Source organism: Lutra lutra, chromosome 3 (assembly GCF_902655055.1).
Source record: "Lutra lutra chromosome 3, mLutLut1.2, whole genome shotgun sequence".
Classification (NCBI taxonomy): Eukaryota; Metazoa; Chordata; class Mammalia; order Carnivora; family Mustelidae; genus Lutra; species Lutra lutra.
In genome coordinates this window covers 104,610,055-104,727,584 of record NC_062280.1, presented here as the reverse complement: position 1 = coordinate 104,727,584, position 117,530 = coordinate 104,610,055, and the positions used below count along the sequence as shown (strand labels likewise).

General features: G+C 43.7%; 2 protein-coding genes and 3 long non-coding RNA genes across 8 annotated transcripts; 2 read left to right on the top strand and 3 right to left on the bottom strand.

Moving 5' to 3' along the window:
• Positions 1 to 12,355: 12,355 nt before the first annotated feature.
• On the bottom strand, positions 12,356 to 42,617 carry LOC125095467 (uncharacterized). Its single transcript, XR_007125908.1, has 3 exons — positions 42,449 to 42,617; positions 21,308 to 21,632; positions 12,356 to 12,583 (listed from the first exon to the last, which is right to left on the bottom strand). It is a non-coding gene; the product is annotated as an uncharacterized LOC125095467 (long non-coding RNA).
• Positions 26,629 to 41,680, top strand: LOC125095466 (uncharacterized). Of its 2 annotated transcripts, XR_007125906.1 has the most exons (4): positions 26,629 to 26,762; positions 39,523 to 39,666; positions 41,294 to 41,402; positions 41,509 to 41,680. It is a non-coding gene; the product is annotated as an uncharacterized LOC125095466 (long non-coding RNA). The 2 variants fall into 2 exon arrangements; XR_007125907.1 differs by lacking the exons at positions 26,629 to 26,762; positions 39,523 to 39,666 and adding an exon at positions 41,083 to 41,205.
• A 1,741-nt stretch (positions 42,618 to 44,358) lies between the features above and the next one.
• Positions 44,359 to 50,140, bottom strand: DBI (diazepam binding inhibitor, acyl-CoA binding protein). The gene is made up of 4 exons (XM_047722583.1): positions 49,994 to 50,140; positions 48,833 to 48,950; positions 46,084 to 46,146; positions 44,359 to 44,657 (listed from the first exon to the last, which is right to left on the bottom strand). Exons 1-4 carry the CDS (start codon positions 50,000 to 50,002, stop codon positions 44,584 to 44,586), a joined length of 264 nt encoding a protein of 87 aa, XP_047578539.1. The 5' UTR covers positions 50,003 to 50,140; the 3' UTR covers positions 44,359 to 44,583.
• LOC125095989 (uncharacterized) lies at positions 46,657 to 48,820 on the bottom strand. The gene is made up of 2 exons (XR_007126023.1): positions 47,481 to 48,820; positions 46,657 to 47,269 (listed from the first exon to the last, which is right to left on the bottom strand). It is a non-coding gene; the product is annotated as an uncharacterized LOC125095989 (long non-coding RNA).
• A 49-nt stretch (positions 50,141 to 50,189) lies between the features above and the next one.
• Positions 50,190 to 107,778, top strand: C3H2orf76 (chromosome 3 C2orf76 homolog). Of its 3 annotated transcripts, none has more exons than XM_047722580.1 (6): positions 50,190 to 50,267; positions 75,397 to 75,541; positions 91,451 to 91,501; positions 95,462 to 95,499; positions 99,250 to 99,331; positions 107,604 to 107,778. In XM_047722580.1, the coding sequence occupies exons 2-6, from the start codon at positions 75,409 to 75,411 to the stop codon at positions 107,678 to 107,680; spliced, it is 381 nt and encodes a 126-aa protein (XP_047578536.1). In that variant the 5' UTR covers positions 50,190 to 50,267; positions 75,397 to 75,408; the 3' UTR covers positions 107,681 to 107,778. The 3 variants fall into 3 exon arrangements, with proteins under 3 accessions (XP_047578536.1, XP_047578537.1, XP_047578538.1); XM_047722581.1 differs by lacking the exon at positions 107,604 to 107,778 and adding an exon at positions 100,173 to 100,239; XM_047722582.1 differs by lacking the exon at positions 91,451 to 91,501.
• The last annotated feature ends 9,752 nt before the right edge of the window (positions 107,779 to 117,530 follow it).

The window sequence follows — 117,530 nt, the reverse complement described above, 5'->3', positions numbered from 1 at the left end:
AGTCTCTGTCAGTGGTAAAATGCTTGGGTTTAGGGTCAAATTCTGCTTCCCCTTTTTTTTCTGCTCCCTCCCTGGCATCCCCAATTCAGGCCACATTGTCCATCCCCATAGTCCCTCACACCCTGGATCCAATCCATCCTCTCTACCATGGGCCCCATCATCTTTGAGCCCACGATGTCTGTGGACCAGCCTCCTGCTCGGTCTCCCTGCCCCACTCCCCACCTCTTCTATTCCTTCTTGCAGCTTCCTAGCCCCTTTTCCCAAAGCCCATGAGGCTGGAGTTATCTGATCCCTGCCTACTTCCCTTGCCTTGCCTGGTCTCAGGGCTTCCGTGCTCACTGGGTTCTCTCTGTGCGGGAGGCCTTCCCACTTCCCTGCTTCTAGGGTGTCTACTGGGCAGGGACGTCAGCTGGGCCCAGGCCTCGCTTGACTTCCCAGCCTAAGTAGCAGCCTCCCACCCCCCACATGCTTGCCCCTCTCCACGACCTTTGTATGCTCTTTGTCATTAGCTCAATTTCTCTATTTGCTTCTTGGATTTTCTGTCTTCCCCTCTAAAATACCAGAAGCCCCCTGAGACCCGGGATTGTCTCTCACTGCTGCATGCCAGTCCTAAAAACAGGGACCCTCAGTAAAGTTCAGAGTGCACTGAGCGGTGGACCAGGCTTCAGATGCCTTCTGGGCCGATTACTTCCCCTCTGGAAGCCCCTCTTTGATGTCAGATGGGGAAACTACGCCTCCTGGTGTCATGAGGGTCACAGGAGGCAACTGTTGTGAAGTGCCCTAAAGACTGTCTGGCAAACCAGTGCCCGAGGTCCTGTGGTCTAGACCTCCCAGTGTCCCCGACCCCAGGGACCAGGGATGCTTAGAGGGGAGACAGGGCTCCAGCCCTCCTGTTTGGGAGTGTCAGCCTGCAGAAGGAGATCTCTGCCCTGGAGTTGTCTCCTTTGAGGGGTTGGGCTGGGGTCTAAGGGGCAAGAGAGGCAGACCCTCCAGTGACCTGGAAGGCACTCATGGAGTCAGTCCTGAGCTCCGTGGTTCACTGAGCAGCTTGAAAGTGGTTCACTAACCCAGTCTGCCCCTTGCCTTGTACTTGGACCTCTCCAACTCTTACCTGCTTTCTGGCCTTGGAGACAGAACAGCATCACCCTCTGCCTCTCCCCTCTCCATTCTCCCCTCCGTGCCTCCTCCCCAGGGTCCCGCTTTCCACCCACGGGGTCTTCCTCTTCTCCCAGCTCCCTTCCTCTGGGCCAGTCCCTGTCCCTTCCGCACCAGGCCTCCTCCTTGCCCTTTGCTTCCTAGGCTGTGCACTCCAGCCCTGCATTCTGACCTCCCTGTCACAGGCTCCATGATTGCGACACACAGACCTTGTTTACCACATTCTAGTGTGGCTGGGGACCACGGGGCTCGCCTCTGTCTCTTCTTCCTCCCAGGCAGGCCGCAGGTGTAAGGATGAAGCAGGAACCGCACGCACACACACAGAGGCACATACATGTTGAAGGTGGCAGGGACTGATGTCAATGGGACCTCTGAGGATGACCTTTCTTTTTTTTTTTTATTTCAAGGAAAATTTTAAGCTTATGCTGATATTTTCAATTCAACATTAAGATTCCAGAGGGTTACTTAACTTCTTTGATTTTTAAAATGTCCTCTCAGGCTAAAATTCTTGTCTCCTAACCAGTTTAACAGAATCGTTTGCTTTATCCTATAATATACCTATAATGTCTCAAAATAACCATACCAATAAGGAGCTCAGATTTAAATTCCTCTGAGGCATTTTCGTCCTTAGAACATTCTATAAAGAATACATACCCAAAAGTGTGTTTTAAAGGCAGTTGAGCCAACAATTTTCTCCACGTTGTGATGCCACCGGTCTGTGAAGGTGACCTTTCTGAGGGGGTCTCTGCTTTCTGAAGCAAGTCCTTCCTTGAGATGGGAGGCCCCCAGGGCACAGGGACCCAAAGATTTCCAGGCAGACTTCATACCCATGCTGGGGACACTTCTAGCACCTTCTTTTCAGACGGGGACACCGGACTTGTTGGGATACTCTGAGGCAGCCGGTCTCTTGGGGATGGTCCCTATTAGCCTAGTACATTCAGAAGTCGCATAGAGCAGACTGCCAGCCCAGCCCTGAGAAAAAGGCAGGGTTCTTCCCTAATCAGGGCACCCCATCGAGATCAAAGTGTTCAGAAATCAAGATTAGACTGCAGGAATGGAGGGGAAATTAAGTAGTGTAGACAGGGCTTTGCCTAAGCTCTGGGGAAGCCCGGGAAACACCCATCTGCCCAGGTTATTAGATTTGATGTTTACAAGAAAAACTGGCTGGGTCAAAGGATCTGGAAGGAGTGATAAGGGAGACAAAAATCTCTAGGGAATTCACTGGGGACAATTCATCTCCCCAGGAGAGGGGCAGTGGCCTCTGTGTGCTCACTGCTTACCATCCTCCATCCATGGACACGTTTTGTCCAGTGTTTCCTAAATAAAAGCAAAAAATCGTCAATCCAAAAATTGGAAGGCTATCTACTAAATCCTTGATTTCCAGTTTTTCTGAAAATGCAACACTTTGGAACCCTGCGGGTCCTTTTCCTGGCCTTTTCCTGGCCACTTTGGGTGAAAGCTCTTTGGACGGACTGGGCTCTGTGGGCCCCACTGATCTTACCCTGGGCTCTGTCCCCTGCCTGGCCGTTGTAAGAATTCAGTGTGTAAGCCCAGCTCTGCGTTGTGCTCCTAAAGTAACCCAGCCATGTTTTCAGTGTCTGCATATTTCTACCTCCCCCCGCCCCCACCACGGCCTTCTCTTCCTTGGCCTTGGTTTTGGTTCCCCATAAATCTGGCCTGCCTGAGACTCACCCCAGTCTCTCCTGCCCAAATTCATGACTGTCCTGCAGTGGTTCTCACTCCTCTGGTAGTGGTATCTCCCTTCCATGTTCAGGGTCTGGAGACAGAGTCCCCTCAGTCCAGGAGAGCCAAGCTGGTCAGCTTATCACTATTATTTTTTAAGATTTTATTTATTTATATGACACAGAGGGAGACAGCACACAAGCAGGGGAAGAGGCAGAGGGAAAGGGAGAAGCAGGTTCCCCGCTGAGCAGAGAGCCCCATGCAAGACTTGATCCCAGGACCCTGAGATCATGGCCTGAGCCGAAGGTAGACACTTAAGCAACTGAGCCACCCAGGTGCCCCCCTATTCATTTTAAAGAGAACCTAACAGGCTAGTGCTGATTACTCTGGGGCTAGGGCCCACCCAGTCCAGAAAATCCGTGACCAAGGGCTGGGGACAGGGTCACATGGTATGAGACATGGCCCCCTGGGCAGCAGAGGCTGTGGGCAAGGAAGGGATGGGAGCAAGGCAGGTATATATACTGACCAATCATGCCTCCAATGCTCCTCTGTGCAAGGTTCCAAGCCCACCACCTCCTTTACGGAGGGCATCTCCTTGTTGATGGTGAAAGGACACTTCGACCTCCCTTCCAAGTTTGCCCTGGTTGATATTTTGTCTCTGACCCTTATAAACTGATTTTATTAATGCATTTCAAGAATTCTAAATATGGCATTCTCCAGCTCCTACGTATTTCTAGAGATTTATGTGATTCTCCAACTTTTCAGCTAAGAGATGGACTCCCACCCCAGCTCTGTTTCGTTGGACCCCCGTTGAGGGCATAATCAACCATTCTGCTCTGGGCCTGGCACAGTGACAAGATCCTTGCACTCAAGATCCGCCTGACATTTACCTTCTTTTTGTTCATACCCCTGCTGGCACCCCGTTTAATGTGTTCACTATGTATCCTTAACTATGGGCAGATCTGCCTGTGTGCGCGCACAGACCTGTGCCTTTGGCATTCCTAAGTGGCATTGGGCTATAAATCTTCTTCTGTTTCCTTTCCTTTTTTTTTTTTTTTTTTTAAGATTTTACTTATATATCTGAGAGAGAGAGAGAGAGCACAAGAAGGGGGAGACTTCGAGCAGACTCGAGTTCCGCATCAGGCTCCTGGCTCAGTAGGGGAGTTTGCTTCTTCCTCTCCCTCTGTCTGCCGCTCTGCCTACTTGTGCTCTCTCTCTATCTCTCTGTCAAATACATAAATAAAATCTTTAAAAGAAAAATGTTTGCTGGGTTAACTGGGTATTCATATCATTTGTCTTCTCTCTCTCTCTCTCTCCCCCCCTGACATTAGCCTTTTCTATTGAGGGTGAATTAAACCGGCAGGGGTTGAGGTTTGAGTAAGGGGCCCAGAAGACAGAAGGTGCCCTTGTTCTATTAGGGTCAAAGGAATAGTGGGCCAGACCCAGCTCTAACTCACCAAGAGTCTGACGAACAGCCCTGGGCTTTCTCTGGCAGAGGACCCCGGGGGCAGAATGGGTCAGCAGTGGGAAGCCCCATCAAGATCATGAGTATCAGATGCCTTGTATGCTTTGTGTATATCTAGTTTCATAAATAGTCTGTACCCCTGGGGAAATGTAACATACCGGGAAGAGTTCGCATCTTCTGCTCCTTCAATCCCTTTCTGTCTATATTCCCGGTACCATCTTCTGGTCTGTCTGTTGTGTCCTATCCATCTGTACTCAACGCCTTCTGAATTTCATCCTTCCCATTTTTCTGACAGAACTGAATGTTCTTGAACAATTTAGCAAATGCCTGTGACCTGTTCCCAAGATGCTGGGGCATGATGCCCATGTATGTACTTGAATATGCCGAATGTGCCTGTCGCTCCCCAGAATGAGTCCTCGGTGCACACCAGCACCCACAGCTGTGTCAGCTGCGTCTCCCCACATCCTTGTTTACATCTGATTTTATCCTCTTTGTTAAAATTTGCTATTTTGATGGGTATAAACCAGAGCATGTTTATAACTCCAAAAAATTTTCAGAGTCCTACATGATAGTTTCTTGATTGGGAAAAGTACACGTTTGCATGTGGACTCCTAGACATGCACTGCAAAAGGCTCTTCCAGTTCTGCCTCCTATGATGATTGGTGACCACTAGTCCAAACTATTGACTGTATCGAAGAACTGCTGTTCTCAATTTTTATTAGTCTGAAAACCTGCTGATGCGCTCTGTGGGGGTGGTGGGATGACAACTACATGGTAAGGACTGAGAAGGTCCCCAAACTCCAACTTCCTAATGGACTATAATTCATGACAGAGGTATATATTACACATTTACATATTTATTTGTAGGTATAAAAAGGTTTTCCTAACCATGGAAGTACTTGGAACCAAGTAGGTTCCAAACTTTCTCCCCTTTTGTTTTCCAAACTTTTTTGGGGGGGGCAGGGGGAGCAGAGGGTAGTTTCCTGCTTTGACTTGGTTGTGCCCCTCCTAGAAGCTGGTTATCCATGGCGGCAAGGTGAACAGGCCTGGCCCATTAGAGCTGTCTAATGGCCTCAGGGCTGCCATCTTGGAGAACTGGGGAATAGGAGGGGAAAAAGATATTTTTTATCATTTTCCCAGGAAAAAAGCCCAGGTCTCACAGAGGTTAAGGGTTTCATGTTGAAGTGATTCAGAATTCACCATTGGGACATCAAAACCCTTTGGAGCTCAAGTTGTTTGAGAATAGGTTGTTGTGTTTGTATGTTTCTTTGTTTTTCTGATCTGCCTTATCTACCTAAAAGCAGAGCCTCAAAAGAACTTGAAGGGAAGGAAACACTGTTTTTCCTCTACCCATCTTTGGGTCATTGTCTGGGGCCCTGTCAACTGGACTGACAAAAGACGGATACACAAGAGAAAAACAAGTAAAAGTTTGTTAGTGGGAGTATCACCCACAGACACTGGGTTGGGCAGGGGGAAGCAGGCACTCAGTGATTAGTAACTCAAAGAAGTGGGTTAGAACTTGGCCCTGCAGCATTTTAATAAAAGAATATTACAGTTATTTTATGATTTTTATTTATTATTGAAATATAAGTGACAATGTTAGATTAGTTTGGGGTATACAACTTAGAGACTGGACAGTTCCATGCACTGTTCATTGCTCACGGTAAGTGTATCCCTCTGTCACCATACAACATTATTACAATATTATTGACTCTATCTATCCCCTCAGCTGTGCTTTCCATCTTTGTGATTTATTTAGTTCACTACTAGAATCTGGTACCTCTTAATCCCCTTTCCCTATGCCATTCATTTCCCCTCCCCCAACCACCACTTTGTTCTCTGTATTCGAGTCCCTTTTTTTGTTCTTGTTCATTTTTTTTTCTTTTTAGATTCCACATACAAGTGAAAAAAAAAATGGCAAGACAAAGGAAAAAGGCTGAGTTTCCAGGGCAGTGAGTCGTGGGGAGGCAAATCCATGGGGGAGATTAGTGGAAGGTAAGGGCCAGTCAGTAAGCTTGTGAAGTGGCTTCCTCTGGGGCCATGTCTGGGCTGGTAGGGGTCTACAGTTGTCCCCTGTGATGAAGTTTTGTCCTTACTGGTAGAGAAGAGAGGATGGACATCTTGGTAAGTTTATGTTCTGCTTTTAGGGAAATAGCGAATGGACAGAGAACTTCTCTTTTTTAATTTTTTTTATTATTTTTTAAGAGATTTTATTTATTCATTTGACAGAAATCACAAGTAGGCAGAGAGGCAGGCAGAGAGAGGAAGGGAAGTAGGCTCCCCATCGAGCAGAGAACCTGATGTGGGACTTGACCCCAGGACCCCGAGATCATGACCTGAGCCAAATGCAGAGGCTTTAACCCACTGAGCCATCCAGGTGCCCCAGAGAACTTCTCTTGTCTCTGCTTTTTCTCAATTGCCTTCAGCTCAAAATAATCCTTATGACAAAGTGGCATATTGTGGGATGGCATCTTCTGCTACCGTTCTAACCCAATCATCATCAATCCGCTCCCTGGGAGCAACAATGGAAGATGGACTCTTATCGCTAAAGACTAAAAGTCAGCATCCCACCTAAACATACGTTGTCACCATATCACATCTCCCATCTGCTCTCCTGAGAGCCTGTTGATCTTTCCCCAAAGTCATTTGTCTTCCCATAAGTGCCCTTTCTCTCCTACTTCCCCTATTAAGAAGTCATTTGCTTTTTTCAAGAGTATCTTCTTCCCCTCTCCTTTCTCTATTTAGTGGCATAGAAGCACCAAATTCCAGCTCCTCTTTCAGTCATGTTTTGTGTGTGTGTGTGTGTGTGTGTGTGTACACTCCTGTTTGTACGTGATTAAACTCCGTCTTTGTTCTTGCTAAGCTGTCATTTGTCTCTTTAATTCACAGGGCCCCATGATCTAACGTAAGAGGGTGGGGGAAAACTTTCTGTTTCCCAACAGTATCTTCTTTCATTACCAGTCTGCTTCCTGGTGACTTTCTCCCCATATACCAGTGGTCCCCAACTGGTTTACTATGGCTGCTCAGCTGATGGGAGTTTAGATTTAATGATCTGGGCTGCTCAGTTAAAAACATTGTCCTAGACTCTAGAATTGTGGCTGAGGCACACCCTGCCCAGGTCCCCTCCCTAACGTTCTCTACTCCCCTTTCCCCAGCTTCCTTCCTTCATTGACCTGGAACTCAACTGGGTGTGAGGAACCATTAACTTTAAGTGGGTAAATGGTCAATTTACTTCCCTCAAGGAAGTAAACTTTTAACATGCAGATAGATACTGGTATACCAAGACAGATCCCTAATTTGAACACTACCAGGCCTTATAGAAAAGTGGGACTACAGAGAGTTTTTAGGCTGACGCTAGACCCTAAACCAGGATTTTCAACCAGACCTGCACACTAGGATCAACTGGGGAACTTGTAAAAAGACACCCAAGACCAACCCCCACCCCAGACCAATCAACTCAGTGTCTCTGTGGGGCTGCGGATGAACATTCTTTTTTAAATCTCCCCAGATGAATTTTTAAAAAAGATTTTATTTATTTATCCAACAGAGAGAGAGAGAGGCGAGAGAGCACAAGCAGGGGGAGTGGCAGGCAGAGGGAGAGGGAGAAGCAGGCTACCTTGGAGCTGGGGAAGCCTGATATGGGACTCAATCCCAGAACTCCAGGATCATGACCTGAGCAGAAGGCAGTGGCTTAACCAACTGAGCCACCCAGGTGCCCCAGAAGATTTTAATATGCAGCTGAGATTGAAAATCTCTGTCCTAAGGGCTTTTTGCTTTCCTTAGTTTCTCGTCTACCTTCTTCTTTTCTGGGTTCTTGAGAGGTTTTTTTTTTTTTTTTTTTTTTTTTAAGATTTTATTTATTTATTTGACAGAGAGAGACACAGCGAGAGATCCCTCTCACACAAGCAGGGTGAGTGGGAGAGGGAGAAGCAGGCTTCCTTTGGAGCAGGGAGCCTGATGCAGGGCTCGATCCCACAACGCTGGGACCATGACCTGAACTGAAGGCAGATGCTCAATGACTGAGGCACTCAGGTGCCCCCAGAAGATGTTTTTGTTGAAGGATAATTGGAAGGCAGGCAGGCAGGGACAAGGGAACCCCGCCCTAAGAGGAAACCACCCTTTTTAAGCCCCAGACCCCTATGCACATCTTCTTAGTTCAGGATAACGTGTATTCCTCGTTCTGTGTTTGGAATCTTGTGTTTATGTAGACTCCCCACAGGTCCATAATTATATTTGATTTTCTCCTGTTAATCTTTCAGTCTAATTCTTGGACCACTAGAACCTTGAAGGGTAGATGGAAATGTTTCCTCCTTTTTAAAAATTTATTTGAGAGAGAGAGAGAAAGAGAGTGAGAGAGGGAAAGAGGGATTAAATAGCACCAGCAAGGGGGAGGAGGGAGAAGCAGATACCCACTGGGCCAGGAGCCCAATCTGGGGCTCAATCCCAGGAATGAGAGATCAGCACCTGAGCTGAAGGTAGATGCTTAACCACCTGAGCCACCCAGGCACCCACAACAGAAAACTACCCTTAAAAAAGGATTTTACCCCACCCCCTCCCGCCCCGCCCTGCAAGGATCCCTCCCTCCTGTTCCATGTGACAAAATCCTGATTAGATGACAGGCACAAGGAGGGTTAATCACATTAAAACAGCCTGCTAAGAAGCCCCTAAAAACCCCTAAACTTAACAACTCCCGTGGCAACCCTTTCAGGTCCCCTCCCTCCTCAGGGAGCTTTGCAGCATCCCTTAGCTATTGCTCAATACACTTTGCTTTGCTGCCCATCCCTCTGGTCTACCTCTTCATTCTTTGAAGTGGCGTGACTAAGAACCACAGGCAGCCATGGAGGAAAAAAAAAGTCCTATAACATTTTGACCTTAGCGTTCTGCTTGTGTGTCTGCTTCACACCACTTACAAAGCAAGGTGGGTTCCGAAGGGGAGGGTGGGTGTTGGCTTTTCGTTTCGGTAAATGTTGTAAGTCAGAGACCACATGTGTGTAGGCATGTATGGTGTGGATCTACGCGGCGACACCTGTTTGCACATCTCTTTTGAGACGCAAAAGTCCTTGCTTATCCATTTACTCAGCAGTGTCTCACGTCTCAAACACAAGTGAGAACCGGGAAATCAGCCCTCCAAAAATTCCCCAACAGTCAGAGTCCGGGGAGTTAGTACTGAATTCACTTACTACACTGCTTCGTGTTCCTATGTGCTCAGGTCAATGGGAAAAGTTTAAGAGGACAAGGAGCCCATGAGGGACTTAAGAGACTTAAAGTCACCCGTTCCTGACAGGGCTAGCTGTAAATATTTGGAAATCTGATTTATGTACCCTCAGATAAAAAAGGTATTTGTGTGTGGTTTGTGTTAGAGGTGCAATAATATAGTAATATTTGCCAAGCACTTATGTCCTAGGTCCCATGCCAAGCATGCTAGAGTGAATTGTTTGATTTATTCCTCTTTTCCCCCTTTTAAGGCATTAATAGATATAATGGATATAATGATTATATCCATTTGGAGGGAGGAAACAAGCTCAGAGAGGTTAAGCAACAGACCCAGGCACACACAGATGGTAATGGATACCATTTGGGGGGTTTAAACCCAGGCCTCTTTGCAAGGTCAGTACTCTGAACCTCAGCATGTCACTCTCAACCCAGACTCACTACTCACATCCTGGGTACTTGGAAAAGAGTGCTTATTTAAAGAGTGTCCTAAGTCTACCATAGTATTTTCTAGAGCTTTCCAGAATATTCTAGGTGGTGAGCAGAGATGGCAAGTGAAGAACCTGGAAATGCCTCTCTTTGGGCAAAATGTCATTGGAAAGTGGACCAGGCAGGAGGACAGTGTGTCTGTGGCTCTCAGTCTGTCCACCCCACACCCTCCTGGGCGGGGGTACTGGGCTGAACTGTTCTGCCACTTATCCCAGGTCACACCACTCTGGGGGTTTAGAAGGAGTCACCCCAAGATGTATCACTTTGCCTTACAAATTATTTCAAGCTGAAAATGATCAAGGCCCAAAAGACTTAGGAAGAAATTCAAGCCTTCCCCTTAACTGCCTAGAAGTATGTAGGTAATGGATGCAACTGTTCCAGGAAGGGAGCTATGACCGTAGAGAACCACAGTATGATTATGAACTGGGGCTAGTGGACGGGGAGGAATTCAGCAAAGTCTGTTTGTTACAATGCCTCTCTGTCTCATTGTTCCTGAGGGGACCCAGCAAATATTTGTTTACCAAATATTTACTCTTTTTCATCTTCCTGTGAATTGTCTTCCTCCTCTTTGAAGCCCCAGACCCCTATGCACGTCTCCTTAGTTCAGGATAACGTGTATTCCTCGTTCCGTGTTTGGAATCTTGTGTTTATGTAGACTCTCTACAGGTCCATAATTATATTTGATTTTCTCCTGTTAATCTTTCAGTCTAATTCTTGGACCACTAGAACCTTGAAGGGTAGATGGAAATGTTTCCTCCTTAATACCACCAACAGAATAGTCCCAGCCGGGCACAGAGTTGGCTTTCCAAGTCGTGTCTCTGGGCCCCCGGGCTCCACAAATTCCAGAAAAATCACAACATCTCCCTCTGCTGGCCTCTCCCTGAGATTACAGTCAACGGATCGATGTATTATTCCCCCGCCAAAACGTGGCACCCAACTGCCTTCCATATACACACACACCACCCGGTTACAGACCTCTGGGCTGGGCCGGTGGGGACCGGCTCTGTCCCACTATCCATGTCTCTCCATTCCAACAGAGCCACAAATCACAGAATCCCAAGGCAGTGACAGCAATGTGCCTGATGGGTGGATCCATAACCCAAACAGGGCAGTCCTTGGTGGGGCCTTAAAGGTGTATGCTGTGAAAGACCCCTTTTCCTGGGGTCTCCCAGAGAGGAGCTGAGAGCCTGGGTTCCCTGTGGGCTTGGCTCTCCTCCCACATAATAAGGAAGCCAGGCCACCCGCTGTAAGGCCAGTGCCCAGAGAAACCCACTGGGGACAGAGCAGGAGGCTCATAGGAGTTCCTAGACCCAGAGAGGCCTGGTTCCTTAATGGAATTCCTGGGAGAACACTCAGTCAGGGAGCACACTGCTTGTTAGCATTCATTGAATTGGTGCTTTTCAAACATTTCTTATGTGTGTCCTTTTGTGTACCCCTCAGTGAAAATGCCAAGTTCTTTCACGCTCTCCTGAGCTGGTGAAGACGCTTTCCTTGCTTCCAGGGGTTCTGGTCCTGGTCCTGTGTTTGAACTGGGAAGGCCTCAAGTGAAGCCTCAGTTTCTGAAGTGATGTGGCTTGGGGCCCTAGGGCAGGAGCGCCTCTCCTCTCCTCTGTCTGCACAGCTGCTGGCTGTGACACGGGACCCACAGAGGCAGGGTGTCCCACAAAGGGCAGAGATTTGACTTGCCTCGCCCTCAAGCTCGTGTCCCAGATGCAGCAAGGCCAAACAAAAGAGTGCGGATTCTATCTAAAGCCTGCGTCATTTCTGCATTCTGGGATGGTGGTAAAAGTCTTCCACAGGAAAAGATTTATTTCTTTCCTCCCTCTCCCTCCCTCTCTCCCTTCTTTCTTCCTACCTTCCTTTCCTTCTTTCTTTCTTTTCCTTCCTCCTATCTTCCTTCCTTCCCTCATCCTCCCTCCCTCTCTCTCTCTCTTTCCTCCCTCCCTCCTTCCTTCCTTCCTTTCTTTTTCCTTCCTTCCTTCCTTCTTCTTTCTTTTCTTTTCCTTCTTTCCTTCCTTTCTTTCTTTCTCCTTAAAAATAAATTATCTTTTATTGCAGAGGTTGAGCCAATGATTAATTCTGAATTTCTGGAAATCCATCTAATGTTAACCTTCTTGTTTTTCTCTCCTACTCTTCTCCGAAAGGTTTGGAACAAGAGTTGTTGTGGCAAGACATATCAGGGCAGGACCAAAATGGAACCTCCCCTTGGTGGGCCCAACAGCAATTTCTACAATGGAAAGTAGAAATATGGTGTGGTTTTTTTTTTTTTCCTCTTCCTTCCTTCCTTCCTTCCTTCCTTCCTTCCTTCCTTCCTTCTCCTTCTCCCTCTTCCACTTTCCCTTCCCCTCCTTCTTCCCCTGCTTCTTCTTCTTTTTCTTCATCAGACACCGAATTTTTTTCTCACATGTCAAAAAAGCTGGTATTAGGGCCTCCAAGTTTGATGCAGCAACTCCACATGCCACTGTGGGGCTCAAACTCCATCTTCCTGCTTGGCCGGTTTTAGCAAGTGTGTTTGGGTCTCAAACTTGTCTCTTTGTGGGCCCGAAGTAGCGGCTCCACCTTCAACATGGTGTTTCCATTCTGGGCAGAAAGAGAAGGCAGAGCTAAGAACAAAAGACGCATGCCATCCCTTTCTCAAAGGATTTTCTCATCTGCCTCATCTCACAACCTTGGCATTTCCATATTCAGAACTGGCCATTTTTAGCTGCAGATGGAACTGGAATTTGTAGTTTTTCACTGTACCCGGCTTCCTCATGCAAAATTGGTGTCCTATAGCAAGAAGGAAAGGGGCTGTGGATATCAGGTGGGTGATAAGGGCACTGTCTGCCACGTGACCACACTTGGTTGGTGCTGGAATGTTCTGAGATATGCATGGCTCCTGGAGTCTCCACTTAATGGCTCCTCCTAGTATTAGCATTTATTTCCATACTCTGTGCTGGTCCCAAATACAGACAGATTCTATGCAGGTGTCTGGATGGCATTACTGAGCTGAGTAACTTATGTACAGGAGACACAGGTACAAGCTGGTCCTCCGGATCTCACACCCCTTAGGAGGGCTGCTATCAAAAAGGCAGACAGCAAGGAGTATTGGTGAGGATGTGGAGAAATTGCAGCCCTCGTGCATTGGTACTGGGAACATCAAAGGGTGCGGCTGCCATCGAAAACAGAATGGTGGCTCTTCAAACAAAAATAGAATTACCATAGGATCCAGCGATCCCACTTCTGGGTGTGCACCCCAAACAATTGAAAGCAGGGTCTCAAAGAGATATCTGCACCCCCACATTCACAGAAGCATTATTCACAACCATGAAAAGGTAGAAGCAGCACAAGTGTCCACCAACAGATGAGTGGAGAAAATGAAGGGTATACCTACCATGGCAGATTGCTCAGCCTTCAAAAGGAGGGACATTCTGACACACACTGCAACATGGATGAAACCCGAGGACATTAGGCTACGTGAAATATGTTTGTCATAGAAAGACAAATACTGCATGATTTCACTTATAGGAGGTATCTAAAATAGTAAAATTCTGATATGCCTGAGTGGCTCAGTCAGTTAAGCATCTGCCTTCGGCTCAGGTCATGATCTCAGGGGTCCTAGGATGGAGCCCACATCATGCTTCCTGCTCGGTGGGGAGCCTGCTTCTCCCTCTCCCACTCCCCTTGCTTTTGTTCCCTCTCCCGCTGTGTCTCTCTCTGTCAAATAAAGAAATAAAATCTTATAAAAAGTATAAAGTAGTAAAATTCCTAGAATTGAAGAGTGGAATTGTGGTTGTTAGGGGATGGGATTGGGGGGGAAGGTGGGGGGAGGGGGATGGTGAAGTGGAAAGTTAGTGTTTAATGAGTATAATTTTGCAAGATGAAAAGTTCCAGAGATGGACCATGGTGACGGTTGCACGGTGCTAGGAATATACTGACACGGAACTGTATAGTTAAACATGATCAAGATAATAAATCTCAAATCATATATATCTTGTATCTTACTACAATTGATCTGATTTGAGGAAATGTCCGTAGTGTTCAGGAGTGCCTTGGCCACTGATTATTCCTGAATGTGTGTCCCTGGTACTCCAGCCACCCAAATGGGGTGGAACTCCAGAGGATAAAGATCAATTCCTTTGCTTACTATGCTCAGACACCATGTCAGTGATCTGATTGAGGACAGGAACTAATCATCCACTGTCCCTAGGTAAGAGATATCCAGTAAAAACATTGTATCAGGGCACCTGGGTAGCTCAGTCAGTTAGGCGTCTTCCTTTGGCTCAGGTCATGATCCCAGGGTCCTGGAATGGAGACCCGAATTGGGCTCTCTGTTCTGCAGGGATCCCTCTTCTCTCTCCTCCCGCTCTCTTTCACTATCTCTGTCTGTTTCTTACTCTCTCTCTCTCAAATAAATAAATAAAATCTTTAAAAACAAGCAAACAAAAAACCCCAAAACATTGTACTGAATGTTTGTCAAAGCCGGGTTTTTGTTCCGTCGAGGAAACATTTTGGGACCAGTTACTCAGCATCCTGCTCCTTGAACCCTTCTGAGGTGAATGAATTAATCTGCTTTAGGATTCTTGAAAGAGTCTGTCTTTCCAGGTGTATTCCATCCCCAGTCACCCATACCACGGCATCTGTACCGCTGTCACCAGCGTGCCACAAAGAGGGGGCACACAAGGGCTGTGTCTTTCCAAAATGTCACCTTGATCCATTCAAGGTTAATGTAATTGCAAAGCAGATCCAAGATTCCAAAGTCAATGACATTTCACACCCATTTAACTTGGCTTCATACAGGTCACACAAAGCAAGCACAAGACAAAGTCACACGACAAATGAGATACGATAAGGGGTAAGACATTAATGACCCAAACCTGCAGCGAGTCCCTGAGCGTGGCATGGTGGGGGTGAGGCCCAGATCAGGAGCAGTTGGGCTCAGCTCTTGGAGGCTCCCGGAGTTGGGGGGTGGGATGGGATGGACACACAGGGTGGAGGAACTCTGTTCTATTCAGAGGTCAGTGCGGAAGGGTCAGCATCTGGAGAGTCCCACAGCTGGCTGCCAAAGTGCTCCCTTTTTCAAGGAGTTCAGTCAGTCTTGGGCCTTTGCAGACCTCCTCTGGTGTGATGGTTACTGCAACGCCCTTGGCCATTGCATGACTCACTCCTTGACATGACTCACTCCTTGACTCCATCTTGCTCTCTACAATCATCTTCAAGGAATCTTCTCTGAGGCTCTGGGGGCTGCAGCAACTGGCTTGAAGTGGGTTCCTGAACATTACTTCAAACTCCAGAAATATGTAAAAAGAACCTCCAGCCTAGGAGAAAACTGTGAGAGTTTGGAAGGTTTTAAGGAGCTGGCAAGATGTGAGTAACTCAAGAATGTCCAATCTTGATCTCTTTTGCAAATCAGAGCCCTCTGAGAATCTCAAGAAATCCATTGTGACATTTTGATTTATAATAGGAAATATATATTTGATCTTTGTTCCCATTCTGGCACAGAGCTCCTAACACCCTTGAATTCCCTAAGGGATAAGAGTGATAATGGTGTCTTTTGTTAGATTAATAAGTGAATTTTAAATGCAACTATGGATGGGGGCTGGTTGTAAGGGGGTGCCCAACTGTGTGATTGGAGGGTTGGAACTTTCAGTCACACCCCCAGCCTCTTGCCTGGGGCGGGGAGGAGTGAGGGGCTGGAGGTTGAACCAGTTACCAGCGGCCAATGAATTAATCAAGCATGCCTACGTAATGAAACTCCGGAAAACCCCAAAAAGACGGATGGGAGAACTATGGTGTTTGTACACAGAGGGAGGTGTTGGGAGGGGAGTGCCGCCAGAGAGAACATGAAGCCCCCTGCCTTTTCCCCACATTTCCCGACGCATCTCCAACATCTGCTGTTGCTGACTTATATCCTTTCATGAATGATATGGCAGCGGTGATCTGGTAAGTAACACGTGTCTCTGAGTTCTGCAAGCAGCTCTAGCGAATTAATTGAACCTGAGGAGGAGGTTGTGGGAATATCAGATATACAGGCAGGGATCAGGAGCCCAGGGGACAGTCTGGCTGAGACTGGCGTCTGAAGTGGGAGGTCGTGGGGGGCAGTCTTGTGGGACGGAGCCCCATGGAATCTGATGCTGTCTCTGGGTAGATAGAGTCAGAGTTGAGTTGAACTGTAGGACCCCCAGCTGGTGTCAGAGAATTACTTTTAATGTGAACCTCCTCCATCCTTCCACACATTGGAATTGGATGCAGAACACAAAATATCTGTGCACCCTCTAGTCAGATTAAGACCCAAGTGCACTGGTTGTCCATTTTAAGGTGCTCTTCTGGGGGGTGAAGTGGGTCCTAGGTCCAGTTAAGCACAGGTTAAGGGTTTGGGCTCCAGCTTCTAAACAAGTGTTGCGCAGACGGAAAGTGTGTTTGTTTCTCCTCAGTATCAGGGAGGCGAAGTTAAGGAAGACAAGCAGAGTGCTCTCTATCAGGAAAGGGTGAGCAAGAGATTAGGGGGAGTGGGGAAGGGAATCCTGCCATGACTGGCTGCACTGCTGGCCCTCCAAGACCTCTAATCTTTAAAGCTAGGGTCACTATGTCCTCTTCCTAGGACCAGCCTTGTCTTACCCGTGAGGATCAGGAGCCAGAGCCTGCCATGTTCCTGTGGCCACGTGTCACAGGAATGTGTCCGAGGCCGGCCCCCCACCGCTGCAGCTCCTTGAGAGACCTAGCTCTCTTAGTCAAGTGACACTCCGGACCCCTCCCCCTCCAGCTCGCATTCTGTCTTTGAGGGCCTGGAATATCACAGTCAAAAGATGACCAGTGATACAAAGAAAGCCAAAGGTCCAAATGGTGTCACTTAGACCAATGTTACCACATCCAGCTAATACTTAACCTAAACACAGATTCAACCTCTCCCAAAAATGTAAATCTTAAGTTGCCGATCAGGAATTTTCTGATAAGCACCCCAGGAGGTAATCTGTCACTTGGTCCCTCCCCATCCTCTGACAGAAGATGAGATAATCCACGGAAGGTGAGATAATCCACAGAAGGTGAGATAATCTGAGGAAAATGAGATAATCCACGGAACACACCCTTGCCTGTCCCCCTAAGATGCGCAGTGCCTGGCATTTTTGCAAACACCAATTTTAAGCTTGTCTTCCTCCTACCTTATAAATTATAGGTCATAAGGTTTGTGGCTCGTTCAAATCCAGGATCCGTCTGGAGAAGGGGGTGGGGAACCACATGCGGCCCACTTGTGGGACAAAGCAGAAGGCACCAGAGAAGCCCACAGCAGCTTAAAGAGGGGTTATAAGGATCAGAGAAGGTGAACTCTCTCCCCTGAGCCACAGGAGAACACAGGGCTGTGTTCGAGTCCCATGCTTGGTGAAAGCCAACTGTGATTTCTGGCCTGGGCCTGGGCACCTGCTAGTGAGCACGGAGTAAGGAATGGCTCCTAACTTGGCCACTGTCCACATCAACCACAAAGCCTCCACAGGCAGAGCGTCCTGTCCTCCTGGTACCTTGAAGGCTCGAGGTACCGGGAGCCTCTACACAACACAGGGAGTGCTCATAGGTGCCATCTCATGCTTCACCTGAGCAACCAGTTTCTGTCAGGTACCACAGGACGGGTGCTGGCCCATGCAGTTACAAAGCACCCCATGCTCCGAAGACCCATACTTGTTTCAGTGCTGTGCTGTTACCACCTTGAAATTATTTTTTTTAAGATTTATTTATTTATTTATTTATTTGACAGAGAGAGGGAGAGAAAGAGAGAGAGCGCACACAAGCAGGGAGAGTGGAAGAGGGAGAAGCAGGCTTCTCACAGAACAGGGAGCCCAATGCAGGACTCGATCCCAGGACCCCGAGATCATGACCTGAGCCTACAGAGCCACCCAGGCGCCCCACGACCTCGAATTTCTTAATAGTGTCTGAACAAGGGGCTCTGCATTTCCATTTGGCTCAGGGCCTGTAGCCTAGGCAGCCCATCCTGCTCGGGTAGGAGGAGTGGGTAAAAGGGAAAAGCAGCACCCAGAACAAGGCTGAGGGAGCCGGGGAATCCAAATCCGCCCTACCCATCCATTTTGCAGAGGAGAACATGGAGGCTCTTAGGGAAAGAGATGGTGGGGAGTTTGGTCAGGCACAAAAGCAAGGCTCTTCATTTCCACACCAGACTCCTCGTGGCGGGCGGGACCGGTGGTGGGCTCAAAGAACTGCACTGGGGTTGTGGGGTTGTGGGGAGCAGTTGATTTTAGACTTTGGGGGTGGGGGAGGTAAGGACAAAGGGAGGTTTTCAAAAGAACTTTCATATGCTAAAGAGGACCTACAGGATACAGGAGGCTTTGCCATTGTCAGGTTAAGGTTGTCTTTTTCTCTCTAGCAAGGCATTAACATTAAGATAGTTGGGAGCTTTGGGGGCCTGGGTGGCTCAGTGGGTTAAGCCTCTGCCTTCAGCTCAGGTCATGATCTCAGGGTCCCGGGATCGAGGCCCACATGGGGCTCTCTGCTTGGCAGGGATCCTGCTTCCCCCTGCCCCCTCTGCCTGCCTCTCTGCCTACTTGCGATCTCGCTCTCTCTGTCAAATAAATAAAATAAAAAGTCTTAAAAAAATTTTTTTTAAGATAGTTGGAAGCTTCCTGGAAGAATGTCACACGTGTCCCACTCAGGAGTGGGGGTGGGGGGGGTTGCTGGGTGTCAGCTTCTGCTCTCTCTTCAGCTAGCCTTCTGCTCACTCATCACAGGGACTCTGTGAGGACTGGAAGGGCTGATCACACCCTATAAGCCATTTTGTAAGTGTTAGTTCACCTTGCTCATTCCTCCTCCTGGATGGCTGCGGGACCCAGAACATTCAGTGGGACTCTGGGACTCTCAGCGTCTGGGCTGGGTGGCCTCCTCCAGGAGAGAGCTGGGTCCCTGTGCTGTAAAGTCCATTTGCTTGTGTCTTCCCTCAACACCTCCTGTCTAGCAACTGGGACAGGTGTACAGAAGTGGGCATGGTGGACCTGGGCCCTGGAGGTTCCTCACTGGGCTGGCCTTTACCCTTCGTCGCTGGCTGTTGAGGACCCTTCAGAAGGGAGGCTGTAGGGGCGGGGGCCAAGGTACCACTAAGGGGATGGAGGAAGCTTCCACTTACCGGCTTGTACTAATAGGAGGAGTTGAATGAATGAATGAATGAATGAATGAAGAACCGAATAATGCCTGGAAGGAAGAAAAACACATTCCAAATGCTTTCAGGCTGTGGTTTGGGGGTTTGGGGTTTAGGTCCATATTTCAAATGCTGAGCAGAAATTCCTTTGAGGCCCTGTATGGAGTGGCGTGGAGCTGGAGGGGTCAGGAACCAGGAACCTTTGCCCAGCCTTTGTGGGTGTTCCCCAGACTCCGGCAAATTCGGCTACCTAGTGCTTAGGAAAGCATTAGCTTATCAAATCCTGCCCTCTTTGCCCCCTGGCACCAGAGAGTTCCCGCCCCAAGCTGGCTTGGTTTCTTCCTTTCTGCTGGGCAGTTGCTGCAGGATGAGTCAGAAAGAGGCAGTGGAGTATAGAGCAGAAAGTCTCAAACTAGTTCTCTGTAGTCTGGCTCCAGGAGGTAAAGATCTAGATGAATATATGAAGGGGTCACAAGTCCATGAAACCCACATGGAAAAATGGACTGTCAAGCTAATGTTCATCATTATTTTCTCAGGTTTCCATTAATACTAATTTTTTCATTTATTTTTTATTGGTTGCCACGAAGTAAAAGTATATGGGCAAAGCCCTTAACATTGAGAACATTCGGCGCACCTAGGTGGCTCAGTTGTTAAGCATCTGCCTTCTGCTCAGGTCATGATCCCAGGGTCCTGGGATTGAGTCCGATGATCCCCAGATTCTGGGATCAAGCCTGGCATCCGGCTCCCCGCTCAGCGGGAAGCCTGCTTCTCCCTCTCCCCCTTCCCCTGCTTGAGTTCCCTCTCTCGCTGTGTCTCTCTCTTCCAAATAAATAAAATCTTTAAAAACAAAACCAAAAAACTTTGAGAACATTCTACTCATCAACTTGGGAGAGCCGTGTTACCTGGTGGAAAGACTATGGGCCCCTCAGGAGTAGGCTCAGGGTGACTAACCGTCCAGGTTTGCCCACAGCTGAGGAGAGTTCGCTTCTCAGGATAGGGGACTCTCAGTGCTAAAACCAGGACAGTTCTGAGCCAACTGGATGAATGGCTGGCCCCTACAAGCTGCTTCTGTCCTCCAAGCGGGTTGTGCTCACCTGCTGAATTGCTGCGCGTGTTACATGAACACAGGTAAGTAGGGGACGCTCAGCCAGGGCTCACTGTTAGCAACTGGGGGGCAGCACATGGGTTTGGCTGCCCAGGCATTGTCACTGTTCTCAGTGTAGTCAAGGAATGACTCGGTTACTTATAGAATTCAGGAATTCTGGCTCCTCAGGAAGTCAGGGAGTCAGCTCAGGGTGTTAGGAGACACAGAAGCTCCTGGCTTCCCTAAGAGCTGCAGGAATTCAAGGAAGAATTCCTGATGGTGGGAGAGGCCTGGTTCCACAGATGGGGGGATTCAAGCCTGAGGGCTGGGCTGCAGATAGGGTCATTGATTCTTTACATGCCTGTGCCCTTAGACTTCTATTTTACATGGTAGTTTTGGAAATTTCTACACAGAGGCAGAGATAAAACCCCATGTACCCATCACCTCCCTTCTGCAACTACTAACTCATGGTCACTCTTATCTTATCTCTGTGACTACCTACTCTCCTTCCCCAGTGATTTTTTTAATTACTAAGATTATTTATTTATTTATTTATTTGACATACAGAGATCATAAGTAGACAGAGAGGCAGGCAGGCTGAGCAGAGAGCCTAACGTGGGGCTTGATCCCAGGACTCTGAGATCATGACCTGAGCCAAAGGCAGAGGCTTAACCCACTGAGCCACCAGGTGTTCTTTCCCCAGTGATTTATAAGTGAATACATCATATTTCATATATATTACTTCTGCGTGTCTTGTTAAATGTAAACATAAGAGTTCTTACAGTAAAAAAGCATAACCCACTATCATTATCACACTGCCACCAAAATAGTAATTCCCTAGTATCATCCAATGTCCATCAGTATTCACATTTCCTAATTATCTCATCACTTTTTTAAAAAAGATCTTATTTATTTATTTGAGAGAGAGAGAGCACAAGCAGGAGGAAGGGCGGAGGGAGAGCAGGAAGCAGACTCATCACTGAGCAGAGAGCCTGATGTGGGGCTCGATCCCAGGACCCTGGGATCATGACTTGAGCTGAAGGCAGACACTTAATCAACCACCCCAGCACCCCACATCACTTTTTTTTTTTTTTTAAAGACTTACTGTGTTCACATCAGGATCCACACACAATCCACGCATTGCCCTTGGTCGATTTGACTCATTGGGGTCCTTCCTCCCTCCCTCATTTGGCCCTACCAGGCATAGTTTGGACAGAGCTGGGTTTCTGCCCAGTGGCATTTGCCCATCTGGATTGTGCTGGTTGCCTCCCTCTGGAGAGGTTTACTGGGCTTCTCCTCAGTCTCCCACACTGCTTGAAAGCTGATAGCTCCATCTGGAGTCTTGGTGATTTGGAGGGGAGATGGCTGGTGAGAAGAACCCGAGGTGGAACAGTGGTTCCATGTGCAGTGTCCTCTGGTGACTGGGGACTCTGGAAAACAGGGGCAATTCGGATTTAGTGGGGTGAGGCAGGATCTCTGCCCACCTCTGTGTCCAAAGACCTGGCCTTAGCCCATGCCCCTCACAAGGCGAGAGCCTGGCCTCCCCATGTTTTAGGCCCCTGTGTCCATCACGGCCGAGGGCCCTCGAATCCCCTCTCCTGGTCAATGTGATGCTTGCGTGGGCTCCACGGCAGCTCTTTCCCAGACCGTCCCTGCCTCCAGGACAGACTGAGGTGGGGACAGGAGGCCTGTAGAGGCATCATTTCTATTTCGCCCCAGGGAGGAGGCCAGGTGGAGTATTAGAGGCAGGGCTTTGGGGCCGGACACCTGGGTCACAACCACTCCGCCCCTTATACAATTTACTGAACTTTCTGGATCCCAGTTTCTGAACCTGTCAGGTGAGGATACTAGTATCTCCTCCTGTAAAGGCTCAGAGTAGCCTTCCCAGGACACAGCTGCTAAATGCTCCCAAGGTTGGCAATCCGACTCGTGATCAGCTCTTCCATCTGCTTGAACACCCAGGCAAACCCCTCCGTTGGTGCAGGTGGGAGAGAGCCAGTGAGAGCTAGGCTGGGTGGGGCCCCGGGAAGGTGAGTGACATCACCCAGACACAGCTTCCCGGGCTGTCTGATGCTTGCACAAGTGAGGAGTGAGTCCCCTCTTGGAGTTGAACATTGCTTTTGTCCTCATCTCTCCTTTTGAAAAGCAAATGTTCCTAGACAGCATTAAATCCCAAGTAATTTCTGGGGCGCCTGGGTGGCTCAGTGGGTTAAGCCGCTGCCTTCGGCTCAGGTCATGATCCCAGGTCCTGGGTTAGAGCCACACATCGAGCTTTCTGCTCAGCAGGGAGCCTGCTTCCTCCTCTCTCTCTGCCTGCCTCTCTGCTTACTTGTGATTTCTCTCTGTCAAATAAATAAATAAAATTTTTAAATCCCAAGTAATTTCTGGAGAAAGGCTGAGAGGAGGGGGAAAAGCCCAGAAAATGGAGACATGGCAGGGAGTGTCTACAACAGGAGTTCCCCTCCCATCCTTGGGGCAGTAGCTCACAGGCCAGACGCTCAGGACAGACAGCCTCAGAGGTAAATGGGGCTGTCCCACACTGTCTTGGAGAATGGCCATGTAGGGGAACAGGCCTTCCAGAGTCACTCTCAAAGGCCTGTGTGTAGGGTTATGAAATTCTCCGGAGAGGGATGCGACACGAGGATTTGGAAACTATATCGGATTACAATTTAGGTCTGAAAGAGGGAAAAAGCCCTACCGAACTGCAGCACAGCATGCAAAAGTAAGGAAGTACCCGTGAAGCTGGGGTAAGCTGGTAAGAATGAGGAGCACTTCGGAGGCCGGGCTGGGGGGCAGGGAGAGGCGGGGGAGGGCTAAGGATGGAGGAGGCGGGGGCGGGCCGCGAGCCGTTACGCAGGTTTCTTGAAGGCTGGAAAAATGCTTGGCCGGCCTGGAGAGTGGAGGTGTCGGCGCGCCCTCTAGAGGCCAGGTGCCCAAAGTACAGCGCGAGCCCCTGTCAAAGCGTCCGCGGGCCCCTGCTCCCCTCAGATCCAACAGGGAGGAGACTTACACACAGGACAAGGCCCCGAGGGATGAGGCATTGGTCCAGGCAGATGTTCTCCTTGCCTAACCTTGCGGTGCCCCCAGCGCACTGAGCGTGGGAACTGAGGTGGTAACTCGCAGGTTAAAGGTACCAGGTCTCCCCTAGTTTACAAGATTTGCAAAAAGTTTTCAAATTTAAGACTCTGCATCGGGCCTCCTCTCTGAAGGCGTCTTCCCTCCCACCCTTCCTAATAGGCAGACGGTGGGCTCTGGCCTGGGGCTGTGTGCAGGGCACCCCTGAGTCCCTTACTGATGCAGGGGTGGACGCCTTCTGCCCCAAGCTCAGGGCTCTTGGGTCCCTATGCTCGCTTGCCCTCACCTTGTGCTTGCTGGCCTGACCGTCCTTGAGACCTGGTGGCCTGGTTTACACAGGCCCACCTGTGTCCCTCTTCCTCAGACTCCCTTTGCGCCTGGCTGAGGGAATCAGCACCTGGGTTATCCTCCTGGGACCATGGGCATGTCTGGGTCCTAGAGCTGTCCTGTCCTACCCCGAAACATGGGCACACTGTTTTCCTTGGCAGAGGCCTTCAAACCTTCCCCAGATCTCCCCCCAGGTGCCTGGAAGCAGGGGAAGCTACCTGTTTGATGTGTCAGCGCCCCCAAACACCATAGTATTTTACTCTTAGGATACTTGATATCCCTCCTCCATCTTCAGCCACAAAAGGGAAAGGAAAAGAGAAGATTCTCAGGACCTACCTCTTGCCCTCTCTCCCTCGCTCCTACCAGCTGTCTTCTCCGTTCCCCTCAGACCTACTTAGAGGCTCCCCCTGGTCCAAGGAAGTGCAAATACCCCTCACTTAGGTCAGACTCTACATCCTCTTTATATTGTAGCTTATTTTAATGGTCTACGCTCTGTCATCTAGGCTTTGCTTTCAATAAGTGAGGGAAAATTTTTGGAAATCAAAAAACCTCTTCTCTCCATAAAGTCAAGTTTTCAAGATTGCTGTTTTTCCAGGGGTGCCTGGGTGGCTTAGTCGGTTAAGCATCTGCCTTCATCTCAGGTCATGATTCCAGGGTCCTGGGATCGAGCCCCACATCGGGCTCTCTGTTTAGCACGGAACCTGCTTCTCCCTCTCCCTCTGCCTGCCCACTCCACCTGCTTGTGCTCGCTCTGTCAAATAAATAAATAAAACCTTAAAAAAAAAAAAAGATTGCTGTCTTTCCAGCATAAAAAAAAAATGATAATTTGAAAGGTGAGCAATGAAACATTCAAAAGACACCTTCTAGGTCTCTAATTTCAAAAATGAAGATTATGATTTTGCCTCATTTCTAAGTTGCCAGGTTTGGTATTTTAATATAATTCTGCACTAAAGGGAATCAGGACTCCATTAGAAGGTAATGAAGTCCATGTCCAGGGAAGAGAAAAAGATTGGAATGGGCCTCAACTATCCGGCTGTTGGCCTCCAGGAATGGAAGGTTGCGTAAATGTGGGGGTGGAGGCCAGGGGTGTGGGGAGGGGCAGGTCGTGTTAACAGAACAAAGGGTCTGCTTGGCCAGACTGTGACAGTTGGCAACCACTTAGGACAATTGGAATGTCAAAGTTGAAAAACAATTGTAGTTGTGAAGAGCGGGTCTGGTCTAAAAAGACCAGAGACCATAAGAATAGTTGGAAATGTTTATATAAATACAAAAAGACAGCATTTTAAATGTATTTCGATAGTAAGAAGAATGTTATGGGGGTGCCTGGGTAGATTAGTCTGTTGGGCGTCTGCCTTCGGCTCAGGTCATGATCTCTGGATCCTGGGATCGAGCCCTGCATCCGGCTCCCTGCCAGCGGGGAGCCTGCTTCTCCCTCTGCCTGTTTTACCTGCTCAGCCTGCCACTCCCCCTGCTTGGGCCCTCTCTGACAAATAAATAAATAAAATCTTTAAAAAAAGTCATTCTCCCAATGTGGTTTATTAAAATTGTGTTGTTTAATAAAAGCATGAATTCCTATATAAGTGATGGGAAGTGTTTCTTTCTCCTCGAAAAAGTTCTTCTGATCCTATAATTTTCCACTCATGTAAATGAAAGAATCTAAATTCCCACGTCTTTCTGTTAGTAAAAGAATTCCCAGTAGGGTGCTGTGGCAGAGACTGGCTGGCTACTAAGTAAGCCCATTTCCTCTTCTTTCTGAGTACGCACAGCCAGACTCCATTTCCCCAGCTCCACAGTTAGGGTACCATGTGACTGAATTCTAGTCAATGGAACATCAGTACAAGTGATGCATGTCAGTTTCAGAGCTGACCTGCAAAAGCCTCCATCTCTTTTCTTCTTTCTTTCTTTCTGTTTTTTTAAGATTCTATTTATTTATTTGACAGAGAGAGTACAAGCAGGGGGAGCAGCAGGGAGAGGGAGAAGCAGGCTCCCCACTGAGCAGGGAGCCCCGCATGGGGCTTGATCTCAGGACCCAGGGATCGTGACCCAGGTGGAAGGCAGATGCTTAATGATTGAGCAACCCAGGCGCCCCCTCCATCTCTTTTCCAGTCCACACACTGACTATGGACAACTCTAAGGCTGGGGAAGGGAGGGCAGAGCCAGAATCTGGGGGGCACCATCCACTGAGTGGGAAATCTGCTTTGGGCTTCTCATGAGTGAGCAATAAAATTCTGTTGTATTGAGCCACTGAGATTTTTGGCTTAGCTGTCACAGCCCGTAATGTTACCTTCATTATGGTAATGATGGATAGAAGTGGGGATTTATTGATTTATTTTGGAGTATCTTTGAAGGGGGGAGGGTGGAGGAAGGCAAGAAGGTGGAATTTTTACAACTATCCGTCCGTTCATTCAACGAGTATTCATTGAGGACTTATGTGGCTAAGCTCCAAGGATATAGAGACAGAGAAGACACCAGGACCTTCCAGGACCTCATCCAGGAGTGAGCAGGGTGCTAACAAATAGTTGTAATACCGTACTTACAGCGTCCTGTGATGGAAGTACATCCATGTGATCGGGTGGGATAGAGGAAGGAGTTCCCATTTAGGGGGAAGGAGGGAACAACCTGAGGCCCCCTGCATCTGTAATTGGGGGGTGGGGAGGGTAAGGATGGCAGGAGTACCAGGAGATGGTCTAGAGAAGCAGACATCCCTCAGGTCCCACCAGGCAGCTGGCAAGAGGATGGTGTTGGGGTCTAGGCTTGAGCTCTGCACGAAAACCTCAGGATTCAGCAGAGATCTACTCTCACAGTGCTACCATACCGAGAGGCCACCCAGTGAGCTGAGTAATGGGCTTGAGGAAGCTCCAGGGGGTACTCTGGGAAGTATGATAGGCACGGTCATAGTTCTTCCCTTGGCCTCCAGAGGGCGCACCAGGGCTTCCCATAAATGTCCACTCTTGACTACAGTAGTCTCCACTTAGACCCAGCTTTCCTGTGGTTTCAATTACTGGCAGTCAACCGCTCTGTGGAAGCAGATGAGCCTCTTTCCAACGTATAATCAGAAGGTCAGTAGTAGCCTGCTGCTACGTCACTGTGGCTGCGTCATTCCCCTCAATTCATCTCATCATCTAGGCATTTTATCATCTCAAAGCATCACAAGAAGGGTGAGTACAGGACTATAAGGTGTCTTGAGAGGGAGAGACAACATTCACATAACTTTTATTACAGTATATTGTTCTAAATCTTCTATTTTATTTTTAGTTATTGCTGTCAATCTCCTACTGTGCCTAACCGATGAATTACACTTTATCATGGGTATCAATGTACTGATGGACTGTCTCCATCCCTACCCTGCCTTCTTATTAGATAGTGGGTAGATCTGGCCAGCCTTTGCTTGGGATCCTGGGCAGTCAGGTCTCCTGACAGCCCAGCCTTCTCCTCCCACAGGAGTATCATGGCCATGGTCAACTGCATAGCTTCAAGCTTGGGTTTGCTCCCCCCTCCAATGCCATCTTCTGCTTCTCACACAGATTCTACTCAGTGTAATGTCTGCCTCAAATTCTGCCTTCTCCAGGGTGATAATTTGCTGGCCCATAAGGATCCCTGCCTATTATCTTTGTTTCTTTTTTTTTTTAAGATTTTATTTATTTACTTGACAGAGACCACAAGTAGGCAGAGAGGCAGGCAGAGAGAGTGGAGGAAGCAGGCTCCCTGCTGATCAGAGGGATCAATGTGGGGCTTGATCCCAGGACCCTGAGATCATGACCTGAGCGGAAGGCAGAGGCTTTAACCCACTGAGCCACCCAGGCGCCCCTATTATCTTTGTTCTGAAACACTAATTAAATCTATTTAGCACATGTTGCCCCAAGACAGGCCTCTCCTATGATAATTTATATTAGTATAGTTATCATATATATGATAGCCTTTCCTACTATAGAAAGATTGGAAATGTATCCAAATTTTATTTTAGTTTATTTTTAAAATAATTTTTGTTTATTTATTTGACAGAGGGAGAGAGAGTACAAGCAGGCAGAGTAGCAGGTAGCGGAAGAGGGAGAAGTAGGCTCCTTGCTCAGCAAGGAGCCCAATGAGGGGCTCGATACCAGGACCCGGGGATCATGACCTGAGCTGAAGGCAGTTGCTTAACCGACTAAGCCACATAGGCACCCCTGTATCCAGATTTTAATAGACTTAAAATACAAAATGTAATTAAAGTACAACTTTATATTTGCCTCTAATGCACATTTTTGTTACTATAAAAATGTTAACTTTTTAAAAAAGATTTTATTTATTTATTTGCCAGAGAGAGAAAGAGAGGGAGCATGTGCACAAGCAGGCAGAGAGGCTGGCAGAGCCAGAGAAAGAAGCAGCCTCCCTGCCGAGCAAGGAGCCCGATGCAGGACTCGATTCCAGGACCCCGGGATCACAACCTCAGCTGAAGGCAGTGGCCTAACCGACTGAGCCACCCAGGTGTCCCAAAATATTAACTTTTTAAAGATATACTTTGATACTATAAAATGCTCCCATTTTAAATGCATATTCTGATGAATTTTGACAAATGTATATAACCATGTTCGACCACCATCATCAAGATAGAGCACATTTATATCATCCAAAAGAGTTTCCATGTGTCTTTTCTCAGTCAATGCTTCCCAGCTTCCATCTTGGCCCAAGGCCATCACTGATCTAGCTTCTGACCCTACAGATTAGATTGGTCTTCTCTAGAGTTTCATATAAGTGAAATATAAAGTATGTACTCTTGTGTCTGTGACTTCTCTCAGTCATAATATATTTGATATTCATCCTTGGACCAGTATTTCCATATTATTGTTGAAGAGTAGTTTCAATGTATTAATATACCACAGCTGGCTTTTCCATTCTCCCTTATGGACAGTAGAGTTCTTTTTTGGTCATTGAGAATAAAATTGCTATGAACATTTGTGTACTAAGTTTTATATGGACATGTTTTCATTTGTTCTTTAGTCCATACCAGAGAGAATTGCTCACTCATCTGGCAAGGTTTTGTTTAACTTTATAAGAAACTACTTAATTATTAAGTGGTTGCACCATTTTACGTTCCCCATTAGCAATGTGTGAGAATTCCAGCAGCTCCACATCTTCAACACTTAGTACTATTAATCTTTTTTTTTTTTAAGATTTTATTTATTTATTTGACAGACAGAGATCAAAGTAGGCAGAGAGGCAGGCAGAGAGAGAGGAAGGGAAGCAGGCTCCCCACTGAGCAGAGAGCCTGATGTAGGGCTCGACCCCAGGACCCTGGGAACATGACCTGAGCCGAAGGCAGAGGCTTTAACCCACTGAGACACCCAGGCACCCCAGTACAATGAATCTTTCTTTTATAACCTGAGCCATTCTAGTGGATATGTAATGTTATCTACTTGTTGGTTTAACTAACTCTGATGACCAATGATGTTAAGCATCTTTTCTTGTACTTACTGACCTTTTGCACATTTTCTTTTGTGAAGTGACTATTCCAATATTTTGCCCATTTTTAGAAATTGGGTTGTCTTCTTTTTAATGTAAGAACTTGTTTTTAGTAAGAACTTTTTTTTTTTTTTTTTTTTTTTTTTAAAGAGAGGAGTGGTGGTTTTTTTAGCCATTCTGTCTGGTATAAGGTGGTATCTCATTGTGGTTTTGATTTGTATTTCCCTGATGCTGAGTGATGCTGAGCATTTTTTCATGTGTCTGTTGGCCATTTGGTTGTCTTCTTTACAGAAATGTCTGTTCATGTCCTCTGCCCATTTCTTGATTGGATTATTTGTTCTTTGGGTGTTGAGTTTGATACATTCTTTATAGATTTTGGATACTACCCCTTTATCTAATATGTCATTTGAAAATATCTTCTCCCATTCTGTCAGTTGTCTTTTGGTTTTGTTGACTGTTTCCTTTGCTGTGCAAAAGCTTTTTGCCTTGATGAAGTCCCAATAGTTCATTTTTGCCTTTGTTTCCTTTGCCTTTGGTGATGTTTCTAGGAAGAAGTGGCTGCGACTGAGGTTGAAGAGGTTGCTGCCTGTTTTCTCCTCAAGGATTTTGATGGATTCCTGTCTCACACCGAAGTCTTGCATCCATTTTGAGTCTATTTTTGTGTGTGGTGTAAGAAAATGGTCCAATTTCTTTCTTCTGCATGTGGCTGTCCAGTTTTCCCAACACCATTTGTTGAAGAGACTGTCTTTTTTCCATTGGACATTCTTTCCTGCTTTGTCAAAGATTAGTTGACCATGGAGTTAAGGATCCATTTCTCTATTCTGTTCCACTTACCTGTGTGTCTGTTTTTGTGATAGCACCATGCTGTCTTGGTGATTACAGCTTTGTAACAGAGCTTGAAGTCCACAATGTGAGGCCACCTGTCTTGGTTTTCCTTTTCAACATTCTTTTGGATATTCAAAGTCTTTTCTGGTTCCATACAAATTTTAGGATTATTTGTTTCAGCTCTGTGAAAGAAGTTGATAGTATTTTGATAGGGATTGCATTGAATGTGTAGATTGCTCTAGGTAGCATAGACATTTTAACAATATTTGTTCTTCCAATCCATGAGCAAGGACCATTTTTTATTTCTTTGTGTCCTCCTCAATTTCTTTCATAAGGGTCCTTCCCCACATTAAGGAAGTTCTCCACTGTAATTTGCTCCAATATACCTTCTGCTGCCCTCTCTCTTTCCTCTTCTTCTGGGATCCCAATTCTAATGTTGTTTCACTTTATGGTGTCATTCATCTCTCGAATTCTCCTCCATGGTCCAATAGTTACCTCTTTTTCTCAGCTTCTTTATTGTCCATCATATTGTCTTCTATATCACTAATTCTCTCTTCGGCCTCACTTATTCTAGCTGTTAGAGCCTCTATTTTTTTAGAACCTCCGTTTTTTTAATTGCATCTCATTAATAGCCTTTTTGATTTCGACTTGATTAGATTTTAGTTATTGTATTTCTCCAGGAAGGGATTCTCTAGTGTCTTCCATGCTTTTTTCAAGGCCAGCTAGTATCTTTATAATTGTTATTCTGAACTCTACTTCTGACACCCTACTTATATCCATACTGATTAGTCCCTGGCAGTCAGTACTGCCTCTTGTTCTTTTTTTTTGAGGTGAGTTTTTCTGTCTTGTCATTCTGTCAGGAGAAGAATAGATAAACAGAGAACAAAAAGTAAAATGACAACAACAACCCCAGAGAAATACACACTACACAAAATAGAAGAAACCCAAAACCAAAAAAATAATTTAAAAAAAGAGAATATAGGGGTACCTGGGTGGCTCAGTAGGGTAAGTGTCTGCTTTGGCTCAGGTCATGATCCCAGGGTCCTGGAATCAAGCCCCATGTCAGGTACCCTGCTCAGTGGGGGGTCTGCTTCTCCCTCTAACCTTCCTCCCCATTTGTGATCTCTCTCACTCACTCAAATAAATAAAATCTTAAAAAAAAGAGAGAATATAATCAGATGAACAGAATAGAGCAATGCACTGGATCCTGTGTGTATTTTGGTCCATTTCTTAGAAAATTAGATCCCAAAGTTGTAAGGAAAGAAAAACTTATAAGAAAAACTTATATATATACAAAAATAAAATTAAATACAATGAAGAGATAGACTGTAACTGTGAAAATGAAAATTAAAAGACAAAAAAAAGGGGAAAGAAATGAAGGAGTATAAATAGACAGTTGTACGGAACAGAACAATACACTATATCCTGAGTGTATTTTTGTCAGTTTGTTAGAAGAAATAACATCTCAAAATTATAAAGAAAGAAAAGCTTACATATATACAAAAAAATTAACATTGAAAGGACAGAATGTAACTGTAAAGATGAAAATTTAAAAAGACTTTAACAAAACAAAACAAAAAACAAAAAAGAAGAAAAGAAGAAGAGAGGGAAAAAAACCCAAGAGAATATGATCTGATGGGTGAAAAGAAAAGAGCCATATGCTAGATTCTGGATGTATTTTGGTCTATTAAGAGAAATGTATCCCAGAATTGTGAAGAAAGAAAGAAAAAAATATATATATATATTACAATGAAAGGACAGTGTAATTGTGAAAATAAAAGTTAAAAAATATTTTAAAAAGTTGACAAAATAAAAATTGGTTGAAAGAGAAAAGAGAAAAAAATTAAAATTGAAAGATTAAAGAATCGTGGGGAAAAAACCCATCAATTCTATATCCTATATTCCCCTGGTGCTGGAGCTTTGCAGTTCTCATTGATCAGTAAAGTTGGTCTTGGCTGGATGTTCTTGCTGATCTTCTGGGGGAGGGGCCTGTTACATTGATTTTCAAGTGCCTTTTCCTCAGGTTGAATTGCACTGCCCCTGCCAGGGGCCAGGCTAAGTAATCTGCTCCAATTTGCTCTATGTGGCTTTTGTTCTCTGGAGGCTTTCCATCCAACTTTAGAGGATGAGAATGAAAATGGCAGCTTCCCAATCTCTGGCCCCAGAGCTGACTCCTCAGTGCCCCCTCAGGGAAAAGTAGTCAGTCACTCCTCTATGCACTCCATGCTCACCTGGCCTGTGACAGAGCATTTCTATCTCTGGCATGTGACTCGGTTTTGAGTCTCCAAACCCTGCAGACTCCTGCAGCACACTCCCATGCTCCTACTGGGGGAGGAAGGTGGATTGGGGTGGGGGGGGGGTCTCGCCGGTTCTGCAGCTTGCTGTGCCTCTCCTTGGAGAGCAGTTGCCTGACCATGTTGAGGTTCAGGGTTTATGGCAACCCTGAGCTGAGACCCCACTCCTGGGCTCACTGATTACGCTGGCTTCCTTGCTCCAATACCTGGGAGCTCTGCCACACTCAGGCACTCCCCCAGTCTTCCTGTGACCCCAAGGATCCTGAGATCAGACTGTACCACCTAGGATTTTCACCCGATTTGCCACCTGAACACCTTTCAGGTGGGGATGGCTCTCACTGGAGCTGATTTCTAAAGATCTGATTTGTGCTCTGCTGCACTTTCCAGTAGCCGGCTGATGGAGGCTTCCACTCCCACAGTTTATCTTCCCATATTTTGCCTTGGATTCACTTCTCTGTACCTCCTACCTTGCAGAAAGTAGTCACTTTTCTATTTGTAGAGTTGCAGCTATTCTTCTCTTAGGTCTCTGGTTGAGTTCACAGGTTCAAGATGAATTTGATAACTATCTAGCTCAATTCTTGGGATCAGATGAAACTAAGCTCTCCTACTCCTCCACCATCTAGAAATCTCTCTCCCTGATCCATTAGTACTGTATACCTCTTTATTGAGTTTTCTTTAATTTCACCCACAATGCTTTGATGTTTTCATGGTACAAGTTTGGCAAATATTTTGTTAAATTCATCCCTAACTATTTCATGTTTTTGGATGCTACTGTAAAGGTTTTTTTTTTTAATTTAATTTGATTTTGAGTTGTTCATTGCTAATCCATAGAAATAGAATTGATTTTTTAATATTGACCTTGTATCCTATGATACTGCTTCTTCTCTTTCTAATCTAGATGGCTCTTATTTCTTTTTCCTTACCACATGGTCTAGAGCAGAGCCTCAAGAAAGAGCCTCAAACTGCAAGACACCATGTTTTACCCTCTAAAGTATAAAAACAAACCAATTTTTAAAATGATAATACTTAGTGCTAGCAAGGATATGGTGATGACAGGGCACTTGGGTACATAACCAGTAACAGCTTTTTTTAATGGAGATAATTTACATATGTATAAAAAGAGTCTTATATTTTGAATCCATAAGTTATATCCAAGGATTAATTTCTAAGTGAAAAATCAAAACATTTTCAAGGATCTAAATATGAAGATATTTTATAAGTTATCATAATAATAGCAAAAATTTGGTATTGCCTGTCAAGATACTCATTCAATTGGCAGTTCAACAATGTGATACAGAAATTACCCAGATGTTTTTCGTGGTATACTTTTAGGGGGGAGAAATAAGGTTATAGAACTTTATACATAATGTGATCCCTATGCTATGCTAAAGGACTATGTGAGATTATTTGTTCTCCTTTTTTCTGATATTTTCCAAATTAGCTGTTATACATGCACATTGTTTTTCAAATTAGAAAAAAAATTTCACGATATGAAGGAGAGGTCTACTGGGGATTCATGGTATGATGCATTTAAAGAGACAGTACCTTAAAAAAGTTTGTTGAAAAACTCTTAAAATCACTTTGCAAAATCTTTTGCTTATAATATGAAGACAGTGCAGGTCCCTGTTTAGGATTAGATTGATGCAAATATTAAGTCAGTGGGTAGAAGGAAGGAGGACTCCCGCTGGAACTTTGTCTACACTGGGCTTGAGCAAATGCATTACAAAATTCCCAGGAGTATGACTGCAAGCAGGGTGAGTGAACCGTCCATCATGGTAAAGGTTGCTGTTACTGTTGTCTTGCAGCATAGATGGCATTAGCTGCCAGTTCCCACCATCCACAGGGAAGTGAAGGGTCACTGGAAGGGAAGGAACAAGGGGAAGGAAACAACTTTCACTTAGGGAGTCCCTAGAGTTTGCACTGTGATGTGAAGTTTGAAAGCATTATCAATCATCTCCTGAGAGAAGCCCCATGAGACATGCATTATAACATAGTAACCAGGAAGTGATGGAAACCTGCATCAGATGAGCTCAAGCAAAAAGGGGATGTAATGGTTCAGTTATCTAGAAAGGATGGCTTGATGGAAGCTTCCTGTGATAAGGTCATGAATCTCTGAGAGATTACTACCACACCCCCACACCCCCCCCCACGCAAATGGGTGCACCAGTGTCTCCCATCCTTTCCAATGATGGGACTTCGATATTTCTCCTATTAAGCCATGGGGCCTGTGTTCTCTGTCCTTGAATTTGGGTGAGCTTATAATGATGGCAGAGGTGAGGCTATGTGGCTTGGGAGGTGAGGTGATACAGATTCTGCCTGGGTCTCTTGAGACACTCACTCCGGGAACTCATGCTATTAGGAAGCTTCCCCCACATGGAGAGCCCTGTTTAGGGGTCCTGGCTGACAGCAGGGTCAACCACCAGACACCAGCATGAGTGATGAGGCTCTGAGAGGACTCCATCTGTTTCATCATCTAGTGGCAACCATGTGACCCATTCTGAATAATGACCATCCAGCAGAGCCCAGTCTAGTCCAGAACCATGAGAACAATAATGGAATTATCATTGTTCTTCTAAGCCACTAATTTTGAGGGTGACTTGTTACACAGCAACAAATAACTTTTTTCTTCCAGTGTCCAAATAAAATCTGAGGTTAAGAGCTAGTCTGTTGAATCATGACCATGTTGGGTCATCACTGTGGCCCAAGGAATGGAGTTTTGTGACCTAGGTTACTATCAGTATACTCTCCTTTTCCCCTGTTAATGAGATCCTAGTTCTTTTTTTTTTTTTTTAAGATTTTTAAAAAATTTATTCATTTGAGAGAGAGAGAGAAACAGAGAAAGTACAAGCAGGGGAAAGACAGAGGAAGAGGGAGAAGAAGATTCCCCACTAAGCTAGGAGCCTGACGTGAGGCTTGAACCCAGGACCTGGAGATCATGACCTGAGCCGAAGGCAGACAGCCAACCATCTGAGCCACCCAACATCCTAGTTCTATTTGGGTTGACAAGCTGCCCAGTCTGTCTTGTAGCTAAGCGTGTGGTTAAATTCTGGCCAATGAGACACAAGCAGAGATGTATGTGGTTCTACAAATTATTACAAGTTTAGAAGCTTAAAACAACACAGATTCATTGCCTTGCAGTTCTGGAGATCAGAAGTCTGACCCAGACCTCACTAGGCTAAAGTCAGGGTGTTAGGAGGGCTGCATTCCTTCTGGAGGCTGTAGGGGAGTCTCTCTTTCCTTGTCTTTTTCAGTTTCTAGAGGCCGCTACATGCCCTGGCTCATGACCCCTTCCATCTTCAAAGCCAGCTATCACAGTGTGATCACAAAGCCAGTGTCACATCACACTGACATTGACTCTTCTAAGGACCCTTGTGATTATATTGGGCCTAGCTGGATAATGCAGGATCATCTCTCTATTTTAAGGTCAGCCAATTAACAACCTTACTTCCATCTGCACCTTTAATTGCCTTTTACCGTGTAACCTAACATATTCAGAAGTTCTGAGGATCAGAACATGGACATTCTTGGGACATCATTATTCTGCCCACCAGAAATCCTCAGATGGGAGGGGATGTCTTTTTGTCCTTTCCTCCTCCTTCCCCCGTCTTGTTTTTCAGGCTTATTTATTTATTTATTTAAGAGAGAGAGAACACAGGGGGAGGGGCAGAGGGAGTGGGAGAGAGAGAATCTCAGACTTCCCCCTGAGTATGGAGCCCAGTGCAGGGCTTGATTTCCTGGCCCTGAGATCGTGACCTGAGCTGAAATCAAGAGTCAGAAGCTCAACTAACTGAGACACCCAGGCACTGTATTCGTACTGTCTTGAATGGACTCAGATATGTCCACTTCTGGGATGAGGTACTGTGGTTGGCAGCCTTCCAGAACCACCTCTTGAAAGATGTTTAAACCAGAGAGTGGGGGTGGGGATGCTGGACAGACAAAAGCATCCAATGTCCTCAATGAACATCTGCTACAAAAATGCTGCATAACCAACAACCCCCAAGATGGAGGACCTTCCAGCAACATTTATCATCATCATGTAGTAGCTCATGGGTCTTCAGTTGATGGTGGCTCTCTCAGGCTTCTCTGAGACCAACTGGACTTTACTTTAGGCTGTGGGTTAAATTTAGGTGTGCTCCACCTGCCTCTCACATCTACCCGGGACAGCTGCTCCTCAGGAATATTCTTCTCATGGCAGATGGCAAAGTATATGAGGGCAAAAGAAGCCAAGGAAGCATGTTCACAGCTCTTGCTTGCATCACGTCTGATCACATCTCCTTGGCCAAAGCAAATCACAGGACCATACCTACTGTCAATGGAGTGGAAATTAGAATTATTCCCATTCTAGTGGGAGGGTCGTCAGAGCAATGCCCAAAGTCGCATAAATATATAATTCTGTTATGTGAAGGTTGTAAAGGGTTGGGAGCCATCATCCACTTTGTTACAATGGTGTAAACCAAATAATTTCTCTCACCAATGGGGGCATTTTGGAGGGATTTTTCTTTATGCCCACTTGACCTGGAGGAGTACTAAAGTGATTTTCTTTTCTTCCCACTCTAAAAAAATACTTAAAACATATAGAAAAGTATAGAGACGAACACATCACATACTGAAATATGTACTCACAACACAAATTTAAGAAATCTTTCTTACTTAAAAGAACCCCCTAGATTCATATTCTATTCTTCATATATGTAATTAAGTACATGTATTTTATATATATTATTTATAAATTTTATATAAAATATATGTATATATATTTTTTAAAGATTTCATTTATTTAGTTGACAGAGAGAGAGAGAGAGACAACAAGAGAGGGAACACAAGCAGGGGAGTGGGAGAGGGAGAAGCATGCTTCCTGCAGAGCAGGGAGCCCAATGCTCGATCCCAGGACCCTGAGATCATGACCTGAGCCGAAGGCAGATGCTTAACGACTGAGTCACCCAGGCACCCCTATATATATGTGTGTATATATACATTTATATATATATACACACACATTTAAGGCGCATATATATATATATATATATATATATATATATATCCAGTTTGGTGCTTGAGTTCATGACCCTAAGATCAAGAGTTAACGTGCTCTACTGACCGAGCCAGTCAGACACCCCTATTCTTTTTCTACTCTTGGAACATCAAATGTTTGAGACCTCCAGATAAACTATAAGTACATTAGCTCCTGTTCCAGAATCCTGGGTCACATACACTTGGTCATTACCACACTTACCTTACATGTGACTATTCATAGTACCTGTATCACACAGAAATTGCATTTGGCTGCAAGTAATAGTGCCCTGGAAAAAAGGTGGTTTAAACACACAAGGTGTTATTCTTTGACAGGAGGAAGTCTTCAGATAAGCAGTTCAAGGATAATCCAGTACTTTTTCAGAGTCATCAGGAATCAGGATCCTTTTATCTTTCTTATCCATTATCAAATTTTCCTCATGGTTCGATATGGCTGCTGAAGTTCCCTCTATCATGTCTCCTTGTGTGTCCTTTTTCTCCCTCATCACTCCATGTCTATCTTCTCAAATTAGGTACTTGGTGGGAGAGGATGATCTTCATGGATCCAGGAGAATGACCTTTGGTCAAGTACATTAGTAGTGGAATATGTTTGTGAACTAGGACTTCCCAGCTCCTAAACCTATTCTCTTTTCTAGCTTATTGTTCCCAATTTTTCTCTTCCTCCCTATAACAGAATTATTTATCCATGTTCTTTGCTCTGAAACTCTGTAATGCCTCCCACTGGAATAAGTAGAGTGAACATCCCTGCCCTGTTGACTTTGGGCTTGGCCATGAGACTTGTTTTTTGTTTGTTTGTTTGTTTTGATTAATGAAATGTGAGCAGCTGTGACCCAAGCTGAGCTTTTGAATGTGCTTGTACAACTTGGTTCAGCCTCTTGAACTTTCTGCAATCTTCCAGGAGAAGAACATTTTCCCAGATACCTGCTAGTTCAAGAATAAGGAGATGGGTGGAACAGACCCAAACCCAAACCTCAATCTGGATTCAGGTTCAGTGATCTCAGGGAAGTCCCTCATGTCATAACTAAAAAGCAACCCCATGAGTGCAAAGTATGTGCTTATTTTTATAAGGCATAGTTTTGGGAATTATTTGTTATAGAACATTAGGATGGCAAAAAAAAAAAAAAAAAAAAAAAAAAAAGACTAATATACCCACCAGGCTGGTCAACTCAGGAGAAAGAGTTAAGGATACTATTTTATACTCTTTCTGTTGAAAATGAAAAGAAGTCAATTCATGTCAGTAGGAAAAAGGAAGGTATGGCTCACATTTCTGAAAAGCTCAGGGATAGATCTGGTGTCTTGTACAGCTGAACACAGAACCCAGATGATAGTGCAGGGTTTTATGTTTCTTTCTACCTATACCTTGCACTTGCTTCTCTTTGAATATTAACTTCATTCTATGCTATGGTAAATAACTTCTTCCATGCTGCTGGGAAATGTGGCAGCAAGCAGCTCAAGCTTATAATGTCCCCACAACTAGGGAACCCCAAGGATGGGTGAACCTTCCACCGAGGCCTGGCCAATCAAGGTGCTCCAAGCTCCTGGCCATGGGATTGGCTCCGTCATGACCAGGTAGCCCAAACAATCCTTTTTCCCTAGAATTTTCATGCTGGGATCCTAAGGAAAAAGTATCCCTCTGATATTCTAGGGTTCTGATGGGCTAATTCCTCAAGAATAGGGGAGCAGAAATACTTCCTTAAAAGAAGGGATGATGGTCCAAGTTCACATGAGCACAAAAGATACACAATTTAAGATTGGAGAAGTGTCTGGGCAACTTCAGCCCGAACCTCTCAAACCTTAAAATCCTAAAAAAAGATTAATTCAATTTTTATTTAAACTCTTTTGTTGACTAATAATAGCTATCATGTATTAATTTTTCTTTTGTGTATTAGGCATTTATTCAATCCTCCCTTATAGAGATTGTCTTATTTTATGCACACAAAAAAATCTCAGGCTCAGGGAAGATAAGAAACTTGCTCAAGTTCACGAAGAATTAAAGTGGTCATGCCGTGATTCAAATTAAAATCTATCTGCAAAGCCCATGCTCTTTCCACCCCAGTGTATCACCTGATGAACTAACTGGCAGTGTCCCTTAGAGCCACACTTGGGCAAAACTGTGCTAATTGTCTCCCCAAACCCCTCCTCACTCCCTCCCCCCAACTTTGCAATCCCCCTCTCTTCTGGCCCCTCTCCTACTTGATGGTGATGTTCTGGGGTTGGTGTGCGATTTCTCGATGTGGTCACCTTGGTAGCAATCTGAGCTCTAGCTTGTTCATGACCTCCTTCAAAACCTCTAATCCCATGCTTTTATGGCCCCGGTTCTCCAACACAGAGGAACCTAATCAAGTTGTCGCAGGAGAGTCCTCCAGGTCATGTAATCACATTTGTACCTGACAAGACTTTCAGGGTCTTCTAAAGAAGGGCTGCTGGTGGAAGGGACCAGCCCATGAACAGCCACACAGGAGTCGGCAGTCACGTGAGTTTCCTGGGGTTCCTGCAACAAATCCCATTAACTGGGTAACTTAAAACAAGAGATCTTTATTATCCCACAATTCTGGATGCCAGAAATTCAGGTTTAAGTACTGAAGGTTCAGTACTTCTGGGGATCCTGAAGGAGATTCTGTTCTGTGCCCTTCTCTTAGCTTCTGGTGTTGCTGGCAACCCTTGGCATTCTTTGGCTTATGGCTGCTTCATTCCAATTTCTGCCCTCATGTTCACATGGCCTTTTTCTCTGTGCATCTGTGTGTCTCAAATTTCTCCCTGTTCCCTCTTAAAAGGAGACCAGTCATTGGTTTAGGGCCCATCCCACAGCCAGGATGATCTTATCTCGAGATTCCTTTTTTCCCCCCAAGGGCAAGAATGTTTTTATTGAAATAAGATACTAGGAAATGTTAAAATGTTAAAAGGCCTAGGGCTCTCCCAGTACCTGGCTACTGTGCCACCATAGCTGGTGGGTCCAAGTAGCTGAGATAGCCCAGGGCCAGCAGCCAGTGTCAAGGGCCCGAGAGGTTACCCCTCCCCCCAAGTGCTATGGTCTGTGCTTGATATCTCACCAATTTCCCTGGAAAGGCTTTATGCGGCTTTATAGCTCCTAAAAAAGGAAAATATTTACAGTCTAGAATTATGTTCATTCATTACTTAGAAAAAATCATAGCACATAAGAAAAAGCTATTGGTTGACCAATTCCTGGTCTTCCAAGGGTTGAATTGTATCCAAGGCACGGGGGATTGGTTCTCTGGATGAATACAGACAGGGGATCCCAGGGCACTTCTGTTTGGTTTGTGGTCTACATCTTTCAGGACAAAGACAGTGTCTGAATTATCTTTAAATCCTAGGTTCCTGAAAGAACTTTGCTTTATTTGTGGTCTGTTCTTAGTTTCTCCATGTTCTTTTGAAAGAGATGTCATGTACCATCGCACAAATAAATAAGAGAGGAAACATTCTGATATCTTCCTTGGGAGCTCCCAAGGGCAAGAGGCATTGTCTTGCCTTGATCCAGGCCCCTAGGGCACAGGTCCCCTAAAGCCCACCTCTGCTGGTTATTTTTCCTGGCCCGTCCTCAACAACAGACAACTGTAATTTAATTTTAAACACCTTTAATCATCTGGCTACTTTAAACCACCCCCTCACAACTTCCCAGCCTGGCTCCCATCAAGCCAGCCATTTCTGGGTCCTTCAGTTTCCCCTCTTCTGGCTTTCCTTCTTATCTACACTGGTCAATGACCTGCTGCTCAACTCCATTTTACTGATGAAGAAACTGAAGCTTACAGAGGTGACCTAACTTGCCCCATGTCTGTGTAACTTGGGTAGTGGCTGAAGCAAGTCCCCTAGTGGCCCCTGCTTCCCAGGACTTTGGCTCTTGGAATCACTCTTGTGTGGGGAGTACATTCTGGAGTGACCCACACTTACTTCCATGGTTGACTTCCCACCTAGTGGAGCATGGCCAAGGTAGAGAGCAGCACTTTGCGACTCTGGGCCAGGACCTGTCTGGATGGTGGGGAAGAAAGTCTTGAAGGTGAGGATGCACAGTAGGGAAGGCCTCCGGGCTGCTAGGAAGTTGTGTTTGCCAGGCATCGTGGGAGGCTCTTTACCCATTTTATCAGGCCATTTTCTAGCTGAAGAAAATATGGCTTCCAAGAAGATCCATGATCTAGCATCCGAGAGACCGCAGTGGGATTCACAGGGAAGTTTGTCACCAAAGGCAGACTGGAGGTAAGAAATACCACAGGGGTGCTGGGGATGCCTCACAGGGGAGAGGGTGAGGTCGGGTGCCCTGCCCTGATCACCCCTGCCGATCTCATTTGTTCCCAAATGACAGCTTGTGAGCCATTCCTGGGCTGTATGTGCATTTCCTGAGGAGCCATTGGAGCGGGCATGGCCCCAGAAGCCACTGGTGACATGTTGTGAGAACACCATAGCTTGTGGGAAACCTGGGTGGCTCAGTCGGCTTCAGCTTGGGCCATGATCCCAGAGTCCTGGGATTGAGCCCCGTGTCAGGCTCCTTGCTTGGCAGGGAGTCTGCTTCTCCCTCTGCCTGCCGCTCCCTCTGCTTGTGCCTTCTCTCTCTGTCAAATAAATAAAGAAAATCTTAAAAAAAAAAAAAAAAAAGCAAGAACACCGCAGCTTGTTACTTTTGGAGAAACCAGTACCACTACTGAGATTCTTAAAAAATTATGGCTAAAAAAAGAAAAGAAAAGAAAAAGTATGGCTCATTGGGGGCCCCATTCCAGCCTAGGGGATATGATCTGCTTTCCTGAGCTGCTCCTCAGGGAGACACACACAGTAGGTGGGGGACTTCAAGGCACCTTCTGCTAGCCCAGTGGGGCCAGGGTCACCCCTGTCATCGGATGGACAGGGGCACCGCAAAGCTGAGCGGCAGCTGGTGGTCCCGAGAGAGAATGAGACAGAAGGGGACAAGCAGAGCCTTCCTGGATAGAGCCCTGGATTCAGATCCCTCACTTCACCTGAACCTTAATCCCCTCATCTGAATAATGGGTCCAGTCATTTCCATCACTGAGCACTGAGGTGTAGCCCCCACTTCAAAGCACTGCGGGGTTAAATCCACCAACCGAAGCGACGAGCCTGTGTGGGAGGCTCACCCCACAGGTTCTCAGCAAGTGACAGCTGGTAACTGGAGGCCACGCCAGCCATGGGCCGATGGGCCTTTCCACACCCATGGTGGTTCTCTCCCGTCTCATCCACACCTGCATCTGGAGGAGAGCCACAGAGTAATCCTAGCACAGTCCAGGTGCACTTACCCTCGAATGGCCAGGCTGTACTGTTTTAATCAGGGCTTCTCTGGGCTGAGGCGGGTTCTCCAATCCTGGCCCAAAGCTGGGCAACAACATGGAGCCTGAGCACACACCTGCCTGGCTCCGGCCTCCTTTCATGGACGGGCTCCAGTACCGGACAGGCTCTTCTGCCCACACCTCCGCTGGTGTGGCCACAGGGAGCGATCATTCGCTTCTGGGCTGGGTCCTTGACTCAGACGGCCATTGCAAGGGATATTGCCAAGGGACGAGGGTTGGTTGAAAACTGGTGGGAGAAAAATTCCTGACGCAGGGTCATGCACCGAGCACCCCCGCTGGAGTTTCCCACACTGTTTTCTATTTCACACTGACTGCCGCCCTCCAGGTTAAGCGAGCAGAGGCCTGACCCTGGAGCCAGATGTGTCTGGATGAGAACCACACCCAGGACTTGTGTAAGGTGCTTTCTTCTTTGATTTACCCCTGAAGCAGCCAAGAACTGATCAAAGGAGAGAAGGCAGGTATGGGTAAGGTTGAGTGGCTTTGGCTCCCTAGTGCCTCCCTTCAGGCTCAGAGATGCCTGGGAGTTCTGTGGCCTTGGCAGGCTGGGTACCGTGGAGCCAGGTGTGGGATGGGGGTTGGGGGGAGAGCAGAACAGAGAGAATGGAAGGACTCCTGTCTTATAGACCCTCAGTCACCTTAGTGCCCAGGGAAGGCTAACTCCCATGTATGTGACATTGTTGCTCAAGAAGTCACTTCACTCAGGTCGCAGGTCTAGGTTTTGAACCTTGGCCCCAGTGGGAGCACTCCCCCCGGCCCCATCTATACCTGAGCTTCTGGGGTTCGTTTTCTACGCGCAGGCTGGGCTGGCATGGGACCATCACCATTCTCATCACCAGGGATGCCGTCAGGCCCACAGTCTGAATGCCTCTGACTGCGTCTACTTCCCAGCAGCCACCTAGTCCCTTCGTTGACAAATTCTGTACTTTCCAACTTCGTTATCAAGGTTTCTATTGGTGCTACCTCACCTTTAATGTATGCTGCCCTCCCTGGTGTTCTGGCTTCTCCTGTTCCAGCACAGGGCACACCTTTGAGGCTACCTTGTGTGCGACCAGCATCTGAGCCAGGGGGATGAATGCCAGCTCTTAGGTTATACACCAGCTGAGTGGCCTTGAGCAAGTCACCGAAACTCACACCTCCCTGTTTTGCCAGCTGAACTAAGCCTAAGCCCAGGGCATAGGCTTCAGAGGGAACGGACAGCTGTCTGGCTTTAAGGGGCTTCTCCTTTGACCCCTTTCAGCCTCAGTATCTGGCAAGGAGGGCCTGCCAGCTATCTTTTTTCTTTCTTACTTTTCAATAACCTACAACTCCCAGGGTCAAGCTTTAGCCTTTCTTCTCTGTAACCTTAACCCCTTGCCTCCTGGGTCCTGATTTCCTGTCTCCCTGCTGAGCACCCACATCCCCACTTGGTTTTACCTGCCCAGCCACACGTGGGCCTGGGACCCTGCAGATGCCCCGTGGCAGCTGAACATTTCATTCCTGACTGGGGTTCTCACCTTGCTCCTTCACTCCGGAACCAGGGACGGGAGGGACTTCAGACAAACCTCAAATACCTGTCAACTCCACTGTCCCTGGAGCTTGAGGCCAGCAATGTCCCTTGCAGAGGGTTGGCAGTCCTTGCGGCCTGAAATCTCAGCCAGCCCACCCGGTCAGTGTGGCTGGAAGGGGGAGGAAGGAGGACGTAGGAAAGGCTGTTTCTGTAATCCTTTTCCTCGCCACCAGGGGCGTGTTGCCTGCCTCGCACCCCGGCGGAGTAGAGGAGAGTGAGCTCCAAGGCTTCCAAACAAAATCTTTAGAAAAAGGAAGTGAGAAAGAGCACTCTGAACAGAGTAAACTGTTTCAAGAACCCAGATTACCAAAGATTTAAAGTAACAAATGCACTTTTAATAGGTCTATGGATAAAAACTACTCAGCGCAGGTCAGGAACCCAGGGCAGCCCCTACTTCTGTTGGAGCCATGCCCTGCATGGTCTTTGGGTCCGAGGTTAACACGCTATTTGCATTATTTCATGTGATCCACAGTATTAGAAAAACAAGGCATTAGATCAGTTTTGATGAAATGCACTGCTGGCAGCTGAATCTGGTCCATTATATTCCATATTTTTTCTTTAGTTCTTCTACTTTGTTGATGTAAGCTTTCATGGCCTCTTCCTTGGAAGTCCCTGGAAGAAAACAACAGGATCATCTGTCAGAGAGGCAGCATGGTAGAAGAGCAGCAGCCTGAAAGCCCTAGACAGCCCCAGTTTCATGCTCAGAGGCTCAGTTTCTCGCCTGGAAAGTGGGGTTTCTCTTACCTGCACCTCACAGGCAGTGGCCAGGATTCTCCTTGAAATACTGAACGAGCTCGGCCCATAGAACTGCTCCCTGAAGCACTGAACCCCTAATGTGTGTGCAGCTGTCCTGAGGCCCGTCATTGGCCTGCTGGCCATGTAGGAAAGGCTGGACGCTCCAGACACATCAGAAAGCCTGTCCATGGGGAGCGACAGTGACCCTCCTGGCCCTGCTTCCTTGGACTCTCATGGTTGGCTCTGCCCTATCAGGTGTCTCTCTGTGGGGCTCTTCTCTGGTGAAGCTGCTACGTTGGCAGAGAGAAAGCAAAGCCAGGCACCCTCTTCTCCCCAGAAAGGAGCTGTGGGAAAAGTTTTGAGAACTCTGAGCAAAAGCGGCTGGGCCGTGGAGGGGAACGAGGCAGCTCTCTGCCTTCATGCTGCCATCCAAAGGACACAGACCATACCCCTCAGAGACAGTGAACCCCGGGTTCCTGGACACTGTGCTAAGGGAGAGACGCTGGGAATCAGGGTGTTATCTGAAACACTGCAGAGTGCCTGGGCACTGGTATACAAATGGCCAGGGACAATGGGCAGTCAGCCGGGGGCATTCCTGCTCCTGTTCCTTGCAAATCCTAGGAGTGTATTTCTTGTATGCTGGCCTTTTCTGAATCCGAGGGTTTTTCACTCGCGGGAAGACAGAGGGCTTATTCAGAAGCTAGCTAGGCGAGAACACAAAAGCTGGCGGGCCCTTCAGTGCCAACTTGTGGGTCTTGCTGCTGCAGGTGGCACGTGATGAAGTCGGAGCTGGGATACTTCCTGCCTGCTGTTGCTTAGCAAAGAAAAGCTCCATTCACGGGGCCTATGATGTGCCAGCAGCTTGCCACGCATTAGCTCATTCCTTTCCTTTATGTGCCTTTCTGGCTGGAAGGGGGCTGGGGAGGGCTGCTTGGGCTAAGGGACTGCTGCCTGCCCTTTCGAGGAAGAGGAGGGTACGGGCAGGAAACGACTCCTTCTTGTGAAGGTGTGGGCCATGAAACCACTCCAGGCCAAATATTCACACCCCCTGCCCCTAGTCTGGTCTCCAGCCCCTCCCCTCCAGAAGACACCACTGCTCAGAGACAGTGCTCTTGGAGAAGGCATACATGGTATTAGGAGAGAAAGTAGGTGGCCCAGTTTTTTTCCATTTTGGCCAGGCCAGGCTGATTTCAAGCATGTGCCTCACCCACTCTGTTTTCTCGCCTCACCCCTTTCACTCCATAATGAACAGTATTTTGTTACTGGGCTTCACAGACTAGGGACACTGATTATGAACAATTACCTTTCAGCTGATTCCAGGCATCCCACTTGGCCTTGCCTTTGAGATCCAACAGTCCAGGCCGTTCTAAAATAGGGGAAGGAAAGACATTAGATCTGCTTCAAGTTCTAATGGAGAATGTCATTGACTCTCTTGTCCTGAACTCATCTTTCATTTCCCTGGTTCCTTCCAGAGTCTGCTATGGAGTTAAATGGGTCTAGCATAGTGAGTTCTGCCTTCAGAAACCCAGATGTACAGAAATCCAAACTTTTAAAAAAGATTTTATTTTACTTTTTAGTTATTTGACAGAGAGAGAGAGAGAGGAGGGAGAGGGAGAAGCAGGTTCCCCGCTGAGCAGGGAGCCCAATGTGGGGCTCAACCCCAGGATCCTGAGATCATGACCTGAGCCAAAGACAGAAGCTTAACTGGCTGGGCCACCCAGGCACCCCCAGAAATACAAACTTAAGATCTAGAGAAAACAGGAAGAAAATTGTTCTCATTACTGCGCAGTTATCTTAAAAGTTAAATAACTCCAAAATTCCTCCTTTTAAAAACCATACTTAGAGGGTTTTTAAAAAAAAAAAAACAAAAAACAAAAAACAAGCACTACATCCATTCATATGGCTTAACATTCAAATGCTGTCAAGGAGAAAAGTTTCCCTCCTACCCCTGGTCTCAGTCACACAATTTCCCTCCTTCATGTTATTATTGCTATTGGTTTTCTGGGCTCCTCTTTCTGTGAACAGTCTGTTCATATCCTTGCCCCATTTTTCTACCAAGTTGTTGGTCTAATTCTTGTTAATCTGTGGGTTTTCTTCCCCCAAAGGCAAAGCATTCTTTAAGTCAGACCATGATTTTGTGCTTCCAGACCTGTCATCAGCTGCACTTGAGAAACACACTGGCTGCTTCCCTGCTGACCTATTTTACTGCTACACTGAGAACAAAGGCAAGAGGAGCAATGCTGGTGCCCATGCCCTGGACCACTGTGCCTGAGACACCTCAAGTCTCCTCAGAGGCTTTCAGAGCAGCATTCCCGGAAATGCCGGAAAGGGCGCCTGCGGAGTCGTCACCTAGGAAGAACGAGCACATTCCCGAAGCTCTTTTTGTGATGATGGACATGTACATTTGCACTAACTCAGGGCCACTGGCCACTTCTGGCCCTTGAGATGTGGCTTGTGTGATGGAGGACTGAGCTCTGGATTTTATTTAACTATTTTTTTTTTTTTTAAAGATTTATTTATTTATTTATTTGACAGACAGAGATCACAAGGAGGCAGAAAGGCAGGCAGAGAGAGAGAGGGAAGCAGGCTCCCTGCTGAGCAGAGAGCCTGATGCGGGACTCGATCCCAGGACCCTGAGATCATGACCTGAGCCGAAGGCAGCGGTTTAACCCACTGAGCCACCCAGGCACCCTATTTAACTATTTTCAATTTAAAACTCAATGTGGCTAATAGTGACGATCTGTGGGACAGTGCAGCCCTAGAATGAACTGACGCCTCCCTACTCAGGAAGTGACAGATTCCCAAGCCAGTCTACATACTCATGTAAAAGCAGGGCAGAGACCAGGGTCTGGGAAAATCCTGTTTGGCAGAAAAGCATGTCAGTCCCTATGGGTCACCCCCGCTTCCTCTTTCCTTTCCTGCCCTGGGAGGATATAAAGTTTATAAATCCAGCGTAGAACTCACCTTTGCCCCAAGACTTCTCTCAGCTAAGCCCTTCCTGGGAACTTTGATTTGGCACTGCGCTGGGCACCATTTCCTGGTTCCAGATGGCTGGCAGCCACCTACCTGCTCCACTGCCCACCCCAAGCACAGTGGAATTGGCCATGCTCATCCTCCTGAACAGAGGAGGGGGTGACCTCTTTCTGTGCAGCCATGGACACTGCTTCTGAGTCCCTGCCTAGATTGCATTGTGCTGTTGCCTCAGTACACATCCGAGTTTCAGGGACTCAGGGACAGAATAAAACCTGTCCAAAGCCGGAAAGACTGTATCCAGAATATGGTAGTCTAAACTACTACCTCAAAGCTATACCAAGATTTTCTTCAACAGGGAAGAAACGGTTAGCAGGAACCGTTGTCAGCAAAAATGCTTCTAATCGGCCACAGGAAGCTAGCTGCTTCTCTGCCCCTGCTATCAGGCTTGGCCTGGCTGCCAGGGGCTCTGACTTTGATTCTGCTGGTCTGGGTGGAAGTAGTATGATTCAACAAAGCTACTACTGAGCTGAGAGCTTGGACTAAGTCTCTTCCAGGCTGGGGTCTCTGCTTCCAAAGATGGAAAATGTTAGTGATAACCAGTAAAGTCCTTCCAAAAACTAGGATTTGAATTCTGCTACCCAAACAAACTACCAAGAACAGTGCAGGGTCTGTGAGCCCCATTCAGGGGCATGATCTTAGCCTGGTGGGGGTGGGACCCCCAGGAGCTATTACCATGTTCCATCTGAAGAGTAAGGCTTTGGGTGGTTTTGAGTGTGCAGTTCCCATAGATTAAGAGTTCCAGCACCCATCAAGGCTTCTGAGCCTGCCTTGATGAGTAGGGGCCTTCCCAAGCTCATCTCAGCATACTTGTGCTTTTTCTTTTTTTTTCCTAAAGATTTAACTTATTTATTTGACAGAGAGATAGAAAGACCCAGAGAACATAAGCGAGGGGAATGTCAGAGGGAGAGAGAGAAGCAGCAGGGAGCCTAACATGGGACTTGATCCCAGGACCCTCCTGGGATCATGACCTGAGCTGAAGGCAGATGCTTAATTGACTGAGTGACCCAGGAGCCCCATACCTGTGTTTACGTCACCCACAGTTACTTGTTTGTAGTGGCCATAGATGAACAACATCTCATCATCTGCTGGCTTGGTCTTCAGGTGCTTAACGTCCTCCGCAGCTTTGTCAAACTCAGCCTAAACACGAGGGAGAGAAGAGGCCTAAATAGAGCTCAGTAATGGGGAGACACAGGTTGGAAAGGCAGCACTCCTGTGATGCCTGGGAAGGAAAGCAGTTTGTTTTCTCAGCTCCCCAACAGGGCAGCCAGAAAAATTCAGCAAAACAAGGGGAGGAAGCACAGGCAGTTCACTGGTTTGATGGACAGCTACATACTGGACCCGTCTCCGTACCAGGTGCGGGAAACACAGCGGTGAAGGAGGCATGCTGGGAGTGCCTGCAGTAGGCATACAAGTCACCAAAAAGGCGTGGTCAACAGCCTGACCATCCCTGGGTCAGGCCGGCGTCCCAGTAGAGCCCTGACTTGTGGCTAGAGCCAGCGTGTTTGAAACCGGTGAGAGGGAGACGGTTTGAGTGCGGAGGTGTGGGCAGTGGTGTTTGTTGGACCCTCCACCCCCACCCGCCCTCTGGGACTGGGCATTCAGCACCGACCTCTATTTCAGTGTTCTGATTGGAGAGAGGTGAGAGGAGTCATAGGTCATCCCACTCAGCTCAGTCTCAGCAAAGCGACTACATTCGAAGGAGGGAAATGGCCTCTGGGTCACCCAAGCACTCCTCTTCCCGAACGCTGGACACTCAACCCCTATGTCCCCTGACCTCTAAGTTGTCAGCGACGGCTTCCTCGCTTCCCCATTCTGCATGGCGTCCCTACTCCTGTCCTGACCTTCCGGATGGGGAGCTCGGTCTCTGCTTCTTCCATCCAAGAAACCCTCTACCTGCCATCTTTCTACCTAGGACCCTAGCCTCTGCCCCCCGTTCCCGCTTCATCGCGAAGTACACGCCACGGGCAACTTTCTAGCAGTTGCGGGTGGGTAACAGTGTCCAAACCCTGTAAGTTCCGCTCACAAGGCTCTGTGCAAAGAGTCAGAGCTGGGCACGAGTCCAGGAGGCACAGCGGGGCCAGAAAGGGAAAGACCCTGCGGAGTTCCGGCTGGGAGATAACCCCCTCCCCCAGCCTGCAGCCTCACCATACCTCTGCAGCCAGGAGAAGTACGCTTTATACCTGAGACATGCTGGCGGCGTTTCGAGAAAACCGGCGAGCCCGCGGGAGCGGCGAAGAGCAGGAAACAGTAGCACAAGACTCGACCCGCAGCGCCTTTAGAGGCGCAGCCGCAGGCGGCTCCAACCCCTGCCAGGCCGGCGACGGGCAGCGAATCAAAAGCCAGCTCTAAGCTGCGGGGCGTGTCCAGCCGCTACAGCGCCGCCAAACCCGTCCGACCCCACGTGGGTTTGCTTGCACACGCGCACTGAGGGACCGACGGGGACGCCGGGTACAGGTGGGGCCCGCGGAGGACGGGCGTGCATGTGGGTTTCAGGGCTCGGCGGCTGTGGGGAGTGGACTGCACGGGTAGAGGGGACGGGGCGGCGGCTAAAGAGTAGAGACTTCTAAATTTGTTTTAGTCTTGTGTCTGGAGTGAGGAACCCGGAAGTTGCGCCTCTGTGCAAGTAACTTCTCAGGCCTGGGGAGGACGAGTGGGCTCCGCCCGTCACGGTCTAGAGAGACCTTGCAGATCCGGTCGGTGGACAGCCGCGCGGTGGTGGGATGCTGGACTGGTTCCCGGAAAAGCGAAGCCGAGGCCTCTTCTCTGAGCTTTTGGCCCGTTCTTTGACCTAGTAATCTTAAGTTTGCAGTCCTACACTGCGCATTTTATTGTGGTACATTTCCTCCACCTGGTGCATGAAAGGCAATGCCAGTGCCTTATTTGTCTTTAACAAACTTGCCCTGGACCCGGTACCCAGCAAATGTTTAAGTGAATGACTCTTCATTCTTAAATGTTTACTGAACTCTTAGCTACCTAACTTGGACAGCTTAAACATTGTTTAAACATTGATACAGCAGAGTAGGAAACAGATAAATTCCTGCATTCCTGCTAATTATATTAGGGATAATAGTTAATAAAATGAGTAGAAAATTTGTTAGGGGGTTAGGGAGTTGGAAGTTTACAGTTTTACATGGGAGGGGGAGGGTAACGACTGAGAAAGGCCCTCAGTGAGAGGAAGGAGCATTCCAGGCAGAAAACAAGTGTAAAGGTGTGAGCAGAGATTGGAGGGAAAGAATAGAAAGAGATGAGACTGGAGAGTTAAAGAAGTGTCACACTGGCTAGATGATGCAGAGCTTGGCCTTTATAGGAACTATAGGGATTGGGACTTTTATTTTGAGATGGGAAACCAGAGGCTTTTATGCAGAGGATGATGAGATCAAGGGGAAGCACATCTGTAGTTGTAGAGGCTGATGCTCCTGGTGGGAACAGAAAGGAGCAGCACAGGTGACGGGCAGAATTTAAAGTTGATGAGAATTTTCTGGTGGTTCCGAAGCTGGGTTTAAGTGAGGTTGATTTGTTGCTTGCTTGTTTGGAATATACTCCACCTCCCCAAAAAACAAACAGACAACAACAAAAAACCAATTTTCTACATGGTAGTTTTGTGAGCAAGTGAGTCCACAAAAGTTGCTTAATGGAACTGAAGTATTTAACTGGTAAGGATTGTGGGTCCCATGGAGCATGGTGCTAAGTGGTTTTCCTTGCTACAGGGCCCACTCTAGGCCAGGTTTTGAAATAACTGAAGACATACTCTTCAGCCTGTGTCCTGCTTTCTTTCCTCATTCTTCAGGGACCCATTTTTTGTGATTTCCACTTACGAAAATGCTGCCTTAAGGCTTCCATTTACTGTTTCCTAGGCAATTGGCACTTAGCTTTTAAATAAAGCGATAACAAGCCAGCATCTGAGATTTAATTTTTTATAGTAAATTTTAGAGAATATTTGGGGGTCAATAAATTGTATGAATTTTTTATTCTATATTTCGATAGCATTGGAAAGGTAATTGCTCTTCATATCCCCAGAAAATGCAGCTATTTTTCAGCTTTTTTTAAAAAAGGATTTTATTTCTTTATTTGACAGACAAGAGATCACAAGTAGGCAGAGAGGCAGGCAGAGAGATAGGAGGAAGCAGGCTCCCTGCTGAACAGAGAGCACATGCAGGGCTTGATCCCAGGACCATGAGATAATGACCTGAGCCAAGGCAGAGGCTTTAACCCACTGAGCCACCTAGATGCCCCCTCAGCTATATTTACATCCTTGCTAACAACTAGCACACTTCATAATAATTTTATTTATAATCATATTTATTTATTTATTCTTCCGTCTGATTTTTCTCCCCTACATAAGCTGGGGAAAATGGGGATCATCTTGTATTGGTCTGCGCTTCTATCTCCAAGTGTCAGGAACTTCTTAGGCACTGAGCAAATGGCAGGTGATGAACGGAGTCCTTTGCTCTCTATGCAATATTATTCTGATTAGCCATGACCTTGGAAACTTAAGTTTATGGAACTGAATGTGCAACTATAGGCTGTGGTAAAGTAGATGAATTCTGATGCAAGGACCATGTAATCTCTTTTATCACTCCTAGCTGGGGACAGAACACAACACATTTAGGGAAGATGGGGAACCTGATAAGCCACCTAATCAGCCTACTTGGCTCTCCCCTTTAGTAGAAAGGCTCTTGTCATTGCTGTAACCTGCCCTCACATCCTTGGGGTGCTAATTTCGACTACTCCTAGGCTACACTTGCTGGGTCTCAGTGTAAAGCCAGATGGGCAGCATACATTAACAGGTGAAAGCTGTTCTTACTCAGTGGGTGTGAATAGTAGTTTTTTAATATTGGGTTTCTTGGTATAAACTAAACCTCTAATTTTTTTTTAAAGATTTTTTTATTTATTCATTTGACAGATAGAGATCACAAGTAGGCAGAGAGACAGGCAGAGAGAGAGGAGGAAGCAGGCTCCCCGCTGAGCAGAGAGCCCGATGCGATGCGGGGCTCGGTCCCAGGACCCTGGGATCATGACTTGAGCCGAAGGCAGAGGCTTTAACCCACTGAGCCACCCAGGCGCCCCTAAACCTCTAATTTCTAAAAGCAGCCTAATCATTAAAAAAATGTACTACAGTTACAGTAAAGCTTTACTAGAAGGCAAGGGCTAGAGTACTCAACAAATGATGAATTATATCCCTTCGGTATTTATTTTCACTTCTTGGAATATGATTCCTGAGGCATGGTTCAGTTGAAGGTGGGAGGGGATTAGTGTGTTTTAAAGGGAAGGAAGCACTTGGGAAATGCTTCTGGGATAGGAGGTGAGCAGAGTTGGGGGCGTTTGTTTTGTGAAGGTGGAGGGAGTTAAGAGCTGAGATGGGATAAGAATGCAGCATGGCTCCACCCTCTCCATTGTTTTCAATTCCTCTGTCTCTTTAACTTTTCTGATGGTATAATTCCTTTTCTGGCAGCTGCGACTCTTTTTTTTTTTTTTTTTTTTTTAAGATTTTATTTATTTATTTGACAGAGATTACAAGTAGGCGGAGAGGCTGCCAGAGAGAGAGGGGGAAGCAGGCTCCTCGCTGAGCAGAGAGCTGGATGCAGATGTGGGGCTTGATCCCAGGACCCTGAAATCATGACCCAAGCCGAAGGTGGGAGACTTTAACCCACTGAGCCAACCCGGCGCCCCTCTCAGCTGTGACTCTTAACCAGCCCCTCCCATCTGCCATTCTCTTGTTCTTTTGGGTGTTTATATTCAAAAGGATTGTAGCAAGCTGGGTGTGAGAGAAGTGTGTGTGTGTGTGTGTGTGTGTGTGTGTGTGTGTGTGTGTTCTATGTGTGTATGATTTGCTCCTTTCCCAAGTACTGTTTCTGTCTGGCTGACATGGTGGGGTGGTGGTTTGGGATGAGGTGAGACTTAGAGACCAGGGCTTGGGAGCAGGGGAGCAGGGGAGCAGGGACACTTGGGGGAAGTGTCCTACGCTGGAAGGTGAGAAGACTTATTTTTTTAAAAATTTTATGTATTTGACAGCACAGCCAGGGGGAGCAGCAGGCAGAGGGAGAGGGGGAAGCAGACACTCCTCTGAGCAAGGAGCCCAATGTGGGGCTCATCCCAGGACCCTGAGATCATGACCTGAGCCAAGAGCAGATGCTTAACCCACTGGGCCACCCAGGCACCCTGAGAGAAGACTTCCTGAAGACTTACTTAAACATAAGTAAACACTGCTGAGACGACTCCCGTATCCCATTTGGAAATACGATTATGGACGGGAATAAGGAAGCACCTTAGGAAGATATCTTGATAACTACAGTTGGTTACTCTAGTTCTTACTCAACCTCATTTGAAGTATAAACTCTTCTAAATCTGTTTTCATTTTGCCTGTTTCCCTGGCTTCTGGTTGCACTTGACAGACCCTTGGTAAAATGCTTTGAAATTAGGTTGTTAGGTGACCAGAGCCGAAGGTAGCCTCTTAATGACTGAGCCACCCAGGCACCCTGGCAATGCCATTTTAAAAACTTTATTTTTGACATGATGCACTAAAAAATGACAACAACAAGAAAAACAAAACAAAACAACCCAACCCTAATTTTTATTTTGAGGCAATTGTAGGTTCACATGAAGTTTTTAAGAATACATAGATCTCTTACACCCTTTTCACATTTCTCCCAGTGGTAACATCTTGCAAAACTATAATACGTACCATAATCAGTACATTAACATTGAAATATTTAAGATAAAGAAACTTTCCATCATCAAGAAGCCCTTATATTATCCTATGCTAAGGAAATCTGTGTGATTTTAAAAGGTTAAAGCTTTTGCAGGTGCCTGGGTGGCTCAGTTGGTTAGACGACTGCTTTTGACTCAGGTCATGAACCCAGAGTCCCCGTATTGAGTCCCGCATCGGGCTCCCAGCTCCATGGGGAGTCTGCTTATCCTCTGACTTTCTCCCCTCTCATGCTCTCTCTCACTTTCTCTCTCAAATAAATAAATAAAATCTTAAAAAAAAAAGTAGTATTTTAAAAAAAGCTTTTGTGACTTTATTACTGGTTACATAAATTTGGCCATTATAATGTCCAAGCAATAAACATCATCACTTTGATTATAGTAGAGATAGTATTGTGATAAATTGTTTAATGGGGGGAAAGCTTTTCATTATTGAATATGATATTAGCTATTGGTTTGTCGTATATGGTCTTTACTGTCTGCTCTCTTCATTGAGAGTTTTTGTTTTAAATATGTTGAATTTTGTTAAATGCTTTTTCAACATCTATCAAGATGATCATTATTTTTATCCTTCAGTTTGTTAATTGGTTTATCACATTGATTTGTGGATGTTAAACTATATTTGGATGCCTGGAATAAATCCCACTTGATTGTGGCATCTGGTCTTTTAATGTATTGTTGAATTGGGTTTGTTAGTATTTTGTTTGGGATTTTTGCATGTGTGTTCATCAGGGATATTGGCCTGTAATTTTCTTTTTTGGTGGTATCTGTCTGGTTTTAGTATCAGGGTGATGCTGACTTTGTAATATGATTTTGGAAATATTCTGTCCTTTCAGTTTTTCAGAATAATTTGAGAAGGATGGGTACTAACTCTTTAAATGTTTGGTAGAATTCATTTCTGAAGCCATCTGTCCCTGGACTTTTGTTTTTGGAGAGTTTTAAAATTATGGTTTGGGCTCCTGGGTGGCTCAGTTGGTTAAGCGACTGCCTTCAGCTCAGGTCATGATCCCAGAGTCCTTGGATTGAGTCCCACATCAGGCTCCCAGCTCTATGGGGAGTCTGCTTTTCCCTCTGACCTCCCTCTCATGCTCTCTCACTCTGTCTCTCTCTCAAATAAATAAATAAAGTTTTAAAAATATGGTTTAATTTCATTACTTGTAATCAGTCTATTCACATTTTTTTTTTAAGATTTTTATATATTTATTTGGCAGAGAGAGAGAGATCACAAGTAGATAGAGAAGCAGGCAGAGAGAGAGGGGAATCAGGCTCCCTGCTGAGCAGAGAGCCTGATGTGGGACTCAATCTCAGGACCCTGAGATCATGACCTGAGCTGAAGGCAGAGGCTTAACCCACTGAGTCACCCAGGCGCCCCTGTCTATTCACATTTTCTATTTCTTCATGATTCAGTCTTGGAAGGTTGTGTGTTTCTAGGAATTTATTAATTTCTTCTAGGTTTTCCAGTTTGTTCAAAGTATTCTCTTTGATCCTTTGTATTTCTGTGGTGTCAATTTTAAGTCTTCTTTCATTTCTGAATTTATTTGGATCCTCTCTGTTTTTGTTTTGTTTAGTTTTTGATGAGTTAGTCTAGCTAAAAGTTTGATTTTATCTTTTCAAATAGCCAGCTTTTAGTATTGTTGATCTTTTGTTTTCTTATTGCTATTTGTTTTTGCTCTGATCTTTATTAGGTACTACTAAATTTGGGCTTTGTTTGTTCTTTTTCTAGTTCCTTTAGGTTTAAAGTTAGACGATTCACTTGTGATTTTTCTTGTTTCTGGAGATAGGCCTGTATTGCTGTGAATTCCCTTTTAGAACTTCTTTGCTGCCTTCCATAGATTTTGGGAAGTTATGTTTCCATTTTCATATGTTTCAGATATTTTTTTATTTCCTTTTGATTTCTTTGTTTGAGCCATTAGTTTAGTCTGCATGTGTTTGTGTTTTTTCCAGTTTTCTTCCTGTGATTGATTTCTAGTTTCATACTGTTGTGGTCAGAAAAAGTTCTTGATATGATTTTAGTCTTGAATTTTGGAGACTTGTTTTTTGGGCCAACATGTGATCTGTCCTAGAGAATGTTTCATATACACTTGAAGAGAATGTATATTCTGCATTTGGATGAAAATGTTCTCTATATATATCTATTCAGTCCATCTGGCCTAATGTGTTGTTTAAGGCCAGTGTTTCCTTATTAATTTTTCTCTCTGGATGATATATTCATTAGTGTAAGTGGGATATTAAAGTCTCCTACTATTATGGTATTATCGTAAATTTTTCCCTTTATGTCTGTTAATATTTGCTTTATATGTTTAGGGACTCCTGTGTTAGGTGCATAAATACTTATGAATGTTATATCCTCCTGTTGGATTGACCCCTTCATCATTATGTAATATTCCTCTTTGTCTTTTGTTACAGTCTTTGTTTTAAGTTCTTTTGTCTGATACATGTATTGCTACTCCAGCTTTCTTTTCATTTCCATTTGCATGGAATATCTTTTTCTACTTTTTCACTTTCATTCTGTGTGTCTTTAGAATCAAAGTGAGTTTCTTGTAGGTCACATATAGATAGGTCTAGTTGTTGTTTTTTTTTAACCCAGTCACCCTGTCTTGATTGGTGCATTTAATCCATTTACATTTAAAGTAATTGTTGATACCTATGTAGTAATTGCTATTTTTGTTGTTTTTTGGTTGTTTTTGACGTTCTTCTCTGTGCCTTTCTTTTTCTCTTGATCTCTTCCCTTGTGGTTTGATGGTTTCCTTTAGTGTTACATTTGGTTTCCTTTCTCTTTATTTTTTTGTGTGTATCTGTTGTAGGTTTTTGGTGAGTTGTTACTCTGAGGTTCATGTTTGAGATATGTTTGTTTTAACCTGATAGTGCTTACATTTGAGTGCATTCTATAAGTTTGTTCCTTTTTATTGCCAAGTAATATTCTATTATATGGATGAACTAGTTTAACAATCATCTGCTGAAGGGCATCTGTATTGTTTCCATTTTTGGCCATTACCAATAAAGCTGCCACGAGTCACTTATGTACAGATTTTTGTGTGAACATATTTTCATTTTTCTGAGATAAATGTCCAGGAGTGCAATTCTGGGCCATATTGCCACTTCGTGTTTGGTTTTGTAAGAAGCTGCCATTGTGGCATTTACATCCTTAACTAGCAACAAATGAGAGATCCAGTTTTCCCACATCCTTGCCAGACTTTGGTGTTATCATTCTTTTTTATTTTAGGTATTTTGATAGATTTGTAGCAGTATCTCATTGAGATTTTAATTTTCGTTTCCTAATGGCTAATGGTGTTGAACATCTTTTCATGTGCATATTTGCCATCTGTGTACCTCTTCTGTGAAATGTCTCTTTGTGTCTTTGTACATGTTTTATTTTTATTTTTTAAGATTTTTAAGATTTAGACAGGGCAAGAGAGGGAGCACAAGCAGGGGGAATGGTAGAGGGAGACCAGGCTACCCACTAAGTAGGGAGCCCGATGTGGGGCCCTATCCCAGGTCCCTGGGATCATGACCCGAGCTGAAGGCAGATCCCCAATGACTGAGCCACCCAGGCACCCCTCTTTGTACGTGTTTTAATTGTGTTTTTTCAGTGTTGAGTTTTGAGAGTTCTTTATGTATTCTGGGTACTAGTCCTTTGTTGGGTATGTGGTTGGCAAATATTTTCTCACTGTTTTTAGCTTATCTTTTCATCCTTTTCCGGAGTCTTTCATAGAGCATAAGTTTTTTTATTTTGACTGAAATCCAACTTACCTATTTTTCCTTTTATGGATTGGACTTCTGGCATCTAATAACTCCTTGCCTAATTCTATATCCTGAAGATTTTCCATTTTTTAAATTTTCTATTTTTTTAAAGTTTTATAGTTTTGTATTTAATAATTGCAAATAATACTAATAACATAAATTTTGTATATAGTGTAAGATTTGGGTTGAGGTACTTTTTTTTCAAGTTTTTATTTAAATTCCAGCTAACATACAGTGTGATACTAGTTTCAGATGTAGAATTTGGTGATTGATCACTTACATACAACACCTAGTGCTCATCACAGCAAATGCACCCCTTAACCTATCCCTCTCACCCACCTGAGGTTCCTTTCTTTTTTTTTTTTTCTCCTACTGTTTAATTGCTTCAGCACCATGTTGAAAAAATACCTTTCCTCTATTGAACTGCTTTTCACCTTTATCAGTAATTTGTTGGGCATATTTATGTGGTCTTTTACTGGGTTTTCTCTCTGTTCTAGTGACAAATGCATCTATTCCTCCATTAATACCACAGAGTTGATTACTAGAGCTATGTATTAGATCTTAAAATTGGATAAACAGATTCCCCCAACTTTATTCCTCTTTTTCAAAATTGTGCTAGCTATTCTAGTTCCTTTATTTTTCCATATAAATTTTGTAATAATGTCTATGTCTACAAAAAAAAAACCTCTTTATGATTTTGATAAGAATTCAATTAAATTTGTATATCAGTGTGGGGAGAATGGATATATTTACTCTCAGGTCTTCTGATATATGAACTCCATATGTTTTAGCTTTTATTTTGATCTTCTTTAATGTATTTGATCAGTAGTTTTTAGCATATAAGTCCTGTACATATTCTGTTAGATTTATGCTAATTTGTTTTTGAGTGATTGCAAATGGTATAGTATTTTTAATTGTGTGCATATGTTCATTGCTAGTATATAGAAATACACTTGGTTTTTTTTTTTTTTTTAAAGATTTTATTTGACAGAGAGAGAGAGATCACAAATAGGCAGAGAGAGAGAGAGAGAGGGAAGCAGGCTCCCTGCTGAGCAGAGAGCCCCATGTGGGGCTCCATCCCAGGACCCTGAGATCATGACCTGAGCTGAAGGCAGAGGCTTTAACCCACTGAGCCACCCAGGTACCCCTACACTTGGTTTTTATATGCTTATCTTGCATCTATGACTTTCCTGAGCTTACTTATTCTAAAAATTGTTTTTTTTCTTGTAGATTCCTATGGATTTTCTCTATAGACAGTCATGTCATCTGCAAATACGTACTGTTTTATTTCCGATTTATGTGTCTTTTATTTCCTTTTTTTTTTTTTTTTTTTTTTTGGTCTTATTGCACTGGCTAGAACTTCCAGGATTGTGCAGAATAAGAGTGATGAGAGAGAATGAAAGTGATTAGGTAGATATCCTTGCCTTGTTCCTCATATTAAGGAGAAGGCATTTAGTCTTTCACCATCAAATATAATGTTAGCTGTGGATTTTTTGTAGATATGCTTCATAAATTTGAGATAGTCTCCCTCTATTCCTATTTTTCTGAGAGTTCGTATCATGACTGGATGTAGACATTTGTCGTATGCTTTTTTTGTTTGTTTTTTGCATTGATTGATGTGATTATGTGATTTTTCTTCTTTAGCTTTTTATTGTGGCAGATTACACTGATTACTTTTCAAATATTGTACTAGCTTTGCTTCCTTGGAAGAAACCCCCGTTAGTCATGACATATCATTCTTTGTATGTATTGCTGAATTCTGTTTGCTAATATTTTAAGGATGTTTATATCTGTATCCATAAGGCATATAGGTCTGTAGTCCTGGAAGATTCTGTCCCACTTAACAAGCCTGGCCAGATCCTGACTTGAATGCCCTTCACGGCAACGTGGGGGTACCAATCACTATAGCTGAAACTGGGGACAGATTTCATACCACCTTTTCTAATTGGAGACTCATTATAGGGAAAACTACCCATAGGGTACCCTTGACATAATGAGCCACTTAGTCTTCCTGGAGGCCCCCCCCAAGTAATTAAGATTAGTTTTGGAGTGATTGCCACTGTTGGCCTGCTTGTTGGTTACCCAGAGCTTGCTCATGGTGTTTTTAAAAATACCGGCAGATGGGACGCCTGGGTGGCTCAGTTGGTTAAGCAGCTGCCTTCGGCTCAGGTCATGATCCCAGCATCCAGGGATCGAGTCCCACATCGGGCTCCTTGCTTGGCGGGGAGCCTGCTTCTCCCTCTGCCTCTGCCTGCCATTCTGTCTGCCTGTGCTCGCTCTCTCTCACTCTCTCTCTGACAAATAAATAAAAAAAAAAAAAAAAGAAAGAAAGAAAAATACCGGCAGGTCTAAGATGCAAATAACAGTGTTTTGGGGAGGAGGCACGTTAATACTGACTTCCACAAAAAATCACAGGCCCAGGGGTGCACATGGTGTCCTTGGAAAGAAATTGCTTTACAGTTTATGACTGGGACCCACGTGGCTCAGAGGGCACAAGGCGTCAAGACCTTCCGTATAATCTTCGGCCATCTGGTAGGCATGACGGTTTTCACTTAAGTAAACATCATTGCATTTGGAACTTATTTTTGGAGGGACTGCCTAAGGGCAGTCAGTCCGGTCTGCCTTGTCTGTGCCACTAGCTGAGAGGTGTTTGTCCATTGGGGTAGCTGTGGGAAGTTGGGGAGGTGCAGTGGTGAAGAAGACACCTGGAAATGTGGGCAGGTGTTTTGCGTGGGAGCTACAGAGGCTGGGATATGTTTCTGATAGACTGTTCTGGTAACAGTGATCCTATTGTGGTCACAGCCATCTTTCAGGAGTGGGGGATTCAGGTATCAGTAAATTAGAGGTGCTTAGAATCGTTCGGGGGAAATTCAGCAGGGTGTTTTGCTTCATGAGGACTTCAGCAGGGGCAGGTAGTTTTTAAGACAGGAGACCTCTAATGAGCGACCTCCCCCCACCGGCCGCACATCTTCTGGGGTAGAAGTTGTTCTCTATGGACATGTCCTAGATATTAAGTTTGTTTCCCTCCCTCCACCCGGACAAAAAATCCATGTTTCTCATTCCAGTGCTATAACTTTACGTTTCTTCTGATCAGCTCCTATTCCTTGAAGGGATTTTTTTTTTTTTTTTTTTTAAGATTTTAAGCCTCCCCACCCCCAACATGGGGCTCAAACTCATGACCCCAGGATCAAGAGTTGCACACTCCACCAACTGAGCCAGCCGGGTTCCACATCCCGCTGAAGGGAATTTTTGTAAAACTCACAGAGACCTGTTATGTCCCCCCACTTTGGCCTGCAGTGTGTTTGCATGGTCATTATGCTTGTGATCTAGGACCTGGTCCGTTCAACAAGAGAATCCAGAATTCAAGTCCCCCAAGCCCCTTTTGGCTCCTTGTCACATGGAGGGTGTAGCAATTCGGCTGGTGGGGGGCTTCTGTAGAGGAAAGAGAGAAGCATTGTAAGTAATGGCCAGGGTGGAATCCCAGGATTTCACATTGGTCTGTATAAACCACTCTCCCCTGCCTAGTCCTGTTTGTTCATGTCATTACTGGGAAATGGCTGCGAGAGGAAGGTCCTTTTCTGGGTGCAGCCACGTTCGGAGCAGACTGCTGCCCCACCTATGTGCTCTGGGAGGTTGCGCAGGTAGATGGAGAAATCTTTTAGAGTTGTTTCTCGGGAGGTTTTTTCACTGTGTCATGAGTCCAGATGGCTGTGGGTGGTGGAGGAGGGGAAAGTCTATGGACTACCTTGACTTTTAGCCCATTGTTCCTTGGCATTGGTGATAAATGTTGAACCATGGTCAGCCTGCAAATAGGGTGGAAAACCAAACACATGGCGTGGACTCATTTCAAGGGTCACAGTGGCATGACTGGAGTCAGGTGATTTGGAATATTAACACCCAAACCTGGGAAAAACTGCCATTGGGAGTGTGGCGTCCCGAGAGGAAGTCAGAGGTTGAATGTTGTACATCTGGTGGGAGTGGGTCAGGGCAGCAGTATGTGCCGTGTGGCCTCCCTCACTGTGGGACCAACGCTTCAGCTTCTGGCTGGAGTCCCAAGTCTGGCAGAGGCCCTGCCTTGGACGTAGAGTTCTTCTTGTTGTGCCCATGCCTGAGGACAGACCAAGATGGTGGCCATGGTAGGTCTGGGTTGTGTGGGCTCCAGCAGTGGCTGGAGGCCAGGGGGTGTCATCAGAGAATAGGCCCTTGTGTGGGCATCTAGGGGAGTTGCCCTGGTGGTTCAGCCAGCAGCTGAGAGTTATTACAGTTCACAGCCCAGTGGATGGTTTTCCAAGAGGCAGATCAAACCACTAGGCCCTTGGTGACAGCTCAAATGTCAGTAAAAATGCAAGCTCCATCTGTGGGAACATTAGCCAGGGCTGTGGGAACGGACTTGAGTTCTGCCCACTGAGCAGAGGGACCGTGTGCATTTTTGGTTTATCACAGGGAGGGGAGGCAGGGGAGCTTGTTGCAGTGGCATTTCTCTACCTGTAGCTCTTCCTGATGTGGAGAGAACCCCCTCAGGTACCGCATATAGGAAAGTGTAAGCAAATGTAACATACTATTCATACTGAAGAATGACAGTACTTTGAATTGGCCTGAAGGGCCCCATCCACTGGGTCATGTTAGTCTCTTTCCCATTGTGAATCCTGTCCAAACTCCGTGGGCTGAATCTGAGTATTTTCTCCCAGCACAGGACCAGGTAGGATGGTACCTGGGTGCCTGTGTCCACAAAGCCATGAAAGTTTGAGTCCCTCCCCTCCCGGAAGTTCCCCAGCTCTCTTGGGTGTGTAAGGCCTTTGGTCTCTCTTAGGGACAGGGAGACCCCAGCCTACCCATAATCCTTCTCCTCCTCCTTAAAACAGATGTCAGGGTAGAGGGTGAGGGGAGGGGTTGGGAATACATAGGAGGAGAGCAGCTCTGTGCCAATCAGCAAGGCCCACTTTTCATTCCAAGTGGCCTGGTGGCTATTCGTGGCTCAACTTAGTGAACTTTTCAGTCACGCAGTCTCTAGATCCTCATTGCTGACCTCATTTGTTTCGGCTCTGGGGACTCCTTCGGTGTTCAACAGCCACAGCCCTGTTGCCTCTCATCAGAGAGGTGGGCAATATGCAGCGTCGCTGGGGGGAGTGACTGACTGACTGCCAGCCAAAGCACCACTGGACAGCTCCTTTCAATCCTGCCCTTTGCTGCTCACCCTCTAGAAGTTAATTATCCCTTTCTCCTCCATGCCCGCCGCTTGGACAAGAGCATTTGCTACCAGATCTCAGGGGATCTTCTTACAGCCCCTAAGCCCACGAGACCTTTGCCTGGTCCAAATAGCCATGTCTGTGGCAGCATCCGTTCTTGTCAGCAACAGCTGAGATTTTACCCTACTTGAAAGCTGACAGCCCGTCACAGTTTGCCAGACACCGGCAGGAGACAAGGCACTCTGGGGTCAGAGACAAAGGATTGTCTCTATACAACACGGCCAGCAGCAGGATTTGCATGTTTTTGTCCATGCTTCTTGCCTCACAGATCCCATGGGGACAGTGCGAAGGTCCCAGAAGGATGCTGTCCACGCAGTGGGTTTGAGTCAGGCTGGAGAGCCCTGACTTCGGGTAGTCCTAATCTCTTATAAAGTGCTATGAACAAACCTGCCCAACCTTAGCCCGGAGAGAGACACAACTTTTATTATACTGGACAACCTTCTCCTCTGGAGGGAGAGGGAGAGGATATCTCTGTGTTTCTAGGCTGTTTGCTAGACACACCCCTGTGCACAGAAAGTTCAGAACCAAAGCAGCCAGTTCCTCATAAGAGTTGCAGATGTGTGAGAGATCTGTGGAGGCTCACCTCTTAGCACACGGTACAAGGATTAACATTCTTACCGATGATTGTGAATCAAGAAAACTAGAATTTATATTCCGTACATCTTGTTCAAGAAGGAAAGCATGTGAAGTATTCTTTCCAAAGAGTTTAGTGTCTCACCCCTTTGGAAAACTCAACTGTCCAGGATGAGTCAGTTCTCTGGGTCTTCCTTGCCTTGAGCAGAGAACACAAATTGTGATTTTGTGTATTTGCCCCAACTTGAGGGTCACAAAGGCAGGTCTGTGGAATTATAGTTGTTGATTTTTCAGGGGGGTAATATACTGAGAGTGAACAGCATTCAACAGTTTGTTGATTAGAATTGCTTATGACCCTTTCTCAGGAAAGGGCAACTGCTAATGGCACTATGCAATGAAGTACAACACTGAGAAGCATTTGGTAGCCATCAGATTTAGCTAATATTCTAATATTTACTTTGTATGTATTGTGCTATGTGAACACCTAAGATGGAAAACTGTTTTTCTTAACCTATCCAAGAAAAAAAAAGGTTGAGGTTAAAGACTTTAAAATCACTCGTAAGTTAATAGATTGAAAACGACTTTCTCAAAAGTTTTATGTCCATGAAAGATGCGTAAACTGAATTTTCCTTTTTTTTTTAAAGATTTTGTTTATTGACTTGACAGAGTGAGAGAGCATAATGGGGAGAGTAGGAGGGGAGAGGGAGAAGCAGGGTCTCCACTGAGCAGGGAGCCTGATGCAGGACTCAATTCCAAGACCCTGGGATCATGACCTGAGCTGAAGGTGGACGCTTAACCGACTGAGCCACCCAGGTGCCCCCTGAATTTTCTAATAGTGATTTGATTTGAATTATACAACTAAACACTTAGAAAAAGGCGAAGTGGATTTCAAATGTTTATTTAATCCTCACATGGTCTCAGTTTATAAATGTATACTTAATTTCGTATTTTAAAAATTATGCTTTTGAAAAAATTTAAAGCGAATTCCTGTTCATTTTTCCCCATTTGTATTATAATGACCAGCTTTTACTACTTCATTGTCACTGAGATCTATTTTTATTTTTTTAACTTAATTTTTTCTTAAGATTTTATTTATTTGAGAGAGAGAGAGCACAAGATGGGGGAGGGTCAGAGGGAGGAGCAGACTCCCCATTGAGCAGGTAGCCTGATGTGGGACTCCATCCTGGGACTCCAGGATCATGACCTGAGCCAAAGGCAGACGCTTAACCGACTAAGCCACCCAAGTGCCCCCGAGATCTGTTTTTAGAATAAAATTTTGTTCTGCCTCTAAGAGTTAAAAAAAAAACATAAAAAATGCTTTTCAGGTAGGCCAGAGGAGATTAAATTAACATTTCACTTTTAGTCATAATCTTCAATGTGATGTGATTTAATTTATGAATTTCATAAATTTATTCTTATGAACTTTAGTTATATAGAAATGTAAAGTTAGTAATTGGCCAAGGTTGTGTTCTCTTTAAAAGGTGGACATTTATCGTTCACCTACTTAGCTGGATGCCAGGTGCTCAGTATTTTTAAGAGTAATAAAAATAATGGTTTTTATCCTTTCCTTCCCTGGTCTTAACTTTTTTTTGGTAAAATGACCTATTTAGATAATATTTAGCAATACATATGATTATTTACTCCACAATCAGTAAGGTGCAATATTGGAATCCTTTGCATTTCAGTGACTGTCATCTTAGCAGAATTCCTTCTTTATTCTACTTTTATACCTGATTGTCTGTGCCACTTTAGTTTCCTCACAGAGGAACAATAAACTGAATTTCTTACCCTCTTTTTATTGATTTGTTTCAAAAGGAAGACAAATGGGCTTTTTGCCCTGTAATATTAGTTCCTAACTCTAGAGGAAAACTAGGCATTTTGTGCAATATACATTTATATTCTTTTTTTTTTTTTTACATTTATATTCTTTGTATTTGGTTAGAACAATACTTTGGAAGTTGTACCTTTTTCGTGTGGGCAACACAAGCTTTTTAATTTTACTTTTAAATAATCTCTACACCCAGCGTGGAGCTGGAACTTACAACCCTGAGATCAAGAGTCACCTGCTCTACTGACTGAACCAGCCTGGGCCCCATACTGGTAAGACAAACACTGAAGCCAACTTGTTATATAGCAGTTTTGGTTTTATAACATTTACATTGAGGAAGGAGATACAACTTTACAAAGATTTTTAGTTTTTTCCAAAATGATTTACCCTAGGAGTCTGTTAAAATTCACGTTCTATCTCAGAAACCTCCGGGTTGCAGGAAGGAAGGTCACCCAGTGCCCTCTTCTTTCTCGTGGTTATAGAATATTCTCCATGTTAACTGCTTGAATGTTGAGTGCTTTCGTACTCTTACAGCTTCTAATACTTAACTCATTTTGGATTCCATTCTCTTACAAAAAGGTCAAGAGCATGCTTTCTTCAAATGCTTTCAAAGGCACATGTCCTTTTTTTGGGGTGATAAAGTCGGTCTTCCTTATTCGCACATTCTTTGTGAATTCACCTACTACTAAAATTTATTTGTAGCCCTGAAAGCAAGACTCAGAGTACTTTTTTGGCTGAAATGTGCAGAACAGTGAAAAGTTTGAGTTCCCAACATTCTCAGCTGAGGTCAAACCAGGGGACCTGCTTGTCTTAGCTCTCATACTGTAAATAAGTTTCTGGTTTACACTCAGTGTAGTGCCATGCTTTTCACATTTTTGTGCTTTTTGTTGGCAGCCTCACTATTTAAAATGGATCCTACCTGGAGTGCCGAAGTGCCCAGGAAGGCTGTGATGTGCCTGAAGGAGAAAAATATGCACCTTAGATAAAACTTTTTTCCCATACCTGAGTTATAGTGCTGTTGGCTGTTGAGTTGAATGTTAATAAGAGATCAATAATATATAAAATAAGGCATCTTCAAACATAAACACACATAAAACAAGGTTACACATTGATCAGTTGATGAAAATATTGTGACCCAGATATACCAGAGACTCATGAAAACCTCACCCTGTATTTCTGCAGGAGCAGTGGTTCACTATTCACTAATTCAGTGTTCACGACCACTGGATAGATCTTATTTACTGTGAATAACCAGCATTGGCTTCAGTTAGTTGTTTCATTTATTTTCTTTGGGCTGATGGAGATCAGTCTGATGTCAGCAAGTGAGTGTTCTGTGAGTATGCCTATTTTGTACTTGTCATCGTGGTGGGCTCGGAGCCTTTACATACTGTGCTCGATTTTTTTCACCTTGGGAACCTGTGCCACCTGATTGCAGTCCTTCAACTCAGAATTTTGCAATGAGGAGAGGCGCCAACTTGGAATGAGCACAGGTGGGTCTTTAGGGAAGTTGGTCTGCAGCTTGACTTGGCTTTTCTTGACCATTCCATGCTGAATTTCCACCTCAGCCATCCGTGCTGCTGGGGCCTGGGCCATAAAAAAAAAAAAAAAAAAAAAAAAAAACCCAGCTCCGACCTGTCCTGTAAGGACTAGGGAGTTCTAGTCCAGGAGGGGAGGCTGCTGGGCTGCATCCATTCTTGGTTCTGATGAGGCACTGGTTTCCTGTCAGGGACCTGGGAGCTCCCTGTGAGGGCTTTCCTACACAGATTTTGTGTTTCTTCATTTTCAAGAGTTGAGTTTGGTTTGGATGTGGTGGCTTCTTCATTATCCCAAACCATTTGGGTAAGTATCAGCCAGACCAGGTTTTTTTTTTTTTTTAAAGATTTTATTTATTTATTTGACAGAGAGAGATCACAAGCAGGCAGAGAGGCAGGCAGAGAGAGAGGAGGAAGCAGGCTCCCCGCTGAGCAGAGAGCCCGACGCGGGGCTCGATCCCAGGACCCCGAGATCACGACCTGAGCCGAAGGCAGCGGCTTAACCCACTGAGCCACCCAGGCGCCCCCAGACCAGGTTTTTTTTTAGGCAGGGAGGTTTAGAGACCTTCCTAACCCCTAGGCACTGTCACTTTCTCTCCCTCCCTCTCTCTCTTTTTTACCTCTCACCCCTCTACACTGTTTCTTTTCAAATCCCCACCCTACATCATATTAAATATACCCATATTGTATATTAAACTTAACATATAATTATGAATAGAGTTGAGTTGCCGTTGAAATGTTATATGGTGTAGGTATTTGATTAAATGTTAATTTTGATTTTTCAAAATTTTCATATTATGAAGCAATAAGCCTTTTCTTTATGGTCTCAAATTTTTTTTCTTTTTAAAAAAGATTTATTTTTGTAGGGGCGCCTGCGTGTCTCAGTCGTTGGGCATCTTGCCTTCAGCTCAGGTCATGATCCCAGGGTCCTAGGATCGAGCCCTGCATTGGGCTCCCTGCTCAGCAGAGAGTCTGCTTCTCCCTCTCCCACTCCCCCTGCTTGTGCTGTCTCTCTCTCACTGTGTATCTCTCTCTGTCAAATAAATAAAATCTTTTAAAATATAAATAAAAAGATTTATTTTTGTGAGAGAAATCATTTGCCTGCACAAGCTGGGGGGAGGGCGGGGGAAGGGGCAGAGGGAGAAGCAGACTCCCCACTGAGCAGGGAGCCCGAAGTGGGACTCGACCCCAGGACTCTGGGATCATGATCTGAGTCAAAAGCAGACTCTTAACATGCTGAGCCACCCAGGCTCCCTAAGATCTCAAGTATTCTCATGGGCAGTGGAAAAGCTCATAGACCGAGGTACTATGACTGCAGTGCAGGAAAGGATGCAGGTTTTCCCCAGCCCGTTAGCTGCACTTGGTTCTGCTGACATTGCTGAGGGCTCTGGTATGCCTCAGGCCATACGTGTTGCTGGGTGTCCCAAATAAGCCACAGAGCATTCTTTCTCTCAAGGGGCTGATAAACCAGACCCCTTCAACAGCTGTCTTCCTTGTGGCACAACCAGGTGCTGTGGGTAGCCAGGGGGGCTGGTCGCTGAGACTGGGGCAGAGGAGGAGCTGACAGCAAGGGTGTCCTGGAGCAGGAGGTCCCGACTGAGTTTTGAAGGCTGCCTGCGTGGTGGTGCAAAGGGGAGCGGGACAGCGGGGATGTGGAGTAAGCCGGGGGCAGAAGGGTAGAGGCTGAGGCTTGGAAACAGTGTGGTATGTGTTGGACTGTGCGCTGTCTTGGCTGCTGGAAGGTGGGTGGTGGTGGTGACAGAGAGCATCAGAGTGGAGGGAGGGGCTGGCAGTGGAGGGCTTCTGTGCCATCTTAGACAAGATCAGACCCGTCCTGGGTGTGTGACCTACTTCTGGGACCTCTGACTGCTGCATGCATTTGAGATTTATTGGTATTCCTTAACTGCATGTCAGATGCATCACCAAATTTCTCACCCTCTCCATCCTTAACAGTATTGATAAATTCTGTAATGTTTACTTTTGTCCTGGTACCTCTTCTTTTTTTTTTAAGACTTTATTTATTTAATTGACAGACAGAGATCACAAGTAGGCAGAGAGGCAGGCAGAGAGAGAGGAAGGGAAGCAGGCTCCCGCCGAGCAAAGAGCCCGATGTGGGGCTTGATCCCAGCACCCTGGGATCATGACTTGAGCTGAAGGCAGAGGCCTTAACCCACTGAGCCACCCAGGCGCCCCCTGGTACTTCTTCTTAAAAGGAAATGGCTTGGTTTTATTTTATTTTATTTTTTTAAAAGATTTTATTTATTTATTTATCTGAGAGAGGAAGAGAGACAGAGAGAGAAAGCACGAGAGGGTGGAGGGTCAGAGGGAGAAGCATACTCCCCACTGAGGAGGGAGTCTGGTGCGGAACTCAATCCCGGGACTCTTCGTTCATGACCTGAGCTGAAGGCAGTTGCTTAACCAGCTGAGCCACTCAGACACCCTGGGAATGGCTTAAAGTTTTTAAAAATAACTTTTTGTCCATGCAAACCACACCAGGGAAGTACACATGTAAGCATACAGTGAAACAGCTTAACTGAAAAACATATAATCATTATTAAAACATCAAGCGATATTAGAAGTACATGAAACCGAGAAGTCTCTTATATTTCTACCATTCAGAGATAGCCACTGTTAACATTTTGGTAAATGCTGCTCTGGATGTCTCTGTGTGCTTATGGAAATACTGCCTACCTGTGGTTTTCTAGCTTGTGTTTTCGTTCACTGGTGTGTCGTAGCCGTCTTTCAAAGTAGTGTCCGTGGATCTGTATTTCCCTTTAGTGACTGCAGGGGTTTTGTCTTATGGTAACTGTGTGACTGAGTTTACCTGAGCAGATCTTCGCTGATGGGCATCTAGACAGATTCTAATTTTTGTTAAGTATTAGAAGCACTTCAGTGAAAAACAAGTTCCTTGAATGTATGTCTTTGTGCACTTTTCTTAAAATGATTTTATTGTGAGAAATTTTAAACCTATTAAAAAAATAGGATAGTATGGCAAGTTCCCGTATATTCCCAGCTTAAGCACTTAACAATGTTCTGCCATTCTTTCCTTTAATCTATACTCTCATACTGCTTTTTCCTCTGCCAGGGTATTTGAAAGCAAATCATTCATACCGTTTCACCTATGTATACCTTACTCTTAAGATAAGAGCTCAAAAACATAATAATATCAAATAAAGAGAACATTAATTCCTAATATCATCATCATATTCTTTTTTTATATATTTAAAATTTCTCACAATAAAAACATTTATGCGGGGCGCCTGGGTGGCTCAGTGGGTTAAAGCCTCTCCCTTCGGCTCAGGTCGTGATCTCAGGGTCCTGGGATCGAGCCCCACCCACAAAGGGCTCTCTGCTCGGCGGGGAGCCTGATTTCCCCTCTCTCTATGCCTGCCTCTCTGCCTCCTTGTGATCTCTGTCTGTCAAATAAATAAATAAAATCTTTAAAAAAAAACATTTATGCATATCAGAATCCATCTAAAATGTTGCATGGGTTGATCTCTTTAAGTCTCTTTTAATTTCTAATCTTCTTCTCCTTCTTTATTTCTTGTGTTATTTATTTATCGAAGAAACCAAGTCAGGGATGCCTGCCTGAGTGGCTCACTCCGTTAAACATCTGCTTACAGCTCAGGTCATGATCCCAGGGTTCTGGGATTGAGTCCTGCATCAGGCTCCTTGCTTAGCAGGGAGCCTGCTTCTCCCTCTGCCTGCTGTTCCCCTGCTTGTGCTTTCTCTCTCTCTCTCTCTCTCACACAAAAAAATAAAATAAAAGAAACCAAGTCATTTATTGAGCAGAATTTTCTAGTCTGAACTTGGATGCTAACCTCCTTTTTTTTTTTTTTTTTTAAGATTTTATGTATTTATTTAGATAGAACACAATTAGGCAGAGTGGGAGGCGTGGGAGAGGGAGAAGCAGGCTCCCTGCTGAGCAAGGAGCCTGACATGGGGCTTGATCCCAGGACCCGGGGTCATGACCTGGGCCAAAGGCAGATGCTGACTGAGCCACCCAGGTGCCCCTAAAGATACCTGATTACCTTTACCCATGTTTCTACTAAGGTGTTGGTCTTTTCTTACATATTTCTGTTGTTATGCCTTTCAGCCTTTTTCTGGATAGTTGCTGATTTTTATTCACTTAGGAAGGCCTTTCTTACCTTAAGATTATAAAAATATGTGCCCCCTTTTCTGTTGCTTCTCTGTGATTTTACAGTTAAATGTAAATATTTGTGCCATGTATGATTGATTTTTCTATAAGGGATGAGGTAAGGACCTAGCATTACTTTTCTCTGAATATCTCACCATTTTTTTGCAATGCCATTTATTAAATAAACTGTCTTTTCCCCACTAATGTCAAACACCACTTTTATACTCAGTTCTCTAATCTTGAGTCTATTTCTGAGTTTTCTGTTGTGTTCCACTGATTTGCCAGTTTTTTGTGCTTCATTATCACCGCTTGAATTACAACAGCTTAATTGTCCTTTAAAATTTTTATTACTGACTTTTGTGAATATATGAATCATACCAGCTTATTCATGTATACTATTATATGTCTGACTGTTGCTTAATAATGTGTTTTAAAAATTGATGCTGCCTTTTTTTTTAAATAACTTTGCTAACTAAGCTCACAAATTTATTCTTCCAGCTAGATTTTAGAAGTATTTGTGATAGGTCTCCCAAGGCACCCTTTTATATTTTGACTGAGATTTTATTCAGGTTCTAGATGAATTTAGGGGAGAGTTGATTTCTTTACAACGTTGAGCCTTCATAGTTAACAAGATGGTCATTTCATTTATTAAAATTCTTGTCTATCCTAGAATTTTTTTATTAACTTATTCCAAAGTTTTTATTGGTTTTGGCTTCTCTGTTGCTTCGGTGGGATGCCTTTTAAATTTCACCAGATTTTTTTTTTTTTATTTATTTTTTTTTTTTTTTTTTTTTTTTTTAGATTTTATTTATTTATGACAGAGAGAGAGATCACAAGTAGGCAGAGAGGCAGGCAGAGAGAGAGGAGGAAGCAGACTCCCTGCTGAGCAGAGAGCCCGATGTGGGGCTCGATCCCAGGACCCTGAGATCATGACCTGAGCCGAAGGCAGCGGCTTAATCCACTGAGCCACCCAGGCGCCCCTTTTTTTTTTTTTTTTTAAGTAGGTTGAACCTCTGGGGAAATACCACATTTTATAATCTGTAATATGAGCTTTTATTTTTTTATTTTTTTTAAAGATTTTATTTATTTATTTGACAGAAATCACAAGTAGGCAGAGAGGCAGGCAGAGAGAGAGAGAGGGGGAAGCAGGCTCCCCGCTGAGCAGAGAGCCCGATGCGGGGCTTGATCCCAGGACCCTGGGATCATGACCTGAGCTGAAGGCAGAGGCTTTAACCCACTGAGCCACCCAGGCGCCCCTGTAATATGAGCTTTTAAAACTCTCTTCAGTATGCCTGCCTCCCTGAACTAACAAGCTGTAATTCCTTTTTTTTTTTTTTAAAGATTTTATTTATTTATTTGAGAGAGAAAGAGTGTAAGAGAGATTGAGTGGGAGTGGGGGGATACGGGTTGGGAGGAAGGGCAAAGGAAGAGGGGCAGAAAGAGAAGCCGCCACCCCCAGCTCCATGCAGGGCTGGGTCCCAGGACTCTGGGATCATGACCTGAGCCAAAAGCAGACCCTTAACAGACCGAGCCACCCAGGCACCCCTACAAGCTGTGATTCCTGTGGTTCTTAAGATAAATCAGATAATGGTTGCGTCCTGTAGCTGTTATTCTTCAGTGACTGAGTACAAATTATAACAAATTTCTAATGAAGATGACAGTGCATTGCTGGCCAAAATTAGAGATTAATGCAAATTCAAAATTTCAACTATTTGAATATGACATTTGGTCAGCATTTATTAAGTGGAAGGAACAGACCTCTAATTATACAGGTTTCATAAGGCATGCATGTGCTAGTCTGCCCAGCCTCCTTAGACCATTTACATGATTTATTTATTGCACCTGGGAATCTGGGCTCTTCCGCCTCCGTGAGCTGTCCTTGTGCCCAAACCTGTTTTATCCCAAGTTGACTATTGCTAAAGGCGGCTACTATTCATTAAGAGTCTATTACGTGAGATCCAACTGTGTGTTGCCACAAAGAGGTGGAGTTGATTTCTAGGTAGATCTGGCCATGTCTGAACTCTTTGGGGACCGGGACTACGCAACAGGGCTTCCTAGCAGGTGTGCCTGGATGTATGTGCGTGTGCTTTGGAGGACTTCTTTGTTGTGGGAGCACCATGACAGGAGGAAGAAGTGGTCATGATTTTAGCAAACCTGTAACACTGTTCTGAAGTCTTTCACAAAAATCCTGTGCAGTATCCCTTTTTCAAGAAGTATGCTTTATCAAATACTTCAGTATATCTTACATTATAATTATGTAGGTGTCTGCTGATCTGCTATTACTAGATAGATTCTAGGATCAGAATTTTGGGGGAGCATCGTAATCCAAATTTAAGAAGAAATAGTGTCATCACTAATATTAGAAGTATCCATTCCAGTTGTTAATTTGAGGTCATTAAGTACTTAGCAAGATTATAAGGTGAGCCCTTACCTTGTTTTAGAGGGGGAAAAATAACTAAGTTCATTAAGAACCATTCATTTAAATATAAACAATACAAATTACAATTATAAATTTTTGTGTTAAAACAGCTTGAATCTTTGCTTTTCACATATAATGAGCCATATATTCTCTCAACCTTAGTAAAATATTTGTTTAAGCGTTCTGTGATAGAGAGACCCTTTCTAGGCCAAATTAGTGTGGCTTGTTTGTGTATATTATTAAATGATCCAGACACCCTAAAAGGCATAAAGAGTAACACACTATCCATATACCTAACATCCTGCTTAAGATACGAAATTATACCAATATGATTGCCCCATGTGCTTCTAATTGCATAATCCTTCCTTCGCCTCAGGAATAACAATTATCTCATTTTAAAGGTCATAGAAGCTGCTTTTGAACTTTAGTGTAAGTGGTAGGGTACCCTGACTCTTCTGCAACTTGCTTTTTTTTTCGTTTGCCATAATATTTTTGAGATTCATTTATGTTGATGCATAGGTCTATTCATTTTTGCTGCTTGTATTCTCCCACTGTATGCCATAAAAAAATTTCCTTATCTCTTCTGTTGATGGAAGTGTTTCCAGTCTTTGCAGTTAATAAACAGTGTTCTTGTGCACCTATTTCACAGCTTCCCTAGGGTGCCTTTGACTGAAATTACTGGACCAAAAGATTACTGTTGGGGATGCCCACTTTCCTTGATTAAATTCTCCTTGCTCTATATGCTTCCTTGCTAACACTAGGTATTATTAGATTTATTCTTAGTTTGTTAGTTTGGTGAGTGATAGGTCTCATTATCTTGAATTCCTCTGATTACTAGTGAGGTTCGACATCCTTTCTTATGTGTAGTAGTATTACAGGTATTTTTTCCTGGTGTAATTGTATATTATGGCAGAAAATTATATGTAAAGTTGAAAGTACCATGAAGTAGTTCCTACTAGATAGAAATATACCATGATTGTATCTTTAGAACAGTGGCAACTTTGCAGATTTTTTTGGGAGGAAATAATGTGGCATGATTTTCTGATAGTATATGAGAGCATGAACTTGGGAATTAAACTGATGCTTGAATCCTCGCTGCATTGTTTTTTGTTTTTTTAAGAGGGGAAGGGAGGGACAGAGGAAGAGGGAGAGAGATTTATCCTTTTGTGTCATTCAGGACATTAGCGACTGTGACAAAGCTGTCCTGGGTCACAGTGGATAGGTGGGAATAACCTTGGGACCCTTGTGGGTGCCCGGGATCTGGCCTGGGCTTGGGGACTGTCACTAACTGTACGATGCAGAAGAGATGGCTGGGTGCCATGGAGTTCATAATGGAAAAGCAGGCTTGTAGATAATTGTGAATTGATGTTATTTAGAGTGTTCTCATGTCCCTTGCCACAGGAATAGCTCCACATGGCTTCCAAAGACGTGACCGTTACAGTTCGCCTCATTCGTTCATTCGAGCATCGCAATTTCAAGCCTATAGTATATCACGGAGTTGATTTGGACCAAACTACAAAGGAATTCATAGTATTTCTAAAGCAAGGTATGAGATGTCTTAGTCATTTTGCTTCATTAGCATTTTGAAAAAATAGCTGACTCTTACATAGATGGTAATCTTTTAAAAATACTTTGGAAGATATTAATCTAGGTTCTAAGCCAGGGACTAGGTCAGGTCCTGTTCTGTTCCTTGGTGTCAGCAGGAAGTACCTTCCTGAGGCTCATTTAGCTTGTGTGTGCCCACCTCAGGAATTGCCCTCATGTTTGGTTTCTCCCTTTATTTCTCCTTTTTTGATTTTTAAATTATTTATTATTTATCTATTTATTAAGATTGTATTTATCTGAGAGTGTGAGAGGGAGAGCACGAGCATGGGGAAAGGGGCAGAGGGAGAAGTAGCCCCCCCTCAACCCGCCCTGCAGTGAGCAGGCAACCCGATGTGGGACTTGATCCCAGGACTCTGGGATCGTGACCTCAGCCTAAGGCAGATGCTTAACCATCTGAGCCACCCAGGCACCCACCTTTTTTTTTTTTTTTTTAAATTAAAAACAATTAAGATCTAGGTTTTCTTATAATGAGTTTTTGTATTTGGAGGTTGATTAACAAGGAAATGCAATGTGGCTAATTGTGTGGCCTGGCTGAGCGCACAGAGGGCCTTACAGGGCAAGGTAGGAAAGTGGCAGACCTCTGTACAGCCAGAAAATCATGAGGGCTGTTGGTCATTGAGATCACAACCAGACCAACTGGTGCTATTTTATCATTTTGAGCTTAAAATTCAAAAGGCATAAAGTGAGTGAAGTCTTTTTTTTCCCCCTCCCCAAAGATTTTATTTATTTGTCGGGGGCTGGGTTGGGGGTAGAGAGAGAGAGAGTGTGTGCAAGCACACAAGTAGGGGGAGCAGCAGGCAGTGGGAGAGGCAGGCTTCCCGCTGAGCAGGGAGCCTAATGTGGGACTTGATCTCAGGAGCCAGGGATCATGACCTGAGCCAAAAGCAGACGCTTAACGGACTGAGCCACCGGGTATCCCAAGTGAAGGATTTTGATAGAACCTCAATGGGTTTCTAACCCCTGTTCTTAATTATTGAAGTGTTCCAGTCATCAGCATTTGATAAAACATCTAGAATAAGCTTTTATTATTTTAATGGAAGTATAATTTGTGTATGGAGTACAGATTATAGTTCCATGAGTTTTTTTTTTTTTTAAAGATTTTATTTATTTATTTGACAGAGAGAGATCACAAGCAGGCAGAGAGGCAGGCAGAGAGACAGGAGGAAGCAGGCTCCCTGCCGAGCAGAGAGCCCGATGTGGGACTCGATCCCAGGACTCCGAGATCATGACCTGAGCCGAAGGCAGCGGCTTAACCCACTGAGCCACCCAGGCGCCCCGAGTTTTTTTTTTTTTTAAAGATTTTATTTATTTATTTGAGAGCGAGACAGTGAGAGAGAGCATGAGGGAGGAGAAAGTCAGAGGGAGAAGCAGACTCCCCATGGAGCTGGGAGCCCGATGTGGGACTCGATCCCGGAACTCCGGGATCATGACCTGAGCCGAAGGCAGTCGTCCAACCAACTGAGCCACCCAGGTGTCCCAGTTCCATGAGTTTTGACAAATGTATTGCTTTATACCCATCTTAATTTTTTTTCTTTGACATAATTTTAGACACAGAAAAGTTGCAAAAATCGGACAAAGAATTCCAACTTTGGGCAGTTTTACTGCTCAGTATTACCTAAGTAGGGAGTAGGCAAGGTGGGCGACCTATAGAGAAGACAGACCAGTCAGTCTCCTTTAGTGACTATAGTAACTCCTGTAGTGACTATAAAAGATGTCATAAGGAGAACATAATTACTCCTTAAAGAAACTGTAGGCTGACATATGGAGCATATGTCATGTTCTTAATTGTTAGGTAGAAATTGAGAGTTGGTACTAAGATATTGCCAATTACAGCGTGTCTTGCTTTTGAAAAGATAACACTGGCAGCATATTTGGATTTCAAAACAAAAACAAATCCCTCTATTTCTTAATTTGAAATCATTATGCATATTGTGGATTACAGTGTTTCTTGGTATGTCATAGAATGTGCTATGATGTTCTTGGTACAGTGCAGGATAAGTTTTTCTTAAAGCCCTTGAGAATGGGGTGTAACCTTTAGGCTACTGCACGGGCAGGGGAAGATGTACCTCTACTTCCCCCTGACCGTCCCCTCTCCGCACTCCCAGTCACTGTGTTCTTCTGTTCCCAGGTACCATAGGCACCTTCCCCATCAGAGCAGTGGTATAGATCACAGCTAGATGCTCAGCCCTGCCTGCCCAGATCTTTCACCTGTGTTAGTAATAAAATTACTGCTGCTTTTCAAAGTTACACATGTAGGAAATGTGTCCCACTGACTAAGAGGTGAACTTTTGGGATGTGGGCTCTTTTGAGATATGGACTCTGTGCCCAGGCCTATCTGACTGAAGCACTGTGGAACTTCTCTGAAAGGTTGGTGGGCCACATACCTACCTTTTATAATTTTGTACATAACAAAGGGTTTATTTCTGGGGAATTTTTAAAGTAATAATAGCAGCAGATGTTACTGTGTGCCTGGTACTGTGCTGAGAACTTAAACTAGATGATCTTACTTCATCTTCCCCCCCCCAGATTTTATTTATTTATTTGAGAGAGACAGAGGGAGAATGCGAGAACACAAATAGGGGAAGTATTAGAGGGAGAGGGAGAAGGAGACTCCCCATTGAGCAGGGAGCCCGATGTGGGACTCAATCCCAGGACTCTGGGATCATGACCTGAGCTGAAGCTGAATTGAGCCATCCACATGCCCCTTATTTCATTCTTCTAAAGTAAGAACCATTTTATCCCATTTTATTTATAGGTGAAGAAACTAAGGAGCAGGGAAGTTAAGAACTTGCCTGAGGTTACATGGCTAATAGAAGGCAAAGCCGCAATCCAACCCAGGCAATTTAACTGTACAACATGTTCTCTTTAAAAATTTTTTTTTATTTTAAATCCAGTTAATTAACATATAGTATATTATTAGTTTCGGGGTAGAATTTAGTGATTCATCCTTTGCATATAACACCCAGTGCTCATTCTATCAAGTGTCCTCCTTAATGCCCATCACCCACCTTCCCTCCAGCAACTCTTAGTTTGTTTCCTATAGTTAATAGTCTCTTATGGTTTGTCTCCCTCTCTGTTTTTATCTTATTTTATTTTTCCTTCTCTTCCCCTAGGTTCATTTGTTTCTTAAATTCCACATAAGCAGGAAATCATATGGTATTTGTCTTTCTCTGGACTGATTCCACTTAGCATATGTACTCTTTTCTTAAAATTTAGATTCAGTTAGCCAGCACATAGTACCTCATTAGTTTCAGTTATAGGGTTCAATAATTCATCGGTTGCATATAACACCCAGTGCTCATCCCATCACGCAGCCTCCTTAATGCCCATCACCCAGTTGCCCTGTCCCCCCACTCCCTCCACTCCAGTAGCATATGTATTCTACACACCACACTAAATTGCCTCTCTTCTGTTCTATTGCCTGACTAGCAAAGTGGGTCTCTAAAGTAAATGGGTTCACTCAGTGTCAAGAGTCTTTGCATTGAGTTCCTCTTGCTCTAGTGTTTTGAACTCTGAAAGCTAGAAGAGTGATGTGACCCTGTGGCCTAGTGAATTTTGCATACAGCCAGAAATGACCATTGTGATGAATCATCTTTGGGTGGGGGACAGGGATGTTTTAGATGCCTTCTTGCCTTTCTAACTGTTCACCTTTTGCCATCCTTAATCTAGTTAGTCTTCTCTCATTATTATCTGTTTCTCCCTCAGCAAAGGAACTTTGCTTAAACTGGATTCATACTTGTGAGAATCAGTTTCTCAACATCATGCTATTAAAACCTTAAGTTGTATAAATATAATAAGTATAAATACATCTATAAGTATAAATAGAAATATATAAGATTATGTATAAGCATGTAAATATAAAATAAACCCGTTATTAACATACGGGGAATGGGTGTTACATAATCTGATCACAGACAAACTGTGTATACCTTCTTAGATAGGTGACTAATTTTCTAGATTCAGAATAGTGTACAAACCAATTATCTAGATAATATAAGACATTTTAATTACTCTTTGATTTGGAAGCATTTAAATATTTTGTAATCCTTCAGGTCTTGATTCTGAGTGTAAAATCAGTCCACCCATGAAACAGAAAAAGGCTGTAGGGGATTTGCCAGACCTTCTAGTTTGGAACCACTTCCTGTCCCTCCTTACTCCTGGTGGTATGTTACTCTGTAAAGCAGCTGTTCCATTGGGTGAATACTAGAAGAGTATTAGTTTCTTTGTTTCCTTGTTCCTGATGCTCCTGTCCACACTTTCCGCTGTTACTAATGTCTTACCTTAGTCTGCTACTCTTATTGCAACGAAAGGAGCAAATAGTGAGGCATCATTAACTAAAGTCCATGGTTTCTTCTGGTTTCTGTAGTTTTTACCTTGTATCTTTATTCTGTTCCAGGATCTCTTCTAGAATTCCACACTACGTTTAGCTGTCACATCTCCCTAGATTCCCCCCAGGTCATGTGGGTTCCTCAGATCTCTTACCCCCTTGATGGCTTTCACAGTTTTGAGCAGCACTGGTCAAGCCTCTTGGAGAACAGCCCTCTAGTGGAATTTGCCTGCTACATTTTTCGTGATTAAACTGGGGTTATGGATTTTGGGGAGGAAGGCCATGAAGGTGAAGTGTCCGTTTTATCTCATCATATTGGGGACATGTACTTTCTACGTGATGATGATCACTGCTGTTAGCTCCCCCGGCTGTGGCAGTATTAGGTTTCTCCACTGGAGAGCTAGCCTTCTCTCTCCTCATCTCGTACTCTTTGGAAGGCAGTCACTGTGTAGAGCTCACACGCAGTTCATGAGTGGATAGTTCTGTTCCCCCTTCTTTCTCCTCCCCCCCCAAATCAACTTATGGATTGTATTCATTGTAAGCATACAGTTCAGTAATTGTTCCCCCTTCTTTAGGGAGGAATATCTACATCATTTATTTGGAATTCTTCTGAAGGGGAGATGTCGTTTGGTTGTGCAAGCTCTTCTGGCTCTGGCCTTTGGGGACTTTCAGTTGTCTTCTGTGCCCCTTTGATGTGTGCCTTCTCTGTGTGTCTGCTGAGTACTGTCTCATTTTCTGGTGCTGTAGGATCCTTCAGGCTCGTCATGTGTGTATCCTGCTCCAGTCCCAGAATCAGCCATTTCTCAAAGGAGCCCCAGTTCTTGAGAGCCAGATCTGGGTGCTGGGTGTGCTCCCCCATTCCTAGGGTATTGTTCTTTAAGGTTCTCTCAGCTGGAAGAGCAAAGAAACCGATTACCCTGTTGTACATACACATATCTGAGTATCTTCATGTCACCATCTGTATCTGTATATTAAACCTGAGTCCTTCCTGATGTTTTCCAATCCATTCCAACATGTATCCTTCTAGCTTCCTCCCCTTGCGTATTTGTAGTCTCACTCTAAGAATGAGAAGTTTCGCTCCCATCCTCTGCCATCCATTTACTTAATTCTTTAATTCCAGTATACAGAATCCTTCATCTGTACCCTCTGGGAAGCAACTTGATATCAACTAGAGCACAGTGCTCTTGTGCAGTTCCTTTTGCCTTAGACTTAAAAATGTCTTCATTGCCATAGTTACTGAGGTCAGCAGCTTTGCTTCCACTGCCCTTAGGAAGGTCGTTTCATACATTTGCAGGATGTCTAGATTCTCTTGTCACTCTCTGCATTCTTGCCTGGGATCCTCTGTCCTCCTACATGGTGGTGTTTTTTGTTTTTGTTTCTGTTTTTTACTTTGCATACGTTGAAGTCCACTCTTTGTGCTGTAAAGTTCTTTGGGCTTCAACAAGTGAGTAATGTTGTGTCACAGTACCATGCAGCACAGAAGAGTTTCAGGGCCATAAAATCCTCCATGCTTCACCTCTTCATCCTCCCCGACAAGCCCCAGGCAACTGCTGATCTCTTTATTGTTTCTAGTTTTGATTTTTCCAAGATACCATGTGCTTGGATTTGCATAATATGTAGCCTTTGCAGACTGGTTTCTTTTACTTGGAAACATAATGAAGGTTCCACTGTGTCTTTTCATGGCACATCCTGTCTTCTTAATTTCCTTTAACCTGGAACAGCACCTCCCCACCCCGGCTTTTGTCTGTCATTGTATTGTTTGTTTGTTTGTTTGTTTGTTTTAATCCAGATCCGTGTTCTTATAGAATGTCCTACGATCTGGATTTATTTGATTGTTTTCTCATGAGTAGATTCAGGTTAAACGTTTTGGGCCGGATTACTCTGTGGGTTGCATGTCCATGAGCTTTGACAAGCTAAGACTGACCTCACACCTCTTTCTGTAAATGAAGTTTGTTGGACCACAGTCACAGTTGTGACCCAGACTCTTTGGCTTATAAAACTTAAAATGATGATTAGCAGGCCTTTACATAAATAGTTTGCTAGAATCGGTGGAGGTAATTCCTTGCTGTTGCATCACATCAGGAAGGGTTTGCTGTTGCTTTGCCTTGTTACTGGTCGTACAGATTTCAGGCATTTGGTTAAGGCTCTGTCTATCGGATTGCTCCGTTATAAAAGTATCTTTCCGATTAATAAGTAGTGTGTGGAGTGATAAACATTGAAAACATTCACATATCTGGTTTCCAGTAGTTTCAGTGTCTCTCGATGAGCCTTACCTGAATCATTGATGTTTACAAAAATCAGGGGTTTGGGTGCCTGGGTGGCTCAGTGGGTTAAGCCTCTGCCTTCGGCTCAGGTCATGATCTCGGGGTCCTGGGATTGAGTCCCACATTGGGCTCTCTGCTCAGCAGGGAGCCTGCTTCCTCCTCTCTCTCTGTCTGCCTCTCTGCCTACTTGTGATCTCTCTCTCTGTCAAATAAATAAAATAAAAAAAAAATCAGGGTTTTTCTTCCTCTGTGATTCCTTCTACATTTATTATTTTGCATTCTGCTGTAAAGAAGCAGGTCTCCCATGCCCCTCTTTTTAAGAAAGGAACAGGGTAACTTTTCAGTGGCTAAGTCACATTATCCTCTTATCACAAAGAGACTCTTCCTCCAGTGTTGTGTTGAGGCAATGTTCTCTTGTTTGTACTATAAAATACACTGTAGATTCCTTAGTTTAAATATTTAACTCTATAAACTCAAAACACAAACTAACACTCTATAGTAATGGGGGGAGATAAGGGGATTAGAGAAAGGCAGGAGGTTTCAACTGTATCATATCGTTTTTTTTTTTTTTTTTAAAGATTTTATTTATTTATTTGACAGAGAGAGATCACAAGTAGACAGAGAGGCAGGCAGAGAGAGAGAGAGAGGGAAGCAGGCTCCCCGCCGAGCAGAGAGCCCGATGCGGGCCTCGATCCCAGGACCCTGAGATCACGACCTGAGCCGAAGGCAGCGGCCTAACCCACTGAGCCACCCAGGCGCCCTATCATATCGTTTTTATTTAATAAAAAATAGTAAAGGATCTGAAGCAGTCATGACCATATATTAAATGTGGTTGGTGGGTTAATTGAATTCTGTTCTATTCTCCGGACTTTTTTTTTTTTTAAGATTTACTTTTTTAGTGAGAGAGAGCAAGCAGGGTTGCTGGGGGCAAAAGGAGAGGGAGAGAGAATCTGAAGCAGGCTCTCCACGTGCCCAGTGTGGAGCCTGACATGGGGCTCAATCCCACAATCCTGAAATCACAACCTGACCCGAAACCAAGAGTTGGACTCCTAACTGACTGAGCGCCCCAGGTGCCCTTATTCTCCACACTTTTTATGTTTAGATTATTTCGTAATTAAAGTGAAAGATCTTGATAGAGCGTAACCTTGGAATCTTACTATAATATCACACAGGACCCCTTATTAGATTATAATGTTGGCTCATTGTTCTGATTAATGGTGGGTATTTGGTATTCTTGCTTGTACATATTTGTCATTAAATTAGTCAATTTCTTTTTTTCCTGTAGGTGTTCATGCTTTCCTAAAAGTCTTCACAATGTATATATAGATCTAAAAATAAGTTACAAATTGTTTCCCTTCTATTTTTAGAGGCTTTACTATGAGGTAAAGAATTATTTTATTGCCCATCAATATTTTAATAATTTTCAAAGCTTTATTGATTTTTACATTGAAATGTGTGTTATAACATTTCAGACTTTTTAAAAAGATTTTGTTTATTTATTTGACAGAGAGAGAGAGATCACAAGTAGGCAGAGAGGCAGGCAGAGAGACAGATGGGGAAGCAAACTCCCCGACGAGCAGAGATCCCAATGTGGGGCTCGATCCCAGGACCTAGGATCATGACCTGAGTCGAAGGCAGAGGCTTTAACCCACTGAGCCACCCAGATGCCCCACATTTCAGACTTTTTTGGTGGCATCCTAACTGCCCGCAATGTATTTATTAAGTTGCCTTATTTTGCTAATTAATTTTTCTATAGATGCCTTTTATGGTGACCAAACTGAATGAGTTAAGCTAGTAGTTACCTTCTTGTGAACTTTACAATAATGAAATATTAAATTGATTTTTTGCAGAATTCATCTTGTAATCCCAAAATCTTCCATAAAAGTTCATTAGGTTTCAAAGTTAAGTTCAAAGTTGGGGAAAGAAAATGAAAGGAAAACTCTGTGCAAAATGGGAAATATTTTCCAGAATGTCATAGATTTGTCACAGACTTTTCCTTTCAGTCAACATGAACAACAAGGACAAAACTTTACTCTTCCATCTGAAGTAACTGAAAAAACTATGCAAAATTTATGAAGCAGTGGTTTTCAGATATTGGACATGAGGGAGCATGAGACAGTGGTCCCTGGGGTAGGAGAAACAAGGTGGTTCCTATGATTGTGCCATCTTACCACCTGGAGAGAGTCTTTAGGCCACAGAGCAGGGCAAGGGGAGTGCAGGTAGAACTTGGTTATTAGTGTTGTGAGTTCAGGAGTCAGAGCTGGCAGTCGGGAGTGGAGCCTAGAGCGTTCATAGGACAGAGAACTGGCATGGAGGGGGCTGTTCAGAGAGAACACTCTGAACATTTGCAGATCATCTTCGAAGATGGGCAGAGTGTGTATCTTTAGTTGAATACAGTCAGCACAAATGTATGAGGCCAGGTAAAGAACAACCTAAAGGGAACAGAAGGCAAAATGCTTAGAGCTCATACAGGCCTGGAAATAGTTGACCCCGCCCGCCCCCGCCCAGAGTGGAAGACCTTGTAATTTACAGGTTATCAGGCAGGGTATTTAGAAGGGTATTGTGAGGAAATTGTGAGGCAGAATTTAGAGTAAATTCCACCCTGCTGTCATTTAACAATGCTCAAAAGCAAGACTCAGATGGATCTAACAGTTTCTAAGTAATTTAACAAAGCTCAGGGTGTTTATAGAAATACACAAATATCCAGCCCTCAAACAAGATAAGATTCACAGTGACCCGCATCAAATCAGAACTTACCAGGCATGCAGAGAAGCAGGAAAATATGAATCATAATTAAGAGAGAAATCAATCAGTTGATGCTAGTCCAGAAATGCTGCAGATGACAGAATTAGTAGACAAGGACAATTGAAAGTTATAACTACATTGCAAATGTTCAAGAAGGTTGAGGAACCATTGAACACATTAGAGATGGAGGCTATGAAAAAAAAAAAAAGACCCAAAAGAGCTAGAGATGAAAAATATGAATTTGAGATGGCTACGCACTGAGTAGCACTGAGTAGGATTAACGAACGTGTAGATCAGATGGGGCAGAGGAAGAGATTGGTGAATTTGAAAACAAAGCACCAAAAGCCATCTAAAAGCATAGACAAAAGACTGAAAGATAAGTAGAGCAGTAGAGAGGGGCAGGGCAACTCCCACTAGCCAAATATACATGTAATTGGAGGCCATGAGGATGGGAGCTGGAACGGGGGACAGAAGACATATTTGAAGAAATGGTGCTTGGGAATTTTACAAATGTGATGAAAACTATAGACCCACCCGCAGTTCAACGAATACCTAAGCAAAAGAAACATGAAGAAAGCTACCCCAAGGCATATATAATCAAATTGTGTATAGCTGGTGATAAAGTCTTAAAAGCAGCTGGGGGAGAAAACCACGTTACATAAGGAGGAACAAGGATGAAGGACATCAGACTTCTCATCAGAATCAATCCATGTCAGAAGACAGTGGAGCGACATCTTTAAAATAAAGAAAGCCAGTCTAGGATTCTATTCTGGTCTTTCAGAAATGGAGGCATAAGAAAGACTTTCAGACATGCAAAAACTGAGAGTCCATGACCAGGAGACCTGAACTATAGGAAATGCTAAAGGACCTTCTTCCAGCAGAAGGGAAATGATACCAGATAGAAATTTGGAGGCACACAAAGAAATGAAGAGTACAGGAAATGGTAAACATGGGTAAATATGAAAGCTTTTTTTTTTTTCTTATTTTATAATTTTTCTTCAAATAGATTTCATCATGTAAAGAAAAACAGTAACAATGTGTTGTGGTTTATGGAAAATACATGAACTAGCAAAAAGGCTTGGGGGGGAGAAATGGAATCACAGGATTCTTTCACTATAAAGTGTTACAGTATAATTAAAGATGTATTACTACAGACTTTGAAGCAACCGCGTGTGCACGCATACTCACATCACCTAAGAGTTACATATAATATGCCGCTGAAAAGGGTAAAATGGAATCATGAAAAATTGTCAGATAGGTTAAACCAAAAGAAGGTATAGAAGAGGAAATAATCCATGGAGAGAACAAAAGAAAACCCAAATAGCAAAGTGGTAGATTTAAATCCAAGCATATTAATAATCACATTAAATGTAAATGGTCTGAACAGCTTAATTAAAAGACAGATATATAACAGGAAGTCCTAAATTATATGTTGCCTCTAAGAAATGCACTTTAAATATAAAGATAAAAATCAGTTAAAGGTAAAAGGATGAAAAAATTACACCATGCTAATACCAATCAAAAGAAAGCTGGAGTGGCTCTAGTAATAGCAGATAAAGTAGATTCCAGAGTAAAGTATATTACTAGGGATAAAGACTATCATTTTACAATGGTAAGGCATCAATTAATCAAGATGACATGATTCTAAATGCTTGTGCACCTGACACAACAGAACTTCAAAAATATGAGGTCAAAACTAACAGAACTGCAAAGAAAAATAGATGAATCTCCAATCACTGGGAGATTTCAGCATCGCTCCCTTAATAATTGATGGAACATGTAGATGGTAAGAATACAAAAAATTTGAACACTATTAGACTAACTTGACCAAAGTGACATTTATAGAACACTCCACAAACAACAGAATACCCATTCCTCTCAAGTACACACAGAACATTTACCAAGAGACTATATTCTAAGCCATAATACAAGTCATGACAAATGGAAAAGGATTAAAGTCCTACAATCCATGTTTTCTGACCACAGTGGAGTTAGATTAGAAATCAGTGACAGAAGAATTTCTGGAAAATTCTGAAATATTTGGAAACCAAATAGCATACTTCTAAAAACCTGTATCTAAAAGCAGAAATCAAAAAGCAGAGTATTATGAACTGAATAAAAATGAATATACAACTTTTCAAAATTTGTAGAAAGCAGGTAAAACAGTACTGAGAGGAATAGTTATAGAATTAGAAATGTCTAAATTAAAAAAGAGAAGAGGTCTCAAATTACTGATTTCAGCTTCTGTGTTAAGAAGGTAGAAAAAGAAAATTAAATCCAAAGTAAGCAGAATAAAAGAAATCATAAAGATTGTAGTAGAATATTGAAAAACACAGAGAAAAATCAAAATCAGTCAAAGCCGATTCTTTGAAATCCATGAAACTGATTAAGCTCTAGCTGGCCTGATTGGAAAAAAAACAAAAGAGAGAAGACACAAATTATCAGTATCAGCACTGGGAGTTGTTACATTACTACAGAATCTTTATAGACACTAAATGAATAACGAAGGAATACATTAAACAGTTTTATGCCATAAATATGTTATCCCAGGACAGTGGACAAGTTCCTTGAAAAGACCCAGACTACCAGGGTGCCTGGGTGGCTCAGTCATTAAGCATCTGCCTTTGGCTCAGGTCATGATCCCAGCATCCTGGGATTGAACCCCACATTGGGCTCCCCGCTCAGCAGGAAACCTGCTTTCCCTCTCCTAATCCCCCTGGTTGTGTTCCCAATCTCTCTGTGTCTCTCTCTGTCAAATAAATAAATAAAATCTTAAATAAACAAAAAAGACCCAGACTACCAAAGCCCACTAACAAACAGACAACCTGAATAATTCTATATTTTAAAATAAACAGTAGTTAAAATACATTTCCACACACAAAACTCCAGTCCCAGTCCACTCACTGGTACATTCTACCATACATTTGAGGAAGAAATAATCCCAGTTCTACAGAGACTCTTCCATAAAACTCAAGAGGATGGAAATATTTATCACCTGATTTTCTGAGGCTATCCTTAGCCTGATATCAAAATCAGAGAATGTAATTAGGAGAAAAAAATAGCTGCCAACATCTTTCACACACAGAGATAAAAATTCATAACCAAGGGGCGCCTGGGTGGCTCAGTCATTAGGCATCTGCCTTCGGCTGGAGTCCTGATCCCAGTGTCCTGTGATTGAGTCCTGCGTCTGGCCTCCTGCTCAGTGGGGAGTCTCCCTCTTCTGCTCCCCCTGCTTGTGTTCCCTCTTTCCCTGTGTCTCTCTATCAAATAAGTAAATAAATATTAAAATCTTTAAAAAAAATTCATAACCAAATTTTAGCAAATCATATCCAACAATATTTAAAGAAGAATGATAGATATGACTATATGGAGTTTATCTTAGGAATGCAAGAATGGTTTACTATCAGAAATCACCGGGGGTGCCTGGGTGGATCAGTTGATTAAGCATCTGTCTTCAGCTCAGGTCAACGATCCCAGGGTCCTGGGTTCGAGCCCCATGTCCGGCTCTCTGCTCAGTGGGGAGCCTCCTTCTCCGTCTGCTGCTCTGCCTGCTTCTACTCTCTCTGTCAGATAAAATCTTGAATAAAAAAGTCAGTGGAAAAACAAAAAAAGGCAATCAATGTAATTCATTGTATGAATAAATGAAGGAAGGAAAACCAGATGACTATTTCAGTAGATAAGGACAAAATCCAGCATCCATTCCTGTTAAAACTCTCAGTAAAGTAGGAATAGAAGGGAACTTACTCTACCTGACTAAGGATATCTATGAAAAATGGACCTCCATCATCATACTTAATGGTGGAAGACTGAGTGCTTTCCTCCTAAGATTAGGAACCAGGCTCATGATCACTTCTATTCAACACTGAGCTAGAAAATGAAAAGACAAGCTGTGGACTTGGAGAAAATATTTGTAAAACATCCAACAAAGGACTTGTGCCTAAGGAAAAAACCAAAACTCTTCCAACTCCATAGATAAGACATAACCCCATTAAAAAGTAGACAGTAGGGTCTGAACAGACACTTGAGAGCAAAGAAGATACATGGTACTCACCATCGTTAGTCTAGTGAAGTGCAAGTCTAAGTCACGATGACAACACAACACTCTCGCTGAAATGGCTAGAGTGAAAAGGGTTTATTAATTAAAACCCAGTGTTGGCTAGGATGTGGGAGGACTAGAACTCTGATGGGCTGCAAGTAGCAATGTAAAGAGGAACCCCTTTAGGAGGTGACTTGGCAATTTTCTTAAAAGGGTAAACCCACCCCTACTTATAACCCAGCCATTCTGCTTCTGGGTGAAATGGCATGTCCACATGGGAACCCACAGCTTAACTTGTTGTAGTGCAGAATGAGAAACCCCCTCTTTCGTAAGGAAGGTGTTTGTTCTTTTTCTTTTCCTCCTTGGGCCTTTTTATATGTTTGTACACCAAAGCTCTTACCTCTCACCATAATGGGTTGAATGGCTGGTCTCTTTTTGCCACTGCAGGAAGAACCCCTTCTCCTTGCTGCAGAATGGGGGGATTGGATTCTAGCCCTTAGCTCAGCCACCCTGGGCCCCCCAGGACCTTGGAGTTCTTAACTGCCAAATGGAAGGCTTAAGTTCTATTTATTTATTCATTCATGAATATTTTTGAGTACCTGACATGGGCCCCGCACTCTTTTGGGTACTGGTAACACAATGAGGAAAATTGGCTGTGGTCCCTGCCCTCCCGGAACCAGTTCTCTGTTACCCTCTGATGGGCTGGACACCGTCTTCAGTTTCAGGAGCTAGGGCCTAGAGTCTTAATCTCAAGGAATTTATGAATTAGGAGAGCAGGGAGACCAACTTCAATGAACAGACTGAACTATAGTTGTAAGAAATGTTATGGAGGAAACTATTGGAGGGGAGAACCCCTTCCCCCATGCCCCCTGCCCTTAGCAGGGCTGGGAGGGAGGGCCTCTTTGTGGTATGGCTCTTGAGCGGACACCTAGAGGAAAAGAGAAGGTGCCTTCATTTGCCTGTCACTGTCTCTTCTCTCAGAAACCCAGACTGAATGGAAGACAGTGATTTGATTTCTTCAAATGTAAGTGCCTCTGATGGTGAGCAGTTTCTCCATGCCCTCCGCGTCTTACCTCACGCCTTTGCAGGGCTGTGTTGTCTTGTTTGGGAACTATAAGAGCTAATAAATTAACAGATTTAATTCCCCTTTCTGGTGTTTAATTAACACTTCTTCGGCCCAGAATTCATAAGTGAGACACAAAAAGGAGAAAATGAAGCTTCTGCACTCTGGCAAGCCTAAGCCAGAGTCCCAAGTGTCTGGCCGGTGGATCCGGGCTCTCTGTCCCTCTTGTGTTCTCCCACCAGTGCACCGTGCTCTCCCCCACCTCACAAACATATAAGCAAATGCAAACATACATTCTTTCTTTTCCCCTGTTTTACTTGAAAGGTGGCTGGCTTTAAAAATAATGGCCTGCCTTATGCTTCCCTTTACCTTTAACATATCTTGAAGATATTAGTAGAGCACTTCTACTGCCTCTTTTTTTTTTTCCCAGTTGAAAAATAGGTTTCGGGATGCCTGGGTGGCTCAGTTGGTTGGGCAGCTGCCTTCGGCTCAGGTCATGATCCCAGCGTCCTGGGATCGAGTCCCACATCGGGCTCCTTGCTCATCGGGGAGCCTGCTTCTCCCTCTGCCTGCCATTCTGTCTGCCTGTGCTTGCTCTCTCTCCCTCTCTCTCTCTCTGACAAATAAATAAATAAATAAATCTTTAAAAAAAAAAAAAAAAAGAAAAATAGGTTTCATTTTTGAGGCATATTATTTAATAAGTCTGCCCACTGGAGGACATTTGGATTTTTCTGAGCATTTGCTACTGTAAACAGTGCTACAGTTAGCACCTTTGTTTATATGTCATATTACACACACACACACACGCACGCATGCACACACACACACACATGATCAAGTCTTGAAGTGGAATTGCTAGGTCTATGCATACGTAATTTTGATACATATCAAATTGCCCTCTGATGTACATGCCCTCTCAGACATTTGAACTTCTGTTTCAAAAACAATATTTAATTTGTTTTTGTTTTGTTTTCTTTGCTAAGTTAGTTATATTGTAGGTTGGGTGAGTTTTGCTAAGAGTAATAACTCTCATCTAGATCATTGATTTCCACTACTGGCCTGAACGAGTTCTCAGGTTCATATGCTAAATGAATATCAGCTATATAGAAAATAATATCTCACGTATGAATGCTGTGTATTTCAAATGTACATAGATGCTATTATATATAATAAAATGACAATTCATTTAATAGCGTTACTGAATTCTTAGTTCAGCTAATAACAGCTCAGCATTTCCTTAGTGGTCCCATTGTTTTAGATGACCTTTGGATTTTGATGGCATGTTAGCTTCATTTTGTGTTCTATCAAATTTCTCAAAGTAGCTTAGTCTGGAGATCTAGGAGAATGTAGTAGAAGACTACGCATATGCTACAAGTGTCTATTTGAATATAATAAAAATAATATTTCTCTTATAGATATTCCTTTAAGGACCAGCCTGCCACCACCATTCAGAAATTATAAATATGGTAACTAATTTTACTTATTCTTTAAAAATGTATAATAATATTATTTTGTTAGTTTTGTGTTGATGGCAGTTTGAATTTGGTTTTCAAAAATGAGATTACTATCTGTAAATAAAAACCAATATGGAAATTTACTTAGAAATAGAGGAAAAATAAAAATAAAAAAAACCAGAGGAATCCTGGTGTGTCATCGAAGTAAATTGTAATAGTGTACGAAAGTGGCCTATTTGTGAGGAACAAATAACATGTTTGGGAAATGATGTCTAAAATGAATTTGTCAGGTAACCAGGAAGGAAAAATGATTTCAGACTAGGAATTAAAAGAAGAGATTAAATATTTTAAATGCCAGTAACTTGAGCATAGTATTTAGTAATTTTGTATGTTGCAGTGGTCGATTAAACAATGCAGTGATGAGGCAGGAAGTTGGGTTCCATTACTTGGTGTAATAGTTGGTACAGTTATTAACCTTCAGCTTAGTGACACTCACCAAACTTTGAGTTTGAGGCCTCATTTGAAAATTATGATGCATCTAATAAATATTTCTGTTAATTGGTACAGACATTTTTTGAAGTATAAATTTTTTATTACCTTAGATCATTTTTTGGAGTGGCTTTTAATTCTGTTCCCATTTGGTAGAGCCACTTATGACCTAAAATACTTTGAAATCACAATCTTCACCGTGTGTATGCATTTTAATATCCAGAGACTAATTGTGAGGTCATAAGGGGTAGTCAGGCAGAAGCTGAAGGCATTGAGTGGAAAGTACTTTGATTTATTGGGCTTAAAGAATTTACATACTAAATATTGAATAAGAGAAAGGAATAAAAAGCATGATTAAGTAACTATGAATCTTCTCAATTTTGGCTTGCGTAGCTTTCAGAGTATAATGACTTGCAATAAAACCTTGAACTTGAATCAACCTACAGATGCCATTTCCTTTTCATCATGGTATGTGTGTGCGTGTGCACGTGCGTGTGTGTGCATACACGTTCTAACTTGTGTTCCCTGTAAGTCACTTTGGAAGATAAGTTTTAGGTACTGAATGCATTAGAATATCTAACTGTTAATCATCACAGTGGTAGATCGTGTACCTCTTACATTTTCCCCACCTAATTAACACTGTTTTGTCCTAGGATTTGTATACTATTCAGGTGAATTGGCAAGAGAAATGAACACATTTATCTGGGAGATGAGAAATTGGAGAACCACTGGGGTTTTGATAGACTTTCAGTGATTCAGTCTACGTTTGGCTCTGGAAAAATCTGCCACTTTGTGTTCAAGAAGGAAGGCCAGATTTTACTTTCTCACCTGTCCTCGTCCTCCGGTATTGCTACCTGCTCTGTGGGAACAGGATACACTGGGTGCTGCGGAGTGGAAAGGCTGTGGCATCAGATTTCAGCTTTGCTAGTTGAGGTCTCCATGCCCTTGGGCAAAGGGCTGGCTCGCTGGCCAGGCCACAGAGAGTCTGAGATTTCTCAGGGTCCTTCTTCCTGTTTAACTGGCATCTACACCTATGATGGATTTATCCCGACCAGACTGTGTTCTAAAGCACATTGGATGTGGTCTTATTTTTAAATCCTTATCACCTAGACACTGTGCGTGTGTGCAGTAAATATTGGTGGCTGTGCAGTGTGGGCTGCTGATTCTGTTTGTTTCATAAGGCCGGTGAGACTAAACCACGCTTGTGTGAACATGTCAAATGCCTCACAAATATATTCATTTTATTATTTGTTTGTTTATTTATTTATTTATTTATTAAAGATTTTATTTATTTATTTGACAGACAGAGATCACAAGTAGGCAGAGAGGCAGGCAGAGAGAGAGGAGGAAGCAGGTTCCCTGCCGAGCAGAGAGCCTGATGCCGGGCTCGATCCCAGGACACTGGGATCATGACCTGAGCCGAAGGCAGAGGCTTTAACCCACTGAGCCACCCAGGTGCCCCTGTTTGTTTGTTTGTTTATTTATTTATTTATTTATTTATTATTATTATTTTTTTAAGATTTTATTTATTTGTCAGAGAGAGAGGGAGAGAGAGCGAGCACAGGCAGACAGAATGGCAGGCAGAGGCAGAGGGAGAAGCAGGCTCCCTGCTGAGCAAGGAGCCCGATGCGGGACTCGATCCCAGGACGCTGGGATCATGACCTGAGCCGAAGGCAGCTGCTTAACCAACTGAGCCACCCAGGCGCCCCCCCTGTTTATTTATTTTTAACGATTTCATTTATTCACTTGAGAAAGAGAGAGACAGAGCACAAGCAGGGAGAACAGCAGGCAGAGGGAGAAGCAGGCTCCCCGCTGAGCAGGGAGCCTGGTGTGGGACTCAATCCCAAAACCCTGGACTGAGCCACTCAGGCACCCCTATTCTTTTTATTTTTATGAGGTTACACTCCTGTGAAAGAGATTATTCAACAAGGAAAAGGACATTATTAGTACAATATTTTTTGCTAGCTTGTTGTTCTTTTGACCCTCTTACCAAGTCTTGCTGGTTACTGTTGGAGGGAAAAATCTGAAAATTTCTGTTCAAATCATTTCTTCTGCTGCTATATGTATGTATATATATATATACATACATATAGCCTTCTTATTGTGGGTTTGCAGGACCCATCAAAGCAAGGATATTTCTAATAAAGGCTCATTAGCAAAATATGTAGAACATGACATATTTGGTAAGGTCAAACCACAGTTTTGCTTGTTAGTTGTAACAGACTTTAAGCAGGATCCTTTTACTTAAAAAACTGTTATTGGCTTTTCTAACTTGCCTTTTGTAATAAACCAATATCTATCTACTATGAGAAAAAGATAATAAGTAACTCAGAATAATAGATAATCCAAAGCCAATTTGTTTATTTTCTTGTGTACATTCTGAACTTATTTTTAGCAATTGTGGTATATTTACATCCCTAGGATGCATTTTTTCACCTAAATTAGGTTTATTTTTAGTTCTTAAGGGTATATAGTTGCAGTCCTAGAATTAGGCTGACCTTGTGTTTAAAATAACGGGTAATTCAGAGTGCCAGTTCTTAACTCAATAGCTACCCTATTCTTTTGTAGTATTAGAACAGAGTTAAATCAAGGCCCATTTTTAAAGTAGATCCTTTCATTTCATTTTACTATTGGAATTCTTTATTGAATCGAACGGCCTGATTGATAGAAAGGAACGTTAATTTAAGGTTAGGAGTTTATCCAGATATAATAATACATATCATAATATGTTAATTAATAGTTAAGAATTGGAGTTAAGAATTGGAAGCTTTCTGGCTTGAAACCCATTGAGTGCTGAGCCCCTGCTAGAATTAAGAGCTCACTGTTGCAGAGTCGGACTGCACCCAATGTGGAGAAATGACTTATTGGAAGAGCACAGCGTAGCCTGACATCAAGATAAACAGATTAAGGAGTGAAGGAGGATGGAATAAAGCAGATTAGGTGGTGTGAGTCTGTGCAGCATGTGAAAACCAGGAGGCAAATACTGATACTCTTTGGGCTTTAACTGCTGTGCTCACATTACCAGTGAGCCTGAGCTTGGAGCGTGGTAACAACTTGTCAGGATGGTCGTTTGACCTCCTGTCACTGCATGTATTCTGAGAGATCACTAGGCTTTTTGAACTGCTCATGTTAACGTCTGACATGTTTTACATTATTTGCTAATTATAGACTTCTGCGACTCCAAAAAACAGGATCGAGTAATATCCACCTGTCTTCTATTCTAAGGGAAGATGTGCCAAGTTCATTGCAGGTTATGGCACCCAGTTTTGTGTGTCAAAGACCAAGGCTTTCAGATATCTTTATACAGCAGTGACCTTTAAGGTGATGATATATAAAAGTAATTTTTTAATTTACTGTACACTAGATTTTTAAGTAAACGGATCATAAGGCAAGGACTTAAGTTTCTTACTGTGACCTCCCATTTCAGATTATTCAAATGAAGTTTTAAAATAATCTTTTACAAAAACTTTTTTTTTCTTTCAGATAAATTAAAGATTGTTCATCAGGCACATAAAGCAAAGGTACGTTTCATATGTACAGTATCTGGCACATAGCGAATAATCACTGTTGGCTGTCTCAGTGAATAAATGAATGAACACACGTACTTCTAAAATATTTCCCATTATTTTTTAGCATTTTTTATTTCATGAGTACCCTTTCTACAGCCATTAAGGGGAAAAAAACCCACCAAGCCCCTATTAGTGGTAGATCCTTTAAAAAAGTGTTAATTTTTTTTAAAAGCATGCATTTTCTATATCAAGCAAATGTTTACTGTAAAAATATATATGCAAAAATATGTTTTTTGAAGTTACTAATTCACATGTGACAGCCATACCCTCATGGCATTTTCTTTGTAATCTCTGGTATACAGTTACTTGAAAGCTGATTGAGTTTATGGTGGGTATCTAAGACTAGGGAAGACAAGGAAATTAGGTGAATTCAAAAATAAATACTATTTGGGGTACCTGGGTGGCTCAGTTGGTTAAGCATCTGTCTTTGGCTCAGGTCATGATCTCAGGGTCCTGGGATCGAGCCCCGCTTTGGGCTCCCTGCTCAGCGGGGAGACTTCGAAATGCTAGTGAGGGTCATTCAGTTGTCCAGACTCATTGAACTGAACTCCCCTTAGGATCTGTGCATTTTATTTATGTGAAATTCTACCTCAATTTCACGACAGTAGATGTGCCAAAAGGGAGCCAACATAAGACTTAAATGGAAATGCTTAGGATATTTGGATGGAAAGATGCACCAGCATGAGGATGTCCATTTTTTCTTAGTTCATGAATTTAATGCCACCCCATATATATAAATGAAAGAAGCTGATTATAACACTAATACGCAAAAAATAAATAAGAATAGTTAGAAAAAGGAAGAGAAAGGAGAGTGACTAGCCCTGACATATATTAGGCATATCATTAAACTGTAGCAAATAAAAGCGTGTGATGCTGCTATATGAACTCTTAGGTCCATGGCACAGAATTAAAACTCCAAAAATTGACCCAAATATATATCAGAATTTAGTGTATAATAAGAATAACATTTTAAAGCTATGGAGAAAACATGAGGATTCAGTAAGTATTAGTGGGACAGTTGTGAGACATCCAGAAAACAGTGAGCTGAATCCACATTCTTTTCTTTATGACAAAATAAATACCCATGGATTAATGATGTAAATGTGAAAATGAAGCCCACAGGTGAGGATGGAGATGAAACTGATTGAACAGGAGTAGATCATTTGTTCAAGCCGGGTTATGGGCGTGTGGAGGGTTCATTGTGCTGTTCTGTATGTTTTAAATTCTCCATAATTAAAAGCTTTTAAAAAAAATGAAATTGACAAAAACATTTGAAGAAAAGGTAGAATTTTAAAGTAATCTTAGAGTGAAAGTCTTCCTAAGTATGGTAAAAAACCCAGAAACTATAAAAAATTGATAATTTTACTCATTTATTCAACCATTCAGCAACTTTTACCAGAAAAAAAAAAACACTAAGGAAAATTGAGGAATGAATGAAAACGGGGGAAATTTTCTAACTTACATTACAGAAAAGACCTAATTTTCTTAGTATAGGATGCTATTTTATAATTCCACTTAAAAAATGATCCTTCAAGTCCATTAAAAAACAAAATATTTACAACTTGACTCAAAATAAATGCAGATTAAGACCACACTTAATCTCCATCTGTTATGTTGGCAGGGTTCAGACAGTTTTGATAAGACACGGTGTCAGCGGCGCTGTGGGAAACAGGTACTCTCAGCGATCAGTAGCGTTCCTGTAAAGTGTTACACGACTACTCGGGAGCATAGTTTAGTGACATCTGCCAGAATACAGTTGCACGTGCTCTCTGACCTAATGATTCCACTTCTAGAAGTTACATAGAAAACTCATACATAGGCAGAATGACACAGGTTATGAGCATGTTTGTTGCTGGGTTTTTTATGGTAGCAAGAAACGGAAACAACCTGAATGTGAGGAGACGTACTTTTCACTCTTCCCTATGTGCTTGGAGAATTTTGTATCATGAGTATGTGCTACCTATTCCAAAATGATTTTTTTTAAAGATTTTATTAATTAATTTGACAGAGAGTGTACAAGCAGGAGGAGCAGCAGGCAGAGGGAGAGGGAGAAGCAGGCTCCCTGCTGAGCAGGGACCCTGGTGTGGGACTCAATCTCAGGACTCTGGAATCATGACCCGAGCCAAAGGCAGATGCTCAACCAATTGAGCCGCCCAGGAGCCCTTAAAATGATTTTTTAAAATAACGTTCTCCCCCACCTTTAATCTGTGTGCTCTAGAGGTGAAGCCCCTGCGCGCTCTAGTGGGTGAAGTTGTGGACTGCGGAGCATGCCTTCTGGGCCTTCTATTTAAGCTGCTGGAGTGGCCTTTCTTTTCCCTCTTAGCCATATTCTAGAAATAGATGATGTTGCTAAGCAGCTGCATTCTGTTGACAGGTGGTACTGTGTGTCCAACTAGTGGTCACCTCTGTGTGCTTTTTAGGGGCAGATATCCACTCAGAATCTTCTCCTATACTTACAGTGTTTAACTGGATTTGTAAATTTCACTGGAGGGCCAACTCATCCACTCCCACCCCAAACCTCATAGAGGAAGGTTATAGTCAGTATGATATGGGATTAAGTTAATATGATGTGAGATCAAGTGTTTACTAGGTAGGACAAGGTTTTTAGATAAATGGGCTTTCAGCCATCCAGGTAAACTTGCTTCTCTCCAAAATCAGGCTGGTCAGAGCTCAGGGGCCTCAGTTCTGTGTACTCTGGGCTGGCTGGCTGGCTTTCTTTCTTTCTTTCTTTCTTTCTCTATCCCCTTCCTCCCTCCCTCCTTCCCTTCCTCCCTTTCTTTTTAAAGTGTCATTTATTTATTTATTTATCATGCACTTAGAGCATGAGTGGGGGTGGAGAGAGGAGGGAGTAGTAGAGGGAGAAGCAGACTCCCGGCTGAGCAGGGAGCCCTCCATGGGCTGGATCCCAGGACCCTGGGATCATGACCTGAGTTGAAAGCAGACGTTTAACCAGCTCAGCCACCGGTGCCCCGTCTAGGTCTGTGCCTTAACCTCTCTGACTCCTGGAATATTGTAAGGAAGAGACAATGACGATGACGATGAGGGCAACAGGCACAGCGCAGCAGCAGCTGACATGGAGAGGCCTTGCTCTGTGACTGACACTCTGTTACGGTTTTCTGTACTTCATCTCATTTCATCCTCACCACAGGGCAAAAGAGAAGATTCATACCTCCCCCCTTTTTTTAGAGTGAGAGATTGAGGGAGCAGGGTGTCAGGAGGGTGATAGGGACAGGGAGAGAAAGAATCTTAAGCAGGCTCCACGCCTAGCACAGAGCCTGCCATGCAGCTCCATCACACAGCCCTGGGATCATGATCTGAGCCGAAATCAAGAGTTGGATGCTTAACCGACTGAGCGACCTACACTCCCCCTTGCTTTTGTTTTTTTTAATGGAGGAGGAAACTGAGTCTTGGAGACTCTGTGTGGTTTGTTGAGAACACACAGCGGGACATCATTGGAACCCAAATTTCCATCCAGACCTGGCCCCAAAGCTCCGTGCTAGGGCGCTGTCCCCTCAGCGCTTATGGAGTGCGCACATGGTCAGCGCTCACATCCATTTGCTTCTGTCCCAATGATGATGGGAAGAGCATGTGACTTTGGTTACTGCTGTCACACAGGTTAAGAATTCTGTGTCTTTGAAACGTCTTAACCAAATACGAAGCACATACGAGTACTGATAAGATGCAGGTTTTCTTTCTTCCCAGACCAACGAGCTTGTATTGAGCCTGGAAGACGACGACACGCTCATGCTGGAAGAAGACTGCACGCTGCGAGCTGCGGGAATTGGTGAGAAAGTGCGCCGCATGCTGCTGGAGGGGCACTCACGTCCCCGGCCGCCCCACGGACGCCCGATGCCTGGCTGATTGTGTTTGCATAAGTTGCAGCAAAGTAAATGCTACCCTGGGTGCCCTTTACACTCCCTGATAATTATTCAGAGGAGGAGGACAAGAATGATGTACATTCAGATCATTTGACTGAGGGCAGGAGATAGCTGCTCTCCGAATGTGCAGAATGCAAATAGTTCTTTCCTGCAGGTCTGCTCAGAATCCTGCGGAGGGTTGTTTTAAGTGATTGACAGGTTATTACTCACTTAATAACCTACTTACTCTTATCAGCATCATTTGAATGGATGGTTTGAGAGAAATGGACCTGGTAGAACTAATGGGGAATAATGAACTGAGCTGTTGTTTGTAGAAGGTGTAGCGCGGTTTCTAATAGTCCTCCCGACTGCTCGGGGCCGCCCCGTTGTGGGATTTCAAACAGGAGTCTCGAGTGTGCGCTTGAAAGGGGGCCCGAGTTAGCTTTTCAGCCTAGAATGTGCAAGGTAGTTCTATTTTAAAGAAATGCCATGTGGCGTGTTTTGTGACCATTAGATGTCACTCTAATTCTGTGTATGTGCATCTGGAGAGTCTCTGGCAGCTGGGAGCCGAGGCTTTTCAGAGAGGTGGGACTGTTGAAGGTGCTATGCCATTGTCGTACCTCTGTGGTCCGTGACTCCAAGGAAACAGCACAAATCACACTTACTTTGTAATTATCCAGACACACTGGTTAAGGGGCACTCCCAAGTGAGGTCCATGTTAGGAAGCTTGACTGGTTTTTTTGTTTTGTCTTGTTTTTTTTTTGACAGGTGTTCTATTGAGTTATTTTAGTGACATATGTCAGGAATCCAGTTTTGAGTGACACACGTGCCTAAAGTGAGTTCCTGACAGGTCTTATTTATTTTTAAATATTTCATTTATTTATTTGACAGAGAGCATGCACACATTAGTAGGGGGAGCAGCAGGCAGAGGGAGAGGAAGAAGCAGGCTCCCTGCTGAGTGAGGACTCAGTCCCAGGGCCCTGGGATCATGACCCCAGCCCAAGGCAGCTGCTTAACCGAGTGAGCCACCCAAGCGCCCCAGGTCTTCTAATTTAAATAGGATCCTAAATAACATGTTACAAAATCTTAGGCTTGCTTTCCTTGTTTGTCTACACTATTGGCTATATTTAGTGTCTTTTCATAGCATATATATGTAAGGTAACTATTGCTCTTATTTGAAAACACAGTTTTTATTTTGCCATTTATTTCTTCACATGCTGTTCTGTTATTATGGCAAATGGTACCTGTGTTACTGAGGCATGGGGCACCTAGAAGCTAGCCCCGCTTGTTAAAACATAAAGCTGTAATTATTATAACAGACTGGTTTTGTTATTGATGGAGGGATTAAAACCTCCGTGGAAAAGATCAGAAAGAAACTAAAAAAAGTAAGATCTCACAATATGATAAAGTTGTGACGTCTCAAATAAGTGGGGTAAGAATGAATTAGCCAGAAAATGATGTTAGGCCCATTGCCAAAGCATTCGGGAAAATAAAATTTAAATCCTATCTCGACCTTTATTCCAAAATAAATTGTTGATTGATTATATGTCATAGTGTAAGAAAAATCTTTTTTAAATAAAATGTAGCTTAGTAGTTTCATAATCTTGGGGAGAAGAGCTCTTCAAGCGTGACCTTGAAGGCAGAGCCATAAAGCAGGGAGAAATGATAGATTTAATTCTGTAAATAGAGTTAAAGGAGAAGCACTAAACAATGAAAAAAATATTTCATATATGACGAAAAGTTATTAGCCTGAATTTATAAAAAGCTCTTATAATTAGCTTGGAAAAAGGTGAAAAAAATTCTACTGATAAAAGAAATGGCTAATCTATAAAAAATAGTTCAGCCTTATGAGTCCAGAGAGAAATGCAGTATGAAGGTAGATGCTATTTTATGTAGTGTACTAGGCTAGTGGTTAAGAATTAGAGACCAGAGCCAGAGTGCGTGGGTTTTCAGCCTGATTCTGCCACTTACTGGCTGGGTGACCTTGGACAAGCAGTCATTTGAAGACTAACAGACGTAAAAAAAGTGGTAGTATCCAAGAGAGTGTTGGGAAGTGGATACCCTCTGGGTTTACTGTCAGGAATGTATACTACCTCTAACTCCGTGTCAGTCAATTTGGCCAGTAAGACTTCCTCACTCTTAACTTCCTGTCACATCTATTACCAGGCCAACAGGAGTATGCTTTCTCAAGCTCCGTGACTCCCCCAAGATTGAGATGTGCCTTCAAAGGGGTGACAGGGGTCTCTCACCTTCCCCATTGGTGAATCACGGATGTAGAGCTTTCTTTATTGCATGGAAATAGAATATAGTATGTGATACCATTATTGTTCATAAATGTATATATTTATGCATCTATACGTGTATATGAAGAAAAGATCATCTAATGAAATTATAAAAGTGTTTCTCTGGCTGGTGGTACTGCAAGCAATTGATTTCTTTTTTCTTTCTTGGTATTATCTAATTGTTCTTGTAATTTAAAAATTTTCTATAGTACCCATGTACTCTAAATTAAGGAACCAATTTTTTTAAAGAATATACTCCTACTACAGTTGGAGAAAATTGGTTTGAGTGAGGGCTGTGTATTTTACTTATTTTGTGACTGTTCATAAGCTATTTAGTGTTGTTGAACTTCTGTTTTGATTTCTGTAAAACAAAACAGAAACCGTTAAACCTGTTTCAGCGTGGTAAAAACTGAGTGAAAAAAGCTTATGAAAACATCTGGAACGATGCATGAGGAGACCCTCAGAAATATGTATTTGGGAACCATTTTAGAGAAGGCAGCTGGCAAATGTTTTGGATTTATTAAAATACTGTGAGTTGTTGGCTTAACTGTCGTGACTTTCAGACTCGTGTCATGAACGATCTGTAAAAGTAAAGAATCAAATCCATCTTTCTGTCATTCTTGTTATAAGGCCATGGGTCTTTGAGGAGCATCACATTCTTGTCCTGAGTTCCCCACTGGTTTCAGGGTGATCCCAGAACGTCAGTCACACTGCACACCCACCCCCCGCCCTGGGCCCTGGCAAGCCCACAGCCCTGGTCTGGGGTGACTCTTGACCCGGCTAGAATGGCTTCCTCTCCGTGTCACCTGCAGCCACCATGCTGTGCCCTGGAGAAGCTTCACTTCCACATGGGGAAGGAAGCTGTGCTCCCTGGAGAGCCACAAGAAATTAGGAGTGGGAGTAGAGTTGTAAAAATGACACCTGCAATGTGTGATTTTTCTGGGGAATTTCCCCTCCCTCTGTGCCTTGTCTGGTTAGGTTTTTAAGTGGTTGAAGAGAAGAATCCCAGGTCCTCATGCTCCCTTTTTCTCACTTGACCTTGCTTAGAGCTGTCACTCTGCCATCACAGCCAGTTGCCATGGGAACAATGCCAATGTAACAAATGTATCATTATGACTTTTCTGCAGAATTCATGAAAGGAAGAGAAAGACTGTGAGGGGAGGGAAATTAGGGGAACAAACTTGTTTGAAGATCTCTTCTCTCACAGAGAAATTCTGCAGTTCCTGCCCTGGCCTTTTAACTGCCGTGCAGATCCCAATTGTATATTCTGCGCCCGAAGTCAGGGCACACGTTCCCTTGTGGACTCTGAGCTAAAAGACCTAAGGAAAAAGATGTGGGGTTTTTTGTTTGTTTGTTTTTGTTTTTTGTTTTGAAGGAAGAAGAAAGCTTCACTTAGCATTGTTATTTGTAAATGCAAAGGTTTTTATCTTGTCATTAATGATTGTAGTTTTATGGACTCGTTCCCCTAAGTGGTAAATTTGCATGTCAGTAATTTTAGGATGCTGTTTTTATGTCTTTCCTTCAGCTACATTCTACTACTATTATCTTTTGAATCCTCTTTCCTTAGGCAAAAAATGGTGGAGGGTAACTCTTTTCAGGCCTGTTGTGTTTTACTGGAACTATTTTAAAACAAGATATAGTGGACCAAACCCTAAGTGCTTATCTGAGAGAAGAGTTTGTGTCAAACCAGATCCTGTAATAAGTCCAAAGCTCCCCTGTGGTCGCTTTTCATTTTATGTGTCAACTCATGCTGTCTGCCCACAACCAGAACCCTGACTTTGTGCCCAGCACCTTGTGATCCTCTCAGATGTACAGCTAATATTGCAGGATTCTTGGGCTCTCCCTTCTTTATCCGGATCATGTTTGATTTGTGTTTCCTGAATGTTCCAGGTGCCTTTCCCGTTCTCTTTTGAGTGGTGATATCTTAGGGCGTACATGCTCTCCTCCCTTAACGGCATCTTACAGGGGCTGTTGTTTACCTTAAACATCAAAGCCGTGGTAGTTTGGTGCTCAGGAAAGTATGTGGGGGGCCCAGGGATTTTGGGATTCCAGAACAGGGGCATGGATTGTTCTTCCCTTTTTATCCTCCCCTTACCATCGTGGGACTTGCAGGCCTGTGTCCAGTCCATCAAAGGTCAGATTTATTTTACTTTTTATTCTCTTCGAACTGTAGCTTGAAGTCCTCTCTGCCAGCTGATCTAAAAAAAACAGGTGCTTGAAGCAAATATGAAATAAAGCACTGTGTTTGGGAACTCTTGGCTGGAGATAACTTTGGTGCAAACTTAGAAATATAACTCAGCTGTGAGCACAGTTTTAATGATTCATAAATTCAGATTTTAGGAACCTTAGAAAGATAGGATATACTCTTGGACCAGGTGAGAAGGTGAAACTGTCCTTTTGGTCTCAGGTTGCTGCAGAAACCAGTCCTCAGTGTTCCTGTATTTTTTTTTCCCCCAGTAATCTGTACTTATTATCACATTACAGCTTGCCTGATCATTAATTATCTGTACCATAGAGTCCGTGCACATGTCTCTGTCTCTCTTCTCAGACAACAGTTGCTGTGCCGTATACTACTATGGTGCCACCTAGAATAGGCTAGGGACTTCAAAACTGTGCAAAAATCCTCACGGAGTTTTTTGGAATAAATTAGGGAGCTTAAGTATATTGCCTTGAATTTTTCTTGAGCTTTTACATTTAAAATTGGTTTTTCTTACATTCTTTTATTTAAAGTCATTATTTTCCTGTTAAAGGGGTGTATGTATATATGTGGCTGACCTGTTTGGACACATTATAAAATTATTAATTTCAGCGGCGCCTGGGTGGCTCAATTAGTTAAGCATCTGCCTTTGGCTCGGGTCACGATCTCAGGGTCCTGGGATCGAGCCCCACATGGGGGCTCCTTGCTCAGCGGGGAGTCTGCTTCTCCCTCTCCCTCTGCCTCTGGCCCCAATTCATGCTCTCTCTCTCTAATAAATAAGATCTCAAAAAAAATTATTAATTTCATTTTCAGAGTTTGAAGGTCCTGGCTTGTGTTCATTGCATTAAACTTGAAAGTCAGTATTAAAATGGTGCACCGTATTTGGAGGGTTCTCACTTGAGTTAACTTGCTAGTAAGACAAAGGGATGAACCGGCAGTGTATTTATTGGATTTTAGATTTTACATTCATTTCGGATTCACACACTGAGGCACTCTGCACCTGAGTGCACTGCGCCTGCAGCACATTTAATTTAAAATCAGGTGCCCTAGGGGACTGGCACGCAGTAGACGTCCTCGGGGTTCTTCTGGAGCCATTTTAAATAGAATTGGGGCAGCAGGAATTTAGGAGATAATGGTCGAAAGGTTGAGGATGCCGAGGTTCTGGAAAATCTTCTGTAATTTGTTTTCACTCCAATCGACAAGTAAATGCGTGGCATAAATACAGGAAATCATTTTCAAACATTTTCAACAGAATTTTGCAGATTTTAAAAAGCATTCTGTTTGGTTTCTTCGAGGACCACATTACTCAAGTTTCAAATACATTTTGTGTCTGACTTTTGAATGTTTATTGTAACCCATGTTGAACTTGTGTGCTATTTTCCAGTTTTTGAAGGGTGTCAATTTTATCAGCCCTCACAAAGTATTGGGACTGGAACCCATTTGTCAGTCTTGTCTTGTTGTTTTTGAAAAAAGTATTCATCTGAAAATCTTTCTCTTAGGGGATCTCATTTTGAGCGTGTATGAGAGATGGCATATAAAAATACTTGAGAAGTAACGAATTGATCTATAAGTTAATTAGACCCAAGAAAACCTGCGTGGCAAAGCAAAAATGCTTTGTCAGTCATTTCTTTCCTTCAGCTTATTCTGAACCTGTTATTACCATACGGAGGAACTATACGATGTGTTGGTTTCTCAAAAGGGGTACAGATAAATGTCAACAGCGGTAAGTGAAAATTGTAATTACAGTTAGTGTGTATTGAGCAAAGTGCTGCGTGGGCAAAGCACTGTGCAAAGTTCTGTATGTAAATAGCACATCGTGGATAAAACCCTGCATTGTGATTCTGAAGAACAGGGTGCTTTTAGCTCATTCTCCATTTGGAGGATGATTAGAATCACTTGCATATGATAGAGGTCTACCTTTGGGCTTGCTTCCCTTCAAAAAAGGAAACCCAGGAGCTTTTTATATATAAAGGAATAGATCTTAAGATATCTTCTCTCTGAATATTGAGTTTCCTCAAGCCCCCCTTTCAACATTTTACTCATTCCAAGTGTGGAGCCTCTTAGCCATTCTTTAAAATGCTTTTTTTGTGTAAAATTCAGCTGTACATGAACTTCCTGTTTGCCCAGGGTTTATTTGTTTCCAGCCCCTCCCCACCGAGTCTCAGCTTGTCACAGCCCTGTCTGCCACCCACCCACCCCCAGGTTCATTGTGCTGAGAGTTTGCAATCTGATTTTCATCAAGATTACTCTTCATTTAATCTTAAAGATGCAGTGGTCCTGGAATCAGGATCTGAGACTATGGGCGACTTTATTTTATAATTTGAGCATTTCTGTATTTTCTGTAATGAGCACGGTAACTCATAATTGAGAAACAATAAGTTTGATATTTTACTTATTTATTTGACAGAGAGAGACAGAGAGAGAGCACAAGCAGGGGGAGTAGGAGAGGGAGAAGCCGGCTCCCAGCCGAGCAGGGAGCACTACACAGGACTCGATCCCATGACCCCGGGATCACAACCCCAGCCAAAGGCAGACGCACAACCAACTGAGCCACCCAGGCCCTAAATTTGATATTCTTAAAACCAGCAAAAACCTTTTTTTTTTTTTTTTTTTTTGCTGACATGTCATGCTAAGCTCCTTAATTTCATTCTTTTGTGACAAATTCTAGTGATGAGGTGAGTTCGGTAAACTAAGAGACCAGGGGTAATCCTTGGCATCTTTCCCTATTATCCTATTTATTTGGCGTGAAGAGTTTTTACTTGTCTGTTTTTAGAGGATATGTTAATTGAGTGATCGGTATTCATTACAAATAATCTCGTCTGTTTTCCTGTCGAGAGTCTGCAGGCCCTTTTGCTCTTTCTGTAAAAGCTAAGCAGACTGTATTAACTTCTGGTTTAATTTAAAAAAAAAAAAAAAGTGGAACTTGTTGGCACACACCTTAAAGAACTGCATGTTTAATAATTGGAAGGCTCTCCATCAGATTTGTCTCCAGTCTGAATTAATAATGTTGCTGACTTATTGTTTTAAAAGACGGAGTCCTTGACCTGCTAGGTTCAAAGAATTGTGACTGCTCTGCTCCTTTGCGGGTCCTTTAGCTGTGCCGTATCCCCTGTGAATAATTAGAGGTGTTTGAAGGTATTGCGGGAGAAGCCAATTTGTGTCTTTCACTTTGCATATTGTTGAAGCCTCATGAATTAGTCATAAGCAGGCAAAAAATTAACTTCTTCAGACACATATTTTGATGGGTCATGAGGGAGAATGTAAAGTGATCTGTAAAGTATTCTACCGATCCTCTAAGTATTAAATTATTATACCTACAGGCTAATTTCAAAGAGAAAAAAAAAAGCATTTTTCCCTCCTCCTTCAGAACTGAGCAGCACATTTGGAAAAAAATAAACGTTTATTTTCTAGGATTGTTAAGAGGACTCTGACATGAGTAATTTTATGGTTTCCTGGAAACCAGTCTTGTACTCATTCTTGTTTTTAATTTCTTTTTGTATTTTTCTTTTTACTTTTAAATTATTCGAATTTTAAATTCTTACAACGACAGCTGATACTTCTTGTTGATTTGGTGAAATGTGAAACCAAACAAGTAGTTCATCTTTCTCACTTTAGGCATCTGAAACACTGAATCAGAGTAATATGGATTTTAATGCTTGCTTAAAATCTAGTTTTACATTAAAATTTTTTTCCATTGTCTTCTTCTTTTTTTTTTTCCAGCTCATGAAACTGAAATTGCATTCTTCTGTGAAGAAGATTATAAGAACTACAAAGCTAATCCCATTTCATCCTGGTGAAAACCTCTTGGGGGCTCTCTTTTTGCATACCTGTATTAAGCTCTTTATTCCACTAGTGAGTTTTAGAAATTGACAAATAAACTTAAAAATTAATCTCAGGCTCTGCTATGTGAGCTCAAATCTGTGGTGTTTTCTCTTTCTGCAGGTCTGCCCTTTTTCTTTCTTTCTTGTTGTAAAATAATATAATATTTATGAGAAAAACATTTTTTTTTAAATGAAAGAAAAAGCTATTCAAAAATTATCATGGAGGGGTGCCTGGGTGGCTCAGTTGGTTAAGGGTCTCCCTTCGACTCGTCATGATCCCAGGGTCCCGGGGTGGAACCCCAAGTTGGGCTCCCTGCTCAGCGGGGAGTCTGCTTCTCTCTCTCCCTCTGCCTCACCTCCAGCCCCTGTTCATGGGCGCGCACGCTCTCTCTCTCTCTCATAAAATCTTAAAAAGTCATCATGGAATGATGATTGGTTCTTTAGTCATAACTTACTTTTCTGAAATTAGGGGTTTCTTGGGTGGCTTACATGTCGGGTTCTTTAAAAAGATTATAAGACTAAGGTCATTCTGTTCATTTTGTATTTTTTTCACAGTTTCTCTTAAAGCCACTGTGCACTCTTACTATCTGTGGTTAGCAGAGATTCTGAGTCTCTGATGACCACAAGTGCCATCTTTTTGCTCAAGGTGATACGCCGCCATGCATGCATTGAATTTTTTTATATTAGGGGGAGGTTTTCTGATGTAAGAGATTTTCATCTTTTCTTCTTTTCATATTTCAGCCCACACAAATAACGTGGCTGAATTTCTTTTTTTTCTTTTCCCTGAGCTCTGTTTCCTTATTTCAGGAACAGACTATAATAGAACCAAACTCATTTCTTTGGAGAGAGAAGGTAGCAGGATGTTTGCACTTCTGGAAGAAAATTGTTCATTGAGAACAAGTCTAAGTCATGGAAGATACATTCTTTCAAAATAATACAATACTCTTGATTCCTAATAAAGGCCAAGACCAGTACCTGAAGACCAGTGATTTCAAAGGGGCCTCTCAGCCAGCGTGTATATCTAATCAGAACTCCTACAAGGTTAGTTGGCTCTAGAATTATTCTAAGAACCCTTAAAATTGCTAGTAGGGCGAATTGGTTTCATTGTGGTAGAGGCTAGCTTAAGAAAAAAAATCAGCTTTGAAAGTCTGGTTAACATAATCAGAATATGCTTTTTTTTTTGCTTTGTTAAAAAATGTAGTAGAGCCTTATTTAAAACAGAAAATTTATTTTATTCATCATTTCATTCATTAAAAAAGGACCAATGACTGAGTCTTCTGGGGAGTTAAAGAATTAAATAAGACACAGTTTTTGCCTCACTGAGTGGGGAAAGATATTTAAGCAAGTGCTATAATGGCAGTGAGAACTGCTGTGGGAGCACTGATAGTGGGGTAGGTAGTTCTGTGTGGGGTTAATTTTTATTTTAAAAGAGGTATCAGTTGAGCTTTTTCTTAAAAGGTTCAATAGGAATGTTTGCTTAGTAGAAAATAAGGGAAAGGCTTTTAGGAAAAGGGACCAGCATATGCAAAGGCAAAGCGCTGTGAGAGACCTTGTGATTTTCTGTAAAGTACAGTTTTCAGTGTACTGGCGTGGAAAGCCATTAGACCAGAGAGGAGGAAGAGAAGGCCAGAGAGGAGGTTGAGGTGGGCCTTGTCCCTCATGCTAAGGAGTTGGACATTTATCTAGTATCTAGGTAGTGGGGAGCCAGTGGAAAGATTGAAACAGATAAAATCGTGTTGATTTGTGTTTTAGAAAGGGAGCTTTGACAGCCGTGTCCCAATGGCAGAAAGAGTTGTCATGGGCCAGATGAAGACTGGAGGGCCTGACCTAGGGCCCGGCACAGGCGAAGGACAGGGGAGGAGACTTTTGTGAGATTGTGTCAACATTTGAGCATTATGTAGCAAGCATCGTGTTGGGTACTCTACATATATTATCTCATTTAATGTTGACCACAGCTCTTTAGTTTTGATAATATCCTGTCTATTTATAGGTAAAAAAAAATTGGGGCCCAGAGAGGTAAAGTGGTTCACCAAAGCAGGGCAGGCATTGTAGTGGGATTGGAGCTGGGTGTGTCTCAAAGTCCTCACCTTGCCCTTTCCGCCCTGTGGTCTCTAACTAGAGGCATGGGGTGGAGGGGCTGGTGGGTTCCTGGAACCTGGTGAATGCTGTGTGCAGAGGGCATAGCGGGGTGTGGGGGGGGGCTTTGGTGATGCTTGTTTGGGTGAGTGCCTGATGGTGATGACATTAACCCAAATAGGGAATTTAGTGAGTAGAACAGGTTAAAGCACACACCTTTTGCTCATTTTGCACACATTCAGTTTACACACACGTTTTTCTTTTCTAAGAAAAATTAAGTCTATCTTAACCTGTATATTTTCTTTTTTAACAAAAACACAAAAATATGCATATATAACCCTTTGTTCTGTTGTCTCTTTCCCCTATTAGACAGCTACATATAGTTTTAAGCACAGGCAGGAAAATAAAAAACAGACTTATATTATGACTAAAAAGGGCTATTACAAGGAACGGAAGATTGGTTCAAAACTATAGAAAACTGATCAAAGTAATTCGCAAAACCTACAGATTAAAGGAGAAAGAAATTATGGTTATCTCAATAGATGCCAAAAAAGCATTTAATGATCTGCGACCCATGACACAAATAAAAACTAAGACTTGAAGAGGATACCCTTCACTTGATGAAAGATACCCACAAAAACTGCCTAATGGAGACGTGTTTTAAGCAGACCTATTAGGGAAGATACGGGACCAAGATGACCACGGTTGCCAGGACTATTTAGAATTGTTCCACAGGTCTTATTGTAGCCAATACAATAAGAAAAGTCGTAAGAAGCACAGATCCTGGAAAGGAGGATGTAAGCCATTCATTTGCAGACAAAAGGATCGCAAGAGGATCAACTGACACATTATGAGGAGTACTGAGAGACTTCCAGAGGGTTTGGTAGCCAACCTACATGTGCACAAAACCTACAGAAACATTACTAGAGGATATAAAGACCTAAATAAAGAGACCTCCCGTGCTTATAGATGGAAGCTTTGGTATAGTAAAAACCTAGATTTATACCGCATCTGTAATTTGGTGTGACCTCCATCAAAATCCCAAAGGGCTTATACTGAAATTTGACAAACTGATTGAAAGATTCATTTGAAAAAGTAAGTATTCAAAAGGAACCAAGATCACTTGGAGAAGCAAGAAGAAAGAGGGATCACATACCACATTGTCAAACTAGATCTTAAATGTGTAGTAATTAAAACAGTGGGGAGTGATACAGAAATAGACCAAAAACAAAAACAAAAAACAACAACAAAAAAAACCCCCAAGGGGATAGAATAGCAAAGTAAGCTGACTAATGTATATGGAAACATTATATAATAAAGATATTTGTAAGAAAAGAAAGATATTTAGCACCTGGCTAGGCATTAAAAAAATGATTAAGGGTCCTACTTCCTACCATTCACTAAAATTTCAGATGGATTAAATAACATGAAAAATTAGATGATGAGCTTGTTAGAGAAAAAAAATGCGGATTATATTTATGACCATGGGATAAAGAAGTCCTCCCTAAAACACAAAATGCAAATACTTGAATTGACTAAATTTGATGTATCTGTATGAATAACTAGTTCCCCCCCACCCAAAAAATCAAAGGTTGAAGGACAAAGATGGGGGGAAACTACTTGCACTCATAAAGGAAACAAAGGATTAGTTTCCAGAATTTGTGAATGACTCTTATAATAAGTCTATGAGAAAAGGACAAACATGCAGCAGAAAAAGACACATTTTATAGAGAAGGAGTTTATAAGAAAGGAAAGCTATATGACTTATAAATGTGAAAGGATGCACATCCTGTTCAAGGAAATTCAAAACAACAGGATACATTTTCATTTGTCAAGTTGGCAAAGAGTAAAAAGAGTTTGGTAATAAGTATTGGCAGTGATGTGTGCCCACACTGCCAGTGGGAATATAAATTCGTGTACAGTCACTTAGGCAAGCAATTTGGCGTGCTATCTACTAAAATAACAAATGTGCAGATTCCATTGACCCAGAAGTTCCACTTCTTAGAATCTGACCCAAGGAAACCTCTTACCCACAGAAGGAGACATTTTATAAGGGAATCCACCACGGTGTTATTTGCAATAGAAAAAAAAACACTGTAAACGTCCTAATTGAAGTCAGTAGCAGAGTAGCCAAACAGACGATGGGTTATCTATGTTCTCAACTAATTAATTTGAAACATTGAGGGACATATATCTTATTTGTGGACATGGGACCATCTTTGAGACATCGTGATGGATGGAATTGCAGAGACTCAAACTGTGATGATATTATTTAAAAGCACAAAATACCTATAGGTGTGCCTGGGTGGCCCAGTGGGTTAAGTGTCTGACTCTTGATCTCAGCTCAGGTCTTGATCTCAGGGTTGTGAGTTCAAGCCCCATGTTGGGCTCTATACTGGGCTTGGAGCCTACTTTAAGATTTTTTTTTTTTTTTTGACAGAGAGATCACAAGCAGTCAGAGAGGCAGGCAGAGAGAGAGGAGGAAGCAGGCTCCCCGAGAGAGCAGAGAGCCCGATGCGGGGCTCGATTCCAGGACTCCGAGATCATGACCTGAGCCGAAGGTAGCGGCTTAACCCACTGAGCCACCCAGGCGCCCCTTGGAGCCTACTTTAAAAAAAAACAAAACTATAATGTGTATATATGTGTACATGTATATGAATATACACATTGTATATGCATCTGTACATATGCAATAAAGCATATACACCAAATTGATCACATTGGTTACCTCTGGGGAGGGGACTAGTACTGCGAGGTGACAGTAGGAAAAGCCTCCTCTGTAGTGTTTATAAGGAGAATGTACTTGTGTTAAAAATTAGTGAAAACGAATACCTGTATAGAAGTTAAAAGAAGCAAGAAAAAAAAATTAGGCAATGGCCATTACAATTTTGGCATATTCTATCTGGGTTATTTCTTCTATATATGTTTTTCAGTGTTTCTGATCTTTTTGGTGTGTTTTAAGTTACACAGGTCACCTGTGCTTTTTATTTATTTATTTATTTTTAAAGATTTTATTTATTTGACAGACAAAGATGACAAGTAGGCAGAGAGGTAGGCGGCAGGGGTGGGGAGAGGAGCAGGCTCCCTGCTGAGCAGAGAGCCTGACGTGGGGCTCGATCCCAGGACTCTGGGATCATGACCAGAGCTGAAGGCAGAGGCTTTAATCCACTGAGCCTTTAAAGATTTTTTATATATTTATTTGACAGAGAGAAAGAAGTGACAGAGGGAATGTAAGCAGGGGGAGTGGGAGAGGGAGAAGCAGGCTTCCTGTCAAGCAGGGAGCCCAATGTGGGACTCGATCCCAGGACCCTGGAAGGCAGCCGCTTAACTGACTGAGCCACCCAGGCACCCTCACCTCTGCTTTTTAAAAACAACCAACTCTAAGGTGATGTGAAAATCCCCTTCTTCAAAGGTCACTGTTTTGCATAGCCTGATGGTCCATACATTTTTATGCACATATGTCATTATTTAAAATTATTTAGCATTCTAAAGCACTATCCTTTGATATTTAAAATGTATCATTAAATATAGTTGAGGTGTCTCTTTTCCTTTTTTTTTTTTTCTTAAGATTTTATTTATTTATTTGACAGAGAGATCACAAGTAGAGAGACAGGCAGAGAGAGAGAGGGAAGCAGGCTCCCTGCCAAGCAGAGAGCCTAATGCAGGACTCGATCCCAGGACCCTGAGATCATGACCGGAGCTGAAGGCAGCAGCTTACCCACTGAGCCATCCAGGCGCCCATCTCATTTTCCTTTTGAATCTCACTATGTGGGGTTTCTGGATGGCTCCCTTGGTTAAGGAGCTGCCTTCGGCTCAGGTCGTGATTCCAGAGTCCTGGGATTGAGCCCTGCATTAGGCTCACTGCTCAGCAGAGAGCCTGCTTCTCTCTCTCCCTCTGCCTGCTGCTCTGCTCATTTGTGCTCTCTCTCTCTGGGTCAAATAAATAAATAAAATCTTTAAAAAAAAAATCTCAGTATGTTCAGGACACTGCATGTGCTTTACGTATTATCTCATTTAAGTTGTCTCTTCGGAAAGAACTGGGAGCAGTCCCATCTGTAAAATGGAGAAGACAGTGCCCCCCTCCCGAAGTTTTGGGGATCAAGCCAGACTGCCTACAAGGCCCTTCGTTGACAGGGCCTTGCACGAACTTACATGCTCAGTAAGTATCTTATGATACAGCATCAACTTCATTTTGGAGCCAAGAACCTTGATGCTGTTGGACATTAAGGCACTTGGCCAAGACCTAAAATTAGTTAAGTCTGAGAGAGCTTTCTTTTGGCGTCAGTCAGATCCCACATTCTGACACTCTTTGAAGACATGGGGTGTCAGGCCCTTGGAGAAACATGGTAGGAGGGGTGTCAACCACAAGCCAAGAGACAGTGTCCCACGGTTGGTGGTTGACACTCCTAAGACATTCTTTTGCCCTTTTCATTTGAAGAGAACTTACTTTCTCTTCTTGCGCCACAAGAACATACAGGCCCTAGTCCCGCTAACAAGCCAAGCCTAGTTGTATGCCTACTTGGGACACCTATAGAGGTGGCCTTGCCTGGGCCCCTTTGAAAAACTCTCGTGGCATGCAGAGGCAAGGAGGGCGTGTCTGAGGGCACCTCCCTAGTGGGAAGAGAAGACGTCCAAGTATGAAGGTGTCCAAGGACCCCCATTCTTGTCATCTTTTCTTCTTTGTGTGTGTTGGGGGCAGGGCCCGGATTATTGGTTCTTGGCAATTGCCCTTCATTTTACTCAAAACTCTTACGATTCATCAGATTAGCAAAGGTAATTGAAGTCAGCAGAATAGTTCCTTGATGGGTTTGAGGTCAGTATTTTGAACTCCACTATCAAGACAGTGACTCTTGGGTTCTGCAGACTTAGGCAGTTCCATCTCTGACATTGGCCCCACAACATAAAACTCCTTGCCACTCTCCATGTTTCACTCGGCGTGGCCCGCCCTTACGTGTGGGGGGTGGCTGGTGGTAGAGGAGAGGGCAGCTTTTGTCATTTCTTTCCATCAAAGGAGATCTATTTATTCATTGAATTAGGCCATTCCGGTCCCCCCCACCCCCAAAGGTGCATTTTGGGTTATAATACTAACGTTGACTTTAGATAATGGCCTTTGGAGACTCATTTTTTGATCATTAGTCAGGGAGAGGCCTATAGCATGTGTAATTTAAAAATTTTTTTTTTAAGATTTATTTATTTATTTGACAGACAGAAATCACAAGGAGGCAGAGAGGCAGGCAGAGAGGCAGGCAGAGAGAGAGGAGGAAGCAGGCTCCCCGCTGAGCAGAGAGCCCAATGTGGGGCTCAATCCCAGGACCCTGGGATCATGACCTGAGCTAAAGGCAGAGGCTTTAATCCACTGAGCCACCCAGGCGCCCCACATGTGTAATGATTTAAAGGAAACATACAGGATGAGTGTCATGCAGCTCTGTCTGCCGTGTGGTTTTCAGAGAGCAGTGACCCCGCTCTGCTGGGTGTTTCTGGTGCTTCATGGTGGTATGCAGTAAGTAATGTCACGCACTGGGTGGTGAGATTTACGATGGAGCACATCCACTGCAGGTCCCAGGTTATGCCCTACAACTCTGGAAATAAACGAAGGCAGATGGTTTGGGGAATGCTGCCTTAGAGACTCAAGCTTTTTGGTTCTAGCCTCATGTGTAGGGAAAGATACCACTGCCAGAGACGCTGTTCTTGGGGTCAGAGCAGTGACCAGACTATTCTGACTTTTCCATTTCTTCAACGGGACCAAGGCAAGTGGGGAGGATGAGGATCATGAGGGCTTCTTCCCCCTCATTTCTCTAGGATAGGCTGTCTCCTATCCTTTTGGTGTTCAATTCTCTTTAGCCAAAAACAACTCATTTCATTCCCTAATCATTGCCCTTCCTCCTCTCTATACCCCCCCGGCTTTGCTCCTTATGCCATCTGACTATGCACTGCTACCTCCCGACCCCCTGTTGCAGACACCTGCAGGCCCCCAGACCACTCCCCCTTATTCTTTCACCATGTTAGCTCCTGGCCCACTTTCACCTCTCCAATCCTGCTTCTGTTGCAGTTCAAAGGAGACAAGACTTTCAGTCCCATGGGGGCTCTTAGGCCACTGACCAGTTCGACTGCGATGTTGTGATCATGGACTCGGTCTCAGCTGCCTGCTCCTGCAGTCACACCTTAGCCGTAGTCACCACCAGTAACCACACCCCAGTCTGTAACCGGATCTTCTTACCATGACGCCAGCCCTCCCCTCTCCCTCAGTCTGGTGCCCCCTCTAGCAGTTTTTCAGCCTCATCAGACCTGGAGTTTACAGTCCTGCTACCTTTTCATAGTTCTTCCCCTAACCTGAGATTCTCTGGTCCTCCTTCTCATCCCCACACTGCTCCCATGCCTCGGGGTTTCATCCCACTCTGTGCCTGGAGGAACTGCACACCGCCGCATACAAGCATGCAGACTACAGAGCTCTGGTTCAGGACTGTCAGGATCGGGAAAGTCCCTGACCTTGCCCTGCAGCTCTGCACTCCCCAGGTTCCTTCGTCCTCCAGGTTCTCTTTGGCCGTCGACCCTGACATCTCCTCTCTTCCTCATTCTGGGCTGCTGCCCTTGCTTCCTATTTCATTGAGAAAACAAAGGCCATTGGCAGATGGCTTGCTGCTGCTCCACTCCCGTGTCCCCCCGCTTGTGACAGTGGTGAGCCAACAGTGCTTCTTTCCAGGTCCGTCCTCCATCTGGGCATTGCGCCCAGAGCATCACTGCGGGGCTGTCCTCCCCATCTCTTGTGGTTCATTCCCAGTGACGTCTCCCATCTTGACCCTTGCACCAGTTGCCTCCTCTTCCCTTTATAGCAAACCCTTACAGAGTTATCCACACCCTCCTTTTCCCGCTTTCTTCTTGTTTTCTCTTGAACTCCCTCCAGTTGGGTTCCTGTTCCCATCAGTCGACTGAAACAGCTCTAGTCTGGGTCACCAGTGGTTCCCTTGTCATCAAAGGAATACTATTCTCCATCTTCAAATGAAGCAGTCAGGAACATTTTCCATGAACCAATGGACACCTTCCTTCTTGCAGACACTTTTTCTTCTCTTTTCTTTTTTTTAAAGATTTATTTATTTGAGAGAGAGCACAAGCATGAGCGGGAGGGGCCAGGGGGAGAGGGAGAAAGAATCCTGAGTAGATTCCATGCTGAGCACAGAGACCAACAGGGGGCTCAATCTCATGACCCTGAGGGCAAACACTTTCTTTATATGGTTTCCTTGTGCTCCACTGGCCACTCATCCTCATTTCCTTTGCTGGTCCTTTCTCATCTCCTCCAACACAGGAACACCCAGGGCTCGGTCCTCAGGCTTCTCTAATTGCGTGGAACCCCCTCGATGAGCTCGTGCATCTCACAGCTTTAAATAACAACGCTATGCTGTGGACTCCCGATTTTATCCCACAGCCCCGATCTCCCTGCTGAACCTAGCACTTGTTCATCTAACTGGCCGCTCTTCATCTCCATTAAGGTAGCTAATCAACTAATAGATCTCTCAGATTTTAACATGTCCGGAAACAAGCTTCAGATCTGTCTTCCCTCACCTGGTCACTCCTCAGTCTTCCCCACCAAAGGAAAGGACTCTCATCTGTTTGTGTAGGCCAAAAAATTTGGAGTCTTCGTGTCTTACACGCCACATCCAGTCCATGAGCCAGCTCTGCTTGTTCCGCCTTTGAAGTATATCCAGCATTCAGCCTCCACTCACTTTCATCACTGTTACCACCTGGTGGGAGGCAC

What these genes read in the sequence shown, in the direction of transcription:
- DBI (XM_047722583.1), bottom strand. An exon ending in TGTGGGTGACGTAAACACAG is followed by an intron (nt 46,147 to 48,832) that starts GTATGGGGCTCC and finishes CCCCTATTTTAG; the next exon opens with AACGGCCTGGACTGTTGGAT. An exon ending in TGCCTGGAATCAGCTGAAAG is followed by an intron (nt 44,658 to 46,083) that starts GTAATTGTTCAT and finishes GTTTTCTTCCAG; the next exon opens with GGACTTCCAAGGAAGAGGCC.
- C3H2orf76 (XM_047722580.1), top strand. Translation starts at nt 75,409, where the DNA reads ATGGCTTCCAAAGACGTGACCGTTACAGTTCGCCTCATTCGTTCATTC. An exon ending in CATAGTATTTCTAAAGCAAG is followed by an intron (nt 75,542 to 91,450) that starts GTATGAGATGTC and finishes TTTCTCTTATAG; the next exon opens with ATATTCCTTTAAGGACCAGC. An exon ending in ATCAGGCACATAAAGCAAAG is followed by an intron (nt 95,500 to 99,249) that starts GTACGTTTCATA and finishes CTTTCTTCCCAG; the next exon opens with ACCAACGAGCTTGTATTGAG.